Here is a 144,179-nt window from a genome sequence, read left to right on the forward strand (position 1 = left end):
AGTAATTAGAAGCACCTTTCTCATTTTGTTGCACATCATTTGTAAAGAATCAAGAAATGTATGGCTATCAACTGAAGAATATATCTTCTCATCATGATTCTATAAAAGATGTTTTTCAATATTGTCATGAATGCTGTTTACATTAATATAGTGCTCTTCAAACAAATACATTAGTAAATATGATTGTATTACTTACTGTTTGAAAGAAACCAGGCAGAACGTTTATAAGTTTTAACTTGCCATGTGAGGAATGCAAGGAACTACAATACAAAATAATGTGAACTTTAAAGACCTACTGAAGAGCTAATGAAACATTTGCTGTCAGCTTTGATTCAGTAAAGAACAACTAAAAACACTTGGCACAAGTGACAGAACCTTCAGAAGACTCTATCCAGAGCAATCTGCAGCAAAGCTTCCTAGTGGTTCAGCCTGGTCACTTTAGATTAGAACCACAACTTAGCTGTTTAATTGCCAGCTGTGGTTGATTTCAATCACATGTAACAATAGTTTAGGGCCTGTATCTGAAAAAGGATTTTGGCCTCTAAATTCTATGTCCAAAAATGCAGTCTGTAATACCGTACTGACTGAGCATCTAGACACTTTTATCCCACTTGAGCCCGTCTGGGACACAGTGAGAAAGTGGAGTTTCTGGGGATGCCTGATCTGCCTCCAGTGAAAATGCAGTTGTGCATTCTTTTTGGTGTAAATTGATCACAGAAGGAAATTCTAGTTAACAAGGTAATTGTCAGAGCACTTGCCTAGGCAACAAGAAACTAGCACCAAAACATCTTACCACCTCAGTACTCCCAATAACTGGATTTCAGAATAGTTCTTTTTTTTTTTTTTCCATTTCTTTACTGATAGAATGCATCTTTTTTGTTGTTTTTATACAATTCATTAGGAGAGGATGAGAAATTATACAATCTCTTTGATGCTAATTTTTAATTACATTTACTCAAATTGATCTCAGAATGCACAGAGAGACAAATGTAGTCATTCACTTCCTTGTGTACGTATAATCCCTGTAGGATGAGATTGTTTCTCATAAAGACAGGGAATCTTATGGTTGCCTGATAATCACACATAAATTCTAAAATTCACTGCTAATGGAGCATCACTGTTGCATGTACAGGATCTCTGGGGAAGAAGTCATGGGTTAGGCTAATAGTTTATGCTTTTAATTTATATAAAATGATTTTATTGGAAGGGTGTTACTGAACACCACTAGCACTTTAATAAATGATCTGACTATAACCAGCACAATATTGTTCCTCTCTAGGCTGTCTAGCAGTGTATATCTAGCAGATAACGTTAAATGATTAAAGTTCGTGTACTTACAAATCTTATGCTGAATATGAAAATATTTTCTTTGATGGTAATGTATAAAAAAAACTGTTCCTGGCAGCTGGTCATATACAAATTGTAAAATTGTCTTATTTTAAGTTTTATATGACACCAAATATGTTTTTCCAGCACATAAAATCCATTTCACTATGCTGTGAAATACTAACAATGTAGCATCTGAGACTTTGCACTGTATCATTTTATAAATATTTGCTATGTGAAATTTAGTTCATTTCTGGAAAATTGACTTGAGTTGGGAGGCACTGAAAGCATCAGCTGCATACATTCAATTTTAATGGCATTCTTTGACCCCTAGAATATCTTTAACTGTTGGCAATAAATAAGTGAATTTTACTGTAATAATTTTGCCATATTGTAAATTTCTCTAGTGGCATGGGACCACTACTATTTAACAGGACGGGAGGTATACTGCTAGGTCAGGAAGAGAGTAGACTATGTGAATTAGGTTGCTGGGGGAGGACGTCTACGTTGTCTGTCGAAGGCTTTGCCCTGACATGATGTGTAAGCTATCAGCATGGCATACGTTACATTTCTTACTTTACTGAAAAATGTAAACGGTTACATTAACTTGTAAAGTTTTTCAGATTACTCTGACATATTCTACAAGCAGGAACGAAAGCTCTGTACATTTTTTTAAGGTAACCAAAAGCCTGTCCCATTAAAAGACCTTCTTTTACATTGTTTACAGACTGGGAGAAAAGATGGGAGTTGTATGAAAAATGGTTGCTTGAAGATGTGAAGGAAACAGTAAAGGAAAATATATTTGACAAGGAATCAATGAGCAGGGTAGGAATTTGAGGCTAGCTTGGCAAATCAACTGTAACAAGGAAGTAACTAAGTGGGAACACAAATTGAAGGATAAGCTCAAGCATATTCATGTGACTAAGAAGTGGCAAGGATAGACAGTATTTACTGTTAAAAGAAATTAGAAGAAAAACTGGGATGGAAAGATTGAATACAATGACTGAAGAAAAAACAACCTGGGATAATAAACTGGCAATTGAAAGCAGAAAAAAGATTGTAATGGGAAACTGAGGGATTAGAACAACTACTGCAAAGTTTAACAGTATGGAAGAAAATGGAAGGAAATTACAGGGAAAGAAAGATGACAAAGAGCCAAATGAACCATCCGATGACTACAAAGTAGGCATACATAGCCGATGCTTCTGAATCTTATCCATTCCTCAAATGACTACCAGCATTTATGAAACTCACAGGCTAGAAAATACAATTTCTTAAATATAGGCATACATCTAGGAATCTGTCAGCACCTTAGCATGATTTTATGTTCTCTTTCCAGTGCTGGAACTCTTGTGCTATGCAATTACAGGTTCCCAACCAACAGTACTAGATGATGGCATTCCTATTCTTGCCTTGTTTCCAAAGAAAACTATGGTTATAGTTGCATTGTCCGTCTAACAACTTTTTAACCAACTGGTCAATGTCTACTGATTTTTTCAGGGAGGAAGTGGTCTCACTTTGCTACATATTTTGTGAAGTGCAATGACTGGTTAAGTATACAGACCTTATCAGTGATGCGCTGGAAAAAAAGAAAATAGGAGTCTAGCTGGTGGTAGTGTGCTTGGCTGCGTAGCTCCTGCTCACCAGTGTACACGCAGCTTTGCAGTGTTAAATGTGTTCATTGATTTTCCATGGGGAAGGACGTAGAACTACTGGAATTTCATGGGGCTAACTACAGAATTGAAGGTAACAAAAGGAAGTAGCAAAGAGGCTAGAGATACTGGGGGACCTGAAGGCAGAAACAGGAGTCACGGGACACTAAAGGTAACAGGAAAAAATGAGAAAAGGGCTCCCCAATGTGCAGCAACATTCAATACATTGTTACTTCCAGCCCATGTATTCTGAAGCCAAGTTTCATTGAGTTTCTGCATCACTGAAAGCTAAAATAGTTTTTTCTGATTCCCTAAAAATGGTTCACATGTACACTCAAAGCCATACAGTGAATAAATACAGTTAGAAAATCTTAGAACTTGTCTCTTAAACTCAGTTTGTCCTTTTGTACATTTGGCAGTAGATGCCTAGTGAAATTTCCAAAATATATTTGTGCTTCCCAACTACCGAAAGACCTTGGAGACTCAGTTTCTGTTTTTGAAAACATTGTTCGGTTTAATTTCAAAATTCTGTATTCTGTAGATAAGCAAAGAAATACCAATAGTAAAACCATTAAAAGGTTCTCTGCATGATAATGCACTGTACTCCTCATATTACACCTAAGTGCATTCCTCCCCTGCGTAGTGACTAAAATGTTTTAATATTGTTAAAAAACTCTATATGCTCCCATTATAGAACCTGCTAGTTAGGCTTTCTCTAGATTGTTGTGAGGAACCAAGTCTTTCTTGGCAATAGATTAATATTTTTTTACCTGATTTCTTTAGAAAACAGCCAGTGAAATAATTTGCCTCCTTTCATGTGGTTTACAAAGGCCTAAAATAAAACTTAGCAACAGACTGAGTAAAAAAATAAGACAGAAGTACCTATGTCAGTGAAGTGAATGTAGTCAAATAGTTGAGTGCTTTTTTCTTCATTTTCCACAAAATTTTGATTTCATACTTAATAAACTGGTTTTCTAGTTCTTAAATATTGTTTATTTCTTGGCTCCTTCTAAGACTAGTATTACATGGAATGGGCTGCTTGGCAGAAGTTTTCTCCTGTTGTAGTTTATCTCAGAATTCTGGTAACACTTGGGTCTTAGTTAACAGAAAATATGTTTCCCTACAGTTCAGACAAGCAGTACGTAAGTTACAGAAAAATCAGCTCTGTGGTCTCCTGCTGTCCTGACAACCTGTATGGAATTATTCCCAGGAGCTCAGAGTGATTTGTACCAAATTTATTCATTTCAGACCACCACAGAGTGGAATAAATGTTTTTCAACAAAGTATACACACTTAATGCTGTCATAGTCTCCTATGTAAACAACAACTGATTTGTTCAAGTATTACTTTGCACTGACTGTGCAGTGGTCACATTAAACATCTTTCCTCACAAATTATATAACTCACATCTGGTGCCTCGACCTTGGGATCTCTGCCATGTACTGCTATATCCTATCATTGCTTTTTTGGCAGAAACCTTTTCGTCTACCAGCTTTCAAACTTCAATGCATACTTTTTGCATGTTGTGATAAATACACGCTTTAATTCCTGCCTTGTGCCAAGGTCAGAGACAAACAATTCACTGTTGCTCTGGTTTTGACATCTCTTTAAAGACTTAGTAATACAATTCAGCACTAATCACGTTTCTGTCCTTTGCAGGGCATCCATGAAAAGTTTTGGAAACTAAACTTAAATGAAATATGTTGGTTTTTTACAGTTAGGAATATTACTGAATATAGCAGCTTGTATAAATTCTATTTATAACCCAAGAGAAGCGTTTCAATTTCTGAACAGAGTGTTTTAGACTTATATTTACCCAGTCCAATAATAGTAAATGTAAAAATGCAAATAGCTGTGTAAGGCACTGGAGAGTATTAGCTACCTTTTTATTTTAAATTATCATCATTTAATTGTTTCATAATTTTTTCTGCTAAAATATGTCAAAATATATATTTATCAGTTAAGAGACTATAAATTTTTACAGTTAAGTGTTCAATAAGACTCCTATTAAATTCAACAATTCTCATGAGCCGACATTAAACATTTACTTATTTTTCTGGATCAGAGTCTTGATAGTAGTGATCATGTCCTAGACTAACATTAGAAATGGATATAGAGATTAAAATATGTGAGATGACTTTCAGCCAAAAGCTTTAGGAGATCAGTGACACACTTGTCAAAATATGCTGATGCTTTTTTTAAAGTGTGGAAGTTTTGTATGTCCATGCTCACTAAGGTTTTACTCTGATAAACTGTAAAAGTTGTCAGATGTGAATTTCCAAAAGCTATTATTGTGAAACGTTTCCTTTTTAGGGTAAAATAAATAAAGTTTTGCCAGTGGAAGCGTTAGAGAAATTTTACAGTGGAATCTTGGAAGTGTCAAAATAAATTATTTGAAAATGAAAAGCTTTTATTTGACCAATTCAGCAAAGTATGATGACTCAGTTGCATTGTTTGAGGAGCTGTAATATCCTGTGCCCCCTTACAACTGCTTTATTTTTGAAAAACAGACTATGTTAAATTATCTGGTGCAGCTGGAGCAAGCAATACATCACAAAGCTCAATACCCAGGCTAAATAATTAGCAGCAGTACAGACCAAATGACAACTCCCACAGCTTATTCAGTAGTTTGGGTAAACAAACAAGATGGGTGGAAATAATACATTTCACTTCATTTTAATAAACTGTGTAGAACCATGCTTCTCTGATCAAAATTAAATACTTCAGTTTTTTTTCTGAACAGAAAAAAATGATTTTGAAGAAACAGGCACTCAGCTAAGAAAAAAAAAGAAAACATCAAAAAAGCCAGGAAAAATAGGAACTACTTTTGTTATATCCAATCTTTCCCCTTACCTAAGCTACATAACACTAATGTTTGAAAATTAAAATTACAATTCTACCATTATTTAGAAGAGAAAACAAGTCGTATCTTGATACCTCAATGCAGTAAGAAAACTGGTAGTGTTATTAAACACTTATATTACCTTATCATCTAATGATATCCACATACTGCCAAAAGACCCAAAACAGCTAAAATACACACAAAAAAAACCTTTGCTAGAGAAGTATAGAAGCTTTCATAAACTTTATTCAGGGATATAATCCAAGAACTCTTTTATAAATCCAGATTATAAAAATCAATCATATTATTTTGGTAACTGGCAAAATAGACATTGCAACAGTACCTATCAATTAAACAATAAACTGTTCTAATAATATGTTCATACATGCTTGGAGCTTCAAGTTTAAAACATTAACAGACTTCTTATTCATTTCCATTTGGAAACCAGTACTTACCTTTCCCTGTTTCCTGTCTTGAACTGAGAGAAAGCCCTGCTAAAATATGAAACATAGTTTGGCAAATGAGCCCAGGGCAGTTTGAAGGCTGTGAGACTTCATCTTGAGAATGAAATAAGATATTGTATTATTTCTAATTCACTGAGATTAATAAAAAATTGTATACTACTACACTACTGTATAATAGTAAATAAAGTGTGAGTTTTAGATTAAAATCCTGGGGATCAGGTTAATGCTCAGCTAGAGTGAAAAAAAAATATCTAATTGAACTTCTGGAGAAAATCCATTTTCTTTTCTTACCATTAAAAAGTAAAGAAAGACACTTTCAGAAAATTAAGGTGAACAAGGATGACAAGTTCATTATTTCTGCAAGGGAAAATAATTCTCTGCCATCTATTAGAATTGCTTTAGTGTAAGTTGGTGACTGTAAAAGCTCAGTAAAGAATGTATATTCAGTTAAATCAAAATCTAGAAAGAAAAATTATTTCAGATAAATATACTTGATGTTTGTTATAAAACTCAAAATAAAATCCTTTAATCTAGTGTCAAGGTAAATATGTTTCTTTGATCCAGATAAAAGGCTAAGTCACAGTCAGACATGTTCCAACAAGTGCCCAGCATAGGTATGACTATTTCTCCCTAGTGAGCTGGTATCTGTAGATACCACCACTTACTAATAGTAAAATTCTGATGTTTAAGACAAGATTCTTTATTAAGTAATTGGAATCTAGCAAATTATGTTTCATTTTTAGGTATTCTGACCATTTTGCTTAACAGTTTATGAAGAGAATACAGTTGTTATGCCAAAAAGGAAAAGAAAGTTCACAGAAAAAAGGAAAAACAAAATCACTTTTCCAGAAGGGGATGGGGAAGCGGAAGAGGAAAGAAGAAAGTGCATTTATCTTTTTTAGAATTACTTCCACTGCCTTTTTTGACTAGAACTCTATTCTTAGTACTAAAGTGTCAATTTAAGTTATCTACTGTTTCAAAAAGGTTTTTACATCTCTTTCTCACGAATGATATTGAGGAAACTACGTAGTCAAAATGAAGGAATGAATAAATTACTTCTATGGGTTTTAGATAAAGCTTTTAATTGCCACAATTAAAAAAGGACCAAAAAGGTATAATATAATAATTATTAATTTAAGGTTTATAAAATACTGTCCTTTCAATCTAAATAACTATTGACAGTTCTTTGAACCACAATGAAAACGAAACATATAATTTTCTACATATTGGCACTGCAGACAAATTTTAACTTAGGCCAGAAACCGGCATGCAAATGACACTTACTTTCAATGTAAAGTCAATGTAAAGTCAATGGAGGAAACTTTGGTATACAACATGTACCTCTGAGCAAACATAAATGTAGACTATTGATAAAGAAGTATATAGTGTACTTATAATTTAATAAAATAAACTGAAGAGTTGACAGGTTCCTGCATGCAAAATATCATATACTTGCAAATTTGGCTTTTTATATTGAAATTTTTTTTTAGCTGCTTACATACATTGAGCTAGTCTTTTTAATCTACAGAGCATTTTGTAATCTACTGCTATCACAGCTTTGAAAAGCAATTCACTCTAGTTATAAAGGATGCATTACTTAGGGTTTTTTGAGAGAACATCCATCAATACTTATTCACAGATGTCTCCTGATTGTCAAAAAATAGTCTATTTTTTGTAACACCACAGCAACATACTAGGCTATGGTTTTATGCTCCATGGAGCTAATATAGTTGTTACTTAACTGCCAGCATTTAGCAGGCAGAATGAATGATAATGCCATGTATTTTATGTTTACTTACTGGCATTATCATTTAGCGAAAAAGTAATGGGCTGTGAATATTACAAAAAGACCTAAAAACTGCTATTGGATTTTTTGCTTTTCTAAAAATAATTTCAAAGCATAAATTTGGAGCCAAGTGTATTTCACATTCATCTTTCAAAAAGGAATTGGAACTCCTTTTCACACAAAGTGCTTGTGAACTTTAGAGTTCCAGCAGCAAAAAATCTTTCTGTCTGGATTCACAGGTACTGATGTGTTTACTTCAAACTGTGCCTCAAGTATTTTTCAAGTAAAAAACAGAGATCTCTTGAGAAAAATGCCCTAAATAAAATAAGAACAAGCAGTGACAATTCCATTTTTTTTCAGCATACTAATGATGGATATATACACCTTTCTAGTTACCAGAGCTTTTTCCTATATTTTAGCTCACCAAAGTACTCCCTCCAAAGGCAGCTTTTTTGGGGGGGTGGGGGGCTGGGGTGGGGAAAGGGAGGAATCTCACAAATTTAAAATGTAGTGATGCATCTGACCTTCTTACATTCAGGGCTGAAACCCTGCCTTCCCTGCAAAAAATAGCAAAACTTACAGTAATTATCCCGACTTGATTTTTTATGCTAGTTTTCCCTAGCACTAGAGAATGTGGAAATATAATTCGTACTCATATAACTGCTCCAGTAAGTCAATTTCATAGCATATGTATACTTCTGTTAAACTAAATATAGTGGTTTTGCCTTTAAATAACATAAACTCTTAAAATGCTAAGTTTATTTCCCACGTATGGTAGACAAGGAGAACTAGAGCTTCCATAACAATAAAGTATGTTTTAAGTGGATTGTACTACTATACGGGGAATAATTGTAAAAGATACTGTACTTCAATCAACCCCAGAAAAGGACTTCTATGGTCTTTGAAGCAAATTATTTCTATTTCACAGACGGCTGCTAATCATAACATAACAGCATCAAGGGTATTGTAGCAATCTAATCTCAGATGTAAAGTGATGTTTGTGACACTAATTGATTCATTATAAAAACATCAGTGATTCTTTGGCTTTTCAATATAAATAAGTAATAGTAAACCCTGTAATTTGTACTACAAAGCTCTGGGCGAATGCTGCATGTATACTGTGTCATTTGAAAATGTAATTCATGGGGAAAAGGCTTGTTATAATCTAACAAATACCTCACATACGTATTTGGCAGATTCAGTGGGCAGTAGACAACTATTCCTCTCAACTGCTCCACAGAGATGCTCCACAACTCTTCATAGCACTGCATTTTGCTGTATACACACACCTTGACAGCTTTACTGATACTGGTACTTAAGAATTCAGTTTGACTTTATTTTCAGAGGGAGCATACAGTTTCTAAGAAAGTATGTCAGTAAAATCTTCATTACAAACTTTTTTGCTGTTTCTTGCACTAAATAGAGTGAAAAAAAATTTTTATAATGCTTTGTGGGAAGGCAGCCCTTTCCTAAGTAGTTATGATAAAAGTAGTAAGACTTCTAGGAATAACTGTTGCAATCTTTGCTTTTGTTTCTGTTTGTAAAAAATTAAAATGTAGTGCTTTATTCAACAGTCTCAACATGAAGCAGCCCAAAATTTTGGCACTTAATGCTAATATAATAATATCTATCTTCAGTTTAAAGACAGTGATGCAGTTTCTACTTAGCTTCACTTTGTATCAGATCAAAGGTGAAAGTTTGAAGCTTAGTACTCATAAAATCGCTTCTTGAAAATTTATTACAGAAATGTACAATTAATATTGCAATTGGTATTTGTAGATCAAAGAGCAGTTATTTCACCAAGAAGCAAGTGGTAAGCGTGAATTAGTACCATGCAGACTGGCACGTCCATCAAGCAAAGGCACGAAGTTGTCATTTGAAAAAATCTCAGGACCCTGCAGGAACTACCTACCTGCCCGGACTGCCCCTGTCTGACCTTCCCTAGGACACCCCCCACGCTGTCTGCAGCCCACACAAATACGATTTTGGGGAGAATAAATGGTTACAAGTGTTTAGGAAACCTCATAAAATACAGTTCTGTAACTAAATCTATTGTTGTGACTACAGGTGGTAATTTTACCAGAAAGTTGCAAACATAGTGCTGAAAGGACCTAACCAAGTTTAGTTCAGATCCTCAGCTGCTGTCATGCAAGAGCCCTAACTGGCTGTAGATCATGAAAATGTACAAGAACTTTCAAACCGTAAACATATAATTATATTTAAAAACATTTTTTGTACTGACAAAAACAGTAGGTTGCTATAGGTACATATGTTAGCTGAAGCATATATATCCTTTTTTAATATCCAAAACCAAGAGGTGGTTTTGGTGACTTTTCTTCTCAAATTCTGAAAGCATCCATTGTTATATTTTGCTTTCCCACAAATAACCTATAAATAAATAAACATAATTTATTTTAATTCTTTGTAGATTGTACAGCCTAAGAACCTGCCTTATCGTAGGGCTTTTAGAACAATCCAAACTGAACTCATCACTCAGTTGTCCAGAAGAAAACCCAGATTTCTACCAGATTAAAAAATGCAATCTTACCAACCATACAATATAGTTGTATAAAATATTAGTAGAAAAGAGGAAAATAACCATAGTTTTGGAATTCCAAAACATCCTTAAGGAACTTAACCACCTGCAAGCTCCAAAAATGAGTAAAAGGGAAAGCACTCTGTCTTTTTCTCTATATTTAACAGTATTTCCTATTATATTTTCCCTTACACTGATAGCTTTCTTCTTCTAACTAAGCTTATTGTAAAAAGGTTGAATTTAAGATAAAATAAGAAAGTAGATACTGTAGAATATTCTGATATTTCTGGATTGTAACCTTCTACATTTTGTTATTTAAAATTTTTATATAAACTCTTTAAGCTACAATTACTGCAACATTCATCCTGGGAAAAGCAAAAAGGGCATTTCAACAATTTATTTGACTGAAAGACATTTTTATGTTTACTTTGATTTCTAGTAAAATATTGATGGATTTTTTTGAAAACCTATCTGATTTCTGGACAATTCTTTTTGCTTCAGTTTTCAGTACGGCCAAAAAAATCCCCAAATTGACTGCTTGTTATAGAAAAACTATTGAACCCCTGTCTTTGAAAATGGAGTTTGCTTATTTTCCTTTTCTATGAGTTTTCTAAGATCGTTATTTGACAAAGGCAAATGTCTTTTCCCAAACAGATCATTTTATATATGTACAAAAAATTAAAGAGAACTTTCACATACCATATGTAGACTGAATATAAATTACACATACTGAGAATGCCCTGCTTCTACTTTCCAAAAATCTCATTTTTCAGTAGACATAGTATCTTCATTAATTCCAGCTTCTGGAGAAAAAGAAAGTCTCTAGAACAGCCAGACTCCGTGCCAGATTTGTGTAAAAGTTAATTCCAGACAGCTGATACTGGGTGTGTGTATATGTGTATGTAGGGATACAAAAAACCTGTGGAAAGAAAATGACAAGAAGAATCCAATCCAATAGTATTGTACTGCAAATTGAATAAACTGAAACTTCCACATTATTGCAAGAAAAGTGCATTGCAGAAGCATGAAAACAATGCAATAAGCAGCTGTATTATTGAAGTCACACAAAAATTAAGCAGTAGATTGTGAAAGTGTAGTGGCAGCACATGGTTATTTAGAATTGTCAGTGCTAGGGGTATCAAAATTAATTCAGGAATTAAGTCTGTTCCTGACATCAAATTACAAATCTGAAAAGCCTCAGTCTCTTTAGTGTAAACCCTAGGTTTCTTCTCCTGGCACTCCTGGTAAAGAGATGCTATGAAAAAACATTTTAAATAGATGCCAGTGGTCATTGTGGCTACAAAGAAGTGTAGCAGAACTATCAGTGTGGACTTTGTGAGTTATTTGTCAAAAGCAGGGTAATTTCTTAGGGTATTTTGAAACTATAATTATTAACTTTTGAAATATTTATGTCCAGTGAATCTCTGGGAAATACCCATTGAAAGCATTCATATGAAATAGTGGCCAACAGATCGGTAAATAAAGATTTCCTGTCACGCTATTTCAGGACATCTAAAGTCGCATGCATCTAACCAAGCAATATTTCATAAACTGCCTGTGTGGGCATGTCTGCAGAGTACAAAAGTTGTACATGTTTCCCACATGTATTTGCAGGGCTAATATGCTTTGAGCTGGACTTTTTCCAGAGTCTACTTTTTATTTTGCCAAAAGTAACTGTGGCACTGTCCTACTCAGCCTCATTTCTGTCACCCTGGTTTGAGCAACAGGTGGCAGGGAAAGTGAATCAAATCCTGCTGTATAATTCCACAAGTTGGAAGTCCGTAATAGTAGATAATAAATGTTGTCTTTTCTAAGTTAAATATTTTTTTTAACTAATCCGTTACTTGATTTTGGAGTATTTGATTCAGCCTGTAAGTAGGCTTACCATAGGCTAGAGATGAACATTTATCCTTGCAGTCAGCAAATCACCGTTCAAAACACATAAATTACTTCTGCTGCGAATTCACTGAAATTCAGTCCCCTTAGAGGCAAATGAAAGCAGTCTGAATTTTTTTGTATGCCTGGTACACAGGTATATAAAAACAGGTATTATGGCATTGGACTACACCTGGACCCAAACTGTGTCCGTCTGCTTTGTGCATAGATTACATTGCTTATATTACTTGAAGTCAGCTACAGCAATACAGTAAATTGATAAGATTCACATTAATATGCAAATTAGCCCACATCCATAACATGCTATCTTTCCATATGATTTGGTGTTGAAATAGAATCACTTAATTCAGAAGCCAGCTTAATTCCATATATAATTCCATCTATGTTTCCTAGGACCATGATGAATTAGACCATTTTACTGCACTATTTTCAGATGTGAACATGGGGTTAGATGATGGCCACAAGCTAATGGATATTATTACCTTCTGCTGCCAAGTGCTCCATGACTTTTGAATAACAATAAAAGGATTCAATTCCTGCCTAGAAATGCAAATGACTAAATATAATCATTCAGCCCTTTTAAAATGGGCTGAAAATAACCTAAAATACCCCAACCCTGTTGGATTTTGAATCCATTTTTTTTTAAGTCTAGTATGGCACCCTAAGCGTCGTTACTTCCTAAGTAAAAGTTGAAGCAGGAGCCACTTTAAAAATACAAGATGCAGTTTAAATATTTTGGATGAAGCCAGACATGAAATGTTTCTTCTGCTTCACAAAATTAAGGATGGATGACAATTCTAAATAAATCTTTCCACCAATTAAATGAAAAAAACTAAGGGTTATTCTTTGTATCATCATAAATACCACTGCACAGATCCAATAAATGACAACCATAGGTCACAGAGCAGGGATGGGTATTAAGCTTTTTTACCAATTTTGGGTCACGTCCTTCCTACCTGAACCTACTTGAAGCATCTTTCCTTATTGAAAACCTGACTAAAAATTTTCTTTTTTTTTCCTGCAGATTCAGAGATATTGTGCTACTAGATTTTGGCAGAAAGCCAATACAGTGTATTCCAACATTGCCTTTATTTTGTGAGGTAGCTCTACTGCAATACATAGAACTAAGCTGACGATGGAATATTTTCTTTGGGCTTTTGGAAGCTCTTTGTACTGCAAAACTGTGCTCACATGAAGGGCTTCCACTTCATAGCAGTTGTGCCATTAGTCCAGTAAGAAGGTTGGCTGGCAGCGTTAAAACTATATTGTATAGCCAAAGTAGCCTATAGGGTATGATATATGTCTCCCATTCGCACAGTTCAGAAAACAGTGTCTACTCATCAGTAGCCAGGTCTGCCTCAATGACGAATTCTAATTAGAAGTCAAGGAGATGGTAAGTATTCCTGATACTCATGAAGGTCCCTCTTCAGAGAGAACTGCTGTTGTTGCAGAGTCTTACATGACGGAAGGCTACAACTAACACATCTTCCTAAACCGCAGTATTTGCTTACACGCTAAAAAGAACTTGGAAGAGTTTGTGTAACGTTGCCCTCTGGTGAATTTTTTGGTAATAGTTCTATTTCAAAACACATTTTTGCCTCTGTTGCTGTTGTATTGTAATTTAAACCGACCCATATTTTTAACCTATTACTATTGGACATGGCATCAAACCTAGTACCTCGTTAACAGACCAAAATAAAATAAAAGAATAAATAGTTCTGTTGAAGAAAACATAATTAAATAGAATACTCTGTGTAAAATATAAGCTGAATTTTGGCAAGACATGAAAGACTGCAGCTATAATTCTGCATACAACAGTTAAGGTCATTTTAATGGCTTGGAGGGGGATTATGCATTGCAGTAGGAATTACCCTGAATTCCATTCACTGCCTAGAAAAGATTACTGCTAGGCTTTTGGTGACATTGACTCCATCAGAAACATTAGGTAAGGGACAGACATTTCGGAAGTGTTTGAAATCCAATACCTCTTATTTGGTTATCTGTGTTTTTCAAAGAATTTCCTGGAGTAGAAAGAATCAGTCTCTTCAGGTACTTAAATATGATCTCTTTTCTGTAACTAATCTTGACCCAGATGTAACGGCTAAATATTCTGAACTATCCCTTCCCCTATACTTTTTTCACAACAGGAAACGATGTGTTTTTACATATAAATGTGTGTGTATATACACACACCCACACCCCTAAAGCCATTACAGCAAATTTGTTTGAAAATAGAACCAGTTTTTCAGTGAATTATATTAACTTTTTCCTCCTTTTAAAAATGTTGCTATTTTGCTTTTTACTGAAAAATGGAAGATATTGTGAAAAGTCATTTGGCACCCAGGTGGCAGTACTGCCATAGAGGAGGCAGAGCCTACGTTACGAGGACCTTGCTTCAGAGGCAGCTTCCAAGTGGGCACCGTGCCAGCCTAACAGATGGGCACCAGCAATGGCAGCAACGTGCTCCTGCACGTGCCCGTGCATCTACTGCATTTGCCTAGGGAAAGGCTTTCATCCAAGATTATCCAAACAGCTGTTCATTCTGAGTTTCTATCCATATTGTTAAGAAGAGATGTCAACACTAATCCATTTTTAAGCTAGATTAATTATTTTTAAAAAGTAAAGCAGTTTTTTGGCTGGTAGAGAGTGAGCAGAGAAAAGTCAGTATCTTTACACAAGCACATCAGCTGCGTAATGCTCTCAACTCCAGCCTTCAAGTGAAGGCAAATCTGAAAAGCCATGGTCACCCAGGATAAAACAAGGGACTAAGTCTATGTCATCATGAACAAACACAAATACAGATGAGATGAAGTTCAGTGTGATACTCCAGCTGGGATGGCAGTACTTTTTTTTTTTTTTTTTTTTTTTTTTTTTCCTGTGACCAAGTGGTGGCTGCTTCTACTTGGACAACCACTATTCCACGTAACAGTGCTTGGAGGGATCACGTTTCCTTTCTAGTCTCACTTTCTGGTGGTTCATTTGTTATATGCATTTCCTAAATACGCCACAATGTGACAGGGGAGGGGTGAAAAGAGGAGGCAATAATCAGGTGGGAGCAAACTGTTAGGTGCCTCACCGTGCCTCCAAGCCCAATTCCAGCTCCACTGCAGCGATAGGGAGAAAATTAACAAATTAACACAAAGTTTTCTGGTACTCTAGAACCTGCCTGCTGTGTCCTTTCTCTTTGGCGCTACATCAGGACCTGCTCTCCCACAGGGGAAGACTAAAAGGCCACAGCTTTTCCCATTGACTGTTTATGGAAGTGAAAACCCAAATGACCAAAATAACACAGAGGAGTTGCTGGTCTGTGAGCTTTCCAAGTCTTGGGGCTTTCAGACTCTCAGTTCATACAGTTAGACAGCTGACAAATTACAACCCTGAAGTTACTGATATTGTATCACCGCTTCATTGGCAACAAAAGCTATCAAGCCTGCTGGTTCAGCAGCTCTAAAAGGCTTGGCTGAATGCATGGATATATATAGTATCCAGCAATTCCTACATTCTTTCCTAAGTCTTTGGGATGACAACAAAATGTAGGCTCCTGTGACTGATTCAGCACACTTAGCCTGCACGGTTGATATGGAAATGATTACTGAAAATCACAGCGATCTCCCTTGGATTGCAGGCCAGATAGATAGATAGATAGATAGATAGATAGATAGATAGGAAGGTAGGTAGGTAGGTAGGTAGGTAGGTAGGTAGGTAGGTAGGTAGGTAGGTAGGTAGGTAGATAGGTAGGTAGGTAGGTAGGTAGGTAGGTAGGTAGGTAGGTAGATAGACAGACAGACAGACAGACAGACAGACAGATAGATAGATAGATAGATAGATAGATAGATAGATAGATAGATAGATAGATAGATAGATAGATTAGGTAGGTAGGTAGGTAGGTAGGTGGATAGGTGGATAGGTGGATAGGTGGATAGATAGATAGATAAAACCCTGCCCAGTTATGTAGGTAGGTAGGTAGGTAGGTAGGTGGATAGGTGGATAGATAGATAGATAGATAGATAGATAAAACCCTGCCCAGTTATGTAGGTAGGTAGGTAGGTAGGTAGGTGGATAGGTGGATAGATGGATAGATAGATAGATAGATAAAACCCTGCCCAGTTATGTGGACCTCATTTGTGATTATGTATATCGATTCCTTCTAAAACAAATTTATTAGATGCTAGAAAAGGTGGCAATATCACTGAAGTAAGGACTAGAAATCCAACGTGGATGTTTCTCTGAATCTCAATAATAATTTTCCTCCTAATTTGTATATATTTCCTTCCCAACCATTTCTATTCCCTTTGTTGAACCTGTGTTCTTTTATCATTTGCATACTAAACCTGGTATGTACCAAAAAGGCCCTATACAGTTATTTTTCAAAGATGGATGGAAGAAAGAGTAGTGAGTTTTACACAGAAGACATCCTTCTAGGACAGGCTCCATTTTAATTCTTTTCTTCCAATATTAATCTTTAGGGGGGTAGTATACAAGCTACACCAAGAAGCAAAATGAATACAATCAGAAAAGTGATAGAATTTTCATTTACCAACTATTTGGGGAAATGAATGTTTTATTCTTATCTTTTATAGCAGCTGAATTTCCTTTGCATGGTGCTGACAGTATGCTAGCCACCGGTTGGAAGACACTGGTTCCATTCTGACTCAGGGCAATGGAAATGTTATTTAACAGCCCACCAGCAGCTCTTACCATGTGTATTTAAACAAACAAACAAATCCTCTTCCAGAACTGAGTTACCAAAGAAGCTCACGCCACTAGGCAGGAACTTTCCAGGTGAAGGAAAGATGGAAGTACTTCCAAGATCCCTTTATATCAATGTCAAATTGTTTGTTTTGTCAGACACTTGAATCTTGATATCTAATCACATCATAATCTTTAATTAAACAGTGAACTCTGGGAAACTAATGGACTTCTGGAACATATCCATCAATAAGTATATAAAAAATAGATTCCTTTTCCACTGAATTAATTCACATGGCCTTCACTGAATTTCCATAAGTTCACATTCCAGTTTTGATACAAAAAAAAAAAAAAAAAGGAATCTTACATGACATTATTGCTTTAAAAAAATCTTTAATGTGTTTAGAAATGACCCAAGCATTTACCTGGAACACATTTCAGAAAATGACTGTACTCCTTTCTGCATGATGTCAAAACTGTCTTTGCCACCTATCTTCTTAATATCCCTTGAAAACTCATTAAAGCATTTACAAGTAAACCTTCTACATCAAAACCCAGGGTATCCATGCAGTGTTTTGTTCTATTGTGAAAACCACAGCAATTATAAATTAGTCTGGTAGATCTTTGGCTCCTATCTCCCTAATTTTCTAAGGCAACATTTTCTATTGTAACTCACTATTATTTGTTTCCTTGACAATCTTTCTCATCTAGCTTTCAAGGCAAAAATGACTATGGACTTGGCAGGCCTAAAACATTTCTCATCAAAAAAGTCTGTAGAACATTTTGTTACTTCTCCTCATATCACTGTCGACACAGCAAGTGGGGGAAAAAAGCTGGCAGGAAAAACTTGCAACCTTTCTCCTGCAGCTTGAGGGAAGGGAATGTAGATGTATCTGTGTATACATCTGCAAATATTCCTGTATACGTACATACTACAAAATATTATGTGATGGTATTTGGGCATCATGGTGTGGGACATTGCTCCCCAAATCTCTGCTCCTTCTTTCCCCCTAGCATGGCAGTGAGATTTTTCACTCTGCTGAAATTGCTTCCTGCATTTAAACAGTGTTATTTCTACTAAAGCAGAGTAATGTTTGGTCCTCTAAATTACACTCAGCTTGACTAAAACCCAACTGAATAAAGTAATTCTGACTATCAAGAAGCCCCTTCACTTGGTGCTGTGAGGACAAACTCACTGCATTGCTAGGCACTCAGAACAGGGAAATGGGGAGCAGAAATGCACAAGGTAACTTGTATAAATTACAGAATCCAGCACATTTTTTACTTCACTCTTCTACTTTTCCTAAAAAGGTATGAGGGAAACATATAATACAAAGCATTTTCTCAATTGGGTGATTTCAGTAATATGTATTTCACAACAAACACTTGTAATGGGACCTTTGTTTAAAAGTTAGCCATGTGTTAAATTAGGGGTGATGGCAAAAAAAACCCCAATTTTTAGGCTTTATCTAGATAACTGTGTGATTTTAGAAGATACTACTGTCAATGTCAAATTTCAAATTGCTGTTCATTAAGATGAACTAAAAAAAACCCCAACATTAAGTTTATTTCTAGTATTTCTTTGGCTTTCATAGTAAGAAATAATCTGAAGAATTGATCTGAACTGCTCTCTGAGGTCTACTCATAGTCACTGATACTAAGTGCTGTAAACATTCAATTTACAGCATTTCTTTTCCTTGGGTTCCCTTTCCAGTCATGTGTACTACTAAATGTTGTATTCTGGATAACAGAGGAAACGGCTATAATACCACATCCACACATTACCGTCATGAATTAGAAACTCAAAGCTTACCAAATTGACGTTTTAAGCACCATACTCAGATGCTAACTAAAGTGCATTTCACCCATTGGTTTCAAAAATGTTTTACTCAGGGGCTACTGAAGAGATATGTTCATTACTGACTGCAAAGGATTACAGTACGGTGCATCCAAAATGTAAGTAAAAATTCTTTTACAGTGTTTTAGCTTGATGATCAGTCAACTGGAATTTGGAAAACTGAAACTCAAGGTTTTGTTTCTTAATCAGTTTAGAAGAGCTCATCTGAATTTGTGTACCTGTCATTCTAGGGGGATATCTATTTCTTTTTGGCCAGAAATCCCATGTTCTGATCTTTTCAATAACGCACAAACTACTGTTGAAACTCACTTAAAAATTGTTGGTTTTTTAGAAGCTTGCCATTTTCCAAATTAAGGATCTTCCATACAGTTCTAGTTTCTAGTTCTTTTTTATTTCCCTATTTTTTTTAATGTTTTGTTAGTTACTTACAGAGAAATGCTACCAGGGTTGTTTTTTTTTTTTTATAGTGTTCAAAAAACATTTATTTATGGAGGTCAGACTGTCAAGTACTTTTTGTTTGTTTATGCTATGCAAAAAATAGAATTAAGTTATCTATTAAAAGATCTACCTACAATTTGTAAAGCAATGTAAGCTCCCCAAAATATTATCCATGGACATTTATAAAACACATTACTTTCCCTGTGAAATAATGCAAAATTCTTCTTAAAAATCAACAGCAAATTTTAAGTGAACAAGACAATGATCTATTGTGGCGCAGCAGGCATGCATTCATCTTAAACCCCTTGTTCAAACAAAAAAAAATTCCTATCAGTATTAGGGAGGGATTTGATTTTGAATTAGAGTTCTTACTTGAGACCAATCTCTGTTACACTGAACTTGTAAAAAAATAATTCTAAATGTTTCTGAAATAATGACCAAATGAACTCTTCACTACGTATAGGAAAAATCAAATTATTTCTTACTGTTTATCAGCGTAGGCAATTCTTTTCACTAGTATTCATGCCTGGATATGCCCTTTATACCAGGTCTCCAGCTAAACCCAAATGTCTATGTAAGGTTTACATGCCTCGTCTTTTACAACAATGTTCAAATCTAGCTATTCTTGTCCATGTAGGTGACCAAGGCCTTCCTCCAGACCTTACTTTGATAACTAAAACCTTCTCCCAAAGCTACGACAGTATGTTGCATCGAGAAATTTATCCTAGAACAGTGTTTCCTAACAACATCACTATGTGCTCAATGAACTAAAAATGCAGAAAAACGACAAATGCTGGGCCTTCCTTATGTTCCTTGACTTTTTTAAAATATTCTGCATTCCTTATTCCTTGGTTTTTATTTAATTTTCAGGTTGTTTTTTTCCCCTGGCACATTTAGCATTGATGTATATATGTGTGCATGTGTATGTTTGCCTATATATATATATATATATATATATATAAAAGGTATAATATATATAAGGTACAGTATTATCTTACTTAACAAAACTAAAAAAGAAATTTAGGATTAAGTTACATAAATCATGAGTGGAACATCTGACAGAAGCATTACCCCCCAAGTTTATGTTATTTATGTAAAGAAGACTTCTGGACTAACAAAAGTTAACTCATGAGTCCATAGTATTCAGTGTTTGTGTTTCTTAACATCATCCTGATGACACTTAATAACTGCGCTGATGAGAACTGGAGTGAAGTATGTACCTGAAAGGAACAAATCGCTACGAATGGCGAGTGGATCTTCAAGGTTTGGATACTGGTTCATTACAGTTTTCAAAGATCTTGGATTTAACATAGCATAACTATGTAGCAGTACAGGTAGGCAGGAAATTGGCAGATAAATTTGGGCTCCTCACTGAAATTCACATTTCCTTACCATTTATGTTTTGTGTAGCATTTGGCTTTGTTTTCATCTAAATTCAAATACAACCAACTAAATACTTTACTGAATGTATCCTTGGCCAAAACAATGCAACCTATATTGAGAAGGAAAATTTCAGACGTTTTACTCCTTTTAAAATTATACAAGAGCTCCCTATAACAGTCCTCTTCTGCCTTATACTATAGTGAAAAGTATTTTCTGCTACAAGTTATTTAATGTGATTCCTGGCAGGACATACACGTATCTCAAGATATACGGTGAATGCTGGCATACAAATTGCTCTTCAGCTGTTATGAATTTCTCTTTCTTGTAGTATTGATTTTCCAGTGAAAAAAATGTCAAATAACTTTTAGACATGCTGGGTATTACACAGGTAGCATATTCCCTTTATTTTTATTGTCACTGCCCCAGGTTCATTTAACAAATTGCTCAAATAAATTCATTGACTTAATGTTTCATATATGAGACCCAGATGTTTTTTATCCTCAAAAGCTGACTCTGAGGTCTATGAGTTAATGATAATGATGGTTAATACTTTTTATCTTTATGAGTATTGTAATCATATCCTCTACTTGTTTTGGATAGTTTGCTTTTCACAAGAGAAAAGAGACCTCTGGAACACAAAAGCGCTTCTCAACTTCTGGAGGAAGAGCTGTGTATACTTTCTTCCCTCTGCACTCCCCTGAGACATACACGTATTCTGGCTTCCCCCAGAAGTTAGAGCATGTGGATTCTAAAGATGTAGGGTGATCCAGTCAGGTACCTGATACAGAAATCAGGGGGAAAAGGACTCCTGCACGCAGGGCAAAGTGTTCCTGCCTGGCACATGAGGCACAGTCAGAAAGGCTGCACCCCAGAACACAGAATGCCTGGATGCATGTGTTTAGATTGTCAGTGACCTGCCCAGTGTGTCCAAACTTTTGAATGATCTGAAGCAAACCCATGTGCTTTATAGGTTTTTCAGGGTTGCAATTCTTTTCAGTCAGATTATTTCTTAGTTTCCATTTACTGACAATTATCCTTTCTTCATGCATCTATTTAAATCAGAAGAGAAAAATGAAAATTTATCCATTTCCAATACCTTTTCTGCTGAGTTCCATACAGTCTCTGAAAATAAACAGCACTTTCTTGTTAATCTCCATTACTCCATTACATAGTCACATAAATCCACTGAAGGCAGCTAGTAGAAAAAGGAACAGATGTAGTTTTAGTCTTTTAGATTATGATACAAATACATTTTTAAATCAAAGGATTAATTGCAAGCATTCATTTATCAAACATTATTTGCAAGCGATCACTGTAAAGACATGGATAGGGTATTTGGATCATTTGGATTTTAATGAGAAATGCCTTTCTGCAGTACCTGGGTGCTTTATATGGCTTTGCCTTACTGAAAAAAGCACTCAAAGTTGTAAAAGTAATGTTTGCAAAAAAGAAAACAGGAAATTCCCTTCTCATATAATTTTTCTTCTTTTTTTTAGAAAGGTAGGCTCTTCCTATCTCATATGGTCTTTGCATAGCTTCTAAGACAATGCACACAACCATCTGAAATAAAGGTTATGAGTTATATCTAAACTACTACTGTACTACTGTGGCGTGTGATGGCACAAACCCCAGGCGAGATCCCCCATTACATACATAAATACCGGTTATATACAATTGCTTAGCCACCCACGTTCTGCCCTGGAATATGCCTACACACAGCAAAGGCCCTTTACAGCAGTTCACACTCCACCAAGCCCTTTATGCTCATCTGAGGAAGCCTCTTCTTCCCAGATAGTTGAGATGTGGTGGTCTTTGGGCATGCCCCTCGTTGGGAGGCTCTGGGACACCCCCCACTGCAGACAGCTGTGGCACTATCACTGCAACCCGGCACCCAGACAATGAACAAAGCCTTTTCTCAGAAAGGGCCCTTACATACTACTCCTTAGAATCCCAGTTTAAAGGAGGGTTTCACCTCACTTGTATTGTCATTTGCTCTTCAACTGGATGGATTATTTTGTTTGTCCTCAATTTTCACACTGTAGAGTTCAGACCTTAAAAGCTTTGATCTGTCTCTCCTGCTTGTGAGTACTGATGACGTAGCATATATTGGGCTCTTCTATTTTCAAGAAAATATTTCCAATGCTGAATTTGACATCCACAGTCTATAGCTTATTGCACATTATGCTCAACAAGATGGCCAGTGATTTTCTAATGACAACAACAACTTCATACCTAGTTGAGCTGCCTTGTGTTTTATTAGGCCCAGCCAATTTCTGCTGGGCTGTATTATTTCTGCTAAGAAATTCCAAAAAGGTCTCCAAGGCTTTTTAGCTCCATCGATTCATAAAACCAATGTGAAAAATTAGTTCTGAGGACCTACCACTGCCTTTCCATAAGATCAGTCCTTCCCTTCCATTTCTTGTTATATGCATGCAATTATATTTATATTGCATTATGAAAAATCACTGCTAGAAATCGGAGGGCAACTGAAATCTGTACATTTGGTACGCTTTTCAGGAAATGTATGAGAGCTAATGTAATTCTGGATTTCCTCAGAATAACTGTCTTTTTGGCAGTCTTGCCTGAGAAAAACATGGCAGCATGACATTTGCCCAGGATGTCCAACAGTCCCGGTGGTATAGCATTTGCTGCAGATCAAGAAATGCCTGAGAAGTTTTCTAACAGCAGGCAAGCTGACGGGCCTTTTGCATCTTGGATTTCTTCAACCTGACATATACTGTGGCAACAGCTTGTATACATGCAGTAAGTCCTGTGGACCTGGTATGAAGCACTGAAAATGCCCATATCACTTGGACAGGACATGTACCAGACATCGAAACCATTTGTAGGATGCTGTCATTCTGCCAAATAAAAAAAAATGCTGTTTGCTGGGTCAACAGTTTGCACAGAACTTCTGATTCACTCAGATAACTCAGATTCACTGCACAGGATTTGTCTCCCTGAAGCACAGGCATGTTCAGCGCAAACAACATCTGTGCTAGTCAAGAACAATGTGGTTTGTGTTCCATGGAGAGAAACATGGGGTGTGATTCACCTAACCAAACACAGTTGCCAACTTAATGTAAAATGGACTCTAGATTCTGTTGACTATGTTGACTACCCGTCATTGACTATGAAAACAGCTTCACGTGACAGGCTAAGTAGTAGACATAAAAATGTTAGGGGAGATTAACTTCATCTTCTTTATTTGTGTGACACACAACATGGTCTAATGCAATAAAGATAAAACAGTTAAATAAAACTTGCAAATTAGAATTATCTGTTGTTTAGTATATAACATCCATGTTATAAATGTGAAGTATACTGGCGTTTATTTCGCCAAGAATAAGTAAACTTCAATATCTAAAACAATTTTGGATTTTTTTTTTAATTTGTACTTACGTATCTAGAGATAATTGCATGCTATTTCAAATAATGTAGCTCATTTACGTGATTTCATGTGAAGAAAAATTTTCACACACTCAGCTTAAAAGATTCCACGGACTATAAAGACTCCTTTAAACATGTAGCTTTTTCCAGTTCAATCTCCACACTTTCATTAATTTATGATATTTTTACTCTGAAAGCACTCTAAATGGTTTCTTTGTGGGAAAATGTACATAGAATTCACAATTGTACAGAGAATTCAGAGAATTCTCAACAGAAATGTTGAGATCTACATGCATGTAAGTATTCTGTTTAGTTAATTTTACATTTTCCAGACTTATCTATTTCTAATGTATACAAATAAAGTTTTTATAACTCAAAAGGCAGTATTTTTAATCCTAGTATATCGACCAAATTGAGCAAATAAAATAATAAAAAAATTAAACATGAGCAAAGTTACAGTGATTTAGAAGTCTGTTTAGAATACTATTTAATTTCTCCTTTCATTGTGCTTGCTTGAATTGATAATTTTTGCAATGGAATATTTGTAATTATCAGGCTATTTTAAATATATTTGTTTATATATATAAACCCATATAGTTTCACACACATAAGCTTTAAATATACAGCTTTTGTCTATAAGAGGAGTATTTTTCTACAGAAAAATATTGACTGGTTATGGAAGTGGAGTGTAAGAGATATGTATAAAATGTTCATTTTTTTCTTAATCACCCTCCATTGTTAGTCTGATTATCTAAGATAAATGTTAATAAATTTTTGTAGTATTAAACTCTGCACTTCCCCTATGCTACTCCGTTGAGAACTGAAAAGACTGAAAAACTCCACACTGAATTAAATAAAACAACCAAAAGAATAATGTCCATAGTAGATCATTATTGATATGTCATTTTGTCAAGACTGTATAATTTTGAAAGCATCCCAATTTATTTACCAAAAAGTGTATTAAGACTGGATTCTGCTTGTGTTCTATAGTCGGTCTGCAAGGGCTTTAACCTTCCTTTTAGTTCTCTTTATCAATGATCTACAATTTCTGACAGATTTTTTGCACTAACACCATTTCACGTTAATGGTCTTTCAGATAATGCTTGTATCATCAGTCAGAGAAAGTACACAGATCAGAAATTACACTACAGGAGTTAAAGCCATATGAAATTGGCTTTTTCCTCTTGGACCAATTTTCATTTTCATTAAGCAGAAATCATATCACTTTCCAAGTTGCTGAAAGGAAAGTATGTACAGAAATTGATTTGGCATCAGTTACATCTGTTTTGGATTTTGAATATTTACATAACATTAGAAGAAAATTATACTTGGAAAATGTACTTTTTATTATCAATTTATTTTTCCATTAATAATCTTCTACTTCTGCCACTTCAGGCTTTTCCTGGCATTGACTATTCAGACTTCTGACTTCTTTTGTTGACTATAAATCACTTTTTCTTCCTCTGAACAAATAGCTATTTTATTAGTGATTTTTTAAAAGTCTGCTGGAGTAATAGATTCTAAAATTTAGCATTAAGTAAAAACGTTGAGAAATACTAGGGAGAGAGGTTGTTTCAATAATCTGTCATCACATAAAATCTTACAGAGATATATGTATGTTTGTCCTACAGAAAATGCAGTATGCTGGAAAGCAAACTAAGCTCAGAAATGCACACATTAACTTGTGCCATCATTGCTAAGACACTGCATTAAACTCTTTTTTATTCAGTACTAATTTTGTTGCACAATACCATATTTTATTGTACAACACAGCTTCTAAAAATATGAAAAAGCAAAAAGATGCAATTAACGACTGGAAACCATGAATAAATAACGAAGTAGTTAATACTACATAAATAATCCAGTGCTAATATTCAGGCACTTTGGGATATCTGCTACGTTTTAATCAATCAGACTCATTACCTCTGTACAAAATACCAGCTGTGACATTGTAAAGGGATTTTTCAGCATGCTAGATATCTTTAATTACATTCCGGCAATATTTGACTGGTCTGGTTTTGCCAGGTTACATTTCCATTTTTGCAGATTTTGGACAGAAGTACGTAGCAAAGCTGTGACAGGAGTCATGGCAAAAGACAGCTCTGAGAACTGCCTTCAGCGGGTGCTTGTTAGAGCAAACCCTAAGCTGCTCTAACCTGGAACAAGAAATCAGAGCCCAAGCTAGATCCTGGCTAACTTCTCACACTGCTCCAACCTGCAAACAAATCTGGTCTATTAACCCACACAGAACACATTTATTTTTATTTTTTTTTAGAATACAAAGTGTGTATTCTAAAGAGCAACTAGATATTGCTGTGCCTGATGCATGATAAATTGTAAGAGAAAGAGACGTAGAACTGTTATTGGGAGTGCCTTTGCAAGGAATTAATATTCATATGTTGCATTGCCAATACAGTCATGAAACAGAACTGCCTAAAATGCAAGGAATAGATACATACAATCATAAATGTGAACAACAACAACAAATAAAAATATATTAAGGACTGCTAATTCATAGAGATTTTTCTGACTGAATTAAGATGCTTGAAATAGAATGCCAGCAATCTTGCAGTGAAAAGGATAAATTGTGGTTTGTTTTGGTTTTTTGCCATTTGGTTTTAATACATCAGCCAGCCAATCCAACCTGCTGTCATTTCAAAAAAAAATAAAGTGGGCAGCGAAATCTATCACCCACGCTTGCTCTAACTCTGAAAATAATGACAGATTTAATTAGGATATTTTTTCTACAAAGAAAATTGTAATCAAAATGTTGGAATGTTTTTTACTGAATAAGTACAAATAACTGGAGTGTTTGCAAAAACTGAAACTTACGGCATACGTCACAAAAATTCAAAGCACTAAGGCACAATGTTCATGTAACAGGAAGAGATTTGCTTGTCATTTCTGTAGAGTGGAACACGCGCTGTTCTGCAACGCTCACTGCTCCTCTCTGCCCACTGCCACACCCTGCAGTGATGATATTGCCAATCATCACATCCCTATGTTAACTGAACTATAATGAAATCAACATGTGCGGGGACCGTGCTCAAGATGCAATACCATCACCACCATGACTCAAAACAAAGCAACTGATTACTAAAAATAAACAAAAATCTTCTAACACAAAGTTTTGTGTTGCCAGCTGCTTCGAAAAACTTTGTGGAGGTTCAGTATTTCATGGCTTAGACTGGAATAGCAAACGTGTAAAGTTTGTTCAAGATATGCTACAGGGAATTTTTTAAACTGTACCTCTGTCTTTTTCTAAACAGATTAAACATCAGTTTTAAAAGGGGACAAGCAGATTTTACAAAGCTACTTGTGATCATCACATGTTTTATATTCTGCCAAATGACTGCCATCAATGTGATAGCATGAAAAAGCTTCCTTCTTCAGCAAGAGAATGGAAAAAAATTCCCTATCCAGTAAGCCATCAATGACACTTTCTTTAACACGTTATTTTAAGGTGAGAACAAGGTTAACTCTACATTCTGCGAGACAGCTGACATTTCTGTAAGTTTTCTTACTGTTTCATCCTTACTAAACTATCAAGAATTACTGAGTATGGAATCCTTACTAACTACAGTTGTGCATTGTATCCAGAAGTGACACCAAAAATTTGAGTGAAATTTGGTCGGTTAATTTAGGGTATTATCGTACATTGCACTGAATGACTTGTCTGTGGATATTTCTGATGTCCAAATAAATGTATTTGGTATTCAGTATTGGCAACCTAAGATTCTCAGAAATATCACGCCCATACATCTAGACACAGACTCTCCTGATTTTTAAGGACGTCCATATTCAAATCTGAATCCGAAATACAGATCTATTTCTAACTTAAAAGTATTTTTAACTTTATTTACAGTTTTGTGCATAAATAAGCTCACTTTTCACATAAATCTTATCCTTTCTGGGAGAGAAGCATGTTTTTAGATTGCTACCTTAATACCATATCATCACCAATTCCCACAAACCATATGCTGTGGCTTGCACATTGTGGATGTTTTAAATGCTAATACTGAGACTCAACTCATGGTTTATCCTGAAAGGATACAACATTACATTCTGGAAAGTAAAGTTCTAATTACATCACAAAGATAGATCTATTTTTTCATATATGTAACACCCATTATATACATTATATAGAGAGCTTAAATAGAAATAAAACTTAGATTATCATAAAATGGGAAAAGCACTGAAAACCTTTCCCTTTTTACTTAGATATCCTCCTGAAATTTTCTACTGATGAATCACAACAGGACACAATTGTAGCAGTGTCATTGTGAGCAGAAGCTGGCATTTTGGTCAAAGTGAGCCTTCAATACCTCATTAACCACAAGAAAAGTTCTGAATGAGAAACATTATTTTGCACCATTTTATAAACCCTGTCTGGGACATTCAGCTGAGCTTTAGTTCCAGAGCTCTGCTTTTCTTAAGAAGACCAAAAGAATTTCTGTAAGTCAACTCAGATCTGCTGTAATGACAAAACATTCCCAAATGTTGTAGCAATAATGGCAGTCAATTCATACATTCCCCACAAAATCCTGGTTAGGAACAACAACAACAAAAAAAATACTGGTGATCTAGCTTAAGGTATGATTAAGAAAAAAGAAGCCATATAGCTTCCTCTTCAGATCTAGAAATTTGACAATTTGCCATAGAAATTAACATTAATCTTTTTTGCCTTAATAAAATCTTATGCTTCCATTAAGAATAGGTTGGATGTAAGTGAAGAGTCCAAGACATGCAATACTAAGAGAAACTGACATTTCTTTGCTGTTTCGGTATTAACTAACAGGAATTTTATTTCAAAAGTTACTTCATGGTTTTTCAAGGTTTTTAAGCTACAAATCCCACAGTTAAGCACACCACTCTTTCAGTGTCAAAGTATGCCTTAATATTTTCATATCATTTTATTTGTTTCAGTGGATATAAATTCTGCATATGAATACCAGAAGTTGGGATTGAACCCACCAAAGCATTTAAAACTATGCTAACCTTTAAGAATTAGCTGTTCTGATTTCAAAGATCTATTAATATCTAAAATGCTAAACTACTTTAAATCAGACTGGCACACTTAGTGACTGGAAAAAGAAGTATTCAAAATTAACATGTAAAATATTTAGTTGGATCGTGTTCTTTTTTAAAGCACAGACCCCAAAAAATTAACATACTCATTGGTCCTAAATGTAATGTGTACACACATATGCATACATATTCCTCTAGCACAGGACAAAGACACATCAGGGATGCAACTATTCCATAGTTGCCAGATATAACAGCAACTTGCTGATATCCAGCTGAATGCATCTATGAAATACCAGAGAAGTTACTGCTGATTCAGTCTATACCCCTCTATATTAAATATTGTATGATACTCTAGATGCATAAATAAATCATTGCCTTTCTTTTTAAATTATTTAATTCATGCTGATAGATTTTTATTATTCATTATGACTTTAAATAAAACCTAGAGCTTCATTTTAAGCAAAATTTAGATAGAGAACTATTTAGGACAAACTAGAACAGAGTGAGGCAAAGCTGATGTTAACTATACTGTAGGACAAAAGGTTCCTCTCCAGGCTTTGGTTTGAGCAGTATCTTCTGAACGTGACTGACATAAATCCGAATACATCACTGTGTTAGAAACTAATACAGCACTTCCTTCCTCCTTTTAAAATGACAAATGCTTTTGGTAAAGAAAAATACATGGAACTTGATTCTGCTGCCCACAGAGCTGTATCTTGTACCACCTAAAATGTTCTGGAATATCTGAGACATCACTGCTGCACATTTAGATTCAGCTTATGTGTTTATGGGATGCCCATGCCATCCAGAGCAGCAGCTGAAGGCCAAGCCGGATAACCTAGGACATCTAGGACAGGCTGGACCGATGGGCCGAGGCCACTTGTATGAGGTTGAACACGGGTCAGTGCTGGGTCCTGCCCGTGGGTGACACCAGCCCCCCGCAGCGCTACAGGCTGGGGGAGAGCGGCTGGGAAGGGCCTGGGGGAAAGGGCCTGGGGGGCTGGTCAGCAGCCGGCTGGGCATGAGCCAGCTGTGTGCCCGGGTGGCCAACAGCATCCTGGCAGAAATAGTGTGGCCAGCAGGACCAGGACAGCAATCGTCCCCCTGTACTGGGCACTGGTGAGGCCGCACCTCGAATCCTGTGTTCAGCGTTGGGCCCCTCACTGCAAGAGGGACGTTGAGGTGCTGGAGCGTGTCCAGAGAAGAAGGGTCTGGAGCACAAGTCTTATGAGGAACGGCTGAGGGAACCGGGGGTGTTCAGCCTGGAGAGGAGGAGGCTCAGGGGGGACCTTATTGCTCTTTACAACTGCCTGACAGGGGCTGTAGGCAGGTGGGGGTCGGTCTTTTCTCCCAGATAACAAGTGACAGGACAAGAGGAAACAGCCTCAAGTTATACCAGGGGAGGTTTAGATTGGATATTAGGAAGATTTTTTTCACTGAAAGGGTGGTCAAGCATTGGAACAGGCTGCCCAGGGAGGTGGTGGAATCGCCATCCCTGGAGGCGTTATAAAAAAACCACGCAGTGCGGTGCTTAGGGATGTGGTTTAGCGATGGACTTGGCAGTGCTGGGTTAACGGTTGGACCTGATGATCTTCAAGGTCTTTTCCTACCTAAATGATTCTATCATTCTATCATTTCAAGCACTAAATGTTTATGAGAGAGCAATTGAATCATACCTTTAAAAGCCATCATGCTGTAATTTTTCAGATGAGTAATGGGGCTTAGAAGATGGTTTACTCTTTTTATTTATTTATTTTCACATTAGAGCAATGGTTTTAATCCTGCTTCTGGGATTCCTTGAAGAAAATGTTTTAAGGAATTGTAGCAGAAAACACAGTTCTTGAACGCAAAGGCATTTCTACGTTAGTAATTTAAGAAAACAGCTCTACTGAGCTATGTGCTCTTAGAATTTGTAATACACAAATTGTGCCAAATTACTTACCTTTCAGCAATCAAGCAGTAAGTATCAATAACTAACTAACTATTTCACAGCTCAGTGTTTATGTTTTGGTAGCTTAGTGATACTTGTATATACTTCATTATAGAAAAAAAAATGCAGAAAGGTCCGAAAATCCAAAGTGAAATTATTTGAAGCATATATGTCACTGAAATACCATGGCTATTTTCTACCTACAATTATCATAAGGAAGAAGCGACCTTCCACCCACAGTTGCTTGTGAGGTCAAAACTAAATCCAGGGAACTCAACTGCACGCTACTGAAGCCCTAATACACTAGTGAAAAACGAGCTGGAATTAGTCACTCTTCATCCAGCTTTCCCTCACAGGCAAACCTGTAGCAAAGAAAAGTGTCATTGACTGTCAGCAGACAGCAGAGGTTTGTGCAGCTTCCACTCTCTGTTGTGAAATCTTACTGGGTTCCATTTCCTACACTCTGCCAGGGTCTCCTGGGATCTCTGGAAGGCTGCTGATCATGGAACACATTTCTTTTGCTTCCAGCACACTCTGCCCTTCAGCCTGTATTCTTGCTTTAGCACTGAAATTTTACCCCATTTGTAGACAAAAACAAGCAGAAACATGAGATTTCTACTGTCCTGCAAATGACTGATAGGCAGGGGAGATGTTGCCGTTAGCCTGAATGCAGAAAAGGAGGTAGAGTACGAACCAACAAATGGTAGGTTATATATAATCTGAATAATAGTTACCGAGCTTTTACACAACACTTCCCATCTGCAGACCATGTGACATTTTACAAGAAGGCTTATGCTTATCCTCACTTTATAGATGGAGAAAAAATTACAAAGGATTTCCCAGGAGCACAACATGGTTTAAACAAGAGCTAGAAGTTAGACTGACAGCCAAACCTATGTCCTGGAAGCCGAATGGCTACTCCTGCAATTTCTGGACAAGCCAGTTTTCATGAGGACTTAAGAGTTCTTTTATTTGTTCTTGAGGTTAATTAAACAGTTGTGGGTTGTTTTTTTTTTAAATAATGACATTTTAATATTACCCTACACTGGCTGTAAAAATAAAAATTAATCATCTTTGCCAAAACAAATTATAAGAACATAATGAAATACTCTGCGGCTCAGTTTCTTCAAATCATCAGTTGCCTGGATACTGCAGTAAGTAACACACACTCAGAAACGTCTCAGCAGTTACAAAGTGTAGTGTTAATTTTATGTGGTCAAGTTGAATCATGTTGAAAATAAGAATGGCTACATTTTCATAAGTTTGATAATGCATCCATTATCCACCTTTTTTTCTTACGCAAAAATTATGAGGGAGATAATATTTTAACATTAAGATGAGAAATACAGATTTCTGTTCAACAGCTGGCAAGCTGTGTGTATTCCATGAGAAGTGTCATAAAAAGATTGCCGAAAATCAATATGCTTTAAGAAATTAAAGCATTGTTGCAAATATTTTGTGTAGGTTGGAGATCAAGTAGCATGGCAATGGGTGAAACAGTGAATACACTGCAGTGCAAATCCAACTGGTTACTACCCAGCACTATTGACAGCAGGAATAGACAGATCAGAGTAACAGATTTGTTTTATAAAGTAACATGACTTTATAAAGGAAGTAACATTCCTATATGAAGGCAAAAAAGGGGAGATATTCAAGCACAATACTGAGATGACAGCTTCAAAAGAGGACAGTACACAACTTTTCCTAATGCAGGTAGGAGGGTAAGATGAGATCTCAAGAGAAAACTAAATGGTTCATATTCTGTCATAGTACATTGATGGCAATGGTACAGCATGGTGAAGAGATGGATAGATTCAACCAAAAAAAGCGTAGGTTTGCACCATATTTCAGAACTGGTGACAGAAGCTGTATTTGAAACAAAATATGAAACTGAAGTGTCAAGTAAATCTCAAGAAATAGCCAAGAAATACAGAAATAAATGATGCTGCAACTGAATGTAACCAAGATTTAACTGACTGGAATGTAACTTCTTGACTGGGGAAAAATTTCTGACTTTGGAAATGCATTTGGTAATATCAAGTTGCAGTTGTGAATAAAGGTGCTGTGAAAAGTTTTAACTTTGTTTCTTTTCTGACTTTTTAATCTAGTATCTAATCCATTATAATATTAAAAGGAAAGCTGTAGGAAATGATGGTGCATTAAAGCAACTATTGAAATATGTGATTTATCACTTGGAAATAGTATAGAAAGTGTGAGGTGGACACTGAAGTGCTTTCGATGAATTCAGTATAGTTCACTTCATGACTGAGATTTCAAACAAACATGTAGATGATCAAAAGCGACACAGAAAAAAATGGCAAATAGGGTATTGATCTTCCTTATATTACAAGCTGTACCTGATTTATAAACCACATTCCAGAAGGCGATATGTGACATCTGCCTGATGATCCCTTTTCTATATTTCACACACAATTTTTAATTTGTGTTCCCCAAGTCAAGTTCTTTCCTTATTTGTTTTGACAGCTAGCAAATGACCCTGCTCCTGCATGGAAAGAAGGTGCAACTGTGCCCTTCAATTATGGGGCTGGAGTTATGGAAAAGACAGGACTTATGAACCTTCCAGGTGAAGCCTGCTGAAAAGTCCACCTTGATGTCCACCAAGACTGGCACGATAATGGAACAGTAAGTAACATTTGTGGCTTATGCAGTGACAGCTATGTTAGGGCAGGCTCAGTTAAGGTGTCTGGAACATCATCTATGCCATTTGGGAATCACTGGAAAGAAAAAGATCATGTGACCTTGCCAGTTTCATCCACTCAAACTATTTAAAGGATGAGAATTTAGAAGGTGGACTTGGAAACCTTGATCACCTCTTTTCCAGAAAGTGGATTTGCCTATCTCACATTGGTTAGTCACCAATTGGTAGGAGGCATGGGTTGGAAAGCTCTGTAGGAAGGTGCGGTTCTCTTGGACATAGATTCTTGGATCAGGAACCAGGATATAAGGAATTTTAACCCAGACTACAGAATCCTACTAATTTTCATTCTATTTTGGTTTGGTGAATTTTTAATTATTTACAACTGCACAATTTTCACAGAAGAGTTATATATGAGTATATAGACACATGTAATAAGGGCACCCCTGAGAAAGGTAGAAATCTAAGGAATAAGGAAACTATCCTCTACAGATCACTCTACTCATGGAGGGGAAATAACAGAATCTAGGTCAATTAGATGAGATCTCTAATCACCAGGAAAAAAAAGAGAAAATATCACCTGTGTAAAAATGAGCTTGCCTGTACCGTCTCTGTCTGTTTATATCAAAATCACTTATTTTAGGAGAGAGGAAGGGCATGAACACCTTTTAACAGGGTGAAAACTGCATTCTGTGCTTTCATCTTAGAGCTCAACCCATACCTTTCAGATACGACATCTGCTCAAGTAGAGCAGTCTGGCCTGGGCATATTGATGCTAAATGTTCAGTAACTTGGCTGTCCGAGATGGAATGATTCCTCTGTGAGACATCACGCTTCATCCATGCATCAAGTAAGAAAGCTCAGTGTCTAACTCACTTTGGACTGGGCTGCAGAGCAGGTGCCTAGAACAGAAGTGGTACAACCCACAGCACTACAGCACAGAAATCCTGTTTTGGATATATTCCAGAGTCCTATTCTGATGAATCAAACAAATTCAAGCATTGCTCATGTACAACAATATTTGTGGGACAGAGCTCTAAATAGGTGTTGAATATTAATAATAATAATAATAACAATAACCACAACAATTAATAATAATTTATCCAGCATATTTTCAGTGATGCCAAGAAATTAAATTAAAATTGTAAAGTTTGGTATCCTATTGAGTGGAGGAGTACTGGGCTTTAATCTGACTACAGACAAATAAAATTTGGGATGATCCTTACAAAGTATTTACACAACAATTATTTCTCTTTTACACTTGCACTCACAGTAAGCAGTTATCTATAGCAAAATTATCTGCATTTATTTTGAAAGTTTTCAAGTTATAGTTTCAGTAAGATGATCTCTAACAACAACTAATTTATCATAATCATTCAAAAATTGGAAGGTGAGAGTACCGAGGTGAAGGTTATTTGACCTTACTTAACCAAAACAGGAATGTAACCCGAGTACCTCATTTGATCTTTAAAATCAATAGATAAGGAGCATATTGCTTTATCAGCAGAGACTCCTCATGAATAGTAAATAATTTATTTGCTTTCCCTTATCTCTTCACACCACAAAATTTTAATCACAAAACTTGATTATTTTGGGAAGAGAAAAATTAGAAGGACTTTTTTAAAGTGGTAAAGAACCATAAGCATCAAAGCAGTAAACTACTATGGTTGTTAACCTTTATTGTATAAATTGTATAAATAAAGCAAAATTCAGTTGTTTGCAAATGGGTTTATTTTCAGACATCTATAGACAGAAAATAGCAAAATTTTCTTCCTATGTCTGTCAAAGCTCAAATTCTATGTCTGCAAATGCAAAGACAAGTATGCAAGAATTGCTCAATTTACATTCTTAGTGAGGTGAATGAGCACTTCACCTGGACAAAAACTGAGTAGTCAGTAGCTGGTTCAAGCTGTTTTAACAGTATCTTTCATAGAAACATTATCTTTTATCCATACAAGTTTATGACAAAATAAAGCTAAACATGCATTGTAAACTGCATTTAGTTGAAGCAGCTTAGACAATCCATGGGTTCCTGTGCTTCAAAAAGACAGAGGACACCTAAGGTCCGTTTGGTGCTCAAGACAAATGCACTTTTAGAAAGGTTACTATATTATTCACCCTTAAAAGCCAAACAGCAAATCCAGGTGGGGCAGCAGTGTGATATGCTTCCCTCTTAACTTCTTTCGTGCCCTGAAAGACAGGTTAGCTAGTACCACAGGGGGATTCACAAAACTGGAGCTACAGTTTTGAGAAATTACGAATTAGGGGATACCCGTCTGCAGATCCTATAATCTTCCACTTCTTATAAAATGCTTGATCATATTAATCCTACCAAAGATCTGCTCACACAGCAAACAGATTTCTAGTTCTCTCACCAGTAATTTAGTGTGTTTCTTGTTGGAATTTGCCTTACTTCTGTATTGTATCTAGCTCCTTCTAGAAAAAAAATTCTAAGACAGTGGTTTGCATTTTAGATAAAGCCATTTGTATTAGGCTGCCTCCTTGTATTGTCCATGCAGTTTATGACGATAAACTGTTACTGCCTCAGTCTGAGATGTCACAAGAACCTAAGAATGCCCTGGAGGTCCAATTAGCTTATTGTTTTTTCACAGGTAGTAATCAAACCCAAATACCCAGAGGAGAATGTATGAACAGAATAAACGTTGTTCTCTCAGTTGCACTTCTAGCCTCTAACTTCTAACCTCTGTTATCCCACCCTGCAGCTGTCTGCCTTCTAGGCAGGAAAGCCTTACCTTCCTGAGTTTTTCTGTAAGGTTGTGAATGTGTTCGATTCTTTCGATCTTCCTTACCACTTCTCTCCTGTCTTTTCAAACACTAATACCTTCTTAGCAGGAACCACGCTGGGAGAGCAACGGGGTGAGAGAAGCAGAACCGTACACAATACTCAGTAACATATGAATGCTCAGTAATGTAATGGCATAGTCACAGGCTTGGGTTTGTCATTTTTAAGTAAAACATTTAGAGAAAGGGACTACCTACCTTCCTCACTTCTGCACCTTTTGCAGGCATTACCACTCATTTTATTGAAGGCATTTTCAAACTTCTAAAATCTGAAGCAGAACTCATCTAAAATGCAATATCTGAAGCTCAAAAGGGTAGACAGTGGCTCAAAAAGGAAAAAAAAAAAAAGGTGCATCCCTGCTCTGCAGTAACTTCTGATTCAGACCTGGACTCACCTATGTCTTTTTTTTAAGAGCCAGTACAAGACGTCTGCTCTCTCTGCAAAAACTGTGTGGGCTGCCTTCTCTCTGGGTTAGTCCTGACTTTCACGGAGGACATCAGTAGCAAAACAGGATTAAGAGAGACAACAGCATCTTGTTAAACCTCTGATGTTCAGTGATAAATTTATAGGCATATTGCAATTTCCCACATGTAAAAAGGTCAGTCTTAACTGAAACTAATTGACAAGGTTTAGAACTAATTGGAATTCTTTTGGTTTGCTAAAGAAAAACTAAAACAGAAGGGGCATTGAGATTAACATCACTCTCATACTTAAGAGGCAATCCCTTTAGGTTAAGGAATTGAAGAAAAGTTTATGTATACACATACTGTGCCTCTCCAATTGAGAAATTAATTTCATGTTTATATATTTCAGTTATACTTCTGATATTCCTTACAGTTACCAACCAAGTCTTTTGCTACATTTAAAAGAAAAATCAAACTCCTATGCCAACATCTTTTGATACAGCAATAGGGAAATGTTTATATTCCTAAAATAGTAAAGCAAGAGAACATCGATAAAACATTTGATTTCTTTCAGATTTGATGTCCGCTTGGGCTTCACCAACACTAAAAGCAGTACCTAGAGCAGTCATTTAGTAATCTGTGATTTACAGTCACTACTTCATACTGGTTGAACCAGTCTGGATTTCTTCCATAGAATTCCATGAGCTCTAAGCTAAGAGCTTTCACAGATAGCTTTAGTTAGACACTTGAGGTCTGAGTTTCTAAGGAATGCTCCGCAACTGATTGTACATTATGAATGTTTGCCTGGTGATTCACTTTCCTATGTCCTTAACAGGGGATCTAGTTGTTCCCTTCATAATTAAAGTTCTCAGCCGCAGAGGTCATAATTTCAAAAGCATTCCCAGAAGGCAATAATCTTAAATTAGAAACAATTGGACCATTTGTTACTAGTTTTAGACTCCTAATTTGCTATGGGAATTCTGCCACCCAAATGTGTAGCAGGTGCTTTCTCTCTGAGAACAATGAAGATATTTTCTTCAACATTTCTTCAGCTAACAAACATTGCATGTAAACTTACATTTTTAAACATTATTTTCTTATAGGCAGATAGAGTTCTAAAAATATTTTTTCAGGTTTTTTTTTTTTACATATCTTTATGAGAAATGTTTTGTAAATGGATTTTATTCTCACTAGCTTATTTTCTATATCATTGCTCTCACTGGTGTCCTTATGGGTTGCACAATTCAGCCAACAGGTTACAGGTAAATGGCAGTAAATTGCAGAAGACATTACTACAAGAACATTTATGGTCAAGTAGTCTTCGTTGTTATGTACTTGGCAGTATAAAAAAAAAAAAAATTTTTCCACTTCCAGACCAAGAAAATCTCTGCAGTGTTTTAGTCTTCACTCCACCCTTCTTTCATTTCTAGAAAACCAGTTATCAAAACTGATTTTAATATAGTACATAAAAGAAATGAGAGATAAATGCCATCTGCTGTTTCAGGTGAGAAAACAGAAAGGAGGTCACTAGCTTGCTTACAGAACCTGTGTAGAAATGATCATACAAGACTAGAGGAAAGGTGGAGGCTGAATCTGGCATGATCTACCGCTGCAGGTACTCTCTTGTGCGTGGTACTTCAGAAGGGCAAAGTAGCTTCAGACAAAGTACCTTTGATTAAAACTAAGTTTAAGTATTTTCGTAATTTAGGCTTATGGAAATAGGGAGGACACTAAAATACACTGCTCAATACACTGGTTATTCAGGTCTCTGATCTTTCTAATTTGGCAGCAAATATTAGTAGGTACTTTCTATTTTGATTCTGTAACCTGATTTGCAACTTGATTCCCATAAAATGGGAACAGCACTATCAGCTCATGTCATGTAGCCTACATTTAAAGTAAATGCCTGAGTGCTCATGAAACACTCTGCTATTACAAGGAAATAGGTCATCTGAAAGTCCATAGAGAAAGATGATGCTTTTTAGCAAATAAAGATCTGGACCAGTTCTAACAATGGAGTTTAAACAAATACTGAGTATATCTGTACATTTTTTAAAGGAAAACTAGCACATCTCGCTAATTAAAATCTGTATCATAATGAAGTTATGATATGTAACTTCCACTGAAGTTGCATAAGAACCCTAAATCTTAATTTTCAAACTCTTTGTGGCTTTGCAACATTAATATTGCTACTGCAACGTTTTTCAAACCAGCAAATTAACTCTTGCCCTCCACCCTCCACAGCAATTATCTCATGATATTGTCCCCCACATGGACTCCACATCAGGACCTTTTACTCTACCATATGTGCTTTTTCTCCCTCTAGGGAGCTGGCACACAAAGAATGTAACAATTACACCAGCTGGAAAAGACATAATGAAACAGTTCATCTGCCATGGTACAAACACTCTTGATATACTCAAAGTAGTGTCTTGGAGCAGAATTATTTTTCTTAAAAGAGTATGTCAAAGCTGATCAAATACAGACTTACATTAAGAATAAAATGCTATAACTGAGCTTTCACCTAATCAGTTAACCCTACTTGCATTATTTCTCTCTCCAGAATTCAGGTTTTAACCTAGTATCAAGAGAGAAAATCCTTCCAGGTCAACTAATTTTTATGTGCTTATGAGATACACCGCAATACTGGGTATTTGTGTTTTGCAGCCATAGTGATAAAATGTCTTTATTGGCTAAGGTCATAAGAATTTGAAGCAATCATCTGCCTTCATTTAATTTCAGAAAATCTGAACAGTCCTCTAACACCAAATAATAGGGATTTGGGGAAAAGAACTACAAAAGAAGTTTTGCAGCTTTTTCAGATACCAGTCTACCAATCTGACTTTTTGATTAATTGGAAAAAATAATTACTAAATACAGAAGGACAACACAAATCTGGTTATCTTTTTATTTAGTGCTGTATTGGGGATGAGTTTTCTTTGAAATGCATCAAATTCTTATTCTTGAAAATGTATTTTTCTTCTGCTAGCAGCTTAAGTTTCTACATCTATAATTTTTAGATCAGTCTTATAAAAAGTTAAGAGAAATTGCCAGACAAAGTTTTCTTGCTGTTAATGTGGTGATCCAGAACATTTTAAAATATAAATGTTTAAAGGAATTTAGGAACTGGACTGTTTATTCCTATTTGACAATCCAAAGCTCATGATCCATCAGAGTCAGTAAGACCTTTACTAGACAGTTGGTCAGGCTCATAATGAATGGCAGATGTTGTACATAAGATCAACATAGAAAAGACGATGTCACTCAAGAAAGACTGCCAAAGATTCTCAGCATCTTTCCATAGAATTATATAGAAGAAAATGTAAGTATTGTGAATTTTAAGGATGTTAAAAAAATATAACGTGCAACAAATCCATACTGAAAAATAATGAAAGCAGTATAATCCATGCCTGGTGCCAACATTACTAAAGCATAGACTTAAATCACCGGCAAAAAAACTTTTCACTTAAGTGGAAATGAAAAACAAACAAAATCATCTCATCCTAGTCTAGTGTCATTTAAAAGATACAGAAACTGCAGTTATGGTATTAACTAGAACCTTCATGGCAGCTTCAAATTCCTTTAGTTAATAATTTACATTTTGGTCATCTGTGTGATTTCCATTATTCAAAAGTGTTAAAAGTTACCTATTCTTGCAAAGTTACAGACACATTTTCTAAAGGACACAACATAATCTAGCTTTCAAGACAATATGCAACAAAGCAGAACTCTAAAGGGATACATTTATATTCTAGTTTATTCCTTCCATACTTGTTTTACAAAATGTCTGACAGACATGAAACCACACAAAATAACACTGTATGGTTCAGAAGGAATTAAAAATACACTTAACGTTGCCTTCTCACTGGATTAAATACTGTTGACTAAAACAATGGAGTAGCTCTTGACTTCCAAAGCTGTGACTGAAAATAGAACATACTTGTTGCATTATTAAAAGAATAATCTCCTCAAAAAAAAAAAAAAGAAAAAAAAAAACAACCTCTCTATTTCCCCAACTGCTACACCAAATCCAGTAAAATTCTAATGACAACGAGCTGGTAGATAAAAATGTTTAAATGTGCTGGTTATACTTATTTTCACATGGTTTTAGTGGCAGAGTTAGAGGTAAAGATCCAGTGGAGGAGCTGCAGGTGACTGAAACTTTAGAAGTAGACTTGAAATATAAAGGACTACACTATTCTATGAATTCCAGAAACTGCAGTTCCTAAGGGGTCAAAACCAAATAATAAATGACAGGAATTATGATGATGGAATATCTGGCTGGTATTTCTCATTTTTCGAAGTAATACAAAATCTTAAATGAGGAAAGACCTGGCAGTATGATCAACTAATATTACAATTTTAACATATGACAGGTGATAAACCATGTAGCATACAAAGTATGTGCCATATAAAACATTTCTACATCTACAACCATAATATATTGAAGTGGAAAAGAAACACTAACTACTGTCAGTGGAGAAAAATTACTTTTTACAGCCACTAGATCCTATTCCCCATTACTTTGAGCGTTCTGCCTCTCATTCTAGTTTAACACACTTAGGTGGGCAAGAGTACTCTGTCTGTTGAGAAACAATAGCCATATCACCCTTGGCTGGGTAAATATTCTCTTCCAGGCTTACTGTCTGTGCCGATGAGACGGCCAAGCATATTCATAGCTAGACTATTGCTAATGGCTCGTCCCTGTCAGTATGAGCTCACAGTAGAATTTCTAGATAAAATATTGCTTTCTTCTCTGTCTGACTGAAATAATGAAACTTTTATATGTTTTAAATAGATGAGTCTCTTCTGGCTAGATAAGCGAAACTGGCATTGCAGAAAGCAAGTGACATCACATAATAAATAATTAGAATTTTTTGAGTGTTATAATAATTTCCTTTAACTTCTGTTTTGAATACAGAATCATAGAATGATAGAATGATAGAATCATTTAGGTAGGAAAAGACCTTGAAGATCATCAGGTCCAACCGTTAACCCAGCACTGCCAAGTCCATTGCTAAACCACATCCCTAAGCACCGCACTGCGTGGTTTTTTTAACGCCTCCAGGGATGGCGATTCCACCACCTCCCTGGGCAGCCTGTTCCAATGCTTGACCACCCTTTCAGTGAAAAAAATCTTCCTAATATCCAATCTAAACCTCCCCTGGTATAACTTGAGGCTGTTTCCTCTTGTCCTGTCACTTGTTATCTGGGAGAAAAGACCGACCCCCACCTGCCTACAGCCCCTGTCAGGCAGTTGTAAAGAGCAATAAGGTCCCCCCTGAGCCTCCTCCTCTCCAGGCTGAACACCCCCGGTTCCCTCAGCCGTTCCTCATAAGACTTGTGCTCCAGACCCTTCTTCTCTGGACACGCTCCAGCAGTGTGTCTAAGAAAACACAAATTTTAAGAGGAAATGAAGCAACTAATCTTGATAGCTAACTGATAGCTTCAAATGAAATTGTCCTTATCGGTTACTCTTTTCAATGGTGTCTCCTTTGGACATCGCTAAAAATATAAATGTGATCTGATCTAATACTTAATCCTTTTCTAAGCACAATTTTTGTCTGCTATGTAACTCTGGTACAGTCACAGAAGTGCACTGTGACTCAGCAAATGGACTTGGCTTGTCTACTAGTTTTCTGTTCAACATTCAATTTACCTTGTATTCTCAAACAAAAGTGTGACCTGTTAGATATGGCACTGGCCTGCAAGAGGTACACACAAGCTCTTTTTTTCATTATATTTAAATACAATGTTACAGATTTTTCAATAGGAGTCTTGAAAAAACAGTAAGGACAATGGTTTACTCTATTTTGAAGCAAGTTCTTTCTTATTTTCCTGGAATAATTCACTTTTCTATTCTTGAAATGAAGCCTCAACAGTTTTGTACTCTATCCCTGGTACTTTTGGCTAAGAATAAAATACAAAGCACTGAATTGTCTAACTTGTTGATATGTTTGATGTGTCCCCTGAAAACAACTTTTATTCTTAAATATTTTCCTTATGTTGTTTTTTGTTCAGTTTAATTTTAACTGTAAGCATTTTGAGACAGGACATTGGTCTTCATTTTTGTCACTACAAAGCTTTAAAGAATTTTGATCATTTTATTAACAAATCTCTCTACAACTGCTAATAAGCAAAATTAGAAAATCCCTCTTTTCAAAATTAAATGGTGTTTTTAACCTTCATAGTTATTTTTATATTGCTAAACCATGATTTTCAAAAGTTAAAAGTCATCATAAATAAATAGCATATCAAAGTCATTTTTAAGATGAATCCATAATTTTGGAAGTCTCGACTTTGTTTTAACATTCTCAAAGCTAGTAATTATGATCCAAGAGTATACAATGTTAACTTAATCAATTAGAAATCCAAAAGCTGCATGTTCAGCTTTTGACTATTTATTCTTAGAAAAAAAAAAACACATTTCAATTCTTAGCTAGAAAATATATAGATGTTAATTTTTAAAACCTGAAAATCTTGTTCATGGAAGTTGGAATGCTATGAAGAAAAATCTCCCTTACTATAGCCTTCATTTATGTTGTCTTCTAAAAACTTATTCTTTATTTATTTATTACCTTGCCATTGTGCCATTACCTTGCCACTGTATCAAAAAGCATAAACCTTAGTGAAGGTTCTGAGTTGAAAAAATTCAAAACTACTATGGTCCTTCTATGTGTTTGAAACACCTTTTTGTTATACCTAGATTAATAAATGCAATTCCATGCATGTGATACACAGCCTGATTTTTTTTACTAGTTGTCAAAAACTAAAGGGCCTAAACAACAGCTTAGGCAACTTCAATCTGATTAGTAGTCACATTTAAAACAGCTGTTCCAAAATAGCCCTATAAAACTATAAAGTGTTATAGTGAAACTAATCTATCCAACATTTTGGAGATACAAAAGAGCCTGTATTTAGCTTGTCTTCAGCTTTATGGATAGCAAACTTCAAGGTGATTTTCTTCTGGCTAATAAGTGACCAGAACATGTATGTAATCCCTCCAAGAGTTTACCTAATTGGGCCAGTCTTTGTGACTTTAAGTTTACCCTACATAGAGCTAAACTGTAAGGCAAGTTAAGCATGAAGTTTTCCTGACATTAGCTGAGTTTATAAGGCAACCATGTCAACTAAGTAACGTGAATTACATCAAAATCAAGTCTATCTTTGTATAAGATTCCCAATACCAGTTAAATGGCATTTTAAATAATATATAGCTTATATTTCAGGAAGAAAGCAAGCTTGTAATAGACAATTACTACGAAACATCTTTCCAATCATTAAGTTATAATAAAGCAATATATTAGGTTCAGTTAGTTAACCAAAGAGTAAACTCAAGTCGCCTAAATATCCAGTGAGTGCTCAGAGGCATCTGGGCAAAATATTCGGAATGCTATTAGAATTTCCCAGACCTGATAGCGCAGGTTAGTGAGATGCACACTGTGTTAGTGTAAACTGCAATCATAATTGCAGAAATCAACTGCAGATATTTGTCATAGGGTCTTTATAACATATCTGTGTGAATGTACCTCCTAAAGAAAATACTAGGAACCTACTATACTAATGTTAGTGCAAAAAACTGTCACTGAGAGAATTATTGACATTATAGAAGTTGCTTCTAAATCAGAGAGCACAGTTAAACTGGTTTCATTTATTTTAATCAGACGTGTAATGAATGTATTTGTTAAAGAAGCTTTAAATTTTTCATGTCTCTTCAGAAAAGAATGAATGAAAAACCCTAGCAACCCAGCTCTGCTCTTGTGAAGCCTTCGTCTGTACAGCAGTCGATTGACAGCAAATACACACTTTCAAAGTTGGAGGATATTTTCTTTCAAAGTTATAGAAGTTGTTTTGACTGAGCACAGTACATTTTCACCATGATGATTATTATGTATCTGTAAAATAGGTTTCTGTTATTTCTGAGATGTTTTCTAGTGTTTCTGAGGCTTTCTATGATAGTTGAATAATTTGAAAAAGAAAACATAGATAATTGACTTTATGGTATGGAAGACACAAGGCAAAAAGATTAATGGAAATGCACGGGGGTTAAATTCTGAACCCCAAGCTAGGCATTTGAGCTCCTCATGTAATGCACAATATCAGTTAAGAACATACAAAAAGATTCTAAAAAGCTGATAAGTAGCTGGGGAATGAAAGGTAGCAAAAAGTAAGGTATAGCTACCTATCTGAACTGGAAACAAGTTGTGCTTTTCATCAAAAACATCCCAAATTCTTTTTTCTGAATGGTGGTCAGCTGTTTATGAAGGTATTAATTTACAGAGTAGGATGTATGAAGGGCTCCTCAAACCACACAACTAGAAAACTTGCCCAGATGGGAACAAGAGGTTCAACCCTGCATTCTGTATAATACCAAGCAGTAACTTGAACTGCTACCCCGCGTGAGAAACCTTGCCTGTTTACTGAAGGGAAAAAGTTCTTAGTGTCTCCTAATAAATTCAGTTATAAATAACTAAACGGTCGTCAGGATACAGGATGAATGTATGAATGGTTATATATCCTAGCTCACCTAGGATGCTGGAAACCAAACGCATCATCTAGTTAATATTTTACGTATCTGAGTTCTTTTTACTTATGTTTCTATACCTTCCGACAAAAGTACCTATATTATGGGTGCAAGAGTGGATCTTTTGGAAAAGCTCTTTTGTACTAAGGACATGAAGTAGATCTCATGCTCTTCTAAGTTACAGGCAACATCAGGAAGTAACATAATTATGCAAAAGCCTAACATTTATTCATATGATGTTCTTCCTCAGGCGTGTAGACTCCTGCTCTAATAAAATACAACATGCTTATTGTCTTTTATTCTACCAGGGTTTTTTTTAATGCTTTTTGAATGGTTTTACCTCATTCTAAGCCTTTCTTCATGGTTCTTATTCTTGCTTTCTAATTTAATAATTAGAAATACCTTTTGTAGGGAATTTTCAACCAAAAATATTACACTACTCAGAAAGGGACTGCAAAAAACCATCAACTTTACATTATAATCTTGCCAGTAACTGCTTTATATATAAACAAGAACATCAATATATGTATTTGTCTATTTATATATTTTGAAGACAAAAAATTACCTTATTAAAATGACAACACCATGATCTAGAAAATGTTTTATAGTATAAAACTTTATATCTATTTCTTAATTTGATTAAAACTTTTCTAATGGTCAGGGCTTTGACAATTGCAAAATGCTGTAAAGCCATTAATTGCTGACTACTCATAGTTAAAAAGCACACATATTATTAGCCCTACTTTGCCACTACAGAAATAGAGACAAGAGATGCTGTCAATATTTTAGTGAGTCTTGGACTATTTGTTTTCTAAGCTATGGCAAGCACCACACACAAAGGTGAGACAGAATAAGAGTAGGAATCTATTAATCTACTTTTCCAATTTTTTGAAAAAGGCTTTCTTATACAACAATGATAGACTTATGTGCAATGTCTCACTTATAACCAGATTAATAGAACACATCTTGGTAATCAAAATGTCTCACACACAGAGGCAAAAGCACACATTATAGATGGGAAAAGCACATCTTCCTATTACAAGCCTCCAGCCTGCTTGGTTTGTTTTCTTTGCTTGCTTTTCTTTGTTTTTTGGAGTGACAGCTGATATGTTACATGAATAAACTATACATTCCAATTATACTTCTTGAACTTGAGGAATGTTACCTCAAGAATTGGAAAACTAGCATTATCCAGAGAGAACACGTAAATTTCTTTCTTGGAAATGAAGCCAGACGTACTATGACAATCTTCTCTGAGAGAGCATTGATAAATCCAAAGTTGGACACAGAGCTAGCAGCAAGAGCTAAGTTTTTCTTTAAAGCACATAGTACCCAAGTCACATTACTCAATTACACAACGCTGCCTAACAACACTGTTTTATACAAAAATTTAGCAGGGGTGATATATCAGCAAAATAAATTTATGTTACCCTGAAAGAAATCAAATAGCCACAGTAAGAAGCATTAAAGATGTCAAATAAATACATTATGTTTTTACAAGACTGTTTATGAACCATATTCTATATGCACAAATCAGTGTTGCCAATGGAATTAGAAAAAGTAGAGAAAGCAGTATATCACTCCCAAGCAGCTGAACATGGCTGAGAAGAATGTCTGATTTGAGCATACCTCTGGGGAAACATCCTGGGTTTATATAGATGGCTTGCACAAATCGTCTGTATCTTTCAGTGTCCTGTTACAGGTCACAAAATGTCTGGATCTCAGTTGATTCCTTCACCAGATAAAGATCAGGTTCTTAAAAACTGTGCATGGTTCATGTGTCTAAAACCTAAAACTAGGCTAGACGGTCAGATGTAAAGTGATCTCTTAACTAACTAAAACCAGTTATAATTGCAATAATAATACAATGCATTTATCATACTTTTCTTTACCAAACAAGTTAATACAAACAAAATTAAAAACCAGATGGTGATATTTTATATTAAATCATAAAGCTACAGGAAAACTACTATTTTTCACTTCTAAATATACTCTGCAAAAGAAAATAAAAAGTCTTCTTCCATGATAAAATCTTGAACGGAATGTCACATATGTGTCTAGCATAAGACTATATCTCTTCTGAAGTAGTGCCTAGACCAGAAATAAATCTGTATACAGAAACAGGTATACAGGCAGACTTAAACAGGAGAGCTTGTAAAGGGCCTTACAATAACATGCTCTTTTTACCTTGCACTTTTGTGTTAGAGTTTACAAATAGTGATTGCGGTGTATTTGAAAGAATATTTCAAACTGCTGGCATGTTAATGAAAACGTAACTCACTAGCGAACAACTTGCTTTTAGTTTGGAGGGGATCTTCAAACACTCTTTAGAGCTCTCAAAAGCATTTGTACTTAAAGACTTCCATCAAAACTAATGTTTCATCAGGTCTCCACAGTAACCGCCCCCCGCTCACACATTATGACACACTGGTTAAGCTCACGTGCTCGTGTCTCCCTCTAGTGCCTGGATCTGTTCGAAGTATTTTTAACTGGATTTTAGAGGTTCCAGTCAGCGCAGAAACTGAAGTTTGGTAAGGAAAGTCAAAAAAATTCAAGCAAGGAGAAATAGGTTTGAAATGAATTTTTTTCTATGTGCCTAAAAATAGTTACTAGTGATTTGGGTGCGTTTAGGTGGTGGTTTGGGGGGGGGGGGGGAGGGGTTGGGGTGGGGTGGGGTTGGGGAGCGGTGGGTTAAGGTAAGAGACAAAGCAAATACAAACCTAATTCTCAAAGGGAGAGTTTAGTCTTGATTCTTTTGCTTTCTCCTGTCCTTATTTTAGATTTATTAGCTTCTTTCTTCAATGGGAAAATATGTTACTAAGCTCTTTTTCCTAAATCTTTTCAGTGTGCAAAAATACTATGTTATCGTTAAATGTAGAGTTGACTTGAGAAGTTCATTTTTGTATTTAAGTAAATCACAAAAACTTGGTTTTGGTAGTTTCCAAACAAGTGGCCTACTGCAAAGGAACTCATGCAAGCATGTAAAGGGTTTACAAGGAAACAGCCTTTTCCCTATTCCCTTTTATTTAAGACGGGAAAATAGGTAACCATGTTTGCAGTACATATCTAATACCTATCTAATGTCTACTGTTATCAGATATTACAGGTTCTAGTTATTGCTCTTAAATGTTGTATTATAATACAATGGGAATTGAACAGATAAATCTGTTTGAAATAGAGTGAAAAATTCTTTCTACAGTCACGTTCCTCCAGTAAAATGCATTTGCAAACGTAACTGGAGGCATTTCACAACTTTGTGTTCACAGACTGAAACCTAAAGGGTTCATGACTCACAGAGCCAGCATGGTATCACGGTTGTCCTGTGACATCTATTCTATTGAAAATGCTAGTACGCAGCTCGTAATACTAAATCATTTTATCTCTATGCCACAGTAAATAAAAGTATGTATGACTTCTGAATGTATGAATGTTCATTTTCTTAAGTTGTTTATCTCACCTAATAAAAGACAATTCTTTTGTATCAGTTTTGAGTTCTGCAGGAGATGGTCTCCTAGATTTCACGCACATCCTGATTAGTAATATCATTCATCCTATTTTATATAATAGAAAAATTAAGTTAAAAACTGGTAAATTCTTAGCAGTAAAATATGAGTTAATACTTTTTAACCCTATTTTCCTAGGTGTATCTAACTCTGAAAAAGGCAGGGTGTTCTTCTGCTAGTTAACACTTCTTCCGTTATTCCTTTGTCAGTCTGAATAATTTCACACCCTATATTCAGCCTAATTACTTTATATCTCAAAAAATAAGATTGCCAGGCAATATATTAGAAACCTAGGTATGAATCTACCATGTAAACAAAGAGGACATCTAGGAGTTCAAAGTCCTCTCAAGTTTCCCACCTAGGGAGACAGATGAAGAAGCTATTTTATTTGGAAAATATTTTTACTGCAATCTTCTGACTAGTTGTCTTCCCATCATTGTCTTGTGTTTTGGGTGAATTTAGGTCAGTTAAAATAATTTACTTTTTTGTGTTTACTTTCAGAGAAATTTTGCATAAACAAATGTCTTAGGCAGAAAGTATTTTCATGGAACTGGCACCACTATTTCTACCAGAAGATATCAAATTAATAAGCACAGTATCAATGTTGAGAATATGGAAGCATTTATCAAGTAAGGAAACCAAGCTAGTTCAAATAATGTCTAAATTACATTTAATATTTGTAGAGCTTCCTGATTTTGAACTAAATGGAATAAATCAATAGGAAAATCCCGTAAGCTGCTTTTAAATACAATGTGATAAATAAAAGTTTACATTTCCACACATTTCATTATAGGGAGATCTACATATAAAGTTACTCTCTTGGTTTTAAAAAAACAGCTTCACTACCTTTTATAGAAATGTGCATTTGAAACTGAAATACAGATATATGTGAATAGAAGCAACAGAAGTAACCTTATTCGGGACATTACTCAAAGCCTCTGTTTGATAGGAAATGGGCAAGAGAACATGAAGATTTATTACTCCATTGTCTAAATGAAGGTGCCTGTGCACTATTAACAGTCTTTATGCCATTCAGTCTCCAAACAGTTTGAGGACATAAGGTTTCATGCCTGGAATGCCAAGTACAAGAACTTAGTACAAAACTTGCTATGTTAAATAAGTGAATTTACAAAGCTATTTCTGGCTAAAACTAGTCTATCATGATAAGAAAGTAACAATCCTACAAAAGATATTTTCCCTTCTGATGTTTCAGAATACCGTACTTCATTGCTGAAAAAATGTATGGAATAGTAAAATATTTTTTGTTTTATCATACTTTTAAAAACAGAAAGATAAATATTTTTATACTACTACCATCTCCTCTCCAGTCACTCTTTCACCCTCCTCTTCCCTTTCAGTTTAATGTATGTTTTTCTTTCTATCACTGATATGAATCACTCTTAGAAATAACACAGTAGTATCCTCTGAGTGAAAATTCTGCCTCAGACTATATATCCAGTCAGTATCTGTGTACACAAATGAGTCTCAGCCATGTAAGCTAGGGAGAGCATTGTTACATTATTCATTTCATTTCTTGACCACAAAGATGATGCTTTGAAGAAAATTCCATGGATGCTGAGACTGTGGCAAACTACTATGCACACTAACATGCTCTCATGAGTCCAATAAAACATTATGAGGCAACTTAAGGTGGACTCTTAGTTTAAGTGCTTTTTATACTGTGGCATGTATTTTTCACAATATAAAAATGCTTCTTAGAATAAAGCTTCCAGGAGCAAAGGAGGTTTTGTATCAAAATGTTTTCAATCAGGAATATACATACTGCCAAAGAGAAATAGTGAGATGCAAGCATCTATGCAGGGAGACTTGTGTGCCTATGGGCTCTCAAAAGCTGGAACAGAATCTGCTGTCTCTTCAGAGAGCCTCTCCCACCCAGAAGAATGCAAAGAAAAATCAAAACTAGTATCCCCTCTGTGGGAGTAGCCACTCAGATGTCCAGTGATGCTCTCATCACCTACAACAATCAAGCTCACAGGAACACTGGCGATCACACACTTCTCTGTATTTAATATTGGCCTCCCTTGGTTCAGTTAATTCAGTTCTCTTCTTCCATCTGAGCTTCAAACAAAGGTTTGGGAAAAAAGAGCGAAAGCCAAAACCAAACTGAGTCCAAAGAGATTATAATCTCTCTTTCTTCATGTTAATTCTGATGGATGTGACAAAGTTCCTTTCTCAGCCCTCACAAAGTCAGTAAAAGATTCCAATGACTAGAACTAATCAGGCTTTACTAAAAATCGGTAGGTAATTAGACCCTGAGTTTTTCTTCTAGTTCAGACTGGTTTTGCATTTTATTACAAACAAGTCAGAAGATACAAGGCCAATTGTGCTTAATCACTGAAAGAAGGAAAAGGCTGATATACTACTTTGTGTCAGTAAGTTTCTTTGTTACTGGGTAACTAAAACCCCTGCAATGTGGTATTACGACACGCACCGCTCAGTTTGTCAGCCCTTACACATGCAATGGGCAATCAGCTCTGAATTCTTACTTCCTTGGCATTCTCACAAATTTATCTGGAAGTGGGTCTGCAGACCGCATATTTGAACACATGCACACTGCATAAAAAGTGTTCTTGACCTCACTAATCGATGTTGGTTTGGGGTAATACTACTCACATAAAGCAGAGTTTGCTTACATATTTGTTCTGTAATGGCATTTTCCTCTCATGGAAATCTGTCAATTTGCTTTCTGTTGCAAAATAGTATATATAGGTCAGGATCTGAATGAAGAGAAACAAACCTGTGTAAATAAAAAAACCTGTCTATGCCTGGACTTCTATAGTATGCACATTATTTCCTACAGGAATACTTATATTTGTCTAGAAAAGCAAATCTTACTATTGAGCTTCTATTTTATATTGTGTTGTGTTTAGAAAGGCCCAACTGTGCCTATAAAATCATGTACACAGACCTTAGCTGTAGTTGCAGCAGATTTATTAATAGAATGGATAGTTTTCTCCCTGTTCCAATGTATATTTTGCTAAATCTTTAGAGATCATCTTTAGGGTAAGCTTCTAATAAGTCCAGCAGCTGAAAATCAGCTGTTCTTTTTTAAGGTGTTCCTTTTTGTGGATCGAGCATAATTTTCATGTCCAGTACAATGTGACATGCAACAAGGCAGGTATCTTTCTGAAGGTGTTCATATTGGCTCACTGCTTTCCAACATGTAACTAAACAAACAAAAGGACTATCTAATTTCACTCCATTTTGAAATATGGCCTTTAAATACAGATAGTAATCTTTCAGTTTAGTCATTTTTTTAAACCTGTTGCCCAGCTTGGATTGGCAGCAAGTAACTGTTGAAAAATGAAGGCTGTCTTCTATAGAATGTACTCTTTTGTGACTTTAGTTCTGGAATGTTTTTCCCTAGTACTATGGGAGGAACGCATACATTGCTAAGACTTTTTATTGAATGCGCTTATGGAGATAAGGAGAATCTTAAGATAAGGAGATACGCTTATGGAGATAAGGAGGATGCTTAAGGAGATGTATGATGTAAGTATGCAAGACATATGTATGTGTTAGTCCTCATATTCCGTTTAATTACAAAGAAAGTAATGTATTTTTCAGAATCAAAATTGACATAATGTGAGCTAGTAAGAGACCATACCCAATACATTTAGCTCTTAGGTATGAAGAAATAATTTCAAGAGAAAGATTTTTCATGTTTGAGCTGCAGTCTTTGCAAAGTAAAGAATACCACGACTGGAATATTGGCTCACTGGACTGACAGTATAGAATATCGGATCAAAGGCAGGTTCTGCTACTATTACTAAGGAACCATACTTTACAGATAATCTTTTTGCCTCCACAAGCAGAATATTATTTTGCATGAATAACCTTATTAGGAATATGATTTTTCATCAAGTTGAATATTCATTATTATTCTTCCCCTCTCTCCCTATACATGTTTTACAGTGAGGTTTTGATACTTGCTAGTCAAAGTACTTGGCCATTTCAACAACAGCAAGTAATTTGCTCCGTACAAACCAGTGAGGTACTCCCACACAACAGGAAGGAAAAAGCACAAGAGAAATTGAGATTCTGAGTCATAATTCACTTCCTGGTGTACTCATGGACCACATACCTTCTCGTTACCCCCTTGCACAGGGTGGATCAGAGAAATACAATTTAGACAACAAATACTAGATCTTAAAACGAGATTTAAGTAGTACAGTGGGAGTCAGCTCCAACTGAAACAAATACAGCTTTCTGTGTACAAGTTTAAAGTGCACTCTTTGAACTCAACAGAAGAAAATCCTACAAACATTTGCTTTAGATTGTTCTAAATTGTCAAATTAAAAGCACCTGGTGGAAGCACTTGAAAAATTTCTGACCAAACCAGGCTTGTTCAGAAACCTCCATTACCCCTCAGCACAAAAATCCCTAGGTTTCCTAAATCCATGGATTCAGAGAAGCCCATTTGTGGACTACATGGCAGGACAAAACTGAAGTTTTCCAGGATCTTGAAGAATTTGCAGGAGCACACAATTTGAAGTAAAGGTGAAAGCATTTGGGCTTTTGGGTCCTGTATTTCTGAAGTATGGCTCTAGGAACTCTAAAATGACCGATCTTTCAGTCCCAGAGGAGAGGTCTGAGTTTTTTACTAAAAATTTAGATAGTATCATTCAGGACTAGAAGAATATCAAATTTTGAAATTGCAAGTAAACGGAATTACCTTTCTTTAAATTTAAAAAAAAAAATCCTATTTTAGAAACTCTTCCTATTAGCTGGCAGTAAGCAGTTATGAAATTGCACACCCTGTTGACATGTTTCTAATAAGGGATTATTCCTTCAGTTCAAAGTAGATAATTGCTAGATTGAAAGTGGTTTACATGGATGAGACATATTAGCTGTCATTAAAATTGTTCCAAATCATTATTTAATCTTTTGAAAAGGAAAAGGTTTAGTAAATAGTCTTAAAGGTTTCAACTTCAACATTGCTTAAGAAAGAAAACATGTTGAAAGCATCTTTTTAGCTGGATCAGATTTGACTGTTGTTGAACAATCAAAGAATAAAGACAAAATTAATGCAAAATATCCACTTACAATAAAACTGAATATTATCATAATAAATTATGCTATCAAGTGTCGTTCATTTTACCTAGTATTCTGTTCACCTTCTGGAAGGTATCACAACCTATTGAGTTGTGAATAAGACTTTACTACAAATTTTTGAGCAAGGAGGAAATACAGGAACCGGCATATAGGTTTTTTGCAATTATTAAGTGAAAGGCAAGTTAAAATAGTTTGGTTGGTAAGAGAGCAGTACATAAGAGATCATAATCAAAGCAGAACTCTATTCAAAATTCAGCATTGTTAGGGTATCACAAAAAATAACTTCTCTAGGTTTTTTATGTCATCATTGTATCCGAGTGTAGAAAGGATCCCAGAAGACAGTTTTATACTGTCATAGTAAAATAGTACATATGAAGGGACAAGATCAGGAGGACAAGGAAAACCCACCAGGCAAGCAAGGGTGTAAAGTCATGCTGGACATGGTGCATTTTTAACTCTACAAGTTCCAGGAAACTGCAATGGGATTCCTACGGTACAGGCCAGACTGCCAGTCTTCCCCAAGGACACAGGATCTCTTATTTCTGTACTGAGGGAGATTCAAAAATCTTGCAGTGTTAAACCCAAGCTACCATATTCTAATGCAGGATCAGGCAAGAAAGAGAAGAGTTATGCAGCATATTCTTACACAGGATTATCGTCAGGTATGTAAAGGGGCAAGGGCACTTCAGCTCCATCTTCAGTTATCCCGTTTGTTTCACAGTTTCCGCATCCCAGTCGATACTGTAATTCCTTGCCAAATACTGTCATGTGAAGTAGATGACAAACTAAGACCACCTGGACTGCAAATTCTACTCATCATACAAAGGTGACAAGTTTGCAATATTGTGACAGATTTTCCTCTTTTCAACTCAGGTCTATAGATGTTTAGGTTTGAGGCTGTTTTAAAACCCAGGTTACTTTTTTACTAGTACCTTGACCTAATCATGCTGAGTAAAACCCAGTTCTTTGTGAACTGCTCTAGCAGTTCCATTTCAGTACCGGATATCTGTACAATACACATAGTATTTATATTCTAAAAAGAGAAGTCTCAAAACAAAGGAATGCTGACAGGCGATTAATGAATATTTTTTTTTTCCCCCGGCAACAGAATTCTTTGCTTTTCTAAAAATATTTTAAATCATTAATATATTTTCTGTCATATTCATATAATTTTCTATAAAGAGAACAGATCTATCAATGAACAGGAATTAGTCGTACTGAATGAATATATCATAAGAAAGGAAATCAGAAATCAAATTTTTATATAGATATATATACACACACACGATTCAGACCCATCCACAAAAAGTATTTTCAAAGATATTACTGCTAAACCTTATGCAATATGTCAGTTGAAATGTATTTTTGAAATAAGAATTTAACAAAAACCCCCAGTATTTTTCATTTTTAAGGAGATTTACAAAATTTGTAGGAAGCATTTGAAAGAGTCAGAAAAAAAGGAATTTCAAACAAAACAATTTAAAGAAAAAATTAATCTGACTTGATGAAATAATAGGTTCTGCTTTCAAATAAGAGTCGCTAGAGCAATATTGAATTTGCTGAGGTATGAATGATATGGCATTCAGGAACACGGTTGTTATGCTCAGTAACAAGGCAGTTTTTGCCTTACATATGGTTTTTGGAGAAAAGATTTACATGTTCTCATTATCTCTGAACACTCATGAGAAAGCATGGAAGCAAGCAGACTGTCCCTACAGTTTACACGAGGAAAAGATTTCTGTTTATCATAATGATCTCTTCAATCTTTTTAATCCTCTGTTAAAAAGAGCAAGACAGCTGCATTTGAAGCCCTTCTTCCAGCTGTGTATTGCTCAGTTGCTGCTTTTTCACAGAATTGGGGGATTGGTGTAATTAGACTGAAGGGAGTTGGGTCATGCTTAACAATTAACTCTGCTAATACAGCTGATGTGTCCAAATGTTCCTTTTGGGTATCTGTGTAAACATTTTCTCTTGATAATTCTCTACTCTCCACTTCTTAAAATAATGAATTGGCAGCTTTTCCCACTATCTACAGTCTGTGCTTATCAACTTTTTAGTTAAATATATGAGAATGCAATTTCTTTATTAATAAATAGAGCAAATAATGACATTACAAGAGATTAATAAGGTGACCTCAGAAAGCAGATTATGAACTGACATTACTGCAGAGTGGACATCAACATTTATAATATCCATCAAGAAAGATTACGAATTCTACACTGCTGAGTACTTCTACAGTTGCAGCTTGACAGACTTACCAGTGAAGTATAATTCAGCCTTTATATAACAGTCTTTAATTTGGATCATTAATGTTGCAGTTAGACAAGGTTTAATCCTGGAAGAAGCTAAGGCTTGAGTTAGTAGAGTTAATGGAACTCAGTACTTTACAGAATCAGGCCAGAAATGGCAAACTTCGTAGTTGCCAAAAAGGTAAGCATAAGAAGGGCTAGAAGTTGTTAGAAGAATGAAGAATATTTGAAAACAAGTTACCACGGTGAAGGGAATAAACAGTTATACTAGGAAGCACAGCAACATGGAGTCAAGTGCCATTAGACTAATGAGAAAAACGTTCTTTTCCTCATTCCACTACAGAAACAAGGTATTTCACCTCTTCTCTTCTTCTTTTGCCTTTCTGATATTATATTCTTCAGAGCTCTGTCCCTCATTATATTTTGTATAGTGCTTAACAGGACAGCTCCTTAATCATGATTATAATCACCAGGAATGGTTGCAATAAAAAAAAAAAACCAAAAAAAAACCCACAACCAAACAAATATGTGTTATGAATTCTGTTCTTCTTGAGAAAGGGATATAAGGACACAGGAATAACCAGAATGTCTAAATTCAAAATCACAATAAAAATCTGTTGCTGCCAAACACTGAAGTGCCTGACTCATTAAGCACTGCCCTACTTGAGCCATGCACGTAGCATTTCCATGGTAGACTTTTGTTCAAACCCAGAACTATATGCTTGGCAGGCATTAACTCCTAATCTCCATGTAAGCCTGGTACCATTCAGAAGACAAGTGCCACGCAAATCCAGAGTCCAGATCTAGCAGGCATTTTCAGATCACACCTTGCACATATGGAGAGGAGTAACCTACTTCCAAACTTCACCTACGACTCCTTTATGTCTCTGCAGAGAAACAAGGCATGCAGTCACAGCCCTCATACCAGGAATAAGGAAATCAGATGCTGCCACTTCAATTGTCCAGCTTCTGAATCTCTGAAATCTCTCCCTCCTTCCTGACCCCCACTTTGGACTTTCTCTGTAACCCCACCAAGCTATTCCTCATGGGGCATACTGCACTCAGGCTTTAGTTTAGACCTGTAATACGCTGTTTATGTGAACCTTCCCATCAGCTCTGTTTACTGTGCCTTCAATCAGATCACAGAATTTCTTTCCTTTCAGAGGATGCTCAACTGGAAGATCCAGTCCAACTTTCATGAAATGTGCTTTGTGGTAGGCTCTTATGGGAAGCAACCACCACTGGCAGGAGAATCACCACTTTTTCCCTCCCTGTTCCTTACCTCTTGTTTTGTAAATTTTAGTTAGTTCTGGAGAAAATTAAAACACATAACAAAGGGCACAACAAAGTTGATAATAGTTATTTTAATAGTCAGTAAACATTATTCAATAACATAACAACCAATCAGAGTGCAACATTTGTATCTATTTAGCATACTCCAATCATTGCTAATAGCATCAGAAACAAGAACAACTAGTAGGCAGTCTGAGAAAATCCTCGTGAAAAGTATATAGTACTAGAAGAACAGCATGGTGTAAAACTGTCCTGGCCACCATCTTCATCCTTCATCATCCCCACCTGCTGCACTTTTTCTCCTAAATTAGTTTCCTCCATTAAACATGATGTATCCTTGAGCTACAGATCTAACTAAGGAATCTTTGTGCCTGCCTCTGTAAGTCTGACTCAACGTCCTCTTTGTAAGTGTCCTCCTTTCCTGACAGCCCTACCTTTCACAGTGCTTTCTGCTGCTTTCATTCCACCTACTAAGATACAGATGAGTGCTCTTCTTTAAAACAAACAAAAAAAATTAACTAGAGGAAAATAAAAAAGAAGACAAGGCACCAGTGAAATCTTGCTCTCCTAAAGCAAAATCTTGCAATTTCTTTCCATCAATGAATGCAGTTGTACATATTGATTAAGGGCAATAAATCCTTTCCTGCTATTAGCTCATAACGGAGAACACCTTGCCCGTCCATGGTGTTCTTATAGTGCATGGGATTTCAACTCTTGAATCTTTCTAGACATGCTGTAATAGTTGTCTTCATGAACTAGAGGACAGAACTGTGTCATGGAACAGGAAGATAAGGCTCCTCTGGAATAGCTCAGATTCTGCCTGTCTGACGCATAAAAGTCTAGGAACATTTTTACTTCCTTTCCCATGGTCATAAACTCTGGAGAGTATGTGGAACTTGTGTCAAAGGGGAAGACTACTGATTTAATGAGTTATGTTGCTTATCCTTATTTAAGAATTTGTCTGAATCAGACAATTGCTGTCGGAAACATCCTCCTCTGCTAAGAACCATGGAGGTATTTTTGTCTTGTAGGCCTTGCTTGAGATGGGGAAAATCTTTGTCTCCCATATATAATCTCAGCTCTTGGGCAGTTGTTGTAAGAGCTCATATTTTAGTGCTCAAAAGCACCAAATTCAAACTGAGCTGTGAAATGATATTCTAAATAAATTGACAAAGAGTTGTAAGTTACAGCAAAATCAAATGAATGATGAGAAACTCAATGCAGAACAGAAAGGACAATATAAAGAGCAAACTAAAAAATAAGGTAGTGTAACAAATGAGTAGAAAGTTAACACTTTCTCTGACTGATTTTTCTGCCTCTGCCTCCGAAACCTCAGTTAGCAAGAGAGTACCCTCTCCGAGTACATTGATTGCCACTAAACCAAAATAAAATATGAAGAAAAAGCAATTCAACTTACCAAAGTTGGTTGTACAAACATTCTCTTCCCCTCTGCTCCTGGGAAAGCAGCTATTATGGATGGCAATGTACGAGTCACTATTCCCACAGGGACACTGAGTACTACCAAGAGAGAGTGGTTTTATACTGGCAGTATACTGGCAGTATTTAGCATTTGTCTGCATCTGGATGGATTCCAGTCATTGTTCAGTTTTGAATAAGCAAGTGTTAGGGCACTGGGTATGTAAAAGATTATTTTTATAATATCTTTTATGAATATGCGCCTACTTTTAGTTTTGTTTACACATATTTACATTTTTTACTAACCGTAGGAGTTGTGTCAATTTACAAAATATACATCAATGAAAATTAAATTCAGCATGGAAAATAACATTTTACAAAGTCTTAGAGTTAAGTTCACTAAATCCAAGCATAGTGACAATATTCTCATGTGACTTTATTAACTTGCTATTATGCAAGAGCAGCTCAAATTATCATTCTTTTTTCCCTTCATGAGGGAGGGCCCTGCATCTGTCTTCACAGGGCTGGCCTGCTGGAACACCTACATCAGACAGGACAGTGTTTCCTGTCCCCATCCCAAGCTGACCCATGTCCTGCAGAGGTGAGCCACGTCAGAATGCTTCATGTGCAGTATCTTCACCACCTGACAGGTTGTATAAGCCTTTGCCTTAAAGAGAATCTATAACCCTAATCTGGACTCTACAGAGCTTAACACCACAGGGGTACAGAGCAGGCCGCCTGCAAGGAAGAAGCAGGAAGAAATCCTTCTTTAGTTTATGTAAGAAGTGGAGAGCAGTAGAATTTGGGGACTGAGTCAGGAGACACGCATTTTATTCTTGTTAAAAGCCAGCAATATGTTTTACTGTTTCCCAAGCCAACACATCCTTCCTCAGAGCTTACAAAGAACAGGCCCTTATAACCAGCTCCAAAGAATTGCTTTCCAAGGGCCACAGTTTACCACAGTCCTCAAAAAAACCCCAAACAAGGAACTGTATGAGGCAAACCTGTCTTCCTGTCCTGGGATACTCCAAAATTAGGTGGCCCAGAAATACTGGGCTCTTGTTCCCAAAAGATGAAGATGCTTTCTCAGACAAGCAACATCAAAAGGAGCCTCTTCAGGGATCAGCAATCAGTGAACAGCACTTGATCTTCAACAGCATCGACTCCTACCACTGATTCTGCTTTACTGATGCTGCTGGATGAGTTAAAGCTTCAGATTCTATTACAGTAAACACCTATTTGCAGACTCATGTAATATTTTAAAGAGATATGCAAGTGCAGACACCTTCACTGTAGACTTAGGTAAACATGTAGTGGAGTTTTAAAACCATTAACATGACAAAAAATTCTGCTCTCTAAAGTATTTCAAAAGATTTTGCAGCAGACTTTCACCTCTATAAATAAGAAATTCATTGACCTTACTGAAATTATCTTACTTTATTCTAAATGTGTTTTAAAACCTTCATGCTCTACAGATTTATTGGAATAATTCAGATGGGGAGAATGGTGATGTAAGAGAACATTAGGTACTTGCACCTCAAAACTGCTAGCAGAACTTACCACAGCATCCTGCCTGGGCAGCCAGCTTATTTAGCCCTTCATGATTGCGTCAGCCAGTTCATAAAATATTCTAGTTTATAAAAAAACCCAAAACGACCACAACATAAACAAACAAAACCCCCCAGCACATTGAATTGTAAAGAATGTGAAAGCTTGTAGATAATATACAGTATTATTTCAAAAGCTATGCTGTATTTGGCAGGTGTCATTTTCTTAAAAAACTTGTGTAACTAACATCTAAAAATGCTTCTCTGTCTAGCTGGTGGACTGTAAACAAGTATATGATGAATATAATGCCGGGTAGAAAACTGGTACAAGACAGGTCAGCCACTTTTAGAAAATCACACCCATAAGAGTATTTGTTTTGTTAGTACATGCAGTCTAAGATTCTGGTTCAAGCTTCTCTTTTCCTTGCACAGAACTGTTTGCCACCCTAAAGGCTTATGAAGCATGTTCCCCTCTCAGATTCCCTACAAAAAAAAAAAAAAAAAGCTTTTACATATCTGTGATAAAAATGAATTTTAAAGTTCCCATATAAGTAACATGGAAGGAAACCTCATTCTTTCTAGTGTTTGTTTAGCAGCTAGACTTCAAACATTCTCTGAAAAGCAAACAACTCCAGGAAAAGGAAAGTTGAAACACAACAAGCACACTGAACAGATGAAAGGTTTTGAACTGCGTCTGCAGATTAAATAATAGGTTAACAATGATGGGAACCAAATACATAGTTACAAATCCAAGATAAAGGGAGGAACCAAACTACACAAGGTTAAAGACAAGTATTAATTCTACTACAGATAATTTTGTAGGGTTACCGTCCTTATTTTATACACCCTAGAATGAGAAATATCTTCTTTGAGCAATGGGTGATCACGAAGATTCAATGCCACACAGAGTTTATACTTTTAACTTCTGTATACGGAACAAGCAGCAGCTGAAAACGTCTGCATTTTAAGGAAAATGAAATATTTTGTATCAGATAAATGAGAAAGCCAGCAAATGCCACAATATTTTTGGGTGCTATTGCTTTAGCTTATAATAATCTTTATCCTGACTCAAAAATGTGTCATTGCCCAGAAATATTTATTGTATTACTGCATTGGAAAAACGAAGCAGGAGCTCCCTCTGTGTAACTCCGGGTGCATTACTTTGTTGTACTGTTTTACAGATACATTTGGTTTGTATTTTGTAAGTCTTACTGTGGATGTGAACATGAATGATGCATATAACAAATAGAGAAAATGATTCAAAAAAATCAAAGTTCTCAGCATTAGACTGAAACTTTTTTTCAGCAAAATTACAGAGAATAATTGCAGGATAAAAAAATGTAAGATTGCTATATTAAATGGGTTGATAGTAAAGGCCCTTTGAAGGTCCATAGTTAGAATTTCGCACAAAGCATGCCTAGCTTCTGACACACAAACACTTCTGCTTGAAAGTAAGTTAAACCAGACTACTAAGGAGGCTCATTATTATTGCTACAGTCAGATTACAGTAGAATTTACCATTCTCGGCCGTCTTCCCTGCCTCTGTTGAAAGCTTCTGCTCTGACAGCGGAAACAACTCCTGAACCATCACAGATGGTTCACTATCTCACCCAAATCACCATACCAAATCATACTGATGCTGCTTAGGGTTACTTTAATATCCTGGCTAGTAAACGGCAGTTGTTCAGAATTTGTTTCATCTGTGGTTCCTCCTGCTGCAGAAGCAATAATCTTCAAGAAAATGCCAGGCAGACAAACAGTAATTGCTTCAGCCAAATGAACTGCAATCATTTGTGTTTGTAAATTAAAATCCTGAACACAAAGGTGATTCTTCAGTGATGCATTGTAGAAATGGGAACTGTTACAACTTTTCCAGCCTATCTTTGCAAGGATAGTCCTGCTTAATGTAAACAATTCCTAGAGCTATTTGTAATTTTTCACAGAATGTTGGCAGACAGCTCCGCAGCTAAGGGGGAAAAAAAAGCCTTTCTTATGAAAAAGAATCAATAATGCATGATGGTAGCGAGTGCTGTTAACATATAGTCGCTGTAGATATTACTTACTGCCTTGAAGCTGTATAAAATTCTGAGTTTCATTGCAATTTCTAAATAAGACAAAGCCATCCCATCGTTTCCTTTCAGAACCAAAACTTATGCCAGCACATTTCAAATTTAAGGTAGAAAATTACCTTCTGTCTTGACATTTGTGTCGGTTCCATTTTAAATTTAAGAAGCCCTAGGAATGATGTGATTAATGTTAAAGGTAATTAAGAAGTTAACAGTATGGAAGTCTCACTGTTTATTTTGAGGTTTCCTCCCCTTCTCCTCCGTGGCTAGGCTGACAAGCATTTTGCACAGAGAAAGGAGAACGATGATTGCTGGTAGTGCACTAGCCTCACAAATTCCTTCCTCATACCCTAAGGAAAGAACAATTTTTCCTTAACTTCAGAAGCACTGGTTATCTCCCGGAAATACTTATTGCCTCTACACCAAAACTTCCATCAAAATGTGTCACTTTGACCAGGACACTGTTTTCTTGTCAACCTGTGCTGCTGAGACAATTTCAACCTAATTGCTGAAGAGATACTCCACTACTCCAAGGACTTTCAGACACAGGGTATCCCAAGAACACTGCTTCAGGAGTCAGGATGTAATCGTAAGAATGACGGTAACCAGCCTGTATCATTTACTTAGAGACTTTTGCCGTGCTTGCGTTTTGTACAGCATATTCCTCTCCAGTACAACAGATTGTGAGAGGCTTGGTGCTTTTAGACCTAACAAATGTCTTATCCAGATCTTCACAGCAGTTTATTGCTGAGGTATTCATGTGTCTCTGGTTTATACTCTAGCTTTGTGGAACTCTTTGTGTAGATGTTTTCCCAGTACTGAATTTCAATAACTACTCATCTGAATAACCCACTGTAAAATGCCAACGCTGTGGGTTTTCCAGACAAGAAACGTGCAAGGAAGATAATTCTCTAGACAGTACTGATGACTCTGGAGTTGTAACACTAATTAGATTCCAAAGATAGAGTTGTAAGGCATGATCCGGGTATGATTACAAGACAGGTGGGCATACTTCTGATAACTATAATCTGCCCAGTATTAGTAATCTGCTGGCAATCTCAGTATCAGACCTCTGGCAATTCTGTGCACGTTTTCTGGCTGCTTGGGCCTGTGCAGTAGTATCTTCACTGTCTTTGTGAGATTAATTACACTAACGTTACCTGTGATGTGATCACACAGCTATTTGGGCTGACGGGCCCAACAAAATTGTATCAATCTTCCCAACTAAGGGCAGGAGCAGCACGGGTTGGGACAGCCAACAAAGCTGAACGTTCCTTGGCTGCCAGAATCGTGTGAGGTTGACCACTGGCACCTGCCGTCTGTTAGAGGAAGTAGCGTTTCATTTTGAGTAAAAGGTTAAGTATTTAGTCCAGGATATAAAAGTGTATACCGAGAATTTCTATCCAATAATAAAACTTTTAGAAGTATATTGTGTTGATTAGTCTCTACTGAAAAAGGACATCTGAGTACTGAACTGTATCTTTTGTTAGTATTTAAATAGTGGTCAGGCAACACCAGTGTGAATTTGCATTCATAATTTCTTTCTGAAAAGATAATTTGACATGCTCTCTTTTTTCACTTTGCTGCATATTCAGCTTTAGTCGCAAAGATCATTTACTGTACTAATGCCTTTCCCCTTCAAAAATGTCTGTGCATGCCATGTCTCATGATGAATACCCATTTGTAAACAAAGTAGTGATTCATTATTATAGCTGAAGGGCATTGTTTTACCTGGATGTAAATTCATCATTTTTTAATGCCTCACAGCTTGATGCCTGAAATCTCATCAACCACTCTGAAAGCTTTGTTGACACAGATTGATGATCCAAACAATTAACTTAATAATGGCATCAGCAACTGGAAGTTGGTATTAACCAGAGAAAGACTGAGCCAAGTTCATCCCTAGTGTACACCTAATAAAGTCAAAGGAGGTATGCTTGGGATCGATTTATTGCAAACAATATATTTGACCCCTTTTTACCTTTTCTGAGCTAATTTTATGAGTCTAGCTATGCTGCATTAAGTACTCCGTGGACAACAAATTGAAGCTTTTTTTTTAACAGGTTAGGTACTGTTAAACACTGTAAACAACACTCTCAGAATGGTTTCAGAAAAGCTAATAATCTGTGAATATTCTGTTACAGCTCAGCTGGAGATAGCCACTTCTCAGCTGTTAATTACTGTACCTCACCTGAGATACGGAGATGTGGTAACTCTTCATTTACATACTTTGGTCAGTTCTAATGCACAGTAAAATTGTATTCAGTGAAACCCTCACTCTAGCTTGTCTAGCTAGAAAAGCTTTCCTGTTTTTCTAGCATTATCTATCTTAGTGCATCTCTGCATAACCTGGGAATCTACTGATGAACATTCGGTACCAATTGGATTCACACCGAACAAATCATAATTGTCTTAAGGAACATCTTCTGCTATGGACTTTGACAGATTCTAGAAGACTGCAACCATTACAACCACCTCGCTATTATGTTCTTTGCTACCAATCTTTCTGCAACATTAACCTCAGCATGTAAAGAAATTCATCCCAAGTACTAGCTCATAAAACTAGGGAACTTAGCTCTTCCCTAGAACTCTGTGATGGTTTAACAGTGAGCCTAATGTCTTGTGCCAACTGACGTGATCGTACCTGGCAAACAGTGCCTGGGAACTGCCAGTTTCAGGCTGCAGACTGACAGATGAATGGCTTTTCTTTCTGAAGAGAGCCAGGTGCTTGGAGTTAGATGTAAAGGGCTTAGGTATTGCCTTGAAGCTAAGCTGTTTCATCCTCTCTGATAGTAATAAACGGGAGACATTCCCGAGTCAGATGACTATAAAAGTACTCGGATTCAAAGATGACACCTGCCACTGTCTGTCTGCCTCTTGGGTTTTTTTGAAGTTTTTGTCATTTTCTATAATATTGATAATTTCTACAGCCTTGTCACTCCCTCCCTCTACCAGAGTTATTTTAACTCAGATTTGGAACGATTTCTTCAGATATTTCACAGCAGTTGATATTTCTTTAATGGTACAGTTAGGGTTCCCATGTTAACACTAATCCTTCTCCACTTGTACATCTGGCACCACAGAAAAAGCATGAGTGCTTAGCTAAGTAATTTTCTCACCTATAAGAATTCAGGCACGACTACACACAGATAACTACTTGTACTTGCCAAGTCCATTGCATGCATCAGTGACCTTTCAGCTGCAATTTACTTGCAGGAGCAACAAAACCTTACATGGTAGATATGAAGCTACTCTTCACTCCTTTAGGAATACTGATTTTAGTACAGTTATTAACTAAGACAAGCACTGTGTAACTGTACTGAACTTTCTTGTGCTAAGATGCTGAGTGTGTTCAATACAGGGTTTCTTTTCAGAGAAGCAAAGTCAGATTAAAGTCATTCTAGAGAAACAGGCTATTAAAGACAACGCAGCATACAAATAAAGATGATTATACTCCTTATGTAGTCAAAAGTAGGTATTTGTTTGCTGAAGTCCAATGCATAAAAAAGAATTACTGAGGAACGGAGGATGGTGCCTATTAGAGAACAGGGACAAAACCCCGACGAACTATCAGGGACTTACATACAGTCCAGGTCAACTGGAGGTCTAATCATGCTCCTAAAATAGGATAAGCTGTAGGGAAGACAAGAATGCATACACATGCATATATTTTAAATTAATTTCTCTGAAACTTTCAGAGTAGATAAAATTATTTGCTACTGCTCAAAATTTCTGAAATGCAATGAATCTAAATTGAATCTGAAGAGGTAAATGTGAACACCTATTTATCCTCTTTTATAATGCAAGAGCAAGGATCCATTCAAGAAAATTAAAAGACGACAGGCTCAAAGTTAAGAGAATATTATTATAAAACACATAATTAATATGTTGCACTCTCTACCACAATATAATGATGTGATAGCTGCAAACAGAAAAAACATACATTTAATGAACACATTGTTACAGTAGACAGAATGCTAAAATACATTTTCATAGATGTGAAACAATTATTGTTAGATATATCAGATGTTACAAAAAAAAAAAAAAAGCAAGGAAATGGAAGCAAAGTAATACTATATATCCTTTTATTCAAGCTTCACCATTAGCACAGCTGTTACACAAAACAGATCATGCCCCACAACTCAAATTCTGATTCATTTTTATCATGTATCTTTTAGTCAAGATCCCCCTCTCACTTCAACCCTGTTTCTTTTCTAATAAAGATGAGTACATCTGGGGTGTTTTTTCATTCAGTTCTGCTGTGTATATTATTCTGGTGAAGATTTGTAAATAGAGAATGGATAAGAGAAAGTGGTATCTTCGACAGGCAAAATTAATGTTGTGGTGCATGGTCTATAATGCACAACTGTTCCAAACACCAAAAAGTACTTCAAACATTGCTCAGGTTCGATGAAACAGAAGCATGGTGGCTAGATATTTTGTGCACCGGCATCTGCACATGACTCTCTTCCTTTTGTTTGATGAAAATGCATAGTTCCTTACAAAGAAAATGAAGTGTGTACACACATGTGTCCAGCCCTCGTTCAGAAGACTGGCACAGCCCAAGCGCCCCGGTCAGTAGGACATGCTTTACAGGCTTTACCATAAAGCATCTCCTTTGCACATGAGGCTTGTGTGGAAAACTGTACACAGCTTTAAAATGGCCTAAAGGTAATGTGACCTCAAATTCATCACAAAAAATAACAAATTACCAATGCATTAAAGTTCTTAAGGCTGAGTTTTCTAGCACTGATACTTTTAAAGAGGTATCAGCCCACGAAAAAGGTAATTTCAGCCTAACTGAAGAATCTTTCTTTTGATTTTTTTTTTTTCTTATTTTTTTCCCCCCCAAACAGATGCCCTCACTGCATCACTTGTTTCAACTCTACTGGAGTATCTGATGCTGGCCATTGTCAATCCCTTTAAAATAACAGATAAATATACTATTTGTTTAGCTTGGCAAACCAATTCCTGTGACAGGCTAGCCTACTTTACTTCTGTAGCTTTCCTTTCTAAGATTAATGTAGGTGTGATTATCAAGTTCTTACTAGATGCTCGTTGGGAAACTGGTCTTTTCTGCGTACAGAATAAAGAAAAGGGAGTACATGTAATAGTACATCTACTTCTAAACTAACACAGTAAAGGACATAGTTATTTTTTCATTTTCAAAGTGACTAGGCCTTAATTTAAAAGCAGAGCTAGATGTGTAGCTCATTGATTAGATACAGGTTATTTTAATACTCAGTGATTTATATTGGCACAGAAATTGAAAATTCCAGTATAGGACTATGCAGAAGAGAAGCACTAAATTATTTTTTATCTATTGTTCTAACTTCTAACAAGAAGCTGGAATTACAATACCTGTTATTAGTTTAGACCGAGAATACAGAAAAGACCAGTAGTACAAAACCTATTATGCCATTTTATAGACACAGCCATAATGAAAACATTGCTAAAGCAATGAGACTTGCCAACTACTGATAAGAGTCAGGAGAAAATCTTTAGCAGATGTTTCCTACACCAAATAGATACTTAGCATTCTCCGATTACCATGATCTTGAGAATTCATGACTTGATTCAGTGATCAACACCTCTTTGGGTAGTCCCATAAAAAACAAATTCTTGCAATAAGTTTTCCTTCCACACACCAGCTGGTAAAATATATTTATGGCCTTGAGACCCTTATGGTGAAGTCGTATTATAGCATTCTTGTATTCATGACATAATTAGGGTTCTGTCAGCACATCAGTCACACACTGATGAATGCACATCCCATTTTGTTTGCAATTTTAAAAGCTACTGTCTTAACAGGGACTAGTGACTACTGTGCTACAAGATGACCTGACCACATGCTTACTTTTTGAAAACCTCAAACGTGTTCTCCAAGAATATTTATTATTTACTCCAAACTTACTTCAACAAGATTCCTTTGACAGCTGTTATTTATTATTTAAAAATGTAGTATTTATTATTTTATTTTATAAGTTTCAACATTTTACATTGTTTAGGCACCTTTCAAGAAGAGATATCAAAATCATTCCAGAGTAAGAAGTCACCACCTAAGGCGAGAACTTTAGCAGCTTATACCTAGGGCTGTGATTAGGAAGAAAATATTAGTTTGAAATACTAGATAAGCCTGGAAATGCAGATGGTCAAATGAACGTTGTTTTAACACAATACCTAGATCTATTTGTTTCATCTTCTTTAATTTATTTTTAGAACTCTTCAAATCTAGGTCATGTTAATAATATTCCATACCTATAACATATGCTTGATCCCAACAATACTTGCTCAGCTCACAAAACATACATTGCACATATAACACCAATGAAGTACACTAATTTTTGCAAAGAAACACTTTGAAACAAACTGTAGTGAACAGACAGTGAAAAGAAATTCTTGCCAAGGAAATGTGAGAAGCCCCTTGATTTTTCACATTATTAGAAAATATTTAGAGAGATATTGCAGCTTTTTGTCAAGTGTTTATACCTCTTCAATTTTCACTGATTTTCATAAAGAAAATACCACAACACAATTTTTCTGTTCCTTTTCATTTCCTGTAGTATTCATCCTGTTAGTATGAATAATAACTCAGGTACCTGGAATGGCATGATTTATTTTTGCTGTCCAGCACATGTTAAAGTTTCTTACGAGTGGGATGAAAATAACTGGCACCTTGGGCCAGGACAAATTACTTCCTGAAAAAAATTAAATCTTTATAATAAGTATTTTTAATTCAGTTATTTTTTTTTTACTTTTAATATGGTACGTCAGGAGTAATAATTCAATTGATATCAATGGACATTTTTGGCATGTGACTGGCATAAGAAAAATAAAACCTTTGATTCTCTATAAAAAAAATCCTTAATGAAAGTAATCTCATTTGGACTGGAACACAAGAGACAGCAAATCACTGAATAACCTGGTAATTCCAGCAACACAGTTTTTATAATTATATCCTGAACAACAGTGAAATTAAACATCTGAACTTAGCCTACCAGCTTAAAACATACACTTCAAAAAATATCACCTTGCCTACTTCTTGCACATAAATCATAGAGTGCCACCTTGTCTTTGCAGCCCTTACCTTCTCAACTGCTAAAAATTGCTGGCATCATTAACTCACTTCATATTATGCTATCTCTCTTTCTCCCCAACCTGTCACCACCTCATTTCCTCCTGCATCCCTTGGTTTGACAGATGCACTTGCAGCAATACTTTCCTAGTTTTTCGCTTACCCGGATTCTGCTATATTGCCAGCTTCCTCCTGAGAGCGCTGCTGTATCAGGAGCCGGCTTCCTTTGCTTGCAAGCAGAACTGAAGTAGATTTCCAAGCACCACAAGAACTGCAATATTGTGTCCTACAGATATGCTGCTTATTTCCAACTTAACCCATGCTGTGCGGATTTATCCACGATTTACAGAAACAACTGACTTTTCCAAGGGGAATGCATGCAGCCCACTTTACTGTGGCTGTACAGCTCTGTCGCACTGACACAGGTAGGGAACACACTCCATTTTACACAGTCCGTACAGAACATTACACATGAAATACATTCACAACTTCTGAAAAATCAAGCAGATTTGTACTCTGTGGGTTTTGATTGTCTGTGCCTGATTTTTAGAGCTGCTGATCATAGCTATTCTTTTGTGTACTTTACAAGACCTTGTATAAAATTGGCAAATAACAAATAATGCCTTTCCTTTTTCTTTTAACAATAAATTTTAAAAGGGAAACTAGACTACAGTGGCAATTGCAGCATGGATAGATTGATATGAAACTCTATCAAAATCATGAAACCGCTGACACAACATTAATTCAGTAAGAAATTAAAGAAAAGTTAATTTTAAAAACACATTATTTCTAGAAAATCTTATAACCAAACAAGTTCTGTGCCATTATTAGACTACATGCAATTCTGATTAAAAGCTACGTGTAAAAATATAAAGTAAATTAAACCACCTGACAGATCTAAAAAAGTAAAGTTACAAGTATCAAGTTGGGGTGTCTGTAGAAGGGTCTATCAAGTGCTACTCTTAGCCCTGTTCAGTGTTTTAGGAATGGTCAAAGAATACTATTGGCAAAAGGTATACTGACAGTGACAGCTAGAGAGGATCACTTAAACTTTGTCTAAAGATATGCTGTAGTGCACTCTTTTCATCGAGTAAGAAACCAAAACATACTGTTTCTGCTACCTTATCCCCGCTAAACCCAAGGAAAACCTGTGTCTTATGTAACTGTTACTTCTCTCAAGCTGCTGAGTGTTCAATTGTAAAATAAACTGTGTTAAAATGTGCAGATGATACAAACATAAATGCAGTCACAATCTAAAATGACCCAGATGTGGCTGTGGACAAAGAGAAAATGTTTTCCCAAGTTACTCTTATTTTCATAATACCCGTCTTTGTTTTTAGTCTGCCTTTCTTCCTCGTCTAGCTAGGATCTTAGAATTATTTCTGTGTAATATCTGTCAATGTAATTAATGGTCTGCTTACTCCCTCTTCCAGATCATTAATGAAGATGTTAAATAGGACTAGTTCTAATACTAATCCCAGGGTGCCTTGGCAGACACTTCTCCTCACAACATAATTCATCATACCCTTTGTTTGGAGATTGTTTGGATGATACAGCTGATGTAAAAGGAGGCTGCCCACCTGCCTGGCTGTGTTAACCACAGGGAACATATTACATCAATCACTGAAAAACTTCACTGACTTTGTTTGCTTCTTACTGCAAGCCAGAATACAAAGAGTACTGACAAGGTTCTACAGAAGAACTCTAAACCTTTTGGTCCCTGACACCTGAGAGACAGTTCAGCAACCAGATCACTGTAAATGCTCTAGATGACAGACAACTCACAGAAGCAATCACCTACTTTTGAAAAGAACCCTTACTGAATTAACCGAGATAGAGAAATATAAACTCTCAGTTTAGAACCAAAACCAAAACCTCAAAACTTCAACTCCTAGAAGAAAGTAACCTATTTTTCTTAAAGTGCTCCCAAAATAGAGATGATTAGGCTGAAAGTGATTTATGAGATGTCAACTTCCTCAGCATCTTTGAGGGCAAAATCTATTTAGCAGCAGCTGAACTGTATTTAAGTTACTTTGGACAGATTTCTACAGATGGAGGATTCTCAAGATGATTTCCCCCCCAGATAATGATCTAGGTGATGTTGTTCTTACCTACATGGTATCACCAACTCTTGTTTAGTCGTTTGCATCCCTTTTTCTGTCATAGCTTGTTAATGTAGTTTTCCTTTCTGGTAAATCATTCTACAGATGGCCAAAGCAAGGTCTTCTCACTTTGAAAAAACAAATATAAGACATTTAGTGGCCACTGTGAGTTTCAACAGTTTTTATTTTATTTGTGTAAGTAATTTATATAATCTCTTGTCAGCCATAGCGGAAGCTTCCCACTATTACAAAAAGAGTCCAGGGGATCTACTTTTCAAGAGAGGAGTCTAGTTAAACCGAAGTCTACTGTAGTTGGTTATGTCTTTGGGCAGCTTCTTACTACATACTTTCATGATTCCAATATTATTCATGCTGTTTGTAGATATAAATCCTATAAATCTTCATCCAGTGTGCTTCTGAAGTCCAGTTAGAGGCCGTCTTTGGTTTGTTTTGTGAAGTTCTTTCAGTTTTATTTTTTCCTCACCAGATTCTACTTAGTAGTAACCAACATTAATCTTCCCCTAGTTACTCTAGTGTCTAAAACCCGTTACAGCACTGACACGTTTATTCACTGTTTTACTCAGCTTCTCTTTCCCTTTGATCTGACTTAACATGGGTAGTAGAACAGGCCCAGTTCACAGCTACTTTCTCTACAACCTTCCTCAGCCTGTGGTGGGCCACGCTTTATTAATACAAAATTATCATGAAAGTCTGCATGAAAATTGTCATTAAGTCTGCATGAGGGAACCGAAGGCAAAGGTTAAAACACAGTATAGAGAGTTCAAAATATCCAAAAGCAAAAGGAATAAATCATTTATAGTACTGCAGTGTTGCCAACTCAAACTTAAAAAGTGCATCCAAACCCAAGGTTTTGTCCTTTTTTGAACTTTCCAGTACTCCTGTCAAATATCTTCCTCATCAGCTTCTATTAGGTCATACCCTGCCAAATAATATTGCTGCCAAAGCAACATTCTCCCCACTTCACAAATCATGAGAAACTCTACTGCACAGAAGCCCACTTCTTACTACTATAGCAGTTTAACCAGCAACCCTTTACCGACAATCCTCTGCCAACACCTCTTAGATATGGTATTTCATTATCAGAAGGGGAAAAAATAAATAAGGGCTGCAGCATATGCAAAATACAATTCAAAACTTGTTTAAGTAACATGAAGAATTTCACACAGTATTTAAAAACACAGGGAGAGAAATCTGGGTGATTGAGCAGCGTGGATCTTAGACTCACAGAAACAAGCAGATTGGAAGAGACTTGTGTTAACCTAATCCCATGTCCCACTCAAAGCAAGGCATTACTCAAAGTGAGATCAGGTTTCACAGGGCTTTTCCCAAAAGTATTCTCCAAGTGCGGAGATTTCACATACATCCTAGACAACCTACTCCTGTGCTTAATCTCTTTTCATGATTTTTTTTTCTTATATGGTAAACATTTCCTTTATGTGTTGCATTGCCTCTTGTCCTTCTGCTGTGTGCCTCTGAGAAAAGCTTCTGCATCCTTAACGACTTCCCCTTTTCTTAAGCAGGTGAAGACAGCAATCAGAGGCCAGAAAGCCTTGCCCTTCTCTTCTAAGCAAGCACCACTCTCTCAGTTTCTTGCTGTCCATCATGTGCTCCAGCCCCCTAAACATACCAGCGGAACTCGGCTGCACTCTCTCTAGTTTGCCAACATCTTCCTGTGCTGAGGAACCCAAACCTACACACAGGAGTCTGGATGTGGCTTCACGGGTGCTAACCAAACAGAAATAATCGTATCCCTTGACCTTATGGCTGTATAGCACCTGAAGCAGCACGGAGCACCGTTAGCCGCGGTTGCCTAAGGGTGCATTGCTGGCCCATTTTCCATTTAACCAACGTGACACCCGCAGGTCCATTCCGTAGCGCTTCTCCTCCGCAGTTAGTCCCTAGCCCAACATTTGTAGCACGGGATTATTCCACACCAGCAGCTGGACTTTAAAAAAGGAACATTTTCTTTCTTCTATACAAGCCCAGCCTTCTTTGTTTCTGAATTCCCTCAAGTCTACAAAATAGACTACATCCACACATCTGAAGCCCAGCAAGTCATTCACCAAGTCCTGTCTTTGTGGTCCACATTTGTTTCCTTTTTTTGCTTCCTTCTGCTCCCTACTATTTCTTACCCCTTGGGGAACAATCTTGGCTGGTCCTTTTTTCCTTTCCAAAGCTCTCTCTGGCTTGAAAGCCAGGAATGAAATGAAAACCTCAGCTGCAGTAACGATACGCTGCTTCCTTCCAGCCAGGAGGAAAAATCTTTTTCTACTCTCCACAAGGAAAGGCAAAAATTCATAAAGAGCTAAAGCTTTTTATCCTGCTTCAAAACTGTCTCTAGCCTTTACCAAACTCAACAAGATCTATCCTTTCCTTCCAATCTGTTACCCTTGACTGAGGTTCAAGAATAAAATAGCAATAGTAAGCTCTTTGGACCAGACAGGAAGCCAGACATGACTTTTGGGCAAAATAAGTATTTTAGAAAATGAAAATAGAAATAAAGTTCATAAAAAGGGACATTCAAATTACTTTCACTAGCCAATTTGAGTTCTGTTATTGCATTCTTACATGACTTGCTGATAGGGATGCAAGTAATAAATATATGTATGGAAGACATCCAGTTTTGTTTAATTTACCAGCATTGTTTGAGGAGCTATGAATCATGTCAGAGATTTAAAGGGATTACTAGTAGAGAAGAGTGTAACCTTTCTTCCAATACAACAGCTGTTCCAAAAAATTTCCATAATAACAGTTGCTTTTAAATTATATAAAGAACTGCAAAGCCTTTTTAGCTTCATATCAATAATGCAGCTTCGATTCAAAAGTTGCTAAAGAGATAATCCTCAGCCTTTTTTTGTCAAGGCCAGTTTGTGAATAGCAATGATTTAAATCCCAATGTCAGAAATCTTTTTCAAGGGAAGGAAAGAATAGTCTTTACTTCCCTGGAACTTGGACTGAAAAATTATAAACAATGCTTGGAAAACAGTTTTTTCATAAGTCCTTCAAGAAAGCTACTGATGCCTAAACAAATAATTTAAAATAAAGATATCAGAAATGCGGCACAGACATGAAAAAAAAAAAATGTCCTAAAATACCTAATCCAGCATTACTGATAAAAATAAAACAAAACCCCCTATATCTAGAATTGGTGTGTTTTACTAAAGAAGGATTATTTTATTAATTTTCAAGGCGCAGACAAGTCAGTGAAAATTGCATTACTTTATCTTCCACTCTTCCTGCTTCTGTCTGTGATTGAATACTGGCCTCTGACTGCTTAATGCTTATTCATTCCTCATTTTCTGGGCAGATCACTAGTTTGTGAAGATAATTAGAGACCCCTGCTATTCCTTCTAAGCCTTGAATCTTCAGGCTAATTAAAATAGAGTGCTGAATATACATATGCAGCTGATAAAGGCTTGCAGCAAGGTACTAGGAATCATACTGTTTGCGTAACAGAGGGGTAAAAACCGGCTGCATCTCTTAGGATGATTTTTACTATGACCCTCATTGCATTTTGTCCAGCAGACCTCACTTATTTTGGTCTGTTATTACAGCTTCATGGATCTTACAATATTACCTCTGCTTTTAAACAAATATCATCCTAATGTTTTTCAGGACAGCATTAAAGTACAACATCTTAACCTGAAGGAAAACCAGTAAATTCTTCATTCCAAGATCATCTTCTCCTAAATCCTTTTATTTTTCCTTGAGGTGCAATGCTTAAATGTAGAACATCCAGGATAAGAGAATACACCTCAGAACACTGTATGTATAAATGCAGTATGGGCAAGAAGGCTGCAAAGCCTGTTTCTGCTCCTCTCCAGACAGCAATTTTCTCCTTTTTCCTTTAATCTATTTTAGTGTGTACATAGCCTAGAGGTACTGCTGGACACTTTTTTCTTAAACGTCTTCAAGGCTTTACCCTTTGAATAAACTACTACAAGTTTTAAATGTTTAAATGTTAAAGAAACGTTTTCTTTTCTCCTCCAGCCAAACACAGTAACTTTTACTTCATTTGGGAGGAGCCAATATCCATCAACAAAACAAGGAAAACTACTGGCACTGAACTGTGTCTCAAGATGCAGTAAAGTTACGAGCACTGTTCATAAGTTGCTAAGAAGGTTGTCTGTACTTATCCTATGAATATCCAGCTTCAGGAAGATCTGCTGTTCCCACCCTGAGGCAGTTGCACATCGCTGCCAAATTTGTTGGTCCAAACGAAGTTAAACTATGACTAAATTAGATTACGCTATTGTGAATGGGTAGAAGTATATATGCCGAGGGATCTGAGTATCTAAAAGAAAGCAGAGGATTTAACTGGGAAGGGAATAAGAAACTTTAAGGAATCTATAATTTTCAGTACAAATTTATAAAATAGCTTTGTTTTTTTCAGTTATTTCCCCAACATTTTATTGCAAAATTTAGGCTGGGTCTTAGTCAATTCTTCTCCAATATTACTTTATAATTTAAGAACTGCAAGAGATGTTTTCTCCCTTGGGCATAAAGTTTTGGAAAGAAACTTGATACTGCTTAATACAGTTACAGAACTTTGAAATGTCATAATTTGTGTACTGTGCTGAACATTTCTGAAGGAATCCATATATTTTCAGATCTTTCTTTTTCTCCAGTGTTTCTTCCTAACACACACAAAAAAAACTTAGTTTGTAATCGTTTCATTTCAGAGGTCTGATACCAAGACATAAGAAGTCAAAAACCAGGGCTTCCCACATTCAACTTCAGTGCTACCTAGCCTTGAAGATACCTAGGTTCCCAGGAAGTTAAGTTTCTGCTGTAGCCAATTTTCTGCCCCTAGGATGTGCACAGACATCAAGACTTGAAGATCCCCATTTCTTTATACTTCATATGTAGATGGCATCAACTAACTATCTCTACATATCTTGCTTTTGGAGTCTGCTCCAAGAGATGTAGTTTCTTGTAATGCTTACAAGGTCAACTCTTGAACAGAAACATGGTGAGGAGAATATTGTAGTGGTCTCCGCGATTCTCGTTCTTGCTGCCTTAAACCAGTCACACAAGGAATAATACATCTAGGTTCAAAGCACTTGATCTGATTTGGAGCAGCATATGGACTGTTGATCTCCTGCCACCACCAAAGGAACTGCCATTATCACTGGGTTATGAGGTGCTCTGATGGAGAAAAGAGCAGGAAGGAATCTCTTTAGTAGTAAAACATTTCCCTTAATAAAAATGAAATTAAATAAAATAATGGGTGTAGATGGATACCGAATACTTAATAACATAACTTAATAACTACACCATTAAGACACAGATTTACTCCCAATAAGCCACAATTAAATTCATACTCTCAAAAGCTCCTGTTACAATTAACAGCAAGATCATAGCCTAAGATCAGAATAACCTTCCAGAGATAGTTATATTACAAAATAGAAAGTCTGAGGTGGCTATGTTCAGCAGTTAGATGCTTAAAATTAGATTTGATAATTCCAGGCTAACCTAAATGACCTTGGTGCCAGTCACTTCTCTAGTTCAAGAACAAAGTATGTTACAGAAAGTAAAAACAGTCTGGTAAGAGAGACAGAGTTAGTCTCACTTCAGAACCCTGTCTGTTCTAATCTCTGGCATACTTTCTTAGGAGTTAGAAACTCTAGGATCAATTGCTCTCCACTTCCTAGGGGATGCACCACTGATTATCCAGGTATCAATGGATTGCTATAGCAGCTTAAAGAAACTGCACCATCCTCTTTTTTTGAAAAAAGTTGCTTTACTTGGACGCCTAACCAAAGGAGGTGGTTCACTGCTATGAATGCAGACTGCAAAGAGGCATCTAGGCAACTCCATAGCACTTCCAGACAGTGCCTGGCTCAGCGTACAAGTGAATCAAGTTCTTAGACATAACTCTTTCCTTACACTGCATAAGGAAAATAGGTGACTGCTTGAAGTTACGCAGCGGGGTATCCAGTAGCAGGAACTGGCATTGTTCCCTGTATGGCTAATGGAGAGAAAGACCTAATGAGGCCTCTGCTCTAAATCACTGTCTGGTGAGGTGCCTACCTTTTGCCATTGATTGGATAGGGAGTTCAGAGTTTCCATTACCTTACAAATATAGTATAGTCGATGGACCTCAATTATTACTCAGTTTTAGGGAGTGTGAATAACTTGTCTCTCTCCTTTTAAGTCTAATTTCCTCCTATGGATTTAACCCTCTGGTCTGAACAGAAGAAAAATTCAGATTTAAGACAGATCAATTCCACCTTCCCCCCTTTCCCCCCAGTAAAGGCCAAGAGATTAATGCAGTACAAAGGTCTCTTAGGAAAGAAGTATGATTTTCAGTGTTTGAAAGCAATCCACATCTAATTCATGATTGAAAATGGCAAAATTACTCTGCTGAAAACTAACACGTCAAACTACCCAAGATTTTCAAAGACTATTGTTTTGTTTCATCTCTAGGAAAAACAAGAATTATTACAGAGATAAGAAGCTGTTTTTTTCTAAAAGAGTGTGGACTTGCTTAGAGCTGAACAGTCATTCACAGGTCAATCTGTCATACTATTATTCACTGCTTAGGGAAATCCTGGTTAATAGTGTGACAATACTGACATATTAGTAATTTGTTAAAAAATAATTGGGCACATAATCAAGTGGTATGGGTCTTTTTGCATCCTTTATCTGTCTAACTCATGTCCTGTTTTTTCAACTTAAAGTACAATGTATTAAACTTATAAATAAGAAGTTGACTTTCTTCTTATTATATGAATTGGAATCCTAGGAATATGCTTATCTGTGACCAGTTTTCAATTGGTATGAATTAGGATGGTACTATTAAGTTTCACCTATTGCTTTTACTTCCAATCCATTCATCCACTAATTGCAAGTATTTTCAACACATACTCAGTGTTCAATAAGAACAGTACATGTTGTAGCATTTTATTGTGGCTGCAGCAATGAAATAAATGCAAGAAAGTCTGTTACTAAAACTGTTATTCACAACTTATATATTGATACTTTGCTGCAATTTCCAAAGAACCTACTTGGTCTGTATCTTTATAATAACTGCAGCTGTAAAAATAGTATGCTTTCTGTAATAGAAAGCAAGAAAAGGATCCCAGCACTCAAGGCGTTATTTATTTTGAGATAACTGACAAAAAAAAATAAAATTAACTATACATCCAATATCAACTATGCACGACCTTCAAAAATCCCTAGCAGACCAAGAATTCATAACCAGAACACATTCCCTGAACAGTGCATCTTTTGAATAAACTGCATTAACAGACTTATTTTTTAAGGGTTTTGAAATGCTTCTACAAGGTTTAGGAAGGACTTCATTAGGATTACACAATGAGCAATTCTGAGTATGCTTAAATGTTCACATTAACTCTCTAGGCAACCATGAAACAGATCAGTCATCCACTGCTTATTAATTCTTACCCAAGATTTTGTCACTGTAAAGGGAATGCCTTTGTAGTTCACTGTATACATCAACCAGCCCCAAAAAAACCAAACAACCTATGCCTTAGTGAGAATCTCAATGCCGACGCTGTTCTTTGGACTGTTGGGTTAGAAGAACAGGGTTTGCTTGTATTCTGCATATTTCTGTTCTGTCATGCTGCCTTCAGAGAAATCTAACTTTACTATTTGGTCTAAAATGATACTGCATTTAAATTAGCCTATATTTGCAATATGATTCCTTGCCAACATCTTTTTTCAAATCTTCTTTAATTGCAAATTTAACCTATGTATTTAAACTGCACACCAATATTCTAAGGCTAATACATCAATTCAAGGGAGAAACGTAAAACGAAGAGTTTGAGCAATTTGATATTGGTAGCTCTACTCTTGTAAATTAACATAAATTTTATACCAAATGTCCTGTGACATGAACTGGTACAGCAAGGCTGGGAATCAATGCTTCCGTATAAATTCTGGAAAATGGAATGAAAAAAAAAAAGGACTGTATACCTTCCATAATTCTGGGAAACATGATTTTTTTGAAAGAAATGTACTTTTTTTAAAAAAACCACACAACCAGATCACAACTGCAATAATGTAACAGCTATGTTAGCAAAAATATGAGTGTCCAGTTCTGAGCACACTGTTCTATAGTATGCTATTATCTGAATGTAAATATTGCAAATACACAAACAAATCAAGAAATGGTGCCTGAGAACACCACTGGGAAAAATAACAGAGGCAGCTGTGCACACAGCTACAATACTGTAGGGGCCAGATTTATGAGCATATGTAGTGTTACTCAATTTCTGTTTTAAAAATATATTCTACCTTTCACTGCAGGTAACTTGCCATTGTTTGCTACAATTATCATAATACAGTAGAATGCTAGGATTTTATTCACATAACAGCAGACAGGAAGTAAAAAACAGTCAAGTGTTAAACTTATAACTGAGTGACACTTATTTGCTTGTTTGTTCTTGAAACTTGCACTTTTAATTACCTGTGGGAGAGATTCTTTCTTGTGGACATTAGCTTTTTCAAATTCAAAATAAGGTGTGAACAACTATTGATGGAATTACCTGCCAATAAATGTCATATTGTAATAAAGAACCCATAAATAAATGTTATCAAAGCTTTTATTTTCTAAACAATCTATCAGCCTCCCTTTAAAACTTGCCTTTTACAAAATATGTTCCCTTGCAGCCTGGGAACTGCAGTGTTGAAATTGAATGGCAGCAACTGAGATTTCCTGACTCAAGGAATTACTGTTACAAAAGCAGCTAAAATTATTCTACTTGGAACACTGTAAAACACAGTTACATATTTTTGTCTTGGCTGCACTACTATGTCATTAAAAAAAACTGTATCAGCAACTTTCTTCATTCAGCTGCTGTCATTTAAGTACTTTCACCTAAAAACCACCCTGAGTAAGAGTTCAGCATTGGGCACTTGTTTCAAACTATAAACCAGTTAGACTGCTATCTTTTACACTGCTATTATCACTCCTCCCTTTGTTGCAAATGTATTCTTAAACACTTTTACTAAAGCAAAGAAGCTAAACGTCACCACCAAACGTACCTCCAACCAACATGACCACCGCCAAACACTTTAATATAAAGCTCACCAACAAGTAATTTGTACGTACCTGGAATTCAGCTTTTAGTGGAATAAAAGCACATGCAAAAAGTGAGTTACTGCAGAATCTCTGGTCAAAATTAATTGTTCACATGAGTGGAAAAAGGGTAGAGAACCTTAGTGAAGGGTTAGTATTGCAGCTTCTGATGCACCTGTAGAATTAGATGTGGACTTGAAAACACAATTTGCTGTAACACACTGCATAAACCACCTACTGAAAAAATATCCAGTTATAAAATCCCTTATCATGAAAAACATTGTATTTGATAGCCAAGTAACAGGAATTGTTATTTTCTGTACTTTTAAAGTGCTTACATATGATCACAGAAACCCAAATTATGTATCAATTTCTAACTGCCTTGGAAGAACAGTAACACAGGACTCAAGGGCAGCAGAAGAATCAGTTTGAGTTTCACATACCATTTTGGAATATTGATGATTTCTGCTGTCTGACTAGTGAGCTTAATTCTCTGGCTAATATTTGCCTCATTGTTTTAATATAGAATGATGGCAGCCAAAACATTACCGCAAAAAAGAAAACAGGCATTTGCAACAAAGGGTAGCATACCCTAACTTTAGTAACGCACCTGCATTCAGTGTTTTACTTCAGCAGACATAATTACTTTAACCTGACCTAGTCAATTCCTTTCAGGGAAAAACACATTCCTTTTTTTAGGAATATGACCCATTTTGACTGAGCCCAGAAGAAAGACTGGATACAGACAGTTTATATAAGAAAGAATATTAATTGAAAGGTTTTGACCGGTGTGAGTATGCCTCACAAGGTGAGCATTAGGAAATAGTGTCTGGAACTCTACCTTGAAATGCAAGTTCCCTCAATTTTCTTGAGCGGTCATGAAGTTTACTCTGCCCATTCTTACTTCAAATGCAGCGGAGAAAGGAACATTTTCCTTGTGTAAACTGGGACTGACTGCAAAAACCTGTTAAATATTGACTTTTTAAAGGCTAAAACTAACTGCCAGTTGCGCAGTAAGTCAGTCTTCCAAGAAAATATACTTGCGAGGGTGTTTGAGAGAGTACCAGGGAGCCTGCAACAGCTGGTGAGGTATCCGAGGGCAGTACGCGCTGACACCTAAGAACACGGTAAGTACGATGTACCGGCTTTTCCCTGAAGGGTCTCACAGAGCAAAGCTTTCTGATTAACGCCCTCGTCCGCGCTAAACGGCCATCTAACCTTAACCCTCAGGGGCCGGGGCGGTGGGTGAGGCCGGGCCCACCCCTCCGGCCTCCCCCAGGCGGGCGGCGGCCGCCCCTGCCCCCCCCAAACACCCCTCAGCCCGCCCGGCGGGGCGGCGGGGACAGGCCGCGCGCCCGCGGGATCCTCTCCGGCGGCCTGTGCCAGCGCGCCCCGGGGGCGGTGCCGCCGCCATGACGGCCCGGCCCGGGCGGAGGCGGGGCCACCCCGCGCGGCAGCGCCGTGCCCGGCCGAGCGGCAGATTTGAACGCCGGGGGCGGGCGGCGCTGGCGGGCCCGGGCTGCGCGCGGCCATGGTGGAGGGCCCGGGCTGCGCGCTCTGCGGGGAGAGGCTGCGGGCGCGCGTGCGGCGGGGCCAGGCGGTGCGGGGCGCGCGGGGCAGCCCTGCGGCAGCCGGCGGCGCGGTGAGGGGCCGGGCCGGGGCTGCGGGGCGGGGGGCGGGGGCGCCTTTCCTGAGGGGCAGCGCCGGGCCGGGCGCGGGGGTGCGGAGCTGGGGCTGCCGGGTGGGTGCGGTGGTGCCGCCGCCGGCTCTGGGGGAGAAGGGACGGATGGCGGGGCTGGCGCTGAGCGGGACGGTTGGTGCGGCCGCCGCCGGCTGCCCGCCGCCCCCAGCCCCCCCGCCCCGATCTGGGGCGCCGTCTTTGGGCGTCCTCGGCATCGGCGCGGTAAATAACCCTCAGCAGGTGGGGTGTGTGCGGAGTGGCTGAGGCTGTAGAAACTTTTGGAAGTAATGAGGGGAAGCTTTTAGAATCGCTCCGGTTCACTCGGCATAATTTTTAAGATACCATTTAGCTTCAGGAAGCATGCAATACGAGGAAAATAATCGTAGTAGTTAATAATTTTAATTTTCCGTAACCTTGTAAGTCTTCACAAGTCTGAGTGAAACACAATGGAGAAAGGTACACGGCCCGCAGAGAGGGAGCCTTTCCTTCTATAACTGCTTTTTAAAAAATAATTTTAATTAGACCAGCTGTTTAAATATGACTTCGGCATCTGCTCTCGGTGTACACAGTAGGCAATTTTTCCACTCGTTTTTTCCTTTCTGTTGGCGGCATAAAATAATTCACCAGAGTAAAGCTCTGCCGGGGCTGGTGAGGCCGCCGGGTCGAAGGGGGCACGGGGACGTCGGCCGGCAGCCCTGGGTGACACGGCTGTGGAGACACGGTCCTCCGGCCGCAGTTCCAGAGGAGGCTAGGCCGCTGCTGCACGCCCCTGGGTTTGCTTGGCTGTGAGAAACTGTGTGTTGCTTATGTCCCAAGTAAGTATATTGGATGCTTCCAGACAGAAAGTTGAGGAACTTTTCCCCACCTTCAGAGTATATAAGGCAGGTGTAGGAGAGCGTCTGATTAATGCACGGTAAGATAATGTAGTACATAAATGAAAGAATAATTTAAGGAAGAATGTGATTCAAGATACGCCTGTCTACAATAGGCAGTCAACCAGTAAGTCTTTATAGGTCTGTATCTTTCAGGACTAAGCTTTTTGAAGGAAGGAGTTTTACTGCTATGGTTTCAAAAAGAAATTTCTTTCCCTCAAATAGATTGATGTTCATAACTTTGTACAGTAAAAGTAACCTGAGGACAGACTTTATTCATTGGCAAATGACTGTCATAAGGGTCTTGGGATTTTTAGATCTCCCAGTAGCTAACCATGGCAAAAGCCTTGGTTGCTGCTGAAGACTACATTGTTTAAGAGAGTTTGTACTACGGTGTCTGTAAGGGCTTGCCATATACCAAAGTGGTATGAATTTAATGTAAAATATTTTGAAAAAAACAAGTTACTTTTCCATCTCTGTCACTTCTTACTCTTGTTTACTTTAAACAAACCTGAGTGGCATAAAACTGCAGTAAACCTTGTTGCACACCAACTTGCGTTAATACTATCATTGGAAGGCATGAACTGTTTATGTGAGAGCAAAGTTTTCCTTTGTTCGTATATTGATAACAGGCAAAGTAAATGATGTTGACATTATGCAAAAATATTTTTCTACTTGACAGAATAATAGCCATAAAACCCTCTAAATTTATATCACTTCAAGGTAATAATACAGTGGGAAATTGTATGGAGAGTAGCTCTGAAATTTCACTAACTAGTTGAAGCCTTGCTGATTTGTCTGGGTCGCTTTCATATGTATTTGCATTGCAATTGAATGTTGTGATTGAAGCACTGGTACAGGTACCTGCCTTGTAGTTAGAGCTCTGATAACAATGAATATGCTGCTTGCAGGTTTCAGCAAGGGCTGAATGGACCTCCTGAGGACCTTGAGTTGCTGGTCAGGGGGACCTTTAAGGCTGAGAAAAATGGGCTGGCAGAAACTTAAGTTCAGCATTTGCAGAACTTGCAGAGGCCTGCACTTGGAAGAGAATAAAGTCATGCAATGGCACAGGCCTGGTTGCTGGTCAGATGGAAGACAACTCCACGGAAAAAAAAGGACCAAGGTCCTATATCATCTGGGTCCAAGTCACTAGCATACCCTTCCAAGGAAGAGTGGTTCTTGCCTCTGTTCAGCACTTGCAAGGCTGTATCTGAATTACAGTGTCCAGTTTTCGACTCCCTGGTAGTGAAAAAGATACGTAACATATTAGAGTGAGTCCTCTAGTATGATTAGCAGGCTGAAGTGCACAATACACAAGGAGAAGCTGATAGAACTGGGGTTTTCTTGTTCTCTTCAGCTATCTGAAAGGAGGATATGGAGGAGACGAAGCAAGACTTTTGTCAGAGGTGCATGGTAAGGTGAGAGGCAGCAGATGCAGGTGACTATAGGAGAGATTATGATTAGGTATTAGGAAAATTCTTCCACCACAATAGTCAAGCCCTGGAAAAAGGGCCCAGAGGGACAGGGTTCTCCATTCCTGGAGCTACTCTGAAGTTGACTGGACAAGGCCCTGCACTGCCTGGCTGAAGTCAGTCCTGCTTTGAGCAGGTGTTTGAATTGGATAACTTGTAGAGGTCCCTTCTTATAATTTCAGTGGAGTTTCATGTGTTAAGCGAGAAAAGATTTTTACTTCGATCCCATAATTACCCTCTTTCTTGTCTTGTAGTACTGTCCCACCTGCTCTTCAACATCTTCTGAGATGAGACTTGAAACTCGTAGGAAGAATGGAGTATCTGTGGGCTCAGTGGAAGCTTTTCTATAATACACAATGCCCCATGTGAAACACTGAAAGCATATTTGCATAGGTGGAAACTCCAGCAAAAGGCTTAGGGAACGATGTAGGTCTGCAAATGGCCTGACACTCTGACAAGTATTTAATATTCAAACTATACCTGCTTAGTTGACATCAGCCTGAAACTCTTACTGTACATTCATGACTTGAAGGAAAAGACATAAAATACCCTGAAAAAAAAAAAAAAAGAGGTATTGTTTCAATTTGGAAAGAATGAAATAAGTTATGATAGCATTAGCAACTGTCTGCTTCCTGGGTTAATAGTCCCATTGTTTTTGCTAGAGCTGCTTAAGGAGAAAAGATACAGTGTTGTCCAAGCTGGAAAGTTAGTTCATAGAGCTACTTGCTGAATGTGTACTGATGCTAGAATCAAAGTATCGTAAGATCTGTTTTAATCTTTGTGTGTGTATACTCGTTTTCAGACTGCTGCAAGTGAGGAGAGAACCTCTGGTCGCGATTTCCTTGTTGGATATATTTACAGGGGTGTGGAGACATTGGGAAAGGAACTTTTTCTGTATTTTGATCAGAAAGCTTTAAGGTAAGAGGTGACAAAAGGCTTCCTATGGGTTCAGACTGTGTGTATTTGGGGGGGTAGGTTCTTCCTAATGTCAAATTCAGAGATTTGGAAGTTACAATGTTACAGAGAAAACTCAGCAGCCTCTGCAATGCTGGAAATACTGGGTAGTTGTTTACATTTTCACATAATTTACTGCTTTATTCGTAGTGTAAGATGCCATGTAAAGGTATCTCAAAAGGACAGTTATTCCTTTAAACACTTTGTTGCAAACACAAAATTGCATTTTCTAGGGACAAAAGTCAGAGAAATGCATGCAGTTAGTTACTTGATGTCTTCCACTACAAACTGTACTTAAGTTTCTTTTAACTTTCCTTAAGAAATTTAGACTGAAATTCTGTACTTCATTATCATAGCAATTGAATCATTAACCCATGAAAAAAACTGCTAAACTTTAACATATTCTTTATGTATACATTTATGCTCTCTGTCTTTTTTTTTTAAATGATATTGACAACTCCTTTGTTTGGAATTATGGTTTCAGATTTGGCAAGTGAATGGTTTGGATATCATAAATCTAACTCTTAACTTTCTAGTGAAACCATGTCTCCTAGACAGATGGTAAAACTGTCAAATCAGTGTTTGTTCATGCTTTGTAAAGCTTACTAGGGGTTTGTTGGCGTGTTCAGGATTTTGTCATATGCTTTAACCCCTTGGACATCTTGTACTAACCACCGAGGTTGTACTTGGAATATAGTTTACTTTTTCTAGGTCAGTATGCTTCTGTACTGCAAAATCAACAAAAAATGCACAGTGTAATGGACTATTAAAAAAATCCCCTCTCATTCTTAATGGCAATTACTACAGAATATGTAAGTAAGGCCCTTATATATAATATGTAAGACTTTCATTTAATGCTTTTCTTTTACCCTTCTACTTGCAATATAATTTTAATCTTTATAAATCTTTAAAAGGGAAAACAGTGTTACTTCTACATTCAGCATAGTCTTTGTTACCTAATGACTGATCTTGGACAAAGGTGTAATTTTTATAAATTTAAAACTCATAATACAACAAATACCTTACAATTCTGTAAGATAATGTTTTGCCACTGACACTGCTGTTATAGGAGGGGGATGGAACCAAAAATTCTTGGCTGCAAGTACAAGAGTTTACAGGGGTCGTATGCTGGATACAGAAAGGCAGTGATATATTAGTAGTTACCTGGGATGGTGTGTAGACTAATCTTTGGTAGCAGAGGCCTGCTGGTTATCAGATACAGGGCTATATGCTTATTTTTCTTAGTGTTAGAGAAATGCAACTAGTTTTACAAGCACATACCAGTCTTTACACGACAGTTATACAGGACTGCATATATGTTTAAAGCTGCCTATATTTGTGAAGGATAGGATTATGGTCCTAATCAGTTTTTCTTTCTTTGCATTGTACTTTATTAAATAGAAACAAAGAAGAAAAAGCAGTTGTTTTTTTTTTTAAAAAGATAAGTCAGTTATAAAGGAAGATAAAGGCAGGGGAAGTAACAGACACAGATGTTAGCTGTTTTCAAAATCATATTTCATGTATTACAAATTGATTGAATAAGCAAAGGAGTAGACTATACAATAAGAAAACATTGTTTCAACAGACTGAATTACATTATCAGAAGAAAAAAGTAATTACTAAGGAATGTAAGCATTTTGCAAAAGATCTCTTCAAAGAGAAAGAAAAACGTGGCCAAGTTCTAGTATGGAAAATATAATCCTTTGACCCTGAAAGATCTTAGGTAATTGTTTTAAGCTTTCTGGCCAATGCAATGACTTACTGTACCTAATTAAACAAACCTTCAGTTATTGTTTGATAATAAGCTTAAAAGTTTCATCAATTCTTCAGTTATTGTAGCTCTAGAAACTGCATTTAAGAAGCCCTCTTAGCCATGTCACTTATTTGATTAGAAACATTGTAGAAGTTATCTACAGGAAAGGTCTCCTTTACACAGAAGGCAGAAGTTAGTTATCTGATAAGGAAGGCCTTCATTTTCTTGTTTTAAAAATGTAGGTTGTGCATCTTAAAGATGTTGGCGGGAGGTAGAGGAAGGCTTCAGAAAATGCATTTTACAGCAGTCTAAGATTGGCTGCCAGGATTGTTATTGGGAGAGGAAATAAGGAATACGCCTTCAGGGAATGTATTAGTTCTTTATTAAAGTTAACTCTCAGATATAGGGCTTTCTTGTCATGAGGAGGGTTACTGATATACAGATTCTGTATCTGTACAGTTTCTCAACGTAACAAAACCAGCTCTTCTTATCTACTAAGATTACCTGTAAAAAGCTGGTAGTCATGCTGGAATAATGTTAGTCAGACATCTCTTGTGACAGACTGGGCCATGAAAGGTAATTAACTCATTTTATGGTCCTGGATTTTCTCAAGTGGGGAATGACTGCCTGGTGGGAGAAGATAACCTGGCCATGAAATTGTTTTATGCAGTTTGGCTACTGCTTGCCTGACATGCAAATGAAGAGGATACTTCTGAAGTGTTGCCATGTTGTGGATAGCAATTAGCAAACAAAGTTCAGTTCAGTGTATTTGCATCCATGGTGGGCAGTAGAAGCTTTTTTTTTTTAAGAGTACAAACGAGCAATGAAACCTTCTGAAGAAATTAGTACTTCTGCTTTTTGATGTCCATTTAAATAAGGACATTAAAGTCACTGAAGAAAGCCAAGGGGTTTTATTGAAAATCTGAGGATTTTTTTTCCCTATTTTGCCTTGAAAGTCACTTATATAATCAATGAAAACTGAACAAATTCTCTGATACTTGCAAGTTGTGCAGGAGTGACTTGCATGCTCTGCATTTTTTGCCATGGAAATGATAGTTACGTGAGAGAGGCTGTCCTGGGTTTAGTTTCTATGTTGTGCTATTAATGTAAATTTGAAGTGATAAATGGTTTAGAAAAGTTTCTAAGAATTATTAATTCACAGATGTTTTTGCATAATGGAAAATGGATATAAATATTTTTAGGAAAGAGATAATTGTTGACGCCAAATCCCTTAAAGGAAAGACATCCACTCCCTTGACTGGAAATTCCATCTTGGCCCTTAGAACTTGATAATGTGAATTGTCACTGGTTTTTCCATATAATTGTATGCTGTGCTGCTACTAATCTTATTTTTATGGGGAAAAATGTTTTAAATAAAAGCAGATCATTACAATATTGTGTAGCACTAAATTCTAAAACCTCACCTTTTTACTTAAAAACAAAAAATCATCAACTCCTTACTGCTAGCTATCATTGAATAACAGATCCTAGGTTTAATTAGCATGGCCTTCCTATTTGTAATTAAAATGAGAAGATTTCTGTTTTGCACTGTTTCAGGACATCAAAGGTATTGAAACACATTGCAGTGACATTTTGTAAATTTCTTAAGGCTTTTGAATGTAAACGTGTAGTGTTGACTTCTTTTTTTATTCTAGTCATGAACTGACAGATCACTAAAGTAGCCAGTAGTTGTGATTCTTAATGCTCCTTTTTAACAATATACAGGAGCTTGGTAAATGAAAATATCAGCTATTAACGTGAACGGTGTTTCTTTAAAAAGAACTTTCTGGAAGCATTTAGTGCATTACCATTTGGTACCAAGATGCAGGAGTTTGGTTTAGGAAGAAATTTGACTAGTTAAGCCTCTGCAGTAACTATTCATGGCACCTGAGAACTGGAAATGGCTATTGAAAATAAAAGTGTCTGAAATAACTGTATCACCTGAACTGACTTGTAAGAAGAGTGTTTTGGGAAAACCGGTTCGGTTTTTAAGAATAAATAAATACTATGAAGAAGTTACATAAAGAGCTAAGTTTTAAGACTGTGCTTAATGAAATGTTGTTTTTATCTGTTTTATCTGTAAATATTTAAAATAACAGAGGGGTTAAAAGGAATTGCACACATGATGTTGTGTTTCTTTGGTCATTTGTCTAGTTTAATCTGTTAAATCTTTTCATAACTACAAAGTAATCCACCTTTTCTGATATACAATATATAGAAGTAGGACACTCCCTCTCTCATGATTTTTTTGGGACTTGAACATACCAGGTGAATCTGTAATAAATAAAATGTATGAGACCATAGTCAAACTTGTCCTTTGCTCAAGTATACTAGCTCCTAGTAGAATGTATTATAAAATGTAAGTCCTCTTAAGGCATCAGTGATCTGTAAAAGGAATGCCTGAAAGAGTCTGTTCTGATCCTTTGCCATCTGTGCATTTTTCCGTTTATTTCTTTTATTAATTTTTAATTGACATGCAGGTTTTGCCTTGGTTGTAGGCAAAGAAAAGCAGAAAACAACATATGGCAGGTGTTAATTACTTTATGGTGTTATTGGAAGTAGCTTTGATATGATAACAGTGTTGGCAATATGGGGACTGGGATCTTTCCTTTCATACCAGGTGACTTTTGCCTGATTTAACAGAAAATTGTCTGGTAAAGTAGCCTCATTTCGTCCAGCCTCCCTGAGGACTTAAGAACCTATGTTGGAAGACCAGCATGGCAAGTGAAAAAATTCTAAGCACAGTACACCAGAAAAGTGTGTTACTTAATGATCAGGTTTGACGTCAGTATAATGAATTATGAAGACAAAACTGCTGTGTTTTGGAGTGGTTTTGACTTGGAGGGGTTCTTCTGCAGGAATTGAGCGTTATGTAAGCAAGTGGCTTTTTGCTGTGTCACTCGGTGACTAGAATTAATGTACATAAATACTGACTTGGTTAGGTAAGAACAGTTCTTAACTTCAAAAAATAGACTAGTGTAATGCTTGGAAATGTTAAGATAAAATACCCGTAAGAAATCTCTTTCTCTCCAAGGATTCACTTCGGTATGAATGGTTCCATGCGCATTAACCCTGATGGAAGCAAAGACAGAAATGGGGCACTACCAGTTTTGGAGATACAGCTTACAGAGGATACCATTTGTTTTTTTGAGGTGACAGTGGAGTACAGGTAAAGCAGAAACTAACCAAATTAAACACAGCTTGCTTTTTTTTTTTCCTTTTCATAACATTCTTTTAAGAACATAGTGAAAAATCACCCACAAATTAAGTGCTTGGATGCCGTCAGAGACACAAAGAAACAAACCAAAACTTTCTAAACATACCGTATTTACTGGTATGGTAACTTAATTTTGTTACTTTTGTACCAGCATTTACATACAGTTAAAGTAGTTCTATGCCATAGTCTTACTAGTGTTCAAGCCAGGGAATGAAAGTGGATTTAATTCCATCCTTAGATGTGAATGCTGAACCCCATTACTCCTTTAATTTCCATGCAAGTCAAACTTCCTTAACAAGAATAAGCACCTGCAGTGATTACTGGTTTCAAACTTACATGCTCCCAAGGTTGTGTTTTTATTTTTGTTTTCTTTTTGGGAGCAAAATGATATAATTGTTGTAATTTATATTAAGTGGATGTTTTTCTCTGTCAGCATTGTATTTCTCACTGCTAATAAAAATAACGTAGCGAGCTTGATTTTAAATTATTTGAGGCTTTTGGGTGAAAAGAAACATGTAAATTCAAGTAACATATATATGCATATTTAATATGACAAAACATAAAAGCTTATGTATGCCTGAGACTTCTTGCATTGTATTACTGACAATTGATTATGCTTAATCTAATAAAATCAAGGTTTAAGAAAATATCTCTTTTATTGTCCTCCTGTAAGTACTGGACTGTGTAACCATACAGTTAGTTATGGTTGATGGTGCAAACACATGGTCTTGCCATGTTGGAAGTAGATTTAAAGCAAGGACCTGGCAATTATTTTTCAAACTAGTATGAACAAAATGAGGATGATTTCTTGTATGTTGCACCCAATGCATGTTCCATGCATGTATCATTCACCTGTGTTTGGGAGGGGTGGTTAATGTGATTTCTCTGCCGCTTCTTGTCACTGGTATTTTCATGGTTTGTTACCTGCATATAGTATTCTACTATACTTTCATGTGTTGTTTTTAAAACCATACTGCTATATTAGCACATAATAAAAATAAATCTTGATATATTTTTATTTTCCAGAAATGCAGCTGAGAGTAAGCAGAAAGTGAGAATGATGAAAAGCTTGGATGTTTGTTCTCCAGAGTTTAACTTCTTAAGAGCAGAAAGTGAGATTAAGCAGCAGAAAACCCGCATGTTGTGTGATGTGTTACTGGATCAAGCAGTATTACCTGGAGTGGGAAATATCATAAAAAATGAAGCACTGTTTGACAGTGGTCTTCATCCAGCTGTTAAGGTGGGTGAAATGTGTAAAGATTGGTTTTAGTGACACCAAAGTATTAAGAATGTAAATACTTACTTATATAACATTTTGTTATCTTCTTAGCTTTGGTTTATCAACTGTCATTTCTTAAGTTACTTTGACACAAAATTAATGTTTTCTTACTCTACCTGGCAATATTCATCATGGCAGTCCTTGGAACCTGTTGCTGCTACTCCTGCCTCACAGAGTAGACATATTTTGTGGGGCTAAGCCTTCTCTCTTACAACTTGAAACCTCCCCTTAGTAGGGAATTCATTTAACTTTCAAATCCTGACTTTGTCTGCCATTCTGTTGTGCTGCCATTAAATTGTCTGCCTATAAAGAAAGTGAAAAGTGCCCAGGTTTTCTTTGTTCAGTTTCTAGCCAAAACAGTTTATGTAGTGGAGTTGTTTATTTTTGCAGTTGCTTCTTCCGCTTCCTGTCCTGCGAGCTGGCATCATTTGCTTTTCCACCATTGTTTACCATACTTCTTTTTGGCTAAGATCCTCAAGCAGGCCTCTTCAGACTTTGGTTGAAAAGAAGTCTGATATTTACAAAACAGACTGAGATTACGCAGAATGTAAAGGAAAGCTGGTGAAGATAGTTACTGAGAGGTTTTTTTAAACATAATATTTTGAAAGTCCTTCATAGGATCAGTCTGGATTTTAACTGCATCTGCAATGTGAGCTGGCAGAGGAAAGAAAAATTGTGACTTACGTTTTTGTTAAGAACTCAAAATCTTATTTGATTGCTAAGCCTCTCTTTGTGATGCCTTTTGCTCAAGTATTCTTCCTGAAGATCTCTCACAGGAGAGAATCTCTGGTGATAGATAGGTCTGTCATAATCCATGAGGAGATTAAGAGGGAACTAAGAGTTGTTAACGCCACACAATTCTTGGGATCAGGAACTCTTAGCTCAATATAGAGGAAGAGAACAGAAGTTTTTACCTAATGTTTTGCATGTATGAGGCAAAGTACATTGTTTGGTCTTCATGCAATGAGCTTGTGTAGCATAGAAATTTAAAATGTACTGTTCTACTCAGATGATAGATATAACGTGAAGTCAAGGAATTATCACAACAGGAAGCAATGCAATTCACCATCAGCTGAAGGTGTTCAAAGTACCCCTGCATTACAGGTCTTTCTGCTGTTGTCCCTTAGAATTGTAATATTCTAAAAACCATTCTTGTCTTACAGGTTTGCCAACTGACAGATGAGCATATACGTCACTTGGTGAAAATGACACGTGATTTTACCCTGCTCTTTTATAAGGTATTCTGAGAAACCTCCAAAACTTGACTCTGGCATGTTAACTGTATGTGATCATCCAGTGAAAACAGTAAAAAGATGCAACAGAACAAGTGTTTCCATGAATAGGAATGTTGGCTTGTAGGCTCTTTATTAATTGTGAATTGTTAAATGATGGAAAGATGGGGAAGTCTAGACTTGTAAGAATGTGCACAGCTTGGCCCAGTTGCAGTAGAAGAGTTTGACAGACGCTGCCCGAGTTGAGTTTTGCTGTGCATGCGCTGTAACGTCACTCTGAACATGTCAGAACTGGTGTAGGTTAAGCACACACCAACATGTAAGATAACATTAAAGGTCACTATTCAAACTGGGAACTAGAGATTGCCCCGGGGAAGTATGAAGGTAATTTATGTGGCTTCCTTTATGAGACTTGAAATAGCAAGTATATTTATTTGACTAAACAGATTGTAACTTCTAACAAGTCTTTTTTTCAAACTGAAACAGCATTTTTGATTGTTAAAGTGAAATAAATTCCAGCTTCTCTCTACTGCCACAATTTCAGAAGGATTTCATTTCTTCCCCTGTAAACTCTGTAATTCCTGGTTGCTCTTTAACTTTACAAAATAGAAAAAGAGAGAATCTGATGTAATTCTTGTATGTTTTTCTTCTTTAAGCTGCATGCAGAGAATTTGAACAGCAGCAGTGAAATTCTTGTCTGTTTCTCTTGGTATTCATGAAAGGCAAGGAACTAGTGCAGCTAAAAATTCTTTTTTTTTTTTTTTTTTTTTGGTAGGCTAGGAGGATGGCACCTAACTTTCCTAATATCATCATTCAATGATAACGGTTAAAAGTGTATTTTGTTTAATAGTCTCCTTAAAAGTCTTCTTTCCCCCAACCCCCCGAAGAGTAGTTTAGCCTGTTGGCTAGGGAAATCTTTTCATGCTCCAAACTTTGTAGGGAAGTCTACCAGTAAAGAGAAAGCTTCCAGTTCTGCAACAACTATAATACTAGGAGATTTAAATATGTCGCAGGCTTTTAGACTGACAACAAATGAACAAGCTACAATAAACTGTAGCTCAGTTTAGCCATTTTCAAAACTTTCACTATCTATACTTAGGAAGTATTCACCAGTCAAGTGCTTTTAAAGGACAGCTAGCCTCCCCCTGCCCCAGATCTCTTAAGGTAAAAGCGTAATGAAAATTGGATAATACAGAGGGTAGTGCTTGATCATTTTTTATAGACTGTTACAGAATGTTTGTAGTAACCTTTCTGTATCATTTGTAATAACACCTTAGAGATGCAAAGATGAGGAATCTTGTTTGTGTAAAAAGCTGTTGCTTTTGTTTGGATTTAAATGACTGGATGGGAGATAACTACTAATAAGAAACTGTAAACCTTGAGGAGAAATGTTGAGGAGAAAGCAAACTGCTTGTGAATATTCATGCAAATATATATTATTAATTCCTTCTGATTGAATTACTATATTGTATTGGCAAAAGCATTCTTATTCAGCGAGGCTGATGAATAAGAGCACAGCAGAAGCAAATAATGCTGTGCTCAAGAACACCTGTATTTTGGGAGAACTCCAAGGGTCTTCATACGTTATGGAGCTCGAGCTGTTCAACCCTGCCAGGGCTGGGCTGGTATTGCTGGGCCAGCTGTGGCATTGTTTGATCTGTGCCCAAGGAACTGCAGTTGTAGTGCAGAAACGCATGTGGCTCTGCAGAGCTGGCTGCGTCTCTACTGGGCTTTTTTCATTTAGATATTTTTTGTTTGTTTTTCTGCCAATTTTAGCTAGAGTATACCTATGCTGGTTCATTGTGTGTTGTCTCCTGAAACGTGCCTGCTTGTCAGCCCTCTGAGCCTCTTCAGGTCACTGTGCCCTTTGGACTTGTACTGTACGTAATACAACTTTCTGCCAGGACACGGGGAGCTTGCCATAGCGCCAAGTAGCTTTTCAGGAGCCAACCTGTCTGGCATGGCCAGGGCTAAGATGAAGCTGAGCAACTTTACTGGGTGCTACCTCACTCCTACAGAATCGCTGAAAAATATCTGCATTGTGCAGTTCTTCAGGTTTTGAGAAGATTGATTAGCCCAGATTGTAGAGTCGGATCTGAGCTGGCTCTATGGTGTGGTTTAGGTTCTTTTTCGGGTGAAGGAGGGTGGTGTTCATTTGGTGGTTTATGCTTATTTTATTTGTTTTCTGTGCTGCATTGATTGGAGCTCATCAGCTCTAAGGACATTCCTTGCAGGTGCCAGGTCAAAGATGACTGGTGCTGAATCAGAGCTGGCTGGTCCAGCTGAACTCGGGCAGTCCCTACCTAGCACGTATTTGCTTGCACCAAGCTTTTATGTGGGGTTTTTTGTCTTCTGTCTTTTATTCCATTATATGGAGAATTCCAGACACTTGCACCTATTTAAAGTCAAGTCTTTTCATAAAAGAATATGAAATACAGATAATAGCCCTTATGAGTGTGCCTTAAATATCTTTAGGTAGTCATTAAGCTGTCAGTTTACATAGGGGGTTTTTTGTATTTTAGCTTCAGTTGAACTGTAGAAAGACTGACATAAAATTTACACTGGCTCTCTAACTTGTGTTTTAAACATGTTCTGTTTTAGTGCCGTAAAACTGGGTCTCCACTCTTCAAACACTACAAAGTGTACAAGCGCCCAACCTGTGGTCAGTGCAATGGGAAGATCACTGTATGTCGTTTAGGAGAGAATAACAGGATGACTTACTTCTGCTGTCGATGTCAAAAGGCAGATCTCCACCTCGTCAATATTAGGTATGATGGTAACTGTAATACTTAAGCATCAAAGTGCTTAAGCACCTCAAAGTGCTGTTACAGTAAGAGGACCTCAGTTCTCAAATAGAATGGGTCCTTGTGCATTTTGTATCTAAATTCACTGAATTTGCAAAAGAAAAATGTTTTGGCCATTGGTATTTAAAAATCGTTAAAGGCTTTTGATACCATTTCCTTTAAAGGCCTCATCTGTTATGCAATAGTTATTTCTCTAATCAAATGTAGGAATTCTGAAACAATTCAGAGTACTCAAAATTATTCGCTGCTTTTGGAAAAACTGCCCCATGTTCTTGGTGTTATCAATATCTGGTGTGGGTGTTTACACACAACTGAGCTGAATGGCATAAGGTAGGAATTTGTGTGTCTATTCCTTTTCACAGGGTAGCCCCTTCAGTCCCGGAATATCTAGATAGTTGTGCACCTATCCAATTTTGTTCTGGCTGTAGAGTTACACTGAGGATAACTAAAACTTTGGTAAATTCAGAGTGCAGCAAATATCATAGGGCTTAGGACTTTTTTCTTCCTCATTGGATTTGAAAAGCTTGTGCCACAGAGACACTTTCAGTTTCACATAAATTGTGCTAGCAGCAGCTTTCCTCCTTTTATTTTAGGAAGGCACAAAATGCATTTGATATCACAAAAGGTCAAAAGGTAAAAGTTCCAAAAGCACTTTATTCAGACTCTTACATACTTAAGCTGTTCTTGAAAATTTTCATCTGAGGTTTCAGAGTCTTGTATTTTTATACTGAGCTCTGTCAATCTAATAAAAGATACTGCTTTGCTTTGCAAACTTTGCCTTCATTAGTGTGTGTATATATATATATTTTTAGGTAAGATTTACAGAACACACAAATCCCTCTCCCACCTCCAACCTTCTGTCAAGATTCAGCTGGCTGAAGGGATTTTGGGTAAAGCTTAAGAATCTCCTTTGAATACCGATCAAATACAGAAGATTCCAGCATGGAAGATAAATATTTCACATGCTGATAGCCCCAGTCTGCTGTATTTTCAGAAAGTGATGATGATACATGTTTTGCAGAAGGGTAGGAAGACAGCAGTGTCCTATTGAGTCAGGTAACTAGAAAATGTTGCAAGGAAAAAATAATCTTTTTCTCTCGCTGTTCTACAACAAGTAGTGGTTTGGGTTTTTGTAGTTGGGTTTGTTTTTTTTAATAAATAATAAAACAGTGGTATATTTCAGTGAAAAACATGGTAATGGCAGCTATAACATTAAAAGATTGGGTTTAGTGCTGTCCTCATCCTAATGGTCAGGTCTTTGTGTTCTACTACTCTGTTTTCTGTTATGCAGGAACTGTTGCCAAATAAAAGTGTGTGTAGCTCAAGGGGTTTATCAGTCATTCCAAGCTTTTCATATCTGAAGACTGGAAGGAGCCCGTGTGATCAGTCTAACTGGCTGCAGACCATAAACTGTAGAATTTAACCCATTGGTTCCTGGGTTAAGTAGCTTATCGTTTTGCTTAACTGAAAAAATGAAGAAAATACCCATTATAAGCTTACCTCATCAAATTCAAATGCACCATGAATCTTCAAAATACACTTTTTCTCCCATATTTCATGTTCCAAAATGGGAAGTGGGGGGAAATGACATGACAGATGGACCAGGGAGATGATGTGCAATTAAACTCCAAATGACATGCTGAATATATTCAGTCTAGCAATGCATTTTTGATAACTGAGTAGGGCAACTGATCTAATAATGTGAAAATACCCGTTTTTAACACTTCCAGTTTGGCAATTTTTTTATCTAGCCACAGTATTTTGGTGAATGCTATTGTAATGTCTGTTCTACCTCTTGACAGCACAGGATCTTTGGTATGTCAGCAGTTCTCATTATCCTCCTTAGTTTTGCTGTTGTGGAAGACATGTGGTAGGTAGTGGATGTCCCTGCCATTATCTTAGAAATCTAGCCTGTTAAGGAGAGTGATAGGTCCAGGGAATGTCACAACAGTTCTGAAGTACAGTATTTGCATTGTTAACTGAAGTACTTAAATACTTAGCAAAGCTTTTGACGCTGTCTCCCACAGAATTCTCCTGGAGTAATGGGCTGCTCCTGGCAGGGACAGGTTACTCTGTGCTGGGTAAAAAACTGGCTGGAGCCCAGTGGGTGGTAGCAAATGGAGTTCTATGTGTTCCCCAGGGCTCAGGATTGGGTCCAGTCCTATTTAATATCTTTATCAACGATCTGGATGAGGGGATCGAGTGCACCCTCAGTAAATGTGCAGATGACACCAAACTGGGCAGGATTGTTGATTTGCTTGAGGGCAGGAGGGCTCTACTGAAGGAGCTGGACAGGCTGGACCGATGGGCTGAGTCCAGTTGTATGAGGTTCAACAAGAAGTGCTGGGTCTTGCACTTGGGTCACACCAACCCCAGGCAGTTCTACAGGTGGGGGGAGAGCGGCTGATGGGAAAGGGCCTGGGGGTGCTGGTCAGCAGCCGGCTGGGCATGAGCCAGCTGTGTGCCCAGGTGGCCAAGAAGGCCAACAGCATCCTCGCTTGTATCAGAAACAGTGTGGCCAGCAGGACAAGGGCAGTGATTGTCCCCTGTACTGGGCACTGGTGAGGCCACACCTCGAATCCTGTGTTCAGTTTTGGGCCCCTCACGGCCAGAGGGACGTTGAGGTGCTGAGTATGTCCAAGAAGGGCAACAAAGCTCATAAAGGGTCTGGAGCAAAAGTCCTGCAAGGATCAGCTGAGGGAACCGGGGGTGTTCAGCCTGGAGAGGAGGAGGCTCAGGGGGGACCTTATTGCTCTTTACAACTGCCTGACAGGGGCTGTAGGCAGGTGGGGGTCGGTCTTTTCTCCCAGATAACAAGTGACAGGACAAGAGGAAACAGCCTCAAGTTATACCAGGGGAGGTTTAGATTGGATATTAGGAAGATTTTTTTCACTGAAAGGGTGGTCAAGCATTGGAACAGGCTGCCCAGGGAGGTGGTGGAATCGCCATCCCTGGAGGCGTTAAAAAAACCACGCAGTGCGGTGCTTAGGGATGTGGTTTAGCGATGGACTTGGCAGTGCTGGGTTAACGGTTGGACCTGATGATCTTCAAGGTCTTTTCCTACCCAAATGATTCTATGATTCTAAATTATTTTTTTTAATTCTAAAAGTCTCTAAAAAGTGCGTAATCCCATAAAAACTACGGAGAAAAATGCCTGACAATTTATCAACCACAGTACCTAAAAATTTAATTACATATCTTAGTGAAGATATAAGTTCAAGTTACATTTAACAGGCTAACAATGCTTGGATACTGTGACCAAGTCCTTGGTAACATGTAGTGATAGTAAAATAGTAACTGATTCTAAATCAGTGTTTCAACATAGGAGGAATTATAATTTATAATAATATATATTAAAAAAAAATGAAATTAAACCTATAGAGGTGTCTGGAGTACAGATTTGGCTCACCAGTCACAGCTCGGACATTCCTCAACTCTTTCTGATTAGTAGAAGAGGAGTGACAACAACAAAAAAATATCTGTAATTCTAAACAGGCTCCTAAATGTTAAAAGGCTTTCTAGCAAATGGTGACATACCAGAAAGACTTTCTATAATTTAAAACTTTTCAGTTCTGTTGGCTGTTATGATAGCAAAGTAGTCTAATGGCTATGCTTTAAATAAGAGCAAAAAAAGTTGTTTGCTAGATTCTGTGGCTTTCTGTTGCTCAGCTTCCGAACAGTTCTTCATCCAGTAATGCATTTGTTAGCATTCTGTATAAGGGATGGAGAAAAAGTGCTGAAAGTCTCCCTTTCTCACCAAGTTTCTTACTGCAGTACTTGAAAATGGTAGGGAATTTGAGACGCTGGGGCATTGTGCTGCAGTGCACACCCATTCACTATTAATTTTCTGTCCATTTTCATTTAAATATTTTTATTTGTTGTATTTCTGCAGCACTGGGAGAGATTTGCCTTTGAGGTAAAGAAAAAAACTACCAAACTAACCATGACACAGTGTCCGAGCTATGACAGGCAGGCATAACACCGTGCAGTACTTGTTCTCTAGCCCTGTGCCTCCCTGCACGCAGTGGTGTAACACAATTTGTAGAAGAAACGTCACAAAAGACTAACATCATTCTTTTGTTTCACAGCACACTGCCAACTCGAAATAGCCTAATTGGCTGGGCATATGGCAGGGGGTCATGTCCTAATGAGCATGTAGCTCAGAAATCTGAAGAGGAGTGGACGTGTATGCGCTGTACCCTAATAAACAAGCCTTCTGCTGACATTTGTGATGCCTGTTTGACATCAAGGCCTACAGGTATTGAAAAAGGTTGCCTGGAACCCATACTGGGAAAGGGGGGGAGGATTGCAGTTTTGATACCATTTTTAGAATTGTGGCAGTGAATTGTTAATTGTATTTATATAACTTCAGCTAACTTAGATCTTTTGGGAAATCTTCAACAGATAATCGTGGAAACCGTCTTGTCTTAAGCCCTAGAAGAGTCTTGTCATCCAGCTTTGGGCGCAGGTGGGATTCTATAGACAAGCATCTGCAGTGACCCTTTGCTTTCACTGGGGCAAGGAGTGAGACAAAATGCCATTTTTTCAACTCTCCTTAAAATCATTAGAAGCTTGCAGTGTGTGTCTGACAGAGAAACGACCAGAGGGCAGAAAGAGAATTACCTTTCTTCCGCGTGAACAAAAGCAGTATATTTTGGCACCCTTTCTAAAGGGATGCTGGGTTTCTCAGGGGCTAGGTTTTTTCCTCCAAGTTCAGAGTAAGGATGATTCTGGACTTCTTACCTAAAGCTGTTGTTTGTCTCTTGCTGGAGCTTTTAATGCTGCTGCCTAGATCTGGTGGGCAGAAGCAGCTGTGAATGAGACCTAGAAAGGGACAAGAAGATGAAATGAGTAACGTGCTAGGTTCTCTCCAGATTCCTGTATAGAAATTTAGATATTAAGAAATGATGAGCGAGGTAATGGACAGCCTTTCCACTGGGACCTGTTTTCTATGTGAAGAGGAGCTTTGTATTCTTTTTCACTTTCTACAGAAAAAGTGAGCAAATTACTCTGTGGAGGGATTTACAGAAACTTATTTGGATCAAGACTGTAGCTCGGAACATTTTGAATTGCTACATATATTCTAAGAAACAAAGTGTAAAGGTGTGCATGTGTGTGGCTTTTTAGGGATAAAGCCAACTGTCTAACAATTCCATATTGAAACTTCTCTACCTCAAAAACTAATACTCCACTTATTTCACATTGTGTAGTCATTTATTCAATGAGGTGGCTGAAAGCTGCATATTACAACTTACTTTTCTAGCTCCAGTGCTGCAAAACTGAAAGAAAAAATATTTGTCAAAGATATATGGGCTTTTTGTATCTGAGAAGAATTAGTGTTTTTACATAGGCTCCAGGACCTGTTGTTAAAAGTTCACTGAATTTAACTATATGACTCAAAGTATATATGCTGAAAGTGCCTCCAAATTCCCAGATGATTAAGTAGTGACTTTATGGTACTGAACTTGGTTCTTATAAAACAACTTCCAGTGCTTTTCTTAAAGCATTGCTTCATTCTAGTTACTCCTTTTATGAATGGAGTAATGTGTGTGAAACACTTTATCTTACAGTAGCTAAAGTCCATTTCTTCAGGCCAGGAATCGATAAAAGTATATCTTCATGCTGTACATGACAGTTGTTGCCAGCAGAGGCTAATCTTGTATAATTCTCCTGCGAAATCAGCACCAGGAACCTGAAAGTTTTAATTTGTCCACAGACTCAGATTTGCCAACTAACATTTATCCTGGAATTAATACTGTCAGCTGGACATTAAAATACCTGCATGTGCAGAAATGCTTTATTTTAAGCTTTGAAACAAAACCCTGTTCTTTCTCCTGTATTTCCAAGTTTCACTTGTTTAGCCATATGCCATTACTGAAAGCAGGCCTGGAATTTGAAGATGTGTTAGACTTGGTGGAACATGGTTACAAAAATTCTTTTTTAAAAAAATAAGACTTATTGTATTGCATTATAGGAGTGGTATTTGAGATATTTTTTTAAAATGGTTTTGCTTACCTCTGTCTTTTCAAACTTGAAGATTCCTTGCCTTCTCACTTTGCTCATTTTTTGCCTTTTATGTTGTTTCTATAATTAACTACCGTTGGCAGAAATGTCTGAATTTTTTAGGACAGAGTACTTGGTATGTAAAGTCAGCTGCTGGCCATACAGCTGAAATAATTCAGTCTGTAGACAGAGATATTTACCATTACATCTCTATTCCCTTGCTCCTTGACTAAGTACAAGGCCGTGCTCCTTTCTTAAACAAATCTGAATGCGCTGGGACACGCATGTTTTGCTGTGCAGCAGTGGCAAAAGGGAAGGAGCCTGGAAAACAAGTATTGTTCAAGGTAAACTGTAGGGATTCTTTGATTCTGAGTGACAGTGGCTTTGGAGAGAGCGTGTCCTTGTGTATGCCTTATCTACCCATTTGTATTCTGCTTAATTCCCTCTTCCTTGTATGGAGGGAAGAGGTAGGAGGGAGACACTTGCTGGAGATGGTAGAAGAGGATGGACTCTGTTCTTGAACACTATGGCTTCGCAGCTACTTAACAAAGACTGCATATAGGGACCCAATAAAGTTATTCTTTCCACTCCTTTCTCAGCAAAGATTACCTACAGACTCTTTATTTATTAAATTGGCATTAATAAGTTATGCCCACTCTTTTTGGAATGATTATTGCCTGCTACATGGACCTCTCATTCTGTGAAGAAACATACTATTGTTCATGTCAGGAAATAAATGCAAAGTAAATGTCTGAACTGCTTGCTTCTGAAGCCTCTTACAATAAGGGATCAATAAGTTTGGATGCGCACAATGTTTGGAAAGGACGTGAACCCTGAAAGCACTAGAAACCCCAACAAATGGTTATTCCTTCTTATGTCAGCTGTAAAACAATACTGTAAAAATTGATAACGTATTGCTGCTGGAGGTACTGTACCCTGTGATCTCCCACTGCTGGGGTTATGAAAGGTTATTCTGAAAAATGTAAATGTTTTGATTCCTGTATTTTGGCCAAATTCAGTTTTGTATGGTTAATTCTCCAATAGCTTTCATTTACAGAGTACTATTCACATCTTGCCCTATTCCAGCAATAATAACGTTATCCTGAAACACATGTTGTACGTGACTCAAAGTGCATGAGCTTTCTTATTGTAAGAAACTTGGTACTATATCTAATCTGTCACAGGTTTTGACATCTTTCAAGATGGTACGATAAATTTACTCTTTCACTCCCTGTATGATGACTTTATGAATCCAGATCAGAAAAATGATGTTATCACTCTACACAGATGGATTATAACCAATGACTTATTTTTCCTTAGTTCCAAAGACAGAGAATGTTGAAGATTCTGCAGCCTTTAACATAAAGTTAATTAAGTACCCTTGTAATGAATTCAGAAAACCGAGCACAGAAGTAAAGATCAATAGGAAAGCTGCATTTGGAAGTACAACTCTCGTCTTAACAGATCTTGGTAACAAAGCTGTTCTGAGAACTGATACCCAAATACCTGATGGACACTCTCAGCATGTTGCTTCAAAAAGCAATTGTAAACAAACCCAACCCAATGTCTACCAGTCAGGGGGAAGCACAGACAAGGACTGCTCAACACATGTAACTGCTCTGGCTTTGTCTTCCTGTCAGCAACCTCTCTCTTTCAAACACGTACAGAAGAAACAGAAAACCAATCATACACCCTCGGTTCACCAATATAACACAGCAATCAGGTATGTATTCTGAAATGTACACAAGTCTTTATAATCCCATAAACCAGCTTTATCCCTGAAGATTAATGGAATACTGTGCTGTTGGGTGCAGACGCTGTTGTCTTTGGATTTCTGCCAGAGGTAACTTATTCTTGGGTAACTAAAATTACACTCAGATTTCAAAAGTACTGAATGACCTAGGCTGTCACTGGAAAAAGTCCTCATTTTGGCATCTGGCCAGAATTTCTGTTAACTAAGCAGCTGTTCATATTTCAGCTATTCCATGGAATAGGACAGTATAGCTCTAATAGGTCAATAAGCACAGTTCTACCTGAGGAGTTGTCTGATCTTAGAATCGTAGTTGCTATCTACTTAGAAAGAGCTTGAAGTCTTTGTGAAAGATAAGGAAGGTAGCTGAATGAATAGATTCTAATTAAAGTTATTGTGAACTAGCAGTTTTCAATGTTCTTCCATGATATGAAGCTCTGTACAGATACCGTGATGAACTTCCCATCATTATTTTGTCTTAACTTGCCTCCCCATCCTATATGTAACTACTTCAATGCTCTATGCACCCTGAATTTTTATTTATGCAGCCCTATTCAAATGCATCCATTGCCTAGTTAAGAGAAATGTGAGAACCTATTTAGGGTTGTCAAGGAAAAGTTGGGCAGGCATACACAACAGGAATGGGAGTGCAAGGTAGATGTCACTTAAGAGTGGTGAATTATGCAGGGTGAATGTGAAGTATTGGTTGTGTCTGTTCTGAAATGCAGAAATTATTTCTTGCATTGTTGAAGCACCGGTTTGAAACAAGACCTCTGTATGAATGTATTTTCTCCTTGCTGTCTCAGTAGAGGACTACAGAGAACTGAGGATGTAGGCAGGATAACTGAGAATACAGAGGAGTGCAAAGAAGAAATGAGACCGTATCAGTCATGATAACGGGTAGTTACAGCAAGTCATTAACTTAAACATTAAAAAAAAACCCAAACCTCCAAAACCCAACACCAACTTTGTAACCAAAAACAAAGGTTTTGTTGTTTTAATGAGGTGTTGGAAGGAAACTGCTGGTGTCTGCAGGACTGCAATCTTCCAGACATAAAAGAGAACATAAAATCCCTAAGATGATAACAAGAGTGAATTAATCTTTTCTTTTTAGTAAGGTTTCATCACTGCTTTTCTGCTTTATTATTGGAAAGATACATTTCAGAGTATTACTTGTTTTCATGTTACTGTTTTTAAGTAGAGATTATCTGAATGCAATACACAAGGCTTTATCTCAATCATGAGGAAGAAAGAAACTTTACCCCATTCAGACAGCACTGTTCTACCCGCTCAGCTGGATGACTTCTTATCTGAATAGGACTTGGAGCATTACTGTAACTTTTTAGTAAAGAGGGTGGGAGTCTTTCTGTAAAGCATACAAATACCTTCAACCTGGAGTAATTACTAGGTATTGGTCTTTTTACCACTGAGAGCAGAATATGTTGGAATTTGGGGTAGGCAGTATTAATAGTGATGGTAATATTTATTTCGTTTGTAGATTAATTTGAGTACTTTGAAATGACATAAACCATGGGCTAACGCTGAGGGAAACTGGTATAATACCCGCAAGAAAAGCACACAGTCCTCTCTGCTGACTATTAGCAATCATTCAGCTTTAAAGATGCAATAGGTGCATTAGAGAAGTTCTGTGGCTGTCATTGTGTGTAAAAGTACACCGAATGAGCTACCGTAATCCCTTTAACATTACGCAGGAGTAATTTTGTAACCTGTCATTACAGCACACCTCCAGCTAATAGGACAGATGACGGCCGTACGTTAAGCACGGGCCATCCTCGCTGCAGTAAACACAGCCGCCTCTGCAGCCTACAAGTTGTGAGAAAGGACGGAGAAAACAAGGGCAGGCAGTTTTATACCTGCCCTCTGCCCAGGGAAACGCGCTGTGACCACTTCCAAGTACGTATAAGGCTTCAGGGCTCTTCTAATAAGCACTTGTTCCTGCAGCCTCCTTGCCCCAGTGATCTGTAATTGTGGACAGATAGAATCCATTTAAAGTTGGAAGTAATTTTAAATACTATTGCAAACCGAATTGAAACTAAAAGCATAAGAGCAGTTATAAACTTACAGTTTTAGTTAGTTACTGCTGAGAAGGCACCTGCTTGTGCAAATGCTCTTAATCTGCTTCTGTGTGATGTAAAAGAGGCATAGCAGAAATGTTGCTTTGAAGGGACTTGTACAAGTTGTTTGGCTCAGTCTCTCGCTTGAAGGACGACTATGGCAAACTCTAGATGTAGACATCACCCATGTTTCTGTTTAGCCAAAATCTTGAAAACGACCAAGGATGAAGAGTCTGTAATCTGCGTGGGCAACTGCTCCCACTGCTGCACTAATACCTAACCCAACCTGCCAGCCGCAGCTGCTTCCCATGAATGTATGACTGAGAAGAGTTTGACTCAGTCACCTACCAGCAGGTAGTTAATAACTGAACTCAAGACAGTAATGACTATTATGCCTTAATTTGAAGAAAACAATGTGTTAACATCAGTTAAAAGTTACACCAGTTTAAAAGTGCATGCAGTTGCAATTCAAGAAAAATCTAAAATCTATGGTCACGAAAGAGGTAACGCTACCTTTACTACTGCTGCTAGGAAGAGTTTCTTCTAGGGTCTCCCCTGTAGATCTGTGTCTATCGCCAGTTTTAAAGTAAGGAATTCTTAGCCATCACGTATGCTAAAACTGTGCCTAAAAACCTGCTTCTTTTGGCAGTGGGCTGACTTGGATTTTCCATTCTGTAACCACGGCAAGCGATGTGTTATGAAGACTGTGCTGAAGATTGGTCCCAATAATGGAAAGAATTTTTTTGTGTGCCCTCTTGAGAGGGAAAAACAGTGTGGCTTTTTCCAGTGGGCAGAAAGTGGGCCAGGTATGCAGGCTATTCCTTGATGTTGATGTTCTAGTTACCTGCTTAAGTGCATACAGCTTTCCCTGTAATTCGTTTTGTCTTTTTCCCTGTTCACTGGGTAATTAGTAAAACAGCTCCAACAACATAAAAAACTGCAGATCTGGAAAGAGTCATTTTACATAGTCCTATAGAAATTAAACACTACTTGTATGCTGCATACTATTTTGAAGTAAACATCTAGCTTGCAATATATTGTGACGTTATATTTCTAATAACAATATTGAACTTTTATCACATACATGTCACTGCTGTGCTGATAAACTTCATATGTTCATATAAAGCATATGTGATTTATAGAATTGATAACTTTAATTTAGATTATTTTACACTGCTACACTTCCATAAATATCAATGTATTTAGTAAAGGTGAACAAAAAAATATACTTATTTTAATACCACTTAATGCATTATTTCCTCAGAGCTTAAAATGAAACAGCAATGGACTGTACAATTCAAATGTTACCACAGTTGAATGTGTGACCTTGCTTACATTTGGAAGATAAAGACAAAAACTGCCCTAAAATTAATACCATGAGTACAGTTTTCTTAATTACATATTTTAAATCCAGATCTTAACATTTTATTCTAGTCGCTTCTGAACCTTTTTCCCCCAATCCATGTGTAAATGCATAATAAAATCATACCCCTCAGGTGGTTAAAACTCAGTTTGTATTTGCTTGTGTTACCACTATTTGATGAAGCAAGGGGAAAAGCAAATAGCATGTGCTAAGCTGGATGTGAAGTACAGCAGAAACAGAATTCTTAAAATCTTTGGAGCATGTACTATAAATAACAGGGAAGATGAAACTAATGAAGATATGGCCAAATTATTGAATCACATTCGTTTTTTAAAGAAAGTGATGGGAAGCAGTGTTGCTTCATGCCAAAAATGTGTGAGATAGTTCTCAGAAATGACACTATTAATTCTGAAGTATTTACGTAGGCTAAAGGACCATTTACAAGCTTTTAAAGCTAAGTGCCTGCTTTTGGGGTTTTTTTTTTGAGGGGGAAGGTCTACTTAATTTTCCTTAGAAATATGTGGAACTTCAGTGCAATGTATATCTCCCATGCCATGGTGCAAGTGAAACCTATTAATTCTTGTCCTAACCAACAGAAATTCAGAGGCTTTTTTTCTTCTTCTTTTCAGTAGCCTTTGATACCTTTGAAATCTTTTTAAATTTTCCTTATGTGAAAGGAATCTTTTATAAGCAGACCATAGAAACCATAATCCTTATGTTGCTCAATGGACTCCTTCCAAATAAATATATCTCCGTCATGAAGCCTGTTATTTAAAGTGAGGTACAGAACTCTTGAGAACAAAACAAGCTGCTTCAGAGGGTGAAGACTGACTTTCCACTGCCATCTTTCTATATGATGCTACTTGTTGCAACGATACGTCACTGCTAGCTTGTGCTTATCCATCTAAATCTTTTAAAATTGCTATCTCACTTGTATAGTTGATCACCGTGAAAGTGTTTGATTATTTTTAAATTTGTATGTGTTTTGAATGTTTTGCACAGGGATTAATCTTTAATAAATCAAAAAGAAATAAACACAACCATTTTTGATCACTTGCCTTCTACAGCTGTTAAGGTCTTACTGAAGCTAGAAGTGACTTTTTCAAACTTCAACAGTTCTACCAGTTGGGCTGTTATGTCTTTTATCTTAACAGCTAGACAAGAAGTGAGTATCTGTTTACATATAGCACATACAGGGTTTAAAGTATTAACTGGTTTTATTAGCTACTGCAATCACTTTCTTTTTCTGTTCTTATATGTCTAGAACATGTATGTTTTGTTGTTTTTTAAAAGTATATAAGCAATATGGAAAGTTAAAAGTGCATTTATCCTCTGAGGATGCAAAAATCTGAATTCTTTATTGAAATGAATAGTATGTCCAGCTAACTAAGGACTAAACTAAGGCAAAGTGTTTAATATAAAATATTTTGTCCTGATAGTTGGTTAATCTATGTAACATCATTTCTCCCAAAGTTTCTATAATTTAAAAGCATGAGAAATAACCTACATTAAAATTTTACGATTGTTATCAGAAGATTTCAATCTTGAATAAAAGTTGTATTTTAAAAAGTGACTTTCTGTACTGCCTTATTCCTGCTACTTTCATCCTAACTACAAATGTTAGATGGGATAACCTAAATGAGGCTAGCGTAGGCGAGCCAGTTGAAGTACCCAGAGCGGGTTGCGGGTAAGTAGCTTGGACAGCTGTAGTTCACTGTAAACAATCTTAGGGAGATTGCAAATCAGAAGTTTTATAAAGCCTCTGACTGTGCATGAAGTTGCACAAAAAAACAGGTTAAGAATTGTAAGCATCTATGTTTCTCTAAAGATATTTCAGAATGGCTGTATCACTGATTGATATAACAGTTTTGGACAAACAGTTGTTTTAGGAAACAGATGTTTAGCTCATAAATCCAGGCAAGAGGTGCCATCTAGCAGATAAAATATAAATTTTTTTCAGAGGAATTTTGAAAGGTATAAAATAAATTTAAGAAGTTTAAACAGGAAATAAGGCAGGATTCACAAGGCAAGGTATGGCTATTAAAGAAGGGCAACATGAGTTTTGTTTATGGAATAAATGTTCATTTCATAAACAAAGTTTTAAATTTAGAAATTAGATTACTGCCTAACACTCAAACAACTTTGGGACTAGTACCTCTTCCCTAAACTTTGTGAAGACAGGGTACACTACTATCAAGCGGAACTTAACTGCCCTTTTACATTACTAAGGCTATTATGTTATACGTTAAATAACAAGATTATAAATTAGTTAATTCTTATCTCCCATTTAATATATAATTTATATATATAATTTAATAATAATACCACCTATTTAAGATATGAACTTCAGAAGTTTGTAGAGTGTGTTCCCTTGGGCATCTGTTCTGAAGGGGTGGTATATTTCTATCAGGCTAAATTTGCTTATGATGTGTCCTGGCTGTATAACATCACAAGGTGAGGAAAGGCAGAAATGGAAATAATAAAAGGCAAAGATACCCTGAGCTTATCACAGTGAACTAGCATGGAGGAATCTGACGTGTTTACATTCCGGTGAAGAGACAGTGAATTCCGACTCACCAGCTGCCTTTGCATAGTCTAACTGCTTTTGCAAACACTACTTTTTTTTTCCTCTTCCTCTTGGAGAGGAGAGCGCTATGTAACTTGTTTAACAAGCTGTGGCTGATAGCTGTTTATAGAAGGCTTTGATCAAAAACGAGCTAGCAAGAAAACTTATCTTGGACTAGATCTCCCCCTCAACCTTTCAACAAGAATCTACAACCAAGTGTACAAAACAGCAGAAAGCTCTTGAAAGGCTCTCTTGGGTTTGCTCAAGATAAAAATCCTGGTTTTCAGCTTTTGTCCTAATAGTTTACAAATGTGTTTATTTTTTCACATTGATTCATCTATTACAGTGCAAGTGATTGAACACACATTTCGGATTCCTATCTGGCTTACCCATTTTAAGGGCTTGGGTTGCAAGCAATCGACTGCAAAGGCTATAAAGAATAACAAAGCCCGAGTTAAAAGAGGGAACTGTCTATCCCAAACATCTTCTGTCATTTATATTCCTTATGAAAGCCAACGTAAATAGTTTTTTTAAAAAATACAGCCTTTTTAAAAAGCCTTGGGGTTCTGATGTAGAGTAGTTAGTTAACCTGTCCCCCATACGCAGCTCAGAGAAACGGGATATTGCCAGTGTCTACAAGACACTATTAGGAGTGACAGACTAATGTAAGCTTTGACTAGATGCATTCTGAAAGAGGGGGTGATGGCAGTTCTGACATAAAAAGGAGTGCTCCAGTAAAGCTGACTTCTAAGTAGCCTTACCATTTTAGAGAGCTTTTTTTAGACATTAACATTACAAACTGATAGCACGACTCATAACAGAAACCTGTCTTTAACCTTGAAAAAAACCACTTTTTCTGGTTCTATATACCACAAAGCTAACCTGATGAAGCACTCCGAACACAGCGGAGATGCTGAAACAGCTTTTAGAGGATCAAATCAAGGTCACGCAAGTTGGAAGTAAAAACTTAAAACCTAGAAAATGCTAACGCCGTATTCAGTTTCTGCTTTATGTTATTCTTACAGTTTAAGTAAGTTTAGGCAGAGTATATCTTTCATTTTGAAAGTAACATTTATTTTTCAATTTGTGACATTCCGGTTAGAATCAACAGATTTTATGCCCAGTTTCACGCCTTTATACCGTTACTTGAAGTACTTTTTATAGCCAGCTATTTGTTAAAGCCAGGCATGCATTTTCTTAACCTATATATGCGCAGCCGCCATTTGATGGCAATGCAAATCCAGCAAATAGATTTGAGGACCGAAGCACTGGACTTCTCTTAGTAGTTCACTGAGGGAGAAATAAATTTACATGGAAAACATGCACTCAAATTTAGAGATGTGACTGTCACAGCTTTATTATACAACTATTTCTGTGTCCACCTTCCTGTGTAAAATGGTGCTAGTTCTCACTTGGTTTTCTGGAACCAAAAAATATAAGAAAAAGCGTTTATCTTGAGAGTGAAAGGGGACTTTCAAAGAAGTGGAAGATGCCATCCTTAATACCTGTATCAATGTTCATCATTAGTGGCTAAGTATCTTTCACGCAGAATCGAAAGGCATTCCAAGGTCTTTCACGGACTTCACAGCAACTGCAGGCCCTCTTTCTCTCTGAACAAAATCTCTAGAAGATTTAAAACTCTTCAGCATCTTTCTTGTACCTTTCTGCATTATGCAATTTAACTAGCTGTCAGCTAGACCTGTACTGAAATTACCTGATGACAGCCAGGATTCAGCATCTAATGCAACTTAATATGCTGCATGTTTGTCTTTTTATTCCTCTAATGCCTGAAAGGCTGTTTATTATGTCCAATTTTTACTTAAATATTCAAAACACACATTCAAAATCCATTTAGAAAAGTGTGGAAATGTGCTAAATTCCACTAAAATAAAAACAACATAAAATCCAATCTAAGGGGAGAACCGAATGATAAAACTGTTTTCCAGAGAAAAACTTATTAAAAAATGCACCAAGCATACTTACGGCGAGTAGAATTCAGAGCGTACACCGTACTGGCTAAACGTAGGCAGTGCGTCAGTTATTTAACTTACCGAATTGCCATTCCTACACCAAGTGCAGGTCCCTGCAGGGTTTGTATGCTTTATGATTTTTATTATAAAATCAACTTCAAACAACATGAGAGTCTTTTTGCTATTCCTCGCATGGTACGATCTTCCTGTGAAAAGATCCCAACGCTAGTCGTCTTTTAACACTAAGGTTTCAGGTGAGACCCGAAGAGAGATTTGGCAGAGTAAAAAGAGACCTCTTGGAAGGTGCTGACAAGCAGCAGAGCCTGACTAAAACGTGGGGTGAAACTGTGTAGTTTCTGTGTAGAAACTGAAGAGAAAAGTGATCCAAGAGCCTCTGTTTTGAGAGAAGGCCCATTCGACCGGTTCGGCTACAGATGGAGCTGAGACCAAAGTCCTTTCACACACCATGTCTGTGTTGTCCTTTACACCGACCTGTATTATCTCCATCCACATTTTAGATCAACTAAGCAAATGAACTGCAATCCAAGTGCTCTGTGCTCCCATCAAACAGGCTTGAATCTCAAATTATGAGTAAATCCAGCTGCGCATTTCAACAGATTAAGAACCGGCCTGTGCATGAAGCTCGCTGGCAGGTCCGTGCTCCTGGCTGATTCCAGCCAGCTCCAAGGACACCGTACTCAAAGTGGGCCTCACCATCGCGGCTCGAGCATCGCATCTTCGTGTAGGAACTCACCTGTATTCTACTAGTTTGCAGTTTATGTAAAGCAAGGGCAGATTTTTGAAGAAATCTGCATATACATCCTGCACTAGGCAGGAGTAGGATCACAGGATCCAGGAAACAGATGGCATGGAAGTTTATCGTTTCCTATCAACGAAAAAACTTTTTTCTATACATTGCACTTTTAACAGAATCATATTCCTCAAAGGGATCTATTCATGTATCTTTACATCTAGAAAGGATTACAGTAATCATCTCGCTCACCCTTCTGCAGAAACCAGGTGGCTTTATTATGCTCCTTTAATCAGTTTGAGTGTATGAATGTCCACTCATCTTCCTCCCAATGCACTTAATTTAGAAATTCTTTGTGGCTATTTCCTTCAAATATAACTTCTGTCTCTCATTCTGTCCCAGGAAATACTTGATCTTAATGACAGCAACAGTAATGATCTGAAACACAAAAAAAAACCCTCATAATTTGTTAGAGGCCAGGACATTGTGGTATGGAAAAGGAAAAAAAAAACAAAACAAACCAACAAACCCAAAACACTGGAAATAGGGAACACTGGGAAATGTATTTTAAACTTTATGCAGTAAACACAATGCAGCAGCACGCAGGGATAACTATGTCTGGCACCCCCAGCCCAGCTCGGTAGCATTTGCAAGGCACTTTCGTTTCAGCTAGTTGACTGTCGAAAAGCAGAATATTGGCCTAGATTAATATTATTTCAAACCTAAGGCAATGTCTGTCAAAAGCAACTGGGGAAAACCCAGTGTATAACCTCATAAAAACAATTCAGACCACATTTCTCATGGTATAAATGGTTTTATACCAGCAAAAACCTAAGGTTTTAATCAAAAAGAAACAAGTTTTAACTCAAGCATTCATTTAACAAATGAACATATTCTAGAATTTCAGGATGATTTTAAACATACGTGAAAGTTTTGAAACGTCATTAGAAAAACACTCAAGTTACAAAATAGAAATGGAAGCTAAAATTTAAATTGCAATTTTACATCTAGACTACATTTGAAGAGCAAGTTTACAATATAAAATTTAAAATCATTACTATAGCAGTACTGCAGACTCTATGAAAGTGAAAAAAAAAACCTCAAACATTCAGTGACTGTTCCACTCTGAAGACAAAGATGGGTTGTACTTCTTAAGGCCAGTGTTTCCACACAAAGCGGTCTTGAAGGTAACAGTGTAATTTGCTTTGATTGTAACTGAGAAATAACATTCAAGCCAATACTGGGCTTTGTAGATAAACAGTATAAAAGTAAAAAATGTGCCCAATACTCAAATGCACAAGCAAGCTTAAAATCCACGTGTACAAAGAAGAAATTAGAAAAATAATGCACTTACCATTATTGTTTTTCTTTAACATATACATTTAGTTTATCCTTTGCTTTCTGCGATAGCTCGTTATTGGCGCTGTATTTGCCAGTTCTCAGCCCCTTTCCAAAGCTCAGCCATTTCCTAGTATCGCAATGCCACACTTCTTCACCTAGAAAGGTGCAATGTGTCACGTTACGCTTCAGTTCATCTTCACTAGAAAAACGGAATGTGCTTATTTTTAATCAGCCTAAAATAGTCTAATAGGGCAAGGCTTTACAAATACAAAATTTCCCTTTATATAAAAGGCAGCCTTTCAGCAAATGTTTTTCTTTAAAAATGAGAACTGGCTCCAAGTGGACCAGAACAGTAGCACAACTTCTCAAAGTTGCATTTTAATAGCATTGAATTCTCTAATGAAAAAAAAAAAAAAAAAAAAAAATCATTTTTTGGTTTTGGGATTTTTTTTCCATAAATTACTCAGGATGATTATAAGTAGGTTAACCCAGTATCAGAAGCTAACAGCGGCAGCAACAAAAATAGAGGAAGTTCACAATAAGGACAGAAGGTTTCAGAAAGTTACTCTAGAAACTTTTAGATCTTTATCAGAGATATGCAGCCACTGGAAAAGAATTAGAAGTCAAAAAAGTACATAAACACACCCCAAAAAAGATTTTCCTTTTTCAGTGGAAATGTATCCCAACATTATTGGCTACTAACAGCTCTTGGCTTCCCACAGACTCCCCTGCTGCCAACGATCAGGTGATCAGAGCATCGCTGCATAGCCTGCCTTTGCTAGTTTGTACAGCGCAATGCACAAGCATAAAAGAAATTTTATTCTCTTGCCATAAAACTATTCAGGTATGTAGAAACTACAGTAACTAAGCAAGTTTCGGCCATTTATATTTTGCTAATTATAACTTGCTTTGATAAACCAGAAGAGGAATTAGGTAGTAATGGGTTAAAATAGAGAGAGGAGAGCAGTTAAGGTGGAATTCAGGCAGGGAGAAATAAAAGCCTGAAACTGGAGTGTGCATATAAGGAGGCAGGGGAAAGAAAAAAAAAAAAAAAAAAAAAAAAAAAAAAAGAAATGGTTTGGTTACTAACTTAAAACTTTATTTAGCAAATCCCAGCTCACTATGTGATTGCTGGTTTGAATGTAATAGATCAGGTACTGCAGTACTGAACTCAGCCCCTGATAACAACAATCAATTGCAATTCAAACAACTTTTTTTTCTGCTCACTGCTCTACACAATCTAGGTTTGGGTGTTACCTAGTAAACAGTAATTTCAAATTCAGTTTAAAGCCTCTGATTCATTGCACAAGATGGATTAACTTTATTTTTAATTTGTTGTTATAGCAGTACATGAAGCAGATGAAAAAGTTCAAGCACTTGAGCTTTGTGACTTAAATCTCCAGAAGCCAGATAAATCCTATCCTCCCTATATCCATTTTGCCGTGTCTGTTGTAAAATCTTCAAAATAACACAGTGTGCAGGACTCGCAGCTTTGACAGTAAGAAATACCGGAAAAGGCCATTCCTGAAAAGCACTATTAATCAAGCCATGCTAAGCTATTTTGTCAAAAATACTAGTAATTGTGTTAATTGCAAGGTTTCAGGTGACAATCAGCTAGCAAGCGCAGCTGATTGAGATGTATCTTTTAATGATAGCTTAGGTAATTATATTCAATCTACATTTACAGATTGCTTAGGCTGCTTGATTGAAGAAATTACTGATTAAATACTTGTAACCAGGGTTGGGATTGTTTCCTAGGAACAAGAACGCCAGGGCAGTAAACAAAATCTGCAGCTCTCAGCCTCTGCTCCTTCTCCGGCAGTACCGCGGGCTCAGCACCCAGCAGCAGTTGGCTGCGCGTCTGCTCACGATGGCAGGCGGGAGCCATTCGTACTTCTAGCACTGGCAAGTCCTCAAAGAGCACCACCGCATCCATTTGAAAATGAAAGTACACCCCACTAAAACTCCCACTGTATTTACAATCAAGTGTATTTAGAATTATCTGGCTTTACTGAAAGCTGCTCAGTGAAGTTACGCTGTTCATATCCACTGAAAACAGTTTCCTAGATGCTGCAAATAGTAAAAAGCTTCTGCATTGGAAGCGGACAATAAGGTCAACAGGAATGACCTGCAAATGTCCTTTATGTCCATTCACACCTAATTTTTGCCACGATGATTAGTCATTATAATGATAATCTACTCTAGAATTTATTTGTGGGCTTGCCAGCTGCCCCTGACTTTCTTCTCTGGCACATGAACAATTCAAACTGTTTTGCGTTTGTTTGGGTTTTTTAATATTAGATTCTTTTTGAAATGGTAAAACTGTATTTTTTCCCAAAAGTTTTGGAAAACTTGCCAAATAAGGTGTAAGGCAGTCAAGATTCAGGAAAATATTTATTTAGACTGCAAAAGAAAACAAAATAACTCCCACCTATTCCCTGCAATAAAAATGAATGACTGTAGCTCCAAAAGCTATAAAATATCATGAAACGTATACATCTGGTGTGCTTGGCCATATGATTAACGTACATGGCAACTACAACCTCTCACCTAAACCAGTGCACAGTACGCCCACTTTTGTCTTCAGGCTGTAACGCTGCTTTACCGTGTAGCTTACTCCGAAGCATCACATCCCAAGCACAGGTCCTGTTAACACCTTCAGGCAAGGCTCAAGTAAAGTTTCTGCACGTAAGGAAGATTTACTGCTCGTTAATTACTGTGATTACAATAATATCCATTAAGTTGTTCTCCATGGATAGACTGCTAACATTGCCAGAACATCATTTTAAAAAAAATGGAAATTTGTCAAGTGTAAAAGGAAGAGATCTGTATTGTTCACACGTAGGGGATGGCAGGCCTGAAACTGTGACTGCAGAAAGGGAAAGGCTTGCCCACCGTGGCGATCTCCTCTATTTGGTTTGAGAATAAAATCTGCTCAACTGCATTTCATAGGTGTGAGAGAAGAGCACCCAGCTCGTAACTGTGGAGCTTCAGCATGAGCTAGGTATGTTGTCGTCAGTCACTATGAAGCCACGTGCCTTTCTAACATCCTTGGGAACAGACATGACTACTATGAAAATTTAATAAATGAAAACTTAAGGAACCTCACCAATAGAAGACTCTTGATGTCAGAAATCTACATCTGTTCTTTCCTCACCAGAAAACTGTCCATAATGTCTTGTTGTTAGTGAACTGCGGAGGAACTCAGCCCATTTCCCGAGCTCTGCCGGTATTCAAGGGATGCTTACCAGACGCTTGGTACCATGTACTACTGATACTGGCAGAGGAAGAGACGTATGTTGGGATGTGTATCCTCGTGGACTCTTCCTTCCACCTTCCTAGAGAAGCAGATCTTCACGTGCTGTTCTCACCATCGCATGTTTCTTACTGAACCTGTTCACCTTGTATAAATGAATCGCTGCTTACTATTGGAGAATAAGAAGGAAAAGATTCTTTGGCCTCAGTGTTCTGGGAGAATCAGGCAGGTTACTATTTGAACGCACATTTTTGTATTTCACAAATACTAGCAGTCATTAAGCAAGCGAGTGCAACAAGCCACAGATGCAGAAACTCTAGCTGTCTGCTGAGCAGCATTCAGCATGTCAGCAGACCCGTCTGATCGGGCCCTGAGGCTGGAAGGGTAAGACAGTGACTACAGCCTGAGGGCCCGTTAGCTTCCTAGCATCAGGAATTACTGGGTTTATGCACCCCCACCAACAGAAACATGTACAGGTGTGGGATACCTACAAAGTTAGAAAGCAACACCTGATACAAAATACCGAGGTCCTCATAAAGCTTAGAGCATTGGACGCTGGTGCCGATGTCTCTCTTGGATTTTCCCAACAAAGGGCAGCTTTTCCCTAAGGATGGATCACTCCCATCTTTGCATTCTGAGACTAAAGGCTTCAGTAGCTCTGCATTGTTCGGTGATTTTGTTATTCACTGCAAGCAATGCTTTAGAAGCACTTATATGAGATGGTCTATTACATGACCAGATTGCCTCGACGTCTTAGCATGCATTTGAAGTTCTCCCCAAATACTAAGCCTGAAAAAATCACAGGTACAAAGTAGAACATAATGGTGAAGTTTGACACTGATTGGCATACTATGAATAGCTAAGACAGACCAAAGGTACATAAATGACAATTATAAATGACAGTTGGAATATTTATCTTGCATTAGCACTTACATTTGTCATAGTGAGGCACTACATTATTGTTATACAAGTACAACTTTATGCAAGATCAAACTTCTATTCTCAGCCCTGAAAGAGACTTGATTTTTCAAATTAAGTTCCAGGGTTATAGCTCTATTCCTGAATGTGACTGGAGATGTTATCTTGACTCCACTGAGCATATCGGCACCTGTCTCTTGCCTAAACGTCTTTGTGATTCAGTAACCAGACATCCCTGTGACAGAACCCCCCAGCAGCCCGATACAGTCTGTCCACAACACAGCAGCGTAACACAAAGCACATCTCACAGCGGCTTTCAATTAAATAGCCAGTCAAGGAGACCGAATGCACAGTGCTGGCATTTTGATAAAGCGGTGTAGTAAGAGCAGTTGCTCTGAAGTACAAGATCTAAGTTGTAAAGCCGCCTCAGTCAGAAGAAATTCAAATTCACATTTTAACAAAGAGAATGGCATCGGAAAAAGATTGTATGGAGACTGCTCGGTGATTTCCCATCCTGAAAATGGGAAACCCACGGTAGATAATTAAATACTTACATGGCAGAGGAGAGAATATGGGGAACATGACAACAGCCTGTTGATGAGAATGCTCCCTGAAGTCAAGTCTCGATTTCTCATGTCTCTTACTGAATTGCATTGGGGAGAAATAGTAGGATAGGGATCTAGCTCGAGGGATGGATCACGAAACCTGCAGAGAGACAGGGACCTTACTGCATTCCACAGGAAAATTTTGAAGAGGCATCTTTTGCCAGTCTAACTAGGCGCTGTTAGCAGCAGGGTCACTCCTGTGCTCCTCGGTGTGCTCCTGCACAGTCCTGCAGCCTACCTGGTGTCGGTATTTGTACAGTAGAACAGAACAGCTTGCTTACTCATGCTCCAAGAAAAGAAAAAAAAAAATATCGTAGTTTTCAGTCAGACCAGCAAGCTGATCTGTTCTGTGGAGCTGCGTAATCACCAGAACCAACTGCGTAACCAAGAGAGAACAGACACTGGAGGATGCCCCTTTCAGAGCAGCAAAATCTTCATCCAGCTGAAACCACACTCCAGATAACCCTGTCTTCAGTGCTTCACTATTACCTAATTGTTCTTTGCTCATTAGTTGCTTTTTTTGGTGGATTTTATTGCCAGTCCCGGTACTGGAACAGTAACCTCTAGCAAAGGGATACAGCAGGCAGAGAGAAGTAGCGTTCTGAGATCAGGTAAAGGCATGTGGCAAAGTGATGTTACCCACTAAAGATCCACTCTGTGGGGCTAGCACTCTCACTAACCAGCAACAAAAATTGTCGTAACTCTTGCCGAGAAGTGACATCACACGACTTTTGACGGATTTGTAAGAATGGGTACAGACTGAATTTAACTAGTTACAGTTTGTTAATGCTACAGCTGCTCCAATGTATTTTCTACTTTATAACATACAAATTAGTCTTCAGTAACAACCAGACTAGCAAAACACACTTGACTGCGTATGAGCTAGGCTTGTTTATGACAGTTTTTACATTCATCCTTTTAATCTACAATGCTCTACACATCATCTACTACTGTGAATCCTTCAGAAAAAAAATCTTACGTAGGTAAAGAACTGATTATGCAATAAAGTAGGAAACTGTCAGGTCTATGCTGCTCCCCAATGCTCAGGAAAAATGCTTTAGATAAAAATACTAATTTATGGCAAGTTTCAGATCCTTTATACTCCTCTATGTATTAGCCTGCCAATTCAACCTTTATCCTCACAGATGATCTATGATAATATGCCTTGGAATTTTTTTCCGTAACAATGAATATCCAGGAGTAGTATTAAGCCAGCAGCACAACTGTTTTTATTTTCAAATAGCCTGGCACACTGCATTTAATAAATAACCACATACACCATCAAGCATCTACTTATGAACAATAAGCATTCATGACCTAGCTAAGAATAATCCTAAATTTGTCGTACTGGAACGTACTGTGATGCTGCCTCTCAGTTTGAGTAACTCCTCCCTCAACCTTCAGAAATGCAACTCCTGTAGCCAGCATTTTAATTAGTATTAGTTAATTCAGGACAATACAGTATTATCTGTTATTTTTGGTATTTACAAATACAAAAACACCCTTACGTCCCACCTCGCTCCCCCCCGCCCCCCCCCCCCCCAAAAAAAGAAAAAAAAAAAAAGGTAAGACAGTAGGCTTGTTTCTCAAACATCAAGAAAAACAACTGCTTGAGGAGTCATGCCACCTTTAACAAGTCTTAACATCCAGAACTTGGATCCTCCCTACCAAATAAGACTTGGCAAAATAATAATACAAGACAGTCTACGTCATACACAAAGCAAACTTCAGAGAGAAAATTAACCAACAGTTGAGCCCGGATGGGTGTACTCGGAATGTGTCCGGAAAGCTGTTATAGTGACACAGGACTGCGGACAGCAGCAAGCAAGCTCATTAATACGGAGAAGACATTTGTAACACAACCACACATTTGAAGGAAGTATAAAATACCATTAATGACAGGAGACTGAAAAATAACCACCAGTATTCTGATCTCAGAGGTGGGAGGCAGGAAAAGGAGCATGCCTATACACAGAAGACGACATTACACAGACCAGAGAGTACTTTAAAAATTGCTGTAGTTTGTAGCAAGAATAAGCAATGCATCTGTTTGGTTTGGAGGCGATTTTGTGACAGTTTTGTAAAATGGCTTCAGCAGTATGCGATACTAGCCGTTAGCAAAAGCCATCCTAATATCTACTTTAAGCCTCAGATTAAATTGCTTTCGTGTGGGGCAGAAGCAAGGGACAGGAAGGGGTGCAGGACAATTTGGTGACAAGTGAAAACAACTTGCCAAAAAATCTCGTCTATCCCGCAGAGCTGAAGAGGACCTAATCTGTCAAGGTCCTGTACAACAACAGAGAACCTACACAGCAATTTAAGTGAGGCTATGAGGAAAATGCATGTGGTAACACAGCCTGTGGAAATTAACATGAAGGCAAACATTCTTCAGACTTTCAAACAACAGAACATCCAGATCCTAAAATTCTATGTGAGAGAAATTACTTGGTTTATATTTCCCATTTCAGTTTTGAAATTACAAGCTGATCTGATATCATTGTTGCTTAATATAATATTATTAAATACTACTGTAATGTAAATTTCTATATGTAAATTTGTGATTTAATTTCTTTTACAAGAAATTAATCAGTAGGAAAAAAATTTACAAAAGTCTGTCACCAACAAAAATCTCACCTGTAACCGAGACCGTATACATTTGTGAATTCAAGGGACTGAACCTTCAACAGAGAAGTATCTTAAACATTTTTATGTTGTTACAACGAAAACAAAAAATCAAAGTGTCAGAGTATCACGGTGCATTTTTCTTGTTCAGTTACCCTGAGATTCTAGAAAGCCTAAATAGTGTCTGCAAATGAGTCAAGATCAGACTTAGGTGGACACTTTCACAAAAAGCCTTCCTCCCGTTGGCAGGGTGAGGCTCTCTAACCACCTCTGTATGCTTGTCTCAGAAATGTAACAACTTTGGGTTCTTCCCATCTGTAGATATGAATATTCAAATAAACCAAGGCCACTGGATTTCTTGCTAAACTGAATTTTTTACTCCATTAGGATCATTAAATAACAAATACTAAGGAAGTAGAAACATAAAATGCAGTCCCAACTTCACAGCTATATTCAAGTGGCAGAGCTCACTGCTTTTTGTATTTTACAGAACACCTGCAATCAAAATAATAATTTAACAACAAACAGAATTAGAGCCAAAATGTATTTCAGTCTACCTGGAAAGTATGCAGAGGGTGAAGACAAGAAACTTCCTGTTCATCTAAAGCATGAAAGCCTTTTCCACGCAGAGCTCTGAAATCACCATTTCTAACAAACGAACCCCCCTGACATTTACAATACAACTGTTTTTGTAAAGCTCTACTGAGAGAAGTATAATCAAAACCTTTTCTTTAAAAGATTTTTTCCTGTGTTCTATTAAAAAAAAAAAAAAAAAAAGGGCACCAGTAACAGGAATTCCCTGAACAACTGGCACACTTTGAAGTTGCTATTACTTTTATTTCACAGACCACCACCTGTCACTGTAAAGGTATCGGCTAACCACGCCAAGGGAGCACTGCACCAGCAGGTGTATTTACCTACATTGATTCCAGCCATCAGGGGAAAAGAAGAAGAAAATGAAAACACAGCCAATGTTGTTAAACGCACAAACCTCTAAAAAAGTTTGCTGCCTGATTCAGGAGCTTAAACAACAAGAACAAAACCAGTCACAAAATCCTGACATTCTGCCACAGCTGCTCCATGGATATTTCAGCGGTGGTCTTTTGCTGTAAATGGAATGGAAGTTACGTGGAGGAATGAACAGACACCCCCCAGTGAGAACGTCTGTAGTTTAGAGCTTAATGTGTAACATACTACTAGTTGTATATTAGAGCTAGAGTAAATTTAACTATCGCTTACGTTTCTGCACACACATAGACTACAGATAATAGAACTGAAATCCTACACATACACTCTGTTGCAAAACAAGGATGAACAGAGTTGTTAATGAGTTACAGAAATCATGCAATCACTTAACCCAAACAACAAATGCTAATAGAAGAATTTCCAAGCTTAAAAAAAAATAATAAAAAAAAAATCAATCAGCACCACTGTTGTTTTTACCCTGTGAGGAGATAACAGGTTCACTTCAGTTTATATAGTATTACTTGCAGGTTCCACCTGAAAGACCAACCTTAAATTCTCTGAAAATCCCCATTATTCCCAACCGAGGCAGTTAGAGATGAAAGGATGCATTTCGGTGGTAACCTACCCATGGTGAAATGACAGGGAAGTTTTCCTCAGTAAGTGCATACAAAACATCGTCACGGTTCATACCGATTTACTTTGTTATCAGTGCCATGCAAAAACAGGGCATAGTTCACTTCATTAGTTAGACCATGAAGCTAAGATTCTTTTTCTGTCTACAATAGAGGAAGTGATAATTTGGTAAGAAGTTTTAGAAATAGAAAAAAGCAGGCCAGCTAGAAGCTAATGAACTTAAGACACAGTTGGACTTAAAAGTCCCACAACTTTACAGACAGGATGCATTCAACTGTACCATTAACTTGCAAATACCCGTATTCTCTGTAGGGTTTTTTTCTGCTTTTTTTTGGTAAAAGATGGATAGTAAAAACTTAAAAATACAATATTCCTTGAATCAGAAACAGTAAGGTATTTTTTTCAAGCCCAACAGAAGCTGTCGGAGTTTTTGCTTACTTTTGGCAAGGGTTTGTACATGAGAAAATCTTTTTTTTTTTTTAAATGAATGTGTCTGCTAAGTGTAGCAGAACAGCACTACTACTAAGTTTAAAGAAATATTTTTAAGACAAAATATGAAACACTATTTTTAAATTCATAATTCTGTACATAACATCAGAATGGTACATTTTATAAATATTACAACACACTGTCAAATTAACTTTCTATTAAAATACTTGACACAAACTAATCCTTTCCTTTACAGTAACTACTTGTGCATCACAAAGCAACCTACTTTATTAAACCACAGGTGTTACTACATGTGTCTCACGGAGACAAGTATTTGTGTTCCTATACAAACGAGCTGACTACGCAGTACAGTTACAACTGGAACAGTGACTTGAGGTACACTGTTCCGGGGCACTCACCACCTCTGGTGGCGCACACTAGCTAGCACACAGCGGCACAAGCACACCGCAGAGCAAGCCATGGATGTTCCCGACTCCTTTCAAAGACGAGTCCTGGTGGATTCAGCTGCAGCAGCTCGGGATATTACCACTCAGCTGTCAGTACTGAACCTTCTATGTTCACAATCCACAAGGCCATCTTCAAAATAACAATAATTGGGATTGTATTAATCTATTTGCACTTGACTGCCCGAGTCACCTAAGATACAAGCGGCCGTGCCAGAAGGGCTGCAGGTAGGACAGGCAGAAAACTTACCTTAAACCACTACAGAATATTCAGTAAGAGCTCCTCCGATGAATTGTTGTGGCTTACAGCAAACTCTGTGCTCTCAAGATCGAGCGACACAAGTGAATCCTCCAAATAAACTGCTTTGTTGATGAAGTTCAACAGCAGGCCATTAAAGATGGCTGCTCTAATTAGAGCTTTTTTCCAGCTTTTAAAGACACCAACTTGGAACAGAAGGCAACAATCATTCTAAGGCACAGTACACAAGCATCTAAACAGCTACTTACTTATGATACATTAAGGTGTGCTTTTATTACTCAATGATTTTATTCAAGTAGACAAAGAAAAATTAAAAGTGCTTATGACAAGGCATGCTCATTTTACTTGCTCCCCCCTATTAACTTTTCCTAGCTGAAGTTTAGCAAAGATTCAATCAAATGATCAGCACCACCGATTAAGAAAATTATCAAACAGATCTTCAAATATCTACGGAACAATCCTTGAGATGCTCAAGTTATATTGCAAACGAATCCTGGCATCTCTAGACATGGAAAAAGGAAGAGACAGAACCAGCTTCATTAGCTGCAGGTACCTGTCATGCTCTAGTATTCAGCTGCTCCTCGGCAGGGCAAACGTGCTGCAGCAGAGGGCAAGCACATAGCCTACTAGTGACAAGGACATCACTGTGATTACGATTCATAACCTCACTACAAAAAACAGGTGACAGGAAGATTTCCATTTGTCTTCACATACAGCCAGTAATGCAATACTCCTTGAAGGCTTGTACTACCAGGGATGCTTTGATGTCCTCTCTATTCTAATGTATTATCAGCTGTTGTGAAACAAGTTAGAAAGGTCCAGAAGGAGATGCTCCTTATCTCTTAATTCAAGTTTTGAAATAGTCCCCACTACTCTTCAATCCCCTTTCCTTGGTTGCCAGTATTTGCATGGTTTTCTTTTCAGGACAAAAAAAAAAAAACCTGGGCTAAATCTCAGGAAGACAAATATTCTCAAAAAAAAAATCTCGCATGTAGAGGCAGTGTAGTCCCTCCCCCCTCCCTGCCCTTTATTACAGATTTCTGTCAATAATGTTTTTAAATGACAAAGTGAAGCTCCAGTTCAATGGTTACTATTCATCACTTTTGGCAACTTAGTTCTTAAGAAAACAGACCATAAGACATAGTAGACACTTGCAACAACCATTCTAAAAAGTAACACCCGGGGAACGCTGCACTTTGCTCCTCCAAGTTCAGATGTTAATAGCCCAAAAAGAAATTAAATGCAATCTACTACGTGCTCAGTTGGTTGACTTAGCAAAGGGCTAGAAACCATGAAGTGAAACTGAGTGAATCCTGGGATTTTATTACATGCAGCACCTAGGAAAGAAAGAAAAAAAAAAAAAAGCATAATTTGATTAGTGTCTTTTGTCACTGTACTTTATAATCTAAAGACCCAGTTACTAATTCTACTACAATGGTATAATTATTCTTTTACAATCTGTTTAACCCAAGACATCTTGAATGTATTTAATTTTGAAGTAAAAATACAGTGCTACTGATGGCTGTAGTGCAATTAATGCCCTTATAATACAATTCAAAACAGCAACCTAAGTTAGGAAAATACCTCTTCTTTCTCTTTCAATCCTGATTAACTTAATGAGTTCCTTCAACACTAATCTCTTAAACACAGCACTATGGGAAATAAGAGATCAAAGAACAGCAATGAGCAGACTAACTAAATAAGCAGTGTTGATTAGCAAATTGTATTTCCTACTGATCTAAGGGTTCACTAATGAGATGCCTGGCACAATGACTGATCTTGCATTGCTTTGAAGCTATGCTTAGCATTCCCATTCTGCCTGCCTTAGGCCATATCTAGGGGAGGCAAAAGCATTCTTTTTTAAAACCTTCAAATTAATCATATACAGTCCAGGAAAACACATGAAGGTTGTAAATACTTTTGATTTTTACTAAGAATTGCATACATTTTGTGAAAGTCTATGAAATCCAAATATCTCGAGTCCACATTAGGACACAGTTGCGCAGCTAACCAGGCATTTGATATTATGAATGACTGGTATTGCTGCAGTGTTCAAAGGATAATTAAAAACTTCTGCTTTAAAATCCACCTTTGGTTTTGTACTTCTGTGACCGTTAGAATCAACAAGCTTTGTCTGTTAAGCAAAATACATACCATAACTTCCAGTTGTATTGGCACATATAACAGCGCCAAAGAACTTCGGAGCATGCTTCTGGATTCTGGAAATAACTTTCTGACAGGCTACTGTTGGGTCTGTTCCCATCCTCATATACTCCACAGCTTGATAACTAAAAAAGGAAACCAACAGCGCCACAGCAACAGTTAGCCATACTTGGGTTATTTATTCTAAAATGCCTTTGAGACACCTTGATTTCCTTGAATAATGGAAACACGCGATAAATAATCTTCAGCCAAAATTCATATTGGCAATTATTACTCAAGTTCTGCATGAAAAGTAATTAGAAACAGGACTAAAAAGGGACTGCAAGATGGCATCTATACCATCTATTGTTCTAAGGCAGCACCAAGCCTGGGATAACCCTCTGATCATCTGCAATAGAAAAGGCTAAGTAACAGATCGGCTAAAGAACTGCAAAACAGCAGTTAAAGAGTTAGCGGTTTCTATTTTTCATTGTATGATTAAGTTTGATATTAAAAGCTATTACTAGTTTTCAAAAAGGCCAATGCCAAGACAAATTTTCGAAGAAAATTGACCTCCCATGTTACATTACTGAAAAGTTACTCGTTTCAGTAAGCATTAGAAATTTTTTTCAGAAAAAGTTTCTGAAAGCCTCAAAATTGACACAGTTTATTTCATGAATATGAAGGTAGAGTGTTTTGATCAAGACTCTGAGCCACTTCCAAAATTTTTGCAAGCCAATCTTACTCTAAATGAAAGAGTAATCGAAATTAACTTCCTCTGTATCTACAGTATCATCAGACAAAAGATGATATGGGCATTGCTTGAGATCAATCAGTTGCATTTCCAAAATGTCCTCAGAAGGAAAAATATTACTTTTGTTGTCATCTTCTTTCAGAACCTGAAGATTAAAAGATAACACATAACTCACAAGCAAACACCACTAGATTTTGTTTTGATGAAAGATGCACATACCAAGAGCAACTCTTGTTACATTAAGGATCATCTACAGATAGTATTAACCACAGATACTATCAAAGTACTGCAGAAGAGAACTTTCCTTGCATTTTGAGACTCCCTATTATCTTTGATTTATTCTAACAATCAAATAGGTTCAAGTTATCTAAAGATAACTGCCTGAATATAAAGTTATATTTCACAGGGGTCTCTTCGCTAATCAAAACCTCAGTATGAATTTACTATCTCAAAGAAGGTGGGCAGAAAATATTAGCGATTTCTTATTAGCTCTTTGTTTGACACTTCCTTTACTTCTGGCAGGTCAATTCTGTTCTTTGTTTTCATGTGGGAATATCTAAATAGCATGGAATTAGAAAATACTTGGATCTACAAGGAACCTGTGATTAACCAGCTAGTCTGAGTTGTTTTCTAAAACTCATCGGTGCCAACACAAAATGTTTTAAGCATTCCACCCAAATCCTTCAGGCTGCTAAACTGTAATGTAAGCTTTTATTGATTAACCTTATAGCGGAGCTCAACTCACTACTACTGTTGGTATCTAATACCTCAGGATAATTCATGAAGTTGTCAACTGCCTTGTATTTCAAGACTGGCTTGGAACAGCTTGAAACTCATTGAGGACATTTGTAAACATTAACAGCTAGTAGGCATTCGTAACTGCCAGTTTTGGGAAAAGCACTCAAGTCATACGAAGGCCACTGTTCCATGTTCCTTCAAGCATCAGTGCCCACTATGTTCAGCACAGACTTCCATAACTCATTCCTGCTGAGACTGATCCACAAGAATGGCTGTCAAGACTCAGTGATGAAAACAGCGATATCTTATGCAGGTTATGCAATGACACAGCACTAAAACACCTCTTCCACTTTTAAATTAGATGCAACTACAGGATTGCTGCAGTGACACCTTCCTGTTGTCTTGAGTAACGTGAGACTCATCCCTCATCCTTTCTACAATTTGTAACACTTATTTCCCCTACAACAAAACACTTTAGAGGAGAAAGCTAATCAGTTCTGTTAAAAAGCATGCAGGTTGGGAATATACTCATTGCCTGTCTGCTCACAGATTTGCAGTATTAAGGGATCTATCATCAAGATATTTAAGATGTTACTTCTTTTAAGACAGATCATAAGGATGACTTGATTCTGCTACTGTTCTTTCCCCTTCCATTCCTCCCTTTACTCTCACTTCAGCAGCCAGTAAGTCAGTAAATCTTCTTAATTACTTCATTTGCTGAGCTCACATTTTGCTAGAGAAAGCTAGCAAAGTCTGCCCTAAGGACAAACCTGGGTAAGAAGCGCATCATGATGTCACCATCCCCAGTGGCTGCAGCTCCTCCGGCCGTACTATCCGCGTAGGATCCTGCTCCAGCTATTGGCGAATCTCCTACACGGCTGTAGTGAACGACGGAAAAAACACAAAAACTGGAAACTACAGAAAACTGTAATTTACTAATTCCAGCGGGATTGCATTAATATAACGGCTTTTGGCCTGATGTTGGCAAGTGCTTATGACTCATGCGCACTTTCAACTCTGTCAACCTTACTGCCTCCAGCTGGGTTAGCGTCAAACCCACCAGAGAACAGAACAGGTAAAGACGTGAATCCACTGCAGTCCAAAGTCTTGTCTTAAAACTACCACTAAAAGTGATCTGTGATAACCTGACTGACCTGAGGCTTAATCCATTTTTACTAAAACCCTTGTTATACTGACTATAGCTACAGCAGTAAGGTTCAGCCAGTGGGCAACAGTAAACAGCTGGGGACACTAGTTATGTTCAATAACTTGTTGCTAAATCCTGAAGTTGTCTGACTTGGTTGACAGAGAAGATTCCTAACTGGGTAGGAAAAAAAAATATCTCAAAGACAAAACACAGCCCTGGGGCTCCAATTCTATATACATTTCTTCAGAGACTGTGCAGCTCCCGGAAATGCTTATTTGTAAGGCAAGGCACCAGAGACAAGCTGCCTCACAACTGTGCCAGTTGTGTCTCTGTATGGTGAATTAAGCCAGCTGAAAAACAAGCATTCCTTCAAAGAAACACAAATCATCTTGCAAATGAATCTGTTTCTCAGTATTAGGATTTATGGCAGTGCCCAGAAATAAGCAAGGCCATTTTGTGATCATCACAGTCTAAAACATACAACCTTTAGATAAGCTTAATATAGGAAATTAAATGGGGAAAAAGCTTTTTTGTAACACCAGAGATACTAACCCTGGAATTTTGTGGACTGCACCATTAGTAGATGTTCCAGAAGCAACAGTTCCGCTCCCACCAATTACAACCATACCTAAAATTTTCAACAGGTTTGAAACATATTCAGAAAGACTCCTAACAAATATATTAAATTGGCACTATGGTTATCAAACAGAACCACAATACCCAGACTATTCAAATTAATGATATCCTGAAACACAGAAAAGTTGCACTCTTAAAGAAAACAAGTTATTTTTAAAACACATTTGGAAACTTTCTGGATGCATTACAAGAGCTCAAAAAGGAATCTAAAACAGTGACCGCCACACTGTTCAGAGCTGTACACTGCGGCTCGAGCAGCCACTGTTTCCTAATACACATCTATGTTAATCAGTAGAGACCAAGTAACTGGTGTCACCACATCTGCACCAGTATGACCAGAACAACAAAGTTCAGAAAATATAAATCGTACTTCAGGGAGATTAAAAAAATACTGGAAGGATGAGCTTAAATTTAGCAGAAGGTGACATACTGCCTACCAAAGTAACAAGAATTATGTATCAGGCAGTCAAACGTGTGGATGAGTCCACCCCTTGCTAATTTTGTGCTGGTAATGAGGCCACTGCCCCATGTTAGAGAAATGTAGATTACCACTTGGAACAGGATTTGGGATCAACTGCTTCTCCATAGAGCAAGACTTCACCTCTTTAACAGAGGGCAGAAATTGCTGCTAGCATCAAACTCCAGTACAAACTGAGAGCCAAGAAGCAGAATTCAGAAAGCTGAATTCTAGTTCTCTGTCTCTGACCTCACTAAGCAGTACCTCCTTCTCACAGAAAAGTTTCCTGATCAGTAGAAGCTAAAAGCATAGAGGCACTGAGTCTATGGCCACCATTAGCTTCTGCAAAAAGAAAGAAAGGTCATCAGTTCCTACCAAATTCCTAAATGCTTTCTGAATGAAGACTCTTCTCAAAAATCTCAAGCAGACATTTCATTTATAAAACAATGGGGTAGAAGAACTTGAAGTTCAGTGAAGTACAAATATAAGCACCATCATTTACTACAAAACAGCTTAGGACTAAATGATACATCAATTCCTGAACTGTGTTGAGCAGATTCCCCTCTCACCCTGATACCGCACTCTTCTAGCACATACTGAAGACTGTAAATCCCAGTAAAGAAAGCTACCTACCAACATAAGAATTTGGTAGGTTGCCTGACTTCTGTAGAATGTTAATTAGTTATTAGTAGGGTGGACTGGGAGCAAAGAAGATTTACACTTGAAACAACTTGTTAATTCTTGGTATTGCAAATACTGTCAGGCAAAAAGTTCTGAATTGCTAAACTGAGAAAAACATAGACTAAACCAGAGTGCAAGTTTCAAGCCTACAAAGTATAAAGCTTGAAAGACATGAATCTCTAACTGCTCCAGTCCTTTTTCTGATCTGCTCATTAACTGGCTGACAGGCTTAGCAATTAACGGTCTTCAATCAGTAAACTCTTAGAAGTTTTTAGGACTACTACTGCTAATCTGTTTTAAGCACAGTAGTTCCTGCAGAAATCTACTGATTCAGTCAAAAGCCAGAATAGAAGAAAAATGAAAGCAAGCTGTATTTTATAAGTTTAAGGGCTGTTTGATAAACACTGCTTTCGGTTGGCAATAGCACTGTTTATTCATTTCTTCCACCGCTACAAAGCCTTTTAAACTGATCTGACATCTACAGGGGAGACATGACCTAAGTTAACCATAACCAAAAGAAAAGTAATTTTTAACCTTGATCAGTTTTCTAAGCATATATAGCTGCCCAAGTAATTATGGCAAGGTATCAGAGGGAAAAGCAGTAGGGCAATGACCAAAAGCTAAGGGCAAGGAATGAAGCAAGTGGCTGTGAGGCCAGTACACTGGAAAAAAACAAAAGAAACCAAAATCAAATCCTACTTTTAGACACTCCATTCTAACACATAAGTAACAGAATCTTGAAACCACTATACATAGGAAATAATACACATAGGAAATACTTTTCTTTAAACTTAGTATGTTTAAAATAAATTAGTTTCTTTAAACTAATCTGTACGGAAATGAGGAAAAAAAATAAATCAGCATCAGTGTTACCAAAAATTGTTACCAATAGTATCATGATTATGAACACTTCGTGAGGTGGTCTGTTCTTCTTTACAAGTTACTTTTTCAGGCCGTTTGTATGGTCCACAGGATTTTGAAGAGTCTGGTACCACATTCTGTAATTATTTTGTAATTTTCATGAGTAATACATTATGCTTCATTACAGATACATTTTAAAATACTACTATCAATACCTATAACCTACCACACAGGCATTAGATGCCTAATACTTAAATTATACAAGTGTACTGAAATCCTACAAGTTGTTTCACTTAAAAAGTAGTGGATGACTTCTGGTCAGTAAAAAGTGTTTCCTACTAGAAAGTTATGCTGTTCAAATTAAAGATTCGCCTTTGCTCAACTGACTGGTCAAAAAAAAAAAAAAAAAAAAAAAGAACATGCTCAACGCTCATTCTTCAGCAAAATGAAGAAAATTTTAAAGCTAAAAAATCCACCAGATGAATTGAGCTTGTTTTATTTATGTCAAGTCAGTACCATAGCCAAGATATTTTCACAACTGAAAAGCACAGTATCTATTGAATTAAAATGATTCAGCAATGCAGCATTTCATATCCAAGAAACAAGGAAGACCATGTACAAACATGTAGAAATCTGTAACACCAATCCTCTCCCCTCAACCCTCCAAAAAAAAAAAAAATCAAAACAAAAACCCCAACAACCCAACCTCATCACAACAGGCAAGTGTAACGACAGCTGCACTAACCTGATGTCTTCACAGGTCTGCATAAAACCTAACTATTTAAGGACCTTAACTGCTACTACAAGATTTTCTTTCAGAAATTTATACACGCACTGCTTGCTTTAGTTTGACAAGTCCTGTGCAAATTTAGAGCTAAAAAAATAAAATTAATTCCTACACCAAAATGCTACTGTGTGAAGGTCAAAAACAACACAATCTAAGAAGTAAAAGCTAGAAACATACTGTTCCTAAGTCTACCAAATACTTGGTAACTCCAAGTTTGTTCTGCTTAATAAGCAAAACCTTTTTTTTCTTCTTCACACAGAAAGCACTACTTTATATAAGCTGAAAGGAAGGCGCAATGATGCATTACTGACTTTCTAACAGCCACCTGACCCCTTCACCACCACCACTGCTCCATACCTTCCAGTAGTTTGGCTGGCAGCTTTGATTAAGCCACTGTGAATACATCAAAAGAGATTTCTGGGTCGTTAAATCTTCATATGGAAACCCCATTCTTACAGCAAACAGGGAGGCTTGAAAAGCAACAACAAAAGCAAAAACATTAGTCACTTTTTTTATATTTTATGATAAAACATTCATGCAATGTTATCTAGAAATCAATAAATTCTACATTCTCTACGAAGATGAGAAATATGTCTTCAGGGAGCAGTATCAGCCAATGGTGATGTACAACTGCAGTAACCAACTCTCCCTCCACTTGCAATATCAGATTTCCTTAACTTAGTAAAACTATGCTAACACATGAAAGCTTTACCATTGAAAGAGAAACAAATTCAGCTCTGTTAATCAACTGGACACAAATAACCTGGAGCAAGAGTGGCCTGGGCTGTCTATCTCACAGAAATATTTAAATAAACTATACAAATAATAGTATATTTTCCTTAGAAGCTAGCCTTTTATGAAAGATAACTAACATAGCAGCACAACCAATACTTGCCGAAATCAATCCACCAGCTTACATCATATTACACTTCTTCCTTGCAGTTTTAAAAGTGACTGCTTCCCTGTTCTGAAAATTAATACGGTATGTGTCAAGGCAGCAAAAGAAATATCAACACAAGCAGTGAAAGAATGCTGCACTTCTAAGAATGGCTTTTATCATTAGGGAAAGAGAAAAGAAAAAAGATCAACTGTTCTTTCATCTGTTAGCTGTATGTATTATCTAGTAACAGCTACTGTTGCTGGATTCAGATGCTTGAATCTGTATCACCAATCCAATGTCACTATAATACACAGCTAAACAAGCTTCTCCAATCCAAGAATTAAAAGCTTTCAATTATTTCTGGACAGCTTTTCTGTGTTTTCCTTAAAAACCATCACAATTAAAAGTCTCTTGCACTCAGAGGAAAAGAAAACTGACAGCTTCAGTTAAACAGATATTTATTTCCCATTTCTAGAACAAACAGGCAGGTGTTTGGGGGGGGTTGGGTGTTTTTTTTGGTTTTGTTGGGTTTTTTTTAAAGTAACATTGTGGTTGTGCATGCTTGTCTGTCATTCTTTCATGACTTTTGAATCCTTGTTTCTATTCCAGGAAACAGAATTGGTAATTTTTACTTTCTGAACTTTTTCGTGGTCTAAATACTGATAGGACAAAAAGGGAAAAGGTCAGGCACGCTGCGATTATGAAACTTTCCTATCTGTTGGAGACAAACATGAAAATTTCTTGGCAGATAGTAACCAAAATAATCCTTTTTTTCCTCACTTTTAAGCATTCTGCGCTGAATGTCCCTCACCAGACTCAGTTCTACATTGGTATACATGGCCTTTCTCCAAGACTTGTCCTAAAGAAATTAGGCAACAAATTGAGAAAGCGGCTCTTTTAACAACACAAGAACTGATTAGTGTTGTTATCTGTATCTGTTCAACAAACGCTACACCACAGGCAAGGGAACTAGAGGCTGGTCAGCCTCACCTTGATCACTGAGAAGGTGATCAAACAACGCTGGAAACCATACCCAGGTACCTGAAGCTCAAAAAGGTGATTTGGAGCAGCGCTCATGGCTTCACAAAAGGGAAGTCGTGCTTGATAAACCTGCTGACCATCTATGATGAAACAACTGATTCAGTAGATGAGGGGAGAGCAATAGGTATTGTCTACCTTGACTTCCATAAGGCTTTTGACACCGTCTCCTGCAAGATTCGCATAAGTATTAGCTGGATGAGCAGATAGTGAGGTGGACTGAAAACTGGCTGAAGGGCTTAGCTCAGAAGGTAGTGATCAGTGGTATGAAGTCTAGTCGGAGCCAGTAATTAGCGGTGCACTGCTGGGGTCAATACTGGGCCCAGTAACATTCGATACCTCCATTAATAATCTGGATAATGGAGCAGACTGTATGCACTCTGAGCAAATTTTGCAGATGATACCAAACTGGGAGAAGTGGGTGAAGCACCAAGGGGATTACTCTGGCATCCAGAGTAACCTCAACAGGCTGGAGAAATGGGCAGATAGATTCTCATGGAGTTTAACAAAAAGAAGTGTAAAGTCCTGCACCTGGGGAGGAACAACCCCATGTGCCAATACATGTTGGGGCCACCCAGCGGTAAAACAGCTTGGCAGAAGACCTGGTTCCGAGATGCAGCAAGCCGAAAATCAGCCAGCAATGTGCCCTTGCAGCAAAGGCAGGCAGCAGCGCAGGCTGGGATCCAGCATTAGGAGGAGTGTTGCCAGCAGGCTGAGGGAGGAGATCCTTCCCCTCTGCTCAGCACTGGGGAGGTCACACCTGGTGTAATGTGTCCAGTTCTGGGCTCCCCAGTCCAAGAGAGACATGGACATACTGGAGACAGTCCAGGGAAGGGCCACAAAGATGATTAAGGGACCGGAACATCTCTCCTACAAGGAAAGGCTGAGAGAGCTGGGACTGTTCAGCCTGGAGAAGAGAAGGCTCGGGGATGATATATAACACCTGAACGGAGGGTGCAAAGAAGATCAAGCCAGGCCCTTTTCAGTGGTGCCCAGTGACAGGACAAGAGGCAATGCACACAAACGGAAAGGCAGGATGCTCCCTCTCAACAGCAGGACACACTTCTACGCTCCAAGGGTACCAGAGCTGCCCAGAGGTTTTGGAATCTTCCTCCTTAGAAGTATTCAAAAGCCATCGGGATATGGTCCTGGGCAACCAGCTCTACATGGCCCTGCTTGAGCAGGGGGCTTGAACCAGAAGACCTCAAGTCCCTGCCAAACTCAACCACTCTTGTGATTCTGTAATACATCCTCTTCCTTAAGTTCTCTACATACTGAAGTGGTTTTTTTTAAAAAAATACCTAAACTACTACTTTTTTTGAGTCAAAGTAAACAGAACTATGAAGACTATTCAGGTATCATGGCACTAACAGATTCCATCAGTGCTTTTAACAAAAAAATGAAAGTTTCACGTTACTTTCATTAAAATTTCGCTACCAGGCCACACATTCAAAAATGATCAACTAAAAATTAATACATGCCACAGCTTGCCTCTTCCTCTGTAGTGTCAACCACTCATAGAAATGAAGTTAAGAGACAGGCAAACTTCCCTGGAATATATACTAAATATTTTAAAATAAAAGTTCAGTTTAATTATTGGGGGAAAAAGAAGGAAAAAACACAGCAACTTTGCATCTTGAATAAAAAAGCCTGCAGAGATTATAAACATTTCTATGAAAAGTTTTTACTATTCTAGCTAGCTTTTCTGGTGAAAATGTGAATATTTTTAGAAAATACACTGTTGTTTCTCTCATATGCAGATTTGAAAGTTCCAAGGTATTCTTCTGAAGCTACAGTTCTATTATCTCTTTATCAATCTTCATCTGGTAAAGACACCTATAGTTTCCTTTATCCTAGTTCCTATTTCCACAGAAAATACATTCTTCCACAAGAAGTATTATTCTTTCTCAATTTCTCCACTGATTTGATTTATTCACTAACATTTATCACCATCTCCAGTTTTTACTCAGATATATCTTCAGCTTTTCTGTCTTTTGCCACTACTGCTACACAATTTCTTCTAAGGAAGTTCTCACTGACAGCAAGGACTCGGCATAACTTGTCCACACAACTCCATTATGCAAAGAGCCATCTTATTAGGCTTGGAAAATATATTTTAAATCAGCACTTTAATTCTTCCGTTTCTTCATCTTCTCTATGCTTTCTGCCCATTCTACTGATGAAAAGTCAGAAACATTTTGGTAACTACCAATGGTCGGGAACTGAGTATTACGAGCATTTCTTCCTCCTCCGTTTAACACTTGACCAATTCCTTTTTCAGTATCACCTATGAAGTCTCTTACCAAACCCACTTGTAACGTAATCATGGCCAACTGCTCCAATTAAACAGAATCTGCAAATCTCTCTTTTCCGAACTTGTCAAACACTGTCCTGTTCTTTTTTTTATATATAATTTTATTTTACTCCATCAAAAAAACTGCTGTTGCATTTATCATTCTGTACACATTAATTCCTTCAAGAATCTTTTATTTTTTCTTATCAATTTCAAAGCACTTGACTCACCCTTAATGCTCAGATGTCAATTTCCACACTTATCTCCACATTCTTTCTAAGCAGGCACATACACTTTAACAATTCTTAACTGTGAGCCAAGTAACCTTCTACTCACTGCTCATACACCTTCCTGGAATGTCCATCTTTTTTGAAGCCATTATTCTAAGAGCAGCAGCTCATATTTTAAAAGCTCAACTATACCTCCAGTTTGCTACCATTCTTTTGTTGTACAAGGAATACAGCCCCTAATGTAATTTTTTAAATTCAAGTGCTCAGTAATATTTTTAAATTATTAAATACCGCAACAGTGCTCAATATACACTAAACAGTAAAGTATAACTGTAGCATCTATTAATTCTGTCATTTCTTAGTAAAATTTACTCCACAGTTTTAAATAAAATATTTACATCTAACAGCTTCTACAGTGTCTTGTATCAAATCAACTTTGACACCTTTGATATCAGTGATATTAGCAAAGCCTTGGGATTGCAAGTCAGTATTTGGAGTTAAATTGGTGGAAAGAGCATGAAATTATATTTTTCTTTTCATGTCCAAATAATGGACTATAACCTAACTCATACACAAGTAATAAGAGAGTAAACACTTCTGAATTAATTGACTAGATTAACTTGATAGTCAGGGAATTCTACCACCTATATATATGTATATACAAATATATGGCAATTTTAACAGGAAGTGTTTTAAGAAGAGCGTGTGATTTGGAAACAGTTAAAGGAATAATTACCAGACTCTCCCACTAATAATGTATGCTTAGTGTATTCAATGACCTTTCGTGCTACACCAATTGCATTTTTTACATGTCTGAGATCCGCAACTGCCCCAACTTCCATAGTGTTGCTGGAAACAAGAAATACTTAAGTTATTAAAAAGACAAGAATAATTGTACATTTTTTATTACACAAAATCTGTTCTCATCTAAATTAGCCAGCTTGCTTCTTTAACATACTGCTTTAATTGTTCTGTGCCATAGATAGATGGCATCACACTAGTAGGGAAAAACTTTGTACATGTATTGTTTCACAGGCACAGGGATGTTGCTCAAGTAACAGTAACTCCACCCACAGTAATATTTTCAGTAGTAATTGGTAACACGAATGACACGCTTGCAATTACTTTTAATCAGGACAGCTTTAACTGGTGAATAAAATATAGAAGACAGCTGCTCCAGAAGTGAAATATTTATGGAAAGAATGTAAAGGGAAAACTTAGAACACTACAAACCATCTGCTTTGCAACTGTTGTAGCTAGAGCTGAATTACTGCACTACATGTAAAGATTCAGTAACAATAGCCACTCTTCTACCCATTAGTTTTTTTCCTAGTTCCACTGGTTAACATACAACTTGTCCCACAGTCTGCCCTAAACAACAAGACCTCTGTAACAACTCTTACGTTAAAGTGTGCTAAAAATTACAGAGACCACTCTTTGCTCCATGGAGTTTTCTTACCCATCCATAATCATTGCGTCCAATGTTGTTTCTCCAATTTCATCTGGGCTTCCTCCATATCCCACACTCCCATCGCATTGGTCAATCTCACACTGAGTGCAGCCTCTCTCAACTGCATCCAACTCAGAACCTCCCAACTGTAACACTCTCCAAGCTGTAATCAATACAAATAATTAAAAGTCACCAGTGAAAACCGTCTCCACTATGGCTTTAAAGAATGTTTTAAAGACAGGCATGATGAAGACGCACTACAACAGTGGATAAAAAAATAAGCTGTAACTTATAGGCAAAATAAAGTAAAAATATAAATATGTTCAGACGAATGCAAAGCATTACTTTTCTAAATATTGTTTTACTTTCATGCTAATTAGTGTTTTTAATTGAGAAATGAAGCTTTTTTCCTGACTGGGAAGGCGTTACTTACTAACAATCATCACAACTTCAATATATTAAATAACCTCCTCTGCCCAGAATCAACCATTACTTTATCACTGTTCGTTTAAAGCCTTTTGTGAGGAGGGAGAGAAGGAAGCAAAACTTTTGTCTCAAAAAAAAAAAAAAGTTATAACAAGCAGTCCTCAAAAGCTTTGTAAGAGAGTAAGTGTCCAGCTGCAGTATTAAAAGATCTAAACCACAGTGATCTAAAAGATCTAAACCTACATTAGCAACTATGTAAGAACAAAAAGAAAGGAGAAATTATATACAAGAAATTACAGTCTCCATATTCTTCTGTTCAGCCCTTAGTCTTCTATTCTTTAGAACCCAGCTCCCAGCTCATGGTGCAGTTTTGTAAGACATTACAGACATGCCAAATGACATGATCTGAATAAACCGGGCCTGAAGGCTTTGCACATATGATATTTCACAACGCTGGACCTCAGCCAAGATTTTCCAATATACCTGAGCTTGCAGCTATCGACAGTTGCAATCCTGCTTCCCTCTCCTTGTGCCGGTTCTGGTGCTCCATCACCTGCCAGACCCTGCACAGGAGAGGCAGTGGAAGCATACAGCACACAGCTCTTTTTGGCAGAACTGTATTATTTAAACTATTACACTGTCTCACCCATCTCAGGAAGCCTCATCTTCACAAATGCCGCACACACCAAGGAAACCTAGCATCCAACTCCGCATATGCTTGTCTTTGTTAGAAGCTTAAGAGTGAGCAGTACTGCTCCAATTCCTATTACTGTTACTGCTGTGAGTAGCCTTAGCGCAAGCTTTCACTTCTGACCTACACAACGCTTTACAGGAACCCGTTTCACTAGCAAGGCTTCTACAATAAGGGGTTATTTACAACTCAACTGTGGTAAAATAGCCTACAAATCTTTTAAAATCGGTACCCACAACTAATTTACCTTGCCAAGGAAAACCTGCTTCAACTAGCAATAACATCACAAAACACCACAGGACTCCAAAAACACATGTTCAGAACTATCTAAATCTTTGGGGGCAAAGACGAATCTCAGAAGGGCGATACTGAAAATGAGATGCTGCTGTGAACGGCCACAAGACTGGACGCCACATTATTAACAAAAGAATGTTTTAAATTTAGTTTTTCCACAGCTCATACCGACCACCCCTCACCTCCTTTTTCAAAAACAAAACCAAACCAAAAAAACCCAAACCAAACCACCCATTTTCCCCAGCCTTTAAAGTTAAACCATGTGCTTCCCGGGGCTCAGCGCCACAGCAGCACTATGGCAAGGCCAGCGGCGGGGCTCGGCCTCGCTGTGCGGTCCGCTGGCACCGCGGCGCCCGGCCCGGCCCTCCCGGGCCCGGCTGCGGCCCTTCCCAAGCAGGCGGCGAGGCGCAGCAGCCCCGCCGCTAGCGGAGCCGTTTAACGGCAGCAGGGTCCCAGCCCGCTTCTTTTTGCCACACATAAGCGCAGTCACGCCTCAGAGGCTTATTTATGTCTCCAAGCCACCACCGTGCCCGCCCCGCCGGCCCCTCAGCGGCAGGGCGCACCGTGAGCGCCGAGCGGGCGGTGCGGCCCAGCCCGGCCCGGCCCTGCCCCCCCGGCGGGGCACCTGTCTCTGCCGCCTTCCTAAACGCCCAGGTGTTGATGACTACGGGCAGGGCAGCGGCTGAGGCGGCGCCCACCAGCTGCAACAGGACGAGCAAGAAGGGCGCGACCACCATCCACCGCCGGACCCCGCCACGTCCCGCCACCGCCATAGCCGCCCGGCTCGGCCCCCACAGCACCGCCGCGAACCGGGCTGCAGCGGCAACGCATGCGCGCACGGCCCCGCCGCGGCGGAGCGATATGGCGGCGTAGGCCGCGGCGCAGGGCGCTGTCCGCCACGGGGCGGTGGTACGGCCCAGGCGGGCCGTGCTCTTCCGCAGGGGCTGGGGCGTGCGGTGGGCTGCGTGGGGAGCGTGTTTGTGACAAGGACAGGCCGAAGTGCCCCCCATGCCACCAGCAACGGCCGAGGCGCAGAGTAGATTAAAACGCGCCTTGCATGTACTGTGTGTCTGGGGGGGTGCTTGGGCCAGGCCCCCTGTGTGCAGGGCACAGTCCAGGCATGACATTAGGGGCTGCGGGGCTGTGGGGTGGGGGCACCCCAGGTAAAGGGTGGGCAGAAGCCACATGCGCAGGGTGCTTGTGGCATTCACATGCAGCGTGTGTGTGTGTGTGCCGCCTGGTGAGCATGTATGTTCTCGTTAAAAGCAGTACAGAGGTGTTTCTGCGAAGGGTGCGTTTGGGGATCTACCATAGTGAATGCGGAAGAATTTGTCAAAAGCCTCGCTTGGTAGAAATCATAAAATGTGTAACAGGCAATACCTTAGCCCTGCCCCTGCCGTTCGAGCTTTTCATTACCATTAGCAATAGTTCTAAAGCCACTTGACGCGTTGCCATAGCAGTGTGGCTGTGCTCAGGCCTACAGGCCTGCCTGCTGTCAGCATGAGGCACCCACCTCGGCAGGGCTGATTACGCTCAGGCAGTCGCTGATCATCAGCTGGCTATTATTTCTGAACAACAAGAAAAAACGTGGCTTCTGCTCCTACCAGAAGTGAATAACAAGATATGCTTCTTTCCCTTTGCCTTTCCCTTTGCCTTTCCTTTTTTCTTTCTTTTTCCTCTCAGCTCACTTTTCCAGCTCACTCTCGTTGCTCCTTTTCAATATTTGATGGGCCAAACTCAATTACACTTTACCAGCAATGTCACTCGTCTTGTATTTATAGTATGTGGAGATACTTGGACCTCATGTGTGACAAGCTGAATCTTGTAGACATGCATAAATTGTAAGTGTACCCAAGCTAGTTTAAAAAGCCTGAAGCAATATTATTTTTATTATAACAAAACAATCCACAGGCTTTGGAATTAAATAGTTGTCACAAAAGAAACATACTGTCCTTTATTACAGAAATCCCAAAATAATAAAATACAGTATTGTATTTGACTGTAGTAATAGCATGGCATTGGTTTCAGCCAGTTCCCAAAAGCAAAAGTACAAGTAGTCTAGAGAAACCTTTACTCAGGTAAGTACTGTTAGCTGATTTATTTCTGATGTTACTGTTCTTACTTACATCACATGTTTCTGTGTAAAGCTGTTAGGGAAGGGAAAAGGGCCAAAATACAGATCCCAATTGACGTTAGCAGAAAGAAAACAGGAAAATATTTTCAGAGAAGTAATTTAGTAATAAGTGAAGAGGTAAATATAATCAAACACATTCCTAAAATTGATTAATTAATGATATTTTTCAAATATTGTTTTCTTTTAGCCAGATAAAATGGACCATTATGAAAGAAAAACACTTTGATATGGGTGCAATTCAAAAAAAGTATTGACTGTGATGGTCGCATCTGCAGGCTGAGCCTGCACAGCTGTGGAGAGAATATTTTGTACAACTTGAAACAGCATAACATTATGCTTTGAGGCCCGTGTAGACACTCAGTTGGTACTGGGTTCTGTGGTATCTTTCTAACTGGCTCTCAAATGTGAATGACTTCCTGCAAGAAACAGATGCAATAATGAATCCATGCTTCTCTGTATACAGTGTTATTTAATATAATATTTTTTTATGCTAACTGGAAAAAACTGACAAATCAAACACTGCTCTCAGATACAGTTCGTAAAATCAACAGCAAGATCGATAAAACTCTGGGCTTACATGCTGAAAGCTGAGAATTTCAGCAGTATCTGTGCAAGTCAACTTTGCAAGTCCGTTGTGCTACATCCATCCAGGCTCTTGATTTGCCTTCTGTCTCTGATATAAAGTATTTTAAAAACTCGTCTTTGAATTTGAAACTTGCTTGTATTTTTTATAAAAATTAGCTGTTGTTTTATGTGATTTCTTCCTACATCAACAGTGAAAATGCACCTTAATCCATTTGTTCCCCAATACTTAGATCTTCAAGACTATAGCTAAGATAAATGGTGATACTGGTAGACTTGTCTCTGCAGCTAAAAAGCAAATCAGGGTTTCCACAAACAGAATTTGTCTTCAAATGCATAATACTGAAAAAAATATTCTGGAGAAAGACTTTTGTGGACAAGGGATTATTGAGAGGATCTACAACAGACAACATACTGTGACTGAATGGCACTGAGTAATTAATGAAAAACACAGGAGGAAATTCACCTCTTTCACTGAGAGTGTCTGTTCCTACAGTGGCTGAATTCTGACCTCAATTATATCTGTGTGACCTTATCTAGCACCATCTGTTCAAAAATGCATGCCCATCTCCTTTTTGCTGTCTCAAATCTTCCATAAGTGTGCTTTGAAATTTAATGAAGTATTGTATTTATAGCTGTAATTTGTTTAGAATTTAATCTTGATTTTACTTACACTTTCTAATAGTAACATACACAAACACAGGAAAAGCAAATCTGAGAATAATTTTCTTAATAAAAATAATCTACTGTTTGATTAGCATTTGCTATGGAAACTTATTGAAATGTGAAATATTTTTTTTTGACATGTAGGATTTTGAATCCATCATGCTTCTAATTAAAATGTATTTTAAAATCGCCCTGTGTTGTGGTTTTCTGTTTTGAGTAAATTTGTGGAAGCACTGTACTCTTGAGTTTTTAATTCCCCACACACACACCTTTTGATCCCTTTCATGACTCCTTACAACACATGTGTTCTCTCATTCACTCAACAACACTGGAAAGGATGAAAAGATTTATTCATGGTGAATGTCTCCATCATCTACCTCTTAAATCTCCTAGGAAAGACCTTTATGCCCTCTTTCATGCTTGAGAAGAGCTATGTATAAGCATTTTCAAAGCTTAGTTATCCTCACCTGAATCCTCCATAAAACTCAGCATCAGTGTGAGGTCTGTCAAAATGTGTAATGTTTAAATAACATGATTATCCAGGCCTCTGCTTCCCATACCGTTTTCATGTCCTCCTCAGCAATCTTTTTCAATGTGCTATGTGTTCTCTTTCACTCGTACTGTAAGGTCTTTTAGGTATGGGTTGTCATTTCATTTTAAGTTCGTGCAGCATATAGCACCAGTGTGTTCTAGCTTAGCACTCTTTGATCCTTGGCAATATGTTAATGAGCATTAATATCTATAATGAGAAAAAGTACAGATGCTAATTATAATAACCAAGAAGCCATCAATAATAACTAAACATAACAGTCATGTTTCCATTGCTAAATTTGCTTTTTTTTTCACTTTTTTTATCAGATTGTTAAGTTACAGTAGCTTACTTTCTCACTTTGTAACCTCAAAATAAGTACTACATGTCAGAGATAATATGTTCTTACAGTATTATTTTGGCCTGTTGTAGCATTCTGTCTCAAAACAAGTTCTGTGTAATATATTTCCTATTTGTAATTGCTATATTGGTCCATTGCAGCAATAAAGTTGTCATATGGAACATGTAA

General features: G+C 37.5%; 2 protein-coding genes and 2 long non-coding RNA genes across 8 annotated transcripts; 1 reads left to right on the forward strand and 3 right to left on the reverse strand.

Annotated features, from left to right (window-relative positions):
• Window positions 1–7,475: 7,475 nt before the first annotated feature.
• LOC129783862 (uncharacterized) lies at window positions 7,476–59,835 on the reverse strand. Its single transcript, XR_008745897.1, has 3 exons — window positions 59,144–59,835; window positions 21,967–22,065; window positions 7,476–11,525 (listed from the first exon to the last, which is right to left on the reverse strand). It is a non-coding gene; the product is annotated as an uncharacterized LOC129783862 (long non-coding RNA).
• A 22,025-nt stretch (window positions 59,836–81,860) lies between these two features.
• On the forward strand, window positions 81,861–107,601 carry NEIL3 (nei like DNA glycosylase 3). Of its 3 annotated transcripts, none has more exons than XM_055796569.1 (10): window positions 81,861–82,126; window positions 85,827–85,942; window positions 90,766–90,900; window positions 91,975–92,188; window positions 93,391–93,465; window positions 96,061–96,227; window positions 100,352–100,521; window positions 103,587–103,989; window positions 105,756–105,930; window positions 106,741–107,601. In XM_055796569.1, the coding sequence occupies exons 3-10, from the start codon at window positions 90,779–90,781 to the stop codon at window positions 106,915–106,917; spliced, it is 1,503 nt and encodes a 500-aa protein (XP_055652544.1). In that variant the 5' UTR covers window positions 81,861–82,126; window positions 85,827–85,942; window positions 90,766–90,778; the 3' UTR covers window positions 106,918–107,601. The 3 variants fall into 3 exon arrangements, with proteins under 3 accessions (XP_055652544.1, XP_055652542.1, XP_055652543.1); XM_055796567.1 differs by lacking the exon at window positions 81,861–82,126 and adding an exon at window positions 82,484–82,641; XM_055796568.1 differs by lacking the exon at window positions 81,861–82,126 and adding an exon at window positions 82,484–82,641 and having other exon boundaries at window positions 106,292–106,881.
• Window positions 83,058–85,833, reverse strand: LOC129783861 (uncharacterized). The gene is made up of 2 exons (XR_008745896.1): window positions 85,505–85,833; window positions 83,058–85,368 (listed from the first exon to the last, which is right to left on the reverse strand). It is a non-coding gene; the product is annotated as an uncharacterized LOC129783861 (long non-coding RNA).
• A 16,881-nt stretch (window positions 107,602–124,482) lies between the features above and the next one.
• On the reverse strand, window positions 124,483–140,551 carry AGA (aspartylglucosaminidase). Of its 3 annotated transcripts, XM_055796572.1 has the most exons (10): window positions 140,365–140,502; window positions 139,238–139,317; window positions 138,338–138,491; window positions 137,615–137,727; window positions 132,795–132,907; window positions 131,676–131,787; window positions 129,568–129,643; window positions 128,639–128,746; window positions 126,389–126,522; window positions 124,483–125,571 (listed from the first exon to the last, which is right to left on the reverse strand). In XM_055796572.1, exons 2-10 carry the CDS (start codon window positions 139,302–139,304, stop codon window positions 125,471–125,473), a joined length of 978 nt encoding a protein of 325 aa, XP_055652547.1. In that variant the 5' UTR covers window positions 139,305–139,317; window positions 140,365–140,502; the 3' UTR covers window positions 124,483–125,470. The 3 variants fall into 3 exon arrangements, with proteins under 3 accessions (XP_055652547.1, XP_055652545.1, XP_055652546.1); XM_055796570.1 differs by lacking the exon at window positions 139,238–139,317 and having other exon boundaries at window positions 140,365–140,550; XM_055796571.1 differs by lacking the exons at window positions 129,568–129,643; window positions 139,238–139,317 and having other exon boundaries at window positions 131,663–131,787; window positions 140,365–140,551.
• Between the last annotated feature and the right edge of the window lie 3,628 nt (window positions 140,552–144,179).

Source organism: Falco peregrinus, chromosome 2 (assembly GCF_023634155.1).
Source record: "Falco peregrinus isolate bFalPer1 chromosome 2, bFalPer1.pri, whole genome shotgun sequence".
NCBI lineage: Eukaryota > Metazoa > Chordata > Aves > Falconiformes > Falconidae > Falco > Falco peregrinus.

What these genes read in the sequence shown, in the direction of transcription:
- NEIL3 (XM_055796567.1), top strand. Translation starts at nt 82,531, where the DNA reads ATGGTGGAGGGCCCGGGCTGCGCGCTCTGCGGGGAGAGGCTGCGGGCG. An exon ending in GAGGTGACAGTGGAGTACAG is followed by an intron (nt 90,901 to 91,974) that starts GTAAAGCAGAAA and finishes TTTATTTTCCAG; the next exon opens with AAATGCAGCTGAGAGTAAGC. An exon ending in GTCTTCATCCAGCTGTTAAG is followed by an intron (nt 92,189 to 93,390) that starts GTGGGTGAAATG and finishes CTTGTCTTACAG; the next exon opens with GTTTGCCAACTGACAGATGA.
- AGA (XM_055796570.1), bottom strand. Translation starts at nt 140,512, where the DNA reads ATGGCGGTGGCGGGACGTGGCGGGGTCCGGCGGTGGATGGTGGTCGCG. An exon ending in ATTATTAGTGGGAGAGTCTG is followed by an intron (nt 132,908 to 137,614) that starts GTAATTATTCCT and finishes TTGCTTTTCAAG; the next exon opens with CCTCCCTGTTTGCTGTAAGA. An exon ending in GCCAGCCAAACTACTGGAAG is followed by an intron (nt 131,788 to 132,794) that starts GTATGGAGCAGT and finishes AAATAATTACAG; the next exon opens with AATGTGGTACCAGACTCTTC.